This window comes from Python bivittatus, unplaced genomic scaffold (assembly GCF_059951505.1).
Source record: "Python bivittatus isolate LINGU-HERP-01145 unplaced genomic scaffold, Pbiv_v1 ctg000840_np1212, whole genome shotgun sequence".
NCBI lineage: Eukaryota > Metazoa > Chordata > Lepidosauria > Squamata > Pythonidae > Python > Python bivittatus.
This window is the reverse complement of record NW_028277113.1, coordinates 23,251,522-23,363,616: the sequence shown is the minus strand read 5'-3', so window position 1 is coordinate 23,363,616 and position 112,095 is coordinate 23,251,522. Positions and strand designations below refer to the sequence as shown.

The following is a 112,095-nucleotide window of genomic DNA, read 5'->3' as shown; positions in this document are numbered from 1 at the left end:
GTTGGAAAGCTGCATACAAAGTCATGTTATATATACAAGGAACGCTGAACTAATTTGTGTTTGAAGAGGATGAATACAGTCCCTTCTAATATCTTTTGGCCCAGTTTCAAAGGTTGGAAAATAAGCATTTCCACATGTAAAGAAAACTTACTTTGGAATACAAATCTTGTGCTCTTGTAAGAAAAGAACATAGGATGAAGCCATTACAGTTAAGGTAAATGTTTACTGGCGCTCTTACTTGAGTGAAAGATTTTGCACATGACAGCTGGGAGCTTTGGAATACAATCATAGCTCTAATATGAGCTTCATTTATCTGCGTAAGTAGACCTATGTTTATACAGACCACTATAAAATCCACTTAACCAGACTCATCAGACTTAACAAGTTATGGCTATGGTCCAATTTAGCCATTTTAAAAACCTGTTAATTTCAAATCTATGGGACTTGGCCTGCTTTGCCCATTTTTCATATGCATTTAGTAAAATTCAACTAAACTATCTCTCTGTCCATATAGTCGTCTTCTTCAGTCTGTACTGTACAAGGACTGCTGACAACAGCACTTTGTAGAGCTCTGAGCAAAGACCTCTTCCAAAAATGGCCACTTCTCATCAGGCCTCCTAGAGTCTGTCTCCTCTTTAGGAGTGCCCTGTATCTCAGAGAAAAAAATACATAACTGTATTTCTGTCTGAACTTTCAGTGAACCACATATTGTTTGTTTCTTAAACCAAATGTGTTTCCTTGTAAACAGTGCTTTCATGATGAGTTTTGAAAAAAGGCTGAATAAGTATTGCTGGACATTATCCAAGCTCACACACTGCACTAAGACTATAACTGAGTTTCCTTGATTTTGGCTGAGCATGTTGTGTGAATCTGGCACTGCAGTTTATAAACCAGAGTGTATGAAGGAAAGTTGGTGTAATGCTAATGAGTGTTCCCTGTTCTAGCTAGGGGCTTTGCAGTAACTTGTCTGTTGGACTGAATAAAAGACTTGATTGTAATTATGACGGAGAGGTGAAAATGGCCTCAGTAAAATCCACAAGTTCACTCTTTGATTCCTTCCAACAATAGCTAAATTGATCATCATAAAATACAAGATGCTGGCTCCTGTCTGGCCCAAGTAATTAAAAGCTAGTTAAGGGATGGTTTTAAAAGATTGTTGCAGGGGGAAAAACAAGGGGGTGCCATTGGTACAGTATGTTGTGAAAGTGAAAGCACATTTTAATGTGTGTTCTGAAGGATAAAAGGAACTGCAAACTGAGCAATCCAGGAGGAAATACATTTCATTTACTTGTTTGTTTGTTTAAAAGATTTATATGGCTGGGTGGCTAACAGCAATAATAAAAACACAACAATAAAACAGTTCAATAAACAAACAAGAAACACCCAGCGCCCAATCCAGCAACATCCATCCAACTACTGTGCGCAGTCTGGGAGGATCCAACCTCGCCTCGTTTTCTGGGAGGATCCAACCTCGCCTCGTTTTCTGGAGGCCTGCCAGATCTCAAGGGGGAGTGTGTTCCACAGGGCAGAGGCCACTAGGGAAAAGGCACACTTCCTAGGTCCCACTAGATGGCAACATCTGAGGGAAGGGACAGGGACCTACTTCAGGCAGCCCAACATAGATAATAAAAGACTGTGTCATTTGAAGTCTGTATGTTCCATACTTATGTCTTTTAGATGATGTTAAAATGTTATAAGCCCTATGAACGTATTAGCTGTCCAAAGAAAGGCTAAAGAAATTGGTACAGGGTCAGCCTCCCTATAAGTAGGGTGAGCCTTCAAGCAACAGACAGGAAACCTGAGGCAACCCCAATTGCTTGAGCAGTGGTAGTTAAGTTTTAATTATTTCATATCTTACTTGGATTTGGCTGAGGTAACCCTGAACGTTCCATGGTTAGAAAGGTGGGGTATACGTTGAAATAATTAATAAAATATGAATAAAATCAGGCAGGAAGGGAGGAAAATGTCATTCTTTATTGAAAGATGCTAAATTTGAGGGGTGGGTCTGGTAACAATCTACAAGCTGTTAATCTGCTGGAATTTAAGAAGAGGGCAAATGCACTGTAAAGTTTGGCCAAGATATTTTTCTTCAAACTGACTAAAAAATAGTCTTAGCTATAGGGATCCTGGAATTAAAGACAAGCATTGATTATTCTCTGACTAATGATATTTATACTTAATAAAGCTGTCAGTGCTATTCAACATAAATATTTGCCCTGTCACGTAACATTAATAAACTACACTTTTTAATTTTTTTTTTATTTTTTGCTTGAGAGATGAATGCCAAAACCTTTACTGTTGAAATACTGTGAAAGAGGTTTGGTGATCAATAACTTGGCCATTTACCCATCAAGCACAAGATATCAAAAGTATTGTATTTGAATTTCTCATTACTCACATGACAGTTATTATTACTGAATTCTCTGTCCATAATATTTCATTTGGAATGGTGTGGTCCACATTTTTTTTACAGATCAAATATGGGTCTGTTATCATTCTTTATAGGCCTCATAGAATCCATCAAGCTCTATGAGGAAACTCATCAGGTTCCATCTTAAGCCCACCCCTTTATTGCCATAACGTCAATCATTCAGTCAATAACTACTACGTAAATTAAGAGATTTTTTTAGATTTTTCTAGTTTTTGCTATAAATTACCCATTTCAGAATTTTATACCAGGGGTGTGTAACCTTGTTAAGCCAGGGCTTTATTCCACCTTTGCTTGGAGGGTACACTCAAAAAATTCAGCAGACCTGAACAAAAACAACATTTGATTTAAGTTAAATATAAATAAGCTAACATGAAATAAGCTATATTAAGAAGTATAATCTGACAATAATTTTGGGATACAATTGGAGGAGGCACCCTAAAAACAGCCCTGAGGCCAAAGATTGTGCATCGCTATACATACAGACTCAGGAAGTAGAAATTATTGTTTGAAATCCTAATTCAGAGACATCTCCAATATTTTTTTCAGAATACACACTGATGGCGAATATGGAACATCTAGAGCAGTCTTCCCAACTTTGTACCCTCCAGAAATTGTGATTTATACATTTCTAGAAACTGTGATTTTAAAACCAGGATAGACAACAAGTTTGAAACACTGGCTGGTTCACATAAAATGCTAAATTTGAAATCATAGTCCAAATCATAATGGCTGGGTTTCCATATCCTGTTAGATCAAACCCAAACAAACTACATTACTGGCTTAATAAATTGTGTCATTCTGGCCAGTGTTTCAGCATTCCTATTTGTCTTTATACCAAAGAGAAACTCAAGAAGTATGAAGGCATCAGCTACATGTGATTTTGGGTCACTGCATGCTTGTAAAACCAACATCTCTGTTATATCCACTTTAACATTTTTAGGGTGCTACCACATGGAAGGTTCCTAGTATTGCCTTTTTCCTTATTAATATACCCTTCTTTTTGTTTGCCAGGGGAAAAAAAGAAATTATAGGAAAGTAAAGGAAAGTTATGAATGGATCAGAAAGGGCAGTGGCTGAAACAGGGCTGTTCTGAAGGCATCCATTAAGGTTATTTCCATCATTAAGCAGAGGTGGAGGCAGAAAAAAATATAATTCTCCAGATCATACTGGGCTGTTTGCAGCTTGCTCCCTATCAAAATTGCAATTTACTTGAATCCTTCAATCCTGAAGAAAGCTGACAAATTCCAGGTTGATGTAAAGTGATATGTTGTCTCGGAACCAGGAATAATAAAACTAGCAAAAGATGGAAATGCTTCAAGTCTTAACATTAATCCATCTTGACAATCCAGCCCTTTTTGACTGTCAGGACCATGTCTGTGCTGAAGAAGAGTGCAGCAGTCGCTTCTGGCAGGAGATCCTAGAGGGGTGGCAGAGAGAGGTGGTAAGGTTTCAGAAAAAATTGCTCTTGGGCCACATGGACTGCTGCCCTGTTCCATCACCAGTGTTGAAAAAAGACTCAGCTTGTTTGTGAAAGGATGAATTTTGTCCTTTGCTTAAGCAACAAAACATCTTTAGCCAGCCCTGCAGACTACTCTATGTTGCTCCCAATGACCCAGGACTGAGAAGGATCCTCTAAAATAATTCACAAGCACATTCTTTTGCTTCCCTTTGCTCTGAATGGACAGGTTTTGCCTACATTACAGTTGACAACAATTTCCAAGCTGCAAAGGACTGGTGCTGCTAATTATACAGACATTTCACACAATTATAGAGTTGGAAGGAATCTTTGAGTCAACTAGTCTAACCGCTTCTTCAGTGCAGGATCCACTAGATCATCTCTGAGAGACTTCCAGTGAAGGAGAACTCACTATTTCATTGGAAGCAGGTTCCCCTGGCTAACTATTGTACAGTCAGAAGCTCCTCCTGAGGTCTAGCCTGAACCAACTTCCTTATTGTTTTACTCTGTTGGTTCTGATCCTCCTATCCAGGACAATAGAGAATACATTTTCTCTCTCTTCTCTTTGGCAAGCTTTCAGTTATTTGAAGACTGCTAATATATCCCCTCTGCCATCTCTTCTGAAGGCAAAACTTTAGATCCTTTATGTGTTCCTCACAGGATTTGGTAGCCATCCTTTGAACTATACATTTTGACTATAGTGCCCAGAACTGGACATGGTATTTCAAGTGCGGTCTGACCAAAGCAGAATAGAGTGCAACAATTACTCTGTTCTCTGTTCTCTGTTCTCCTTTAATGCACCCCAAGATAGCATCTGCCTAGATGCTTCTAGTAACTGTATCCCAAGAACAGCCTTCAATTTTATAGCCCTTGAACCACTGCACTAGTCTTATTGAAGCACTTATGAGAATGTGAGTTTGAGACCCTTGCCAAAACTACACCAGAACATATTTAAGAAGGCTAAAGGTTCACCCAGGAAAGCATGCCATCAAAAGGCTCTAGGATTTGTTTAGCAGTATCTTCTGAGTGGTTATGTTGCATCTATCAGATCAAGGCCCAAAGGCAGAATTTAAATGAATGGTGACTAAGAGCTGGTAACACTGCCCAATCCCTAGGTTTACAAATCCTATGCTTAGTTTGTGGGCAGACTTTCCCCCAGAACTGCTGCTCAATTGGAGGGCTAATCCTAGACTTGCAGAATGAGATATTAAGGCTTTGTGATAATTACCACTTGAGATTTCATTCTGGGCTTTGGAGGGGGAGGGGGCAGTCTTGCCTCCATGCAGATGGGAACGTACTACTGGTGCATTGCTATATGCATGGAATTTCACATGTGCATATAGTGTTCACTTATGTACACATGTGACATATACTTCATCTATGCTTCACCTCGTTTTCTTCAATCGCCTACCTTCAATTGCACCTGGAAGCCTACTGGAAGCCAGTGCAGCTTACTAAGCAATAGTGTTACATGGTTATGCTACAGTGCACCCAAAACTGCATATGCCACTGCATTCTAGATCACTTGCAGATTCTGAATGCTCTTCAAGGGCAACCCCATGTAGAGCACATTGTAATAGTCCAACTGGAAGGTGACTATGGCATGAGTGATCATGAATAGAGCCTCCCTATCCAGAAATGGGCCAAATTTGCACACAAGATGAATTTTTACAAAGGCTCTCCTGGGCATGGTTCTACCTGTTCCTCAAGCAGGAGCCATGAGTCCAATATTAAACCAAAGTGTGCATCAGCTCTGTTTGGGGCGTGCTACCCCATCAAGAGTCAAAGGCAAAATGCCAATATCCAGGGACCTTAAAACCCACAGCCACTAGGTCTTGGTAGGGTTAAGTTAACCCTTGGTAGGGTTAAGAACCCTGTTCTTCCCCATCCAGGCCCTCAGCCTCCAGGTACTAGGAAAGAAACGGTGTTACCTGGGCAGCATGGGGCAGAGATATACAACTGATTAACATCAGCATACGCATGAGGCACCCTGCAGTGCAGGTTCTACAGTTGGGCTTCTACCACATACCAACTGGAATCAGTTTCAGAGGAAGGAGGAGAACCACCATAAAACCCAGCCCCAGACAACAATTAAGCTGCTCCAAAAAGATATGGTTGATGGCATCAAAAGCCACTGAGATATTCAGAAGGGCCAGGATGGATGTATCGCCACATTCTGCCAAAGGTTATTGATAAGTGTGAACAAAGCCATCTCTGCACGATAACTGGGTTTAAAATTAAGAAAAAAACTAGCCTGCTTTGATTGCTCTATTTTCACTCTATTCCCCTTGATGAAAACTGAAACAGCCATAGAGCTTCTAGAGGACCTATTTTTGAATGATTTTCTAAGGGATATTTTTTTTATTTTGTGATCAGCAATTCTCAGAGCATGACTGCCTGAGGGCATTTGTTTAATCCCATCAAATCTGGATTATTTAGGGATAAATGTAACCTGCCACTCCCCTCCATTTGTTGACTGGGTCAAATAACAATTCTTGGATTTCCCAGGTAATACACACTTCCCACCTGTTTCCCCTGCCCCGATATAGACCTGTTTTGGAAACAGGGTGAGTAATAAACAATCTCCTGATAGCCGGATATCTCCTTCATCCTGCCTATGACACCCATCTGCCAGTAGAGGCAGAAAAAAAGTATAGCAGTTTGAATTTAAATACTGACCTAAGAAGAGGCTTGGGGAAGCAAAAAAAAAAGCCCGAACTGTTAAACACAATAGAAGTGTAGTGGCAACAGGATTATCTCTGTACTTTCTGCTGTTCAAAATACTTCTTTTAAAAAATGTTAAAAGGATCACATATTGCAAAGTTCCAATAAATCTCCTCTGTTCCCTCCCATGTCTTTCAGTCCTGTTCTAGAACGACTTACTCCCTGCAGAACCAAGATATGTACCACATAATTCAATATTTGTCATTTTAAAAAATATTTTATATAAACATTTTGGATTTTTTTTACTATTGACAGAGCATGTTGTCATTTGATCATTGGTTGGATCATCTGTTTAAACAGAATTATTGCCATCTCTGGGGTTTCACTTTCTTTAGACACTAAGAAACTTCATTTTCAAAGTATACTGTATAATATGATTTGTCCTTCAAATGTATCATAGCTATATTTTCCCCTCCCCTCCCCTAGTTATTCATGCACCAACTTTGGTAAGGAGATTGTAGTCTGCACTATTTCAGAGTTCCCTATTACTTTGGGAGAGGGAACTCTGGTTTAATATCAATTAGCAAGGCTAGTTAAGCCAGAGTTCCTTGACTTAAAGATGAAATGCTAGTTTAATGGAAAATGGGATTTTTGCCCTACAGCTGGTCCCCAGGAAGGAAGAGCCTCCACTGAATGTCTAAATCTGGCTACTATGAATGAATTGCATTTTAAAACTCCTGTAATTATTATCTTACTTTATTTTTTTAAATGTACTTACATTGTTTCTGCTTGCTAGTACTGTGAGTTGCTGCTTCACATACTTCAACTGAAGGTACAAGTTTTACAGTAACTTCGTCTCTGTCTCTTTTAGATCAAGTGTAGCTATAGGACCTACAGGGATATCATGTTTCTAGCCTTGGGGTGGCAGAAAAAGATGGATTAATTTTCCACATGATTTTTGAAAAGGCAGTTGCAATGGTTAAAAGTGTTGAAATATACATGATAAATATCTTTTGTACATTTCATACAGGAGCTCATTTCATATTTGCATGTATATTTTCCCAGCTCCTATAAACTTTAGTTGAATTACTTTATTTGTAGATAGAGATTTGGCTTTGATTTATGCTATTTGTTCTCTATCAGCTTCATGTCAAGCCATGACTTTTTCTTAAGAGCAATTCTTATCCAAACACCCAACCTCTTAATTTCCTTTCCTTTCATCACTAAAACTCTCAAATAAATCAACTGTATTCCCATATTCTGTTGAGCATTCCCTATTGCTTTATGTAAGTTCTCCAGTTATTTTATAAAGCCCCATTGTACAGAGAAGTGTTACTCAACCTGGCACTTGCTAGATTATCTCTGACCACCATTGGCAGTTCTGGCTAAGAGTGATGAAGATTATTGCCCAATACATTTGAACTGGGTAATTAGACCGGATGGGACTGGGATTGTTCTACAGGTTTAGGTCTGAATCCTTCCTAAATCTAGTATCCTACATATTTTTTTAGGATATGTATATTTCCCTGTCATTTCTTTTCTCAGGCTCACTCACTCAAGAACAAAATGATCTTTCTTTTCCCAAGGACCTGAGATAGGCAGATGTTGTTGTTTGATGTTGTTAAAGGTATCATTGCAGGATATATGCTGTTCCAAGTAAAGCTGCCTTTTGCAATTGACTGATGGTGATTTTGTCAATGCCGATGGTTTTCAAGTGGCACTCCAGATGTTTTGGGATTGCACGAAAGGTGCCTAATACTATTGGTACTATCTTTGCTTTCTTTTGCCACAGCCATTCTATTTCAGTCTTTGTATATTTGCAACGGGTAAACAATTTTCTTCCAGTAGTCCTGCAGCTGCTGGCCCTAGTTGCTCAGCCAAGAGTCCTGAGTCCTATAGCCTACTTGTCATCAGATGTCCAGGAACTAGAACACCTAGCGCAGTCCTTGTTGATCTGGGTGACGACTGATCCGGTATGGGTTTCTGTAAATTATGTCTTACCATATTGTTTATGGGAGAGGAACTCTTCGTCTGGCTTCTCTGATGAGACCTGTCCAGTATGGTTGAGCCTCTGGCATACCTCTCATCCTCCTCGGAGCATGCAAACCCCACAACCACGTCAAGGTAGTGCCTCACTGGGGGGTATATTATTATTATGGTTGGTCACACAGTCAGCCAGATGTTTAGTCTGGATTTGGCCTTTTTGTCCACCTATTGAGTCCTTCCCAAGGACCTGGGATAGGCAGATGTTTTTTGATGGTGTTTGCAGGATGTAAGCTGTTCCAAGTAAAGCTGCCTTTTGCAATTGACTGATGGTGATTTGTCAGTGCCAATGGTCTTCAAGTGATGCTCCAGATGTTTTGGGATTCACCTAAGGTGCCTATTACTATTGGTACTATCTTTGCTTTCTTTTGCCATAGTCATTCTACTTCTATTTTCAGGTTTTTATGTTTCGTGATTTTCTCCAGTTCTTTCTCTTCTATTCTGCTGTCTCCAGGTATTGCAATGTCCACTATCCAGACGTTTTTCTCTTTCTTATCAACAATTGTTAAGTCTGGGGTGTTATGTGGCAGGTGCTTGTCTGTTTGAATTCTAAAGTCCCAGAGCACTTTAGCATCTTCATTTTCTATTATTTTGTCTGTTTTGTCGTCTCACCAGTTCTTGCTTGCAGGCAAATGGTATTTCTTGCAGATATTCCAATGCACCATTGTTGCTACTTTGTCATGCCATTGTTTGTAGTCAGTCTGTGCAATCTTCTTGCAGCAGCTAACTAGGTGGTCCACTGTTTCTTCAGCTTCTTTGCAGAGGCAGCATTTGCTGTCCTTTGCTGTCTTCTTGATTCTGGCTTTGTATGCATTTGTTCTTAAGGCTTTGTCTTGTGCAGCCAGAATTAGCCTTTTTTGCCTCTTTCCTGCTCTTAGCCATTGCCAGGTCTTGTTGTTATCTGTTTTGCCTGCTAGTTTTTTTGTGTACTAGCCATGTAATACTTTGCCTTGCCATGTCTCTTTCTATTCTTCATTTGGTCTTTCTTATAGGCCAGTTTGGTCTCTTTAGTATTCCGTAAGCCTTCATGGTGTACTAGCTTCAGTGCATCTTCTTCACTGTCCTTCAGATATTCTTCTGATGCCCTTTTTTCTTCAACTGACTGGTGTACTTGCAACATTCCATGCCCACCAGTGCTCCTTGGTAAGTAGAGTCTGTCAACATTGCTGCGTGGATGAAGGGCATGATTCATTGTCATTATTTTTCTGGTCTTCCTATCCAGGGCTTCTAGTTTTGCTTGAGTCCAGCCCAATATTCCAGCTGTGTATCTAATGACTGGAATTGCCCAGGTGTTATGATGGCATTTCCTATTCTTCAGAGAAGCTGAAGAAACAGTTTTCTTGTTTGCTGTCTTGTCAATTCTGGCATTATAATTGTTGTTGTTGTTGTTATTTTCTGGTGAATAACCAGGAAGACATTGATCTCTTTAAAAGACTGTGAAATTTTTAGATAGCAGTTAGGAGCTAATACTAATATTAATAAAAGTTTTTAAACTTTTTTTCAGTTAAGTGTGTTCTTAAGTGTTAAGAGGTATCTAGGAAATATGAATAAAATTAATTTAATCCTACATTCATTAAAAACATACTTCTTTATGTTTTTAATGAATGTAGGATTAAATTAATTTTATTCATATTTCCTAGATACCTCAGAATCTGTCTAAGAAGAGTTGTCTTTCAAATTCATTATACTGGATTTTGAATGATATACCTCAATTTGAATTTCAACCTTATATGAAGAACTATGGATTTATCAAGCAAGGAATATAACAAAAAAGATTTTTCTGATGGAAAAACAGTACTACTTCAGATTTACAATCTTTAATTGATATGTGTTTACTCTCTGCTTATGAACTGGCTATTAACACAGTGGAGAGATTGATCAAGATTATTCTGAGTGGTCATGGTTTAATGCTGTATTTAAAAATGGAAGTATTCTTTATATGCATTCTTTTTTCTGATATTTTTCCTTATCTTTTTCTTTATTTCTGTATAACAATTGACTTTTAAAAAACATTTTCAGTAATCCACATAATTATTAGTTTTATTGTTGGTGGTTCAATTGATTTAGATCAGATTCTGAAAAGACAGGATATAATTTTATAAAACTCCTTTATTTACTCTTCAACTGGGAGGGTGGAAGAAAATTGGAACTTACTACTAGAAACTGTAAAACATATATCATTGTCTGGAAAAACTGCTAACTACAGATATATGAAAGATCAGTTTGTATAAATACCTATCCATTAGTGTACTGGTAAGAAAAAAAAAAGAGATGTAATATTTAAACCTTGGGACTGATAAATGCTGAATATGGCTTGATGCTTGTAGTTAGCAGGTGCTAGTATTTTGCTCCTATTACAATTTTTCTAGTGTTTGTAATAAAACTAGCTGATCAAAGAGCTGTGCTCCTGAATTTCTGCCTGTTACCTTTCCCAATCAAGTTTGAGTAACAGTATGGGTGAAGTATGACAGATTTTTTATTTGGAAAAAGGTAACTGTCAAAAAAACAATGAAGATGTGGAATAGATTTTTTTATAAATAAATAATAGCATGGGGAGATGAATATTTTATTATGATTTAAATAATTAACTAAACCACCTCAGATTTTTTACTTGATATCCAAAGAATTATTAAGAAATAAAAACTCCATGCAAGTTGGATAGGAATAAGGAAGAAGCTTCAATAAGAAGCAATATCTATATCGTTAATGTTTATTCACTCACTATTTATAATTTACAACAGAAAAAAAATAATAAAAGAGGGGAAATTACTGCTGCATCTGAAATACCCTGTATACTTAATAAATAGGAAAGAAGGGTACTATTTTGTGACAAGAGACATGATGGCAAAATTTCTATCAGATCTCTTATTTACAGACTACAAAATGTTGGTTAGCAGATCAAGATTGATTATGTCCCAAATTTCATCAGATAGCGTCCCAGCAGAGGCTCATGCAGAAAGATACTTGAATAATTTATACATGAATGTCCCTTGTTATGTGATTTGTGGAAGACACCAGCAAAGAAATGAGTATGGTCAGATCATTTGAGCAGTTCTGGAAGGTAGAGATTAAAATAAAATCCATTCGGAATCCTGGTGAGAAAGACTTGGATGTTTTACTCCACAAGATTCCAAGTGGGACAAAGCTGGCCAAAACAAAAGTCCAGTTATGATCTATCTTTGACCCCACTCCAAAATCCATTGTGCAGGCTGGTGGCTGGTGGTGGTAGTGGAATTTGGCTGACGTTAAAAGCTTATGAGGTGACTGAGAGGTGCTTTTTGATCATTATGTTTTGTTGAATATGATTTTTAGTCAACATTAAAAGAAAACTTACTGAGTTGAATATTTTAAATTGTCATAAGACAATATCAAATGATTGTCCCAAAAGATGTAGGAACATGTCTCATGACTTGCTGGATTTTTCTTTTTCTTTTTCTTTGAACATATATTTACATTGTGGTGTGACAACAATGTAATGATTAACTTAGGCATTTCAGGAAATATCTGGGAGACTGGTAGGAAAACATTTCTGATATTTTATCAAGTTTTTATTAGACCTTTTGTATAAAGAATATCAAACTTTTGGATTTGTTTCAAAAAGATTACTGCTTCAAAGGAAGCACTGAAATTGAATTTTGCAATATTATGCAAAAAGTAGCACAGTTTGAGAAGAAAATTGCTACACTGTACTTGTGGGATAGATTTCAGCATCCCATAAAGAATGATTAGGATTAAACATCTATGAAGACTGCTGAGAATTTAGGTTTTAGAAAATGTGATCTGTGAGATACTCAGGAGGTAAGAATTTGGCTTGGAATTGATTGTTGATTAATTGACTGATGCCATCAAGTTGATGTTGAGTCATATCACATAGATAGATTTTCTCCAGGATAATCTGTCCCCAACCTAGTCCTTCCAATCTTCCAACAGCGCACCTGTTCCCACTATAACTGAGTCTGTCTACCTTGCTACTGGTCATCTTCTTCTCTTTCTTTCCACCTTTGCCAGCATTATAAACTTCTCAAGGGAGCTAGGTCTTCACATAATATGTCTAAAATATAATTTGAGCCTGGTCATTTGTGTTTCAAGTAAGAACTCTGGTTTGGTTTGCTCTATGATCCATTTATTTGCTTTTTTTTTTTTGGCTATCTGTGGTATTCTCAGGAATCTTTTCCAACACCAAATTTCAAAAGCAACAATACTCTTTGTGTCTTGCTTCTTCAAAGTCCAGCTTTCACTTCTATGTGAAAGTGTAACAAGAAAAACCATTGCCTATATGATTCTGATCTTTGAAGGCATAGCCACATCCAAGCATCTGAATATTTTTTCCCGAGGCCTTCATTGCTATTCTTCTAAGTGCTAATCTGTAGCATATTTCTTGACTGTTTTTTTTTTTTTAATTGTTGATGGTTGATCCTAAAAGGCAGAAGCTATCTACCACTTCAACATCTGATTGTCAGTGCTAAGGCTTATTGTTTTACCTGTAGTCATTAGTTTGACCATCTTTATATTTATTTATTTTTTCACTTTATTATTTTCACTTGACTTTTATTACTAGAGCCTGCAGATCTTGCATTTTCAGCTATCAGCATGTACACATGCATGTGTTTGGTCTAGAGCAGGATACCTGGGCCATAGAGTACAACTTTCTTTTCCTTCTTAATATTTCCAACTTAGGCATTGCAGCCTCCAGCCATAAGCAGCACATTTTGCTGGCATATTCTATTATTTCAAATTGAACTTGACCTTAAAATTATCAACCTCTTTTTCTGCATCACTGGTTGGAGCATAAACTTGGATAATCATCATATTAAAGTGTTATCCACAAAGTCTAATTGATATTATTTGGTCATTGATTGCACTGTAGCCGAGGACTGTCCTTCTATATCCTTCATGGTTATGAAAACAATGCTGTTCCTTCTTTCTTTTTTATGTTCTGAATAGTAAGTAGTAGGATATTCTGGCTGAAAGTGTCTAATTACAATTCACTGATATCTAAGATATTAATGTGTAGTCAATTCATTTCACCTTCTACTGTGCTGAACTTTTTCATTTCCATTTTCATGCTGCTTATGTTCCATGTTTCCATTGTAATTCTGTCTTTGCAGCTTCAGATTTTCCTTTCCTGCAAGGCAACATCAGCAACTAGATGTCCCAAAGGCTTTAATCTAGCCACATCATCAACACCATTAGTACTATGAAAGATCCTCTGCTCTTCCTCAGTAGCACTATGTATTCTCCTGTGCAGTATGAGATGATGCCTTTTCCATTGCCCCCAATGTAATCATCTGCCTCCAGGATCTTCCTATATTACTGCTGCCCAATATAGGTGCCTGCTTGTTTTAACTGGGCAGCTGGGATGTCTTTCACACCTTGGGTGACCTTGCTGGGATTATGGACTCTTAGCATACATTCTCAGCGTTCTTTGCTCATCCCTTCCAGAAACACCCTTCCACTTTGATCAGGCAGCACAGCAGAATTTGAGGGGTGTTCTTGATTAGTTTTTAGCACTCTAGGAAGATTATTTGTTTCTTTCATGGATGATATTTATGAACTATATGAAAAGAGAGAAGAAGTATCTTTGATCTGTAGTTTCTAAGAATAAGGGCATACACTGGAGCCAATAATTGTTTGTTTATACAGATGGCTTCAGAGAAGTGAGTGATGTTAATATTTATACCCCTTATTTTTATATTCTTTGAAGGTAAAATGCTGGATTAAATGGAAGATCAGGGATGAATAGCAGCGATGATTAGAGACAGGAATTGCTAGAAGGAGAATTGATTCACTATATCCAAATTCAGATGGGTTTTGTATCTTGGCAAACAGGGCTTGGCAAAACAAGTCAGTGTGCCCTTCAGAACAGTTTAGTCAAAATTGAAAAAAAGTTTCATCTACACTGTGCAATATCTGTGAAATGGAAGAAATGGTTGACTCTGTTCTTTTGTGAATGTGGTGTAACAGTGATGCCTACAGATAAAACCATTATTACAGCTGTTTGAATTAGATATTAATGCTCCTTTTTGAGAAAGGCTTTCTCATGACAGGTTTGGAGCTTTACACATTATTTTAAGGCTCCTGGAGACCAATTTACAAGGTTCTGGAACTTACAATTTCTAGTACTTAAACCAACAAATAGGTTTAAGCCAGTAAGTGGCAATAATAGAGTCTGTGTTATACTTCAACAGAGGAAGAAAAAAGAGGAAGAGGAAGAAAGAAGAATGCAATGCTTGTTTTAGTGCAACTATCTATTAGTACATGTTTAAATATTATGATTTTATTCTAATAAAATATTGTTCTGAAAGCAGCAGAACATTCAAAGCTATATTTTGTAGGCTAGGCAATCTGTGATATTACTTGCACCTAATTAGGCAGGATCTGTGTCCTAGGAGTGCACTAATTAGGACCATCACTACTTCAGTTAGTGGTAAGCCACTACATTCTGAGGAGAAAGCTTTCTAGAGACTTCTCAAATCCAGAACATTTTCAGGTGAGAAGACATTTCACCATAGTCCTCTCACTAAAGAACTTCGCGTAAGTACTTTAATAATATTCTGAAGAAGTCCAGTTCACATAGTTCTTGGAACTATTAATCACACCTCTTATAATCCTGTCTCTTTGATCTTTCAGTTAATAAGCTTTTGATTAAATCCTTGAAGTTTTTTGAGTTGACACATCACTTATGTTTCATCCTTCACAAGGTTCAAACACAAAACATTCAGTGCCTTGTAATATCATCTGGGTGGTTCTTACAGCTTGGATGAATAATTAACTGCGAAGCTCTAAAACAGTTTCTTTCTTTCTAGGAAATGCTCTAAAACAGTTTCTTTCTTTCTAGGAAATGCAATACAGCATTAATGCTGACAATGTTAAATTGAGCTGCAGTTTGTTTATTTGTCACATGTAGAGGCTGCCCAACTCAACATGACTTTGTAATGTTGCACTTCCTACTCTGAGGTTGTCTTCAAATGATGATCTGCATCTAATGAAAGCAAAGGAACTGTGAGAAGGTATTTTAATGGGAAGGAAACAAGAGCTCCCTTCACATGCTTCTTCTGGGAAGGGGCAGAGCAGTGAGACAAGGTTTATAGGTTGCAACTTCAGTCATCTATTTCTATGCTGTCAAGTGACTACGGTCTTTTCCTCAGGGCCACATTAATGTGCATTTCTTTCAAGCTGGAAGTGGCAGGAAAGTATGCTCACCAGAATGGTATTGACCCCACAATTTGAGTGACAAGGCTAAGCAGTATTGCTGCCCTGACAGGTTTAACCGAGGACAGTTTCAGGGCAGCCACAGCTTCTTATATTTTCTATACCTATCAGCATAAAAAGCGATGACTGTTCTCCAGAAGGTGTGGCAATGCAGGGTTGGGAGCCTCTGGATACTTCTCCTTGGAGTGGTCAACTTTTTGTTGATAGTCCCATTGGAAAAAAGAAGCAAGAACACAACTACACCACTCCAAAAGTGACCTGTCAGTTTGGACTATGCACAGTTCAACTTGTTCCTATTTAACTCAAATCAACAGGACTATTGATCTCCACCATCACTGAGGATTGTGGCTAGTAGATGTATGCTTATCCACTCTGTTCTCCAACTGCTTTGTATTTTCCAAGTTCCCAGATTGGGAGTAAAGAGAGAGGAGGGATAAGAGAGGGGTAGGTGAATTCTGAGTGAGAAAGGTTAAAAGGAAAAGTGAAAGAGTCATAGAAAGTACTCTGAATCAGGCACAAGAGGGAGCTCCATCCAGTGCAGGGTCTCGGGTTTTGTTTTTCAAGCCACACTGCCAATCTCTACCATCTTCCTTCTAACAAGAGTGACTTTTCCCTTTGCTTGCTGAACACTAATGCCTTAGGAAAATTTGTTTTACTGAGCTGCTTTCTGCTGGTCTGGTTGGAAGTAAATGTCCTTTCCCCTTTTTTCCATCCTAAACTGCAATCTTGTAAGTACTTCCCCGTGACTTCCATCAAAATAAGTAAATATCTGAGTTGGAAATATCTGGGCAAGTTTATATGGTTGATTCTATGAGGTTTTTTTCCCACATAGGTCTACTGATCTCCTGTAAGAGAAAAATGAAGACTGATACACACAAGTCAAACCAACCAAAAAGTGAAAACATACATCCCAAATAGCAGCACTGCCACCCTCCCAATCTCACATAACCAAAATAAATAAATAAATAAATAATCTGCAAACTCCTCTGGATTATCCTTTGTTAAACAAAACAAATCAAATCCTGTTGACATGTCTGTCGATCTCCTGGGAGATTGATATTCCAGTGTAAAAAAGAGGGAAGGAAAAGTATGTTCTTACAACCCTTAAAAAACTGGCATTCCCTCAGGTGTTGGGATAGGATGAGTCAACAGCCCAGTGGTGGTGTTTTTTTATGCATTGAAGAGTATTGATTTAGGGTGCCAGGACTGACTGACTGACTGACTGACTGACTGACTGACTGACTGACTGATTGACTGACTTCCTCCCTCCCTCCCTCCCTCCCTCCCTCCCTCCCTCCCTCCCTTCCCTTTTTTCTTTTTTGGATATTGGTTTTTATTGTTTCTTGCTGTTGCTGTAAGCCGCCCAGATTTATGGTTCATAAAATGGGTGGCCTTATATGTCTCTTAAATACATAAATAAACCCAAGCCAAAATGGCCATAGAGGCAGAGGCCAGCAACCAGATGCGAAGGATTATGCAGCTGCCTCAATTGGCCTAATGGAGCCGGGCAGAACTCAGTTCCTGACCACATCTTTGCTTGAACCATTACCACACTATGTCTATATTCTATAGCAAATTTGAGGAATAAGGAACGTACCACTACCCAGGAGAACAATTAAAGTTCTCTAGGCTGCCTCAACAGCAGACTGGGAATGAGATTGAAGTAACAGGATATGTCTCTCAAGGCATCTTTGAGCCGCACTAAGCAGGACATGAAGATGAGCCACCGCATATTGACTTCAATCATGAACCATTCTCAACAGGATTTGGGTTTGTACTACATAAGAATAATGCTTCTACAGAAATTTCATGTGTTACATTAGCAAAATAGGGCAGATCAGGGCATAGATTAGGTAGGAGCAAGCAAATGCACTGTAGGAATGGGTTTGTCTTAAGTAAGGTTTTGGGGCAATAATCAGTTAATGTTTTTATGTATTTTGCTGTTGTTACTTTAAATGGAATTGGTGATGTCTCTGCACATGTGAGCTCATGTAAGTGAAAGCTAATGGACCACACAGTTCTCAGCCTGTGTTACCATGTATTTTTCCAAGGTTCCCAATAGGATTTGGTCATCAATAGCTACACAGACAGTGTCTTCTTAAGGGAGAAAGATTTTTAGTAAATTTTAAAACCTGTTTTTTTTAATACAAGTAGTTCATACTCTTCATAGGAGAAGGATTATATTTTTTAATCCAAAAATGGATAGGTCAAACATATATTAATAGTAATTCACAGTCTGATGGGGGCCAGGAGAGATTCTACTGATTAACTAAATCTACTGCTGAAGAAGACAGAATTGATTCAGAAAGTTACTTTTTAATATTAGTAATTAGAAGCTGTAATAATAGGCTAGCACTTATTAATTACTATGGTTCAACTAAAGATCGCTCAGATGTTTTGCTCATCATTTTAGTCTGGCTGTTGATCAGATAATTATGGCTCAGGAATTTAATGAAGGTTTGGATCTCTTAGTTGATCATAGTACAGTTCTAAATAAACAGAGCTCTCATGGATAAAAAGTGCTACAAGTTTATTTATTGGACTTAATTTGGTAGATATATGGTGTCTTCTGATTTGATCTCAGTGGTGAGTGTACTTTTAATTCTCTTCTCCTTCTTCTATTCTATTCTATTCTATTCTCCTATTCTTCTTCTATTTTTATTGGACTTTTTAAAAAAAGTTTCTCAGGTTTTAGTTGGTCAGCTTTTCTTGCAAATTCTAATCAAGGCCCAGTAATATTATCAATTGTTGTAAAGGAAAGACATTCCACTATTCAATATGGTATTTAAATACATTTTTATTAAATGGCTCATATTTTATAGGACAGGTGACACGAAAGTTTAATAATTTTTAAAAATATATAAATAGGCACTCTGCGAACTTCATGTATAGAATGATTTTAAGGCATATAATGAAGATCAGATTATTGTTTATGATTCTTATAAAAAGAAGAAAAACAAACTGGAATATGAATATTTGGAAGATAAGGTTAAAGAATTTTTGAACAGTGATGTGAGACAAACTTCATTGGAATTATACATTATAATGCTTTTCTTTGCTAAAGTACAGTTGCAGAGTTCTACGTATATTGGATTTGATTGTGGTTTTGTTGGACACAAAGCCCTTTGATATGGTGCAATTTAAATTTTTAGAATCCCCTGGGCTAAATAGAGTTTTCATTCCAAGTTTATTTATTGGTTTAAAAGGTGTGTATATCTAATCTGTTAGCTAACTGGGGAAATGACAAATTGAATTATTTCTTCAACCATCAGTATGTTAGATGGAACTTGTCAAAGATACATCCTTTTTCCTCTTATATTTAATTTGACTTTGGAACCATTGGTCTGTTTTATTGGATAATCTAAAGACATTTTGTGTGCATCTGAATTCACACACTGATAAGAAATATTGCAATTATTGTGTAAATATTGCTCAGGTGCAAGCTGGTTCACATTCCCTGGAGTGAGAGCCTGCTTCTCATATCCACTGAAAGTGTGAGACAGAATTGGATGTTAAGTGCTTTGAATGTCATATGCTTTCGTTTGAAAGCAAAGGTACTGGTTATAATTTTTGTGTTGTTATCATTACCTTTTATTAATATATCTAAATAATCAGAGCGCAGAATTTTGATTTCCTGGTTGTTCATTTTTAGTTTTCCTTGCTGCTCTAGAGTTCTGACAAAATTGGCTATTAACCCAGTTAGAATGGAACACAAATGATTGTTATATGCTGATATTTTATGCCTTATTGATAATTATCAATGTTCTTCAACATTTATGGACATAGTACACTTTGTCAGGTTATTCAATGGATTTTAATGTCTAATATATTTCTTGTTGGGTCTAAAATGCCTATGGAAATTTATAAAAAAATTGGGCCTTACACGTTGTTTGAATCCCTTTAGTATCTTGGAATAATTATTCCCTTGGAATTATTATCTTGGAATAATTTCATTTGTTTTTCAAATTTTGTTGAAATTTGTTTGAAAGTAATTTTTTTCAATTTATTTAGTTCAGATTGATACTGAAATAAATAGGTAAGTAAAAATCCCTGAATTCATGGGGAAGAATAAATGTTGTTAAAATCAATGTTACTCCAAAACTCATAAATATTATATATCATTCATATACACGCACACACACACATATACATACAGACATACACACAGACACTGTGTGTAATTATCTATCTATCTATCTATCTATCTATCTATCTATCTATCTATCTATCTATCTATCTCCTATATTAATTCCTGTTAAGTATTAGATCCTAGGAAAATTTTTATGGGATGAACATATTCCTAGGTTTTCTCTGTCTAAATTACAACTGTCACATGAAAAATAGGACTTTCAGTTTTCCTGATTTTCAACTCTGTCATTGGGCTTATATTTTGACCTTTATTGTTCATGAAGTTTTAACGATTTATCCCCCAAAAGGTACAGATACATGGTAAAATTATGACAATCTACCAATGAAATGGTTGGATCATCAAAACTGACGCTTCTCAACATTCAAACACTTCTTAGTGATTACCTATCAGATAAATTCAGCACTGCTGCAATCTTAAATGCAGTTATCTGTGAGAAGGTCCTATTAAATACATGTAAACATGCATAGGATCACACCACTAAACATTTAGACTTCTTATCATATTTAATCAAAGAACGTGTGTGTGTGTGTGTGTGAGTAAAGATATATTCATATTCAAAACTAATTCCAAGGTAAATCCAATGCAAAACCTTTCAATGTCTTTAAAATATAATTTTTTTGTTTTCTCATAATTTTTTAAACCAAAGATCCAGTTTTCAGAGTATAATTTTAATTAAATTAAATCTGAGGGCTTTTTCAAAAGCTGACTTGAGCCACTCATTTTATTACTTTAGATTAAAATAATCATATATATTACATATTTATAATTAATATTAAAGATATCTTAAATGTCTCTCTTTAAAATAAGTTATTCTCTGATGAATTTGCATATTTTTCAAAAGTCTGCCCTTGTGGAAGTCAGAATATTTTTGGCAAGTAAATTTTCTAGAAGTCAGATGCCATCTCCTGGGAAACAAGAAAATTGCAGATTCTGTACACAAAAGATGGGCGCTCTTGAATTCATTTCCTTTATGAGGGTTTTGCAAATGTATAACAATTACTTTATCTAAAAATAATGTATTTTGATTATTGTTTCTTGTATCCCTTTGTCTTTCCATCTCACAAGATGATCAGAACAGCTCACAAAAACTCGAAAGAAAAATAGGTTAACACAGATAAATTAACCCATGATGATTAAAGAAATATGAAAGCCACTATAAAATAATTAAAAATACCTAATTTCTTTCCTTAAGGTAGGGAAAGTGGGACACACAGTTCCTGTGAGAATGTGTTCCATGACTTGTGAGTGAAGTAGGTGAAATCCATGTCTCATACTGAGGGCTAATTAGCAAACCTCACACAGCAGGGGCATTCCTAACAAGGTTGTCCAAAGGGTGATCTGTCTATGACTATGGAGTTACATTATATTCCTGTACCCTCAGATCACTAATCTGAACAGAATACAAGCATGTGCCCAGGCATTAATGGGGTATATAACATCCTCAGGCATTCATGATTCAGCAATCTCAGTAGGGTTTTGGAAACTCCCAGAATAAGAAGGCTAGAGAAATCCAGCACCATTCCTAAGAAACCTGGCATAGCTTACAGTAGTATCAATAGCAAGCTGCTATGAAGTCAACATGACGTGTCTGCCAATGTCATCAAATCAATGCTGCAGGTATGTGACTTGTGGCATTTGTGTGATTATATCATTGCATTTGTTGTCATTCTTTCCCCTGGCAAATGCCGCATTGGCTCAGGAAAGGAGACTGTTCGGAAGTACACAGTAGTTGGTGCACCAGTAGAATCCCTCACTTTCCTGGTCATTCAGTTACAGTAATGTTCCTCAAAATTATCAGGCCGCTGCATGGAGCATTTGGCCAATCAGAGAGATGGATTCACACACTATGGTAAAATAGAGCTCCTCTGAATCACAGTTCGTGGAATAAACCACAGTTCTGGGTTTATACAACACACTAAATCAAAACCAGTGCATAATATGGTTTAATTTTAAATCCAAACAGAATTCAGAAAACAGACACTGAATGAGAGGTGGTTATGAACTCTCCTCAAAGTTTCAGCCATCCCAGCATCCCCGCAGTCACACGATCTGGGAGATCATTGGTAACTGGCTTGCAATTATGACAGTTGCAGCATCCCACGGTCATGTGATTGTGATTTGCGACCTTCCCTGCCACCTTCCCATAAGCAAAGTCAATGGGGAAGCCATCAGGGAAGGTTGCAAGTTGCTCGGGTAAGTCTTGCCCACCCACTCACACATTGCCTTGCCGGCCACCAGCAAACCCTCGTGCACCCTCCCCGAGCCTCGCTGTGATTGCGCCATGCCTCCCTGGACACTTGCACACCTTTGCGCACCCTCCCCAAGCCTCACTGCATTTGCACCGTGCCTCCCCACCACTTGTGCACCTTCGCACACCCTCTCCCTCCCAGCAGCAGCCACTTAAATACCTGCCGGCCTGCTTGCAAACTGCCTGAGACTTGCAACTTTGGTTATCGGAAGCTGGCAGGAAGTTGCAAAGAGGTACTTGCTTAACGACCCACAGGCTTCAGTTAATGACAGAAATGGGGATTGCAGGTATTGCCATTGCTAAGCAATGCGATCACGAGATGTCGTGCTTTATGACCACATTGCTTAGCGATGGAATTCTGGTCCCAGTTGCCATCATAACTTGAGGACTACCTGTACTGAAAGTGGCCAGTAAAAATGTGGGCCACTGCATTCTGGACCATGAATGTTTCTGGATAGGCAGCCCCATATATAATAAATTACAGTAATTTTATCAGGAGATAACAAGTCATGAGTGTTGGTCCTTGGAGCATTCTGTTCCCAGTAAGGTATTAGCTATTTGAGGTAGGAAGGTCAAGAAAAAGCATGGCAAGGATTCCAGAAATGCTCTTTATTGTAGTAGGGTAGAGTACCAGAATCTTGAAAGCCTGTCAGTTTCTCTCTACTATATCTTATAACAAGCACAATAATGCTTTCCACTTTCTTAGGACTAAATAATCTTTTCTGAAAATCCCTCCTTACAATTTACTCATTCCTTCTGCATTCCCAGAGCTAGGTCTAGATTCCTTCACCAAAGCTAGACAGAGGCCCTCCAGGCCACTCTGGATTAGAACTTCTACCACATCTCCCATTGGCCTGGGGTAAAGATGCACAACTGAGTATCATCAGCATATTGTTGATGCCTCACTCTGAACCACTGGATGACCTCTCCCAGCAGCTTCACATAGAAATTAAACAAGATGCTGGTTGTCCTCCCAGTATCTGTCATCCTGCTAACCTCCATTGTCTACATTAGTGAGGATATCTCTACTGAAGAAACATTTGCATCATTAGTTTTTCGCATATATGTTTCCAAGTAACTGGGATTCCTGACTATGCAAGGTTCCCAATGCTACAGAAAATATGCAATCAGCCATTCATGTTCATGCACAATACAGACATTAGTTCCAATATATGAAATTCTCAATGTATGAAATCAGATAGCCTTCATGCAGTCTTTGATTGCATGAAGATATATGAAGGAACTCTGACTACACATCTGTGGCAGTGTGTGATCACTGATTGTATGAAGTAGGAAGATATGACTGTGAATGTTAAAGCTTGCTCTTTTTTATCTTATTCTCTAACACCACCTTGGGAACACTTGGCTATCTTTCTCTGTGCATAATGGAACTGCACAAATTTAGAAGGAAAAGCTTTTTTTGTTTTAAGAGCCCATCTCATCAAAATTTTAGTCCCTGTGGTGTGATTTTTACATGCTATAATTAATGATGCTTTTAGTTAGGCTCATGGGTGTTCACAGCAACTAAAGGTTTCATCAAAGTGATGAAACGTGTGTCATGACATCACAATTCAAGTACAAAAGTGAAAGCTTTGCATCACAACAGACATTTTGTCATTTATCTCCCCTGCATCCTCCCTCCGGTGCCCATGGCTTACCATATTTTAAGTATTTAAACCAGTGTTTCTCAACCTTGGCAACTTTAAGATGTATGGACTTCAGCTCCCTGGGAGTTGAAGCCCACACATCTTAAAGTTACCAAGGTTGAGAAACACTGGTTTAAACCAAAGCAAAAGCCATGATCAGCAAACCTATGTAGACAGAGCCAGGGAGCATGGGCTTAAGTGCTCTTTCCAAATTTGTTTCTCCTTGCCTGTGAAGGTTGAATAGCTAAAGGGGGAATGAGTTTTGTCAGAAGACTAAACCCATGCTTTTCCTTCACCTGAGGAAGCACAGATGCTTAAATGTTCCCTTTGCCTATGAATTTTGTCAGATGACTAAACCTACATTTCCCCAGCAAAGGGAAACCTGGTGACTAAACTCACACTCCCCTCTTTTGGGTCTGTACAATCTTAACTTCCAAAACTTTTTCATCAACCAATTAGGAATGTCTGGGCTGTGCTGCAAAACAAGGACAACCCCAATCAAGCCAGGTTATGATAAGCCTACTTTTAGATGTTATGTCTGAGTTTTGATTATGCGGTATTGGTCTATCTTCATTTAAGTTCATAGTGAACTTTATAAACATGATTTTGTTACATTTTAAAAATACTACTCTATCTCTTTTATGTTTAGACTGTAAAACTCAGAAATCATTTTTATGAGCCATTTAATACCTGCAGGGTAGCATTTTCATACTAGATTTCTGAAGAGTAATTCTTTTCCCAGCAAGAATGAAAACTGTCCTTAGAGTATTAAATATAGAAAAGAGAGAAGAAAAAGTGGATGTTCAATCAATATTAGTTACAAGTTTTGAATATTAGTGTTGCAAGTATAACTATTTGACTTTTCCTCTAAATTAAATATAATGAATATATAATAAAATGAAAAAAATAAAAAGAATATACACTAAGATATTTGTTTTATAATAATAGTTCCAGTCTTAAGGTAAATTAAATGCTATTAAAATCATTGTGTTGTTGCACGGTCTATATGTATATGTACATAACAGAACATTAAGAATCTAAGCATGTTATATAAATATTATTGTATCAAAACAACATATTGTGCTAAAACTGAGAAGATGGGACAATAGAAGGTTTACATGGCTAGATTTAATAATATATTATTGAGCTAGTTCTATATTAACATTTTAGATATACTTTTATAGATATATGTCACTCACTTATTCATTATTCTATATATTTTTTTCTCTGATTTTATTAGTACCACTACATTTTTGGTTGTACTTCATCATCTGATTGTTATACATACAAACATACATTCCTGATATTAAGGTAAAAATTTTGTGTGCTCCTGAAAAAAAAAAACAAAGTGAAGGGAGGGGGGAAAAGGCAAGAAAAGGTTGAATACTGAGAGCATTCATTCTAGTTTAAAACATCAGACCATTGCATGCAAGGAATAGTAGCTGTCTTCTATGCTGTTAAATCATATACATTTAGCTACAAATGTTGGAACAAAGCATTGCAAAGATGCTGTGATGCGACAGTCTGGTGCTACAGGGCTTATACAAATATAGAACAAACCATATTTGTTCCTTTTTACAGTCTTTAATAAGTTGTAGATTTTATATCTACTTTGAGCTAGAAAGAGGATATATTTCTCCAAGAATATATAACCATGACAGATTAGTAAATTAAACTAAGTCTATCAGCCGTCAGTTTATTATGGATTACTGATGGCTTCCTGTTCAGAGAGAGGCAACGTAGCACACACAAAATGACAAGCTATGCTTTTTGTTTGTAAATGTTTTCAATATGCTATAAACAGTTAATAGAAATCAGAAATCAGTTTACTACCAGTACTAAGATTAAAAATATGAACAGTGTTCTCTAAAATGCAGGTTTCCTTAGAAAGAAGGTATGCCTCTTATATAAAATAACTCAGCTTCCCACCCTTGTATCGTTCATGTATTACACTGCATTTTCTGATAATAACCAGTTAGCAATGGTCATGATTATGGGATTTGTAATCCATTATATGCAGAGAGCACCAAACTGAGCAAAGAAGATACAGATATTTATACAAAGAAGTGAGAAAACATTCAATTTGACTTAAGGGGCTGAAAGCCTGCAGCTGTGCAATTGAACATGCATACATACTATACTCATGTCAATTAGTTTGTAGCAATCAATTACCTTATGGCCAGGGCTGCTACTTTGACAGCTGCTAGGTGGTTCTCAGGTATATATGCAACAGTTTGGATTCTGGATACTAAGCATTTGCCTCAATTCACTATTTTATGTTGTGATCCTAAATATGTCTTCTCACTAATGCATGACTAACAGTTTTCCATTTAATTCTTTTCTTAAGTCAACAAATTCAAAATAATATGTTACTAGTTCTTGGATCGGTCTTAGCTAAATCAACACAATCAATGATGTACATCATGCCCATGAAAATGAAAAGTAACTTTCTGCTTTCCACCACCTAGTCAGTGGCCTAAGACTGGAAAAATAACTAGTAGCAGACTTGATTGACAATTGCCTATGTAGGATGAACAGGTGAGATGAAGCTAAATCAAAGAAAACAAAACTATTGCACAATGGTTTTTGCTGGTGGAAGATAATTTCCTACCTAGTGTCACAAAGCCCTTGATTTAATGGACCTTGGTTTAGTTGATTTGACAAAATCTGCTAGATTAAAGTTTTGTTCTGATTTTAGCCAATAATGGACTTTACCCCAAAGGTTAATTCTGTTGCTGGATGAACCAGTCTGGACAATGCTTGCTGCTTCATCTCAAAACTGGTATTTACTGTTATCAATCAGTACTGACTGTGTCTTGGATTTGAAAAGACCCATTCATCAGTTAATGGACATTTAGCTTTAACGGACACTTGTTTTTTCTTATTAGTCTGGCTTACTGTAGTAATATGCCTGATATGCTAGCAAGGTAGCAAGTAAACCATGTTTATTGGGTGAGTGGCGGAGAGCGGGGGGAGGTTGTAAGGTAGTGGCTGCAGCACCAATACTAGACCGGGGTCAGGATTAGACCTCTTATTTTAGGTGAATGCCACTGCTAGGACCAAGAAAGCTTCAGACAACAGCAAAACGTCAACTGATTTTGATTTCTGGCCAAGGTGAAGCCCTGAGCTGCAGTTTGTTTCTCTCTCCCTCCATGAGCTGTTGAAAACTACAATTGGACTGCTTGGTTTAAAAAAAAATGGTAAGCAGAAACTTTAATTAAATCTACTTCTAAGTTTGGAATTTTGGGGAGGTAGTATGTTTCATAAACATAAGAAACAGATTGTCTGCTTCTTTTTCTATTGCCTGATAGTATGACATTATCCCTAATGGAGAAAATGAAATCCTTACCAGCTGCTGTAAAGGTTCTGATTATTTTCTGAGAATGCTGTGCATCAGAAGAACCTTTTGGCTTGGCTGCTGGGATGATTGATTCTGACATAGATGTTAACTTGTGAAGTGTCATCCAGATTAAAGCCAAGAGAAATGACTAACTTTGAACTATTTGTTATAATGCAATCAATAAGTAGAAAATTCATGAAGTATATGCTTCAAGGTGAGATGCCTGAAATAAAATCTGATTCCATGCAGAAGGAAATTAAAAACAGCTTGTGAAAATTATGTTTGAATCTCATGTGAAAAAAAAAGTCCAAGCTACTCAAGCAAAAGACAAAACAAACAACAAGGAGTTGGCATAAGTCAAGAAAAGTTAATACAGGTTCAAAATGAAAAGAAAAAGATTTAGCATGTTACCGTAATTCTTCCATACAGAGTTGATGAACAGCATCTAGTGGCCATTATAGAAAAAGGTTTTTCTGAGCTTTTTCTTTTCTCTTAAAGAGTATTTATTCAAAATTGATACAATTATATAGAGATCTGCCAAGATTCCAGTTTTATTGTAATCCAAATCCAGTAGATTTGGTAAAGTTCCTGCAGGGATCCACATGAGGTAATTTCTTGCAGCTCTCCAGGCAAGCATCTTCTCTGCAAGATGTTGGAAAGAAATTAATTATTTTCATGATCTGCCTTCCAAAATGATTTTTTAAAAATAATTTGATTAAAAGTTTTGAAAACAAAGATAAAAATGAATACAAACTAATATAAAGTAAGGAAGAAAAAAGTAAAAGAAAGAAATCAAAAAGAAAGCTAGAGAGTCATGACTCTCTTCTTTCTATAATCTAACCTATCTAATCATCAAAACCATAAATTATAAGTTTATTTTTTTCTGTTTTATGCAAAAAGTCTGTAAAGGGTTTCTAGTCAGCAATAAACATAGATAATTGTCTTTTCTCTGATCAAAGCAGTCAATGTGGCCATCTCAGCAAGTCCCATCATCTTCACCAACCATTCCTTCATTGTAGGTACTGCTGAATTTTTCCATCTTTGTGTGTACAGTAATTTTGCTGCAGTTGTCATATACAAAAACAAAGTTCCATGACTTTTTTCCAACTATTTGTCCATCAGTCCCAAAAGATATCTGGTCTCAATTGTATATTAATATTTAAAATCCCTTGAATCAGTGTATGAATCCAAAATTTTCTAGCTTTTTTACACATCCATCAAACATGATAAAATATCCCTTCTTGTTATTCACATTTCCAACATAAATTTGAAGGGCCTTTATACATTCTAGACAATTTCTCTGCCAACAGTACAGCATTTTATAAAAGTCCTCTTTAAGGTTATAACACAAGATAAATTTTAATCCTTTCAACCACATATTTTCCCATTGTTCAATCTGTATATTATAACCAAAGCTTTAGCCCACTTTATCATACATTCTTTCACTTGTTCTTCTTGTGTTTCAAATTTCAATCAAAGTTTATACATTTTAGCAATTACATGTTCATCATTTGTACACAATTCTATTTCAAACTCAGTCTTAGAATGTTCAAAACCATAAACACCTTTGTCTACTTTAAATCTTTTTAATAACTCTAAATAAGAAAACCATTGGCAACTATATCCCTCTGTCCTGATCTGCCTTCCAAAATAATCAAGAAGCATAAAGAATTAAACCATGGTTTTGAGACTGTGAGAAAACAAGTGATAAAGGATCAAGTCTGGTAGCACCCTTTCTGACTAACAAATCTTATTAAAAGACATAAGCTTATGTTAGTCAGAAAAGATGCTACCAGACACCTGATTTTTTGTTACCATAGACTAACACAGCTTTCCTCCTACAAGTGATAAGTAGAGGTGGTCCTCATTTATTGACTGCAATGGGGACTGCATACTCCATCGCTAAGCGAGACAGTAATTAAGTAAGACATCATGTGACTGCACCTGACTTATGTTGCTTTGTGATGCAGTTGTTAAGTGAATTAGCATGGTCATTAAATGAGGCATCATGTGACTGTGACTTGCAACTTACTGCTGGCTTCCCCATTGACTTTGCTTGTTGGAAGCTGGCAGCAAAGATCACAAATGGTGATCTTGTGACCATGGGATGCTGCAACCATCATAACTGCAGGCTGGTTGCGAAGCACCTGAATCATAATCATGTGACCGCAGGGATGCTGCAATGGCCACAAATTCGAGGACCAGTGGTAAAGTTACTTTTTCAGCACCATCGTAACTTTGAACAGTCGTCGAACAAGGCAGTTGGAAAGTGAAGACTACATGTAATTCTGAACTATACCCTGAGTTGCTTATCTCAAGTGCTGAACCAGCTGGAAATGAAGCTGGCTTAAAGATTCCCTTTCTGTATTTGAACTCCTTCCATCACTTTGGCTACGGAGGTGACCTGGCATCAAATCAAATTAAGCTCATTATGGCTCCTGATTGATTGCCCCTTCTGCGCCACTCCTATCCAGGTTATGTATCAATACTCCAAATTAAAACCTGCATTTGTGTGTATACTTGAGATGACTGCTGCTTTGAATGCCTCTGTCCTGCACCAAAACTCAATCTCCTGGGAAAGGATGTGGGCTGTGGGTATAAGCAGGGGAGGCAATCAGTACATCCAGTCCAAATGGAGTGCTTCTCCCATTGAGTCATGTTAGATTACTATAGGACCACCCTGAAAAGGATGTACTATTAAAAAAAGGCAACGAGGCAATGATGAACTGCTGGACATTTGCATTAGGTATGGTTTGTACCAGTTCCACCAATTAAATGATCATTGTGTGGCTATTTCTCATTTGAGGCAGCTTTCACGCCTCACATGCAACGCTTTGGAAAGATCACTCAGCCCAGCAACCCAGGATGAAATGGCCATTGAAGGCAGAGAGCTGAAACTGGGGGTTGGACATTCCTGCCACAGAATAAACCAGCAGTTGGAACAATGGCATTTGCAGAGGCCAGAATGGAGCACAGCAAGCATACTGTCAGCCCTTTGAGGTAGTCCAGACAGGAAGCCATAACCATGAGGACTAATGCTACTTTTACTGTAAAGTTACAGTAACAGAACCTCGCAAGTCTGAAAGCTAAATAAAAATCTCTACTTCATGGTTCAGTATATTCAATTCTATACCGAACCATGAAGTAGAGATTTTTTTTTGCAATTCATTTTCTCTCCTATGAGAAATGTCTGCTTCCAAAAAAAAAAAAAAAAGGACTGATTTATATTTGTGGCAATTGGAAATTGGGCAGAGCAACTGCTATTTTAATTCATTTAAATAGTCTTCATACTGAACAAGAACTGCAGACACTGAAAGCCACTTCATAATAAACAAATACAGTAATAAAAAATAAATAACTTCAACTAATCATAACCCCCCAACTTACTTTAGGGTTACGTTTTCAGGGCTCCCTATGTCAGGATTCATGGCGCTGATAAAATGTTATTCTGCTGGCCTTGCTCCCCTCTCAGAAAAAGTCTGACTCCAAGAACTCTGCCCGCTTCTTCTATTGCAGCTCAGCTGGGAAACACACTGTGGATTTCCTGGTACCACCAATCTGATCAGCTGACCTAAACAGTGGAACCCATTCTTTAGATATGTTTGTCTGGGAACAGCTCCTCTCATTGTCCAGTTTTCATACAGGCAGGTGCAATGTTTTCCAGGCAGAGTCACACTCATCCTTCGAGTGACTTGCTCAAGATCACACTCTGAAAAGCAGTAGGACAAAAACTAAAGTTGATTTCATTTCATTTACATTTGTCTCTAGTATGATTATCCTTCCCTCATATTGTTAATAAATTTACCCTTTCTATTGTATTAAACACTACATTTTAGCAACAACTTTTAGAGATCTTGGGTGCTTTTCAGGGCTTCTGTAGGCCATCCCATCCAGTGAGATTGGGCAGAATGAGCATGTCTCACGTCCCATTGATCAAACAGTTTCATCTATCAGGGCCCAGGAAACATGCCTTCCCTGTCATATTGCCTGCCCCCTGGAATAATATCACCCCAGAGATCTGGATGGCTGCCATGATGATGATGAGGATGTTCAGAAAGCTATTAAAGACCTGGCTAGTCTCCCAGACTTTGGAGTGGGATGATGGTTGAGTCCCTACTGGATGGGTTTTTTGTTATATGTCTTTCTTTGGGCTGCTCATGAATTCTTTTCTTTGTGATATTGCTTCTTACTCTTTAATTGTAAGTCCCTCAGAATTGTTGGGAGTTGGGCAGCCTATAAATCGTATCCATAAATCAAATCAAATCAAACTCAGCTTTAATATAACTAGATTTCTCATTTTATTTAACTTAAATTTTGGTGATGATAAATTATGGTTATTGTTCCATTATTTTATTGTGTGGTCATTTGCTAGCCCATCTTATCATTTTGTTGGGGTCTTATTGTTTTAAAACATTGGGTTTGCAAACTGCTTTGAGCAATTTTGATTATGGATCAACAAATGAAACCAGAGCAATGGTGTCAGAGAATGTACTAAACTGTATGTAGCAACATCCCGCCCCATATATATGGGATTAAAGATTGGAAGATTGAGGGAGGTTTCAGAACAGAACACTAGATGTGCATGGAAGAATAGAAGTTTCCCTAATAATAGCCTTGGGCTTTTTATTGTCTTTCCACAGGAAAACAAACTATAAAAGCCCCGGAAATAGACATTGTGAAAAGAAGCCTTCAGGGAATATATAAAGGACACAATAGCACTTCATTAATATGAAAAAAGAAGGTAAACAGCTAGTATCTAAAATGGTATATATGAAAATGGGTAGCTGTATTGTTTATTCACGGGTACAAAAAGAAATAGGTCAGTTAGCTGGTTTCCATGGTGACTATTATTAAAATAAGACAAACTGACATCACCGCTGATATATTTGCCTATTGGCTACCTTCTCTTAAAACCTTTTCTGTTGGAGATTACTATAGGATACAAACCCAAACTTTGTGGAAGTTTTCACCAAAAACTGTGGTTTATTTGGGTATGTGTATGGGGCAGAGGGGGTGAGGGAACTAGTGGAGAATATTCTGCCCAAACAGCTCACTTTTGTAAGTCATTAAGATTTTTAGCTTATCCCAAAATAATTAATACACAGTCCTCAACAGAAAGATCTTGAAGGCTTTCCTCTATTTACATACAAATTAAGGGCAAAACTGGGAACCACCGATCTTAATGCCTGTTGTATTAGTTTATAGTAGTAACCATAGAGTTATTCATTCTGACTACTAAACACTAGATTTCAGGGAAGAGGAAAGTCTAACTCGTTCAGATGAGTGTCGGGCCCGCTAAGTAGGCCATTCCTGGAAATCAACTCCACAGGAAGATTAAAACTACTTTTACTGAGATTGGTTATAACAGAATTCTGCCAGTACCTTCTCCCCCTTCTTATACTCCAGTGAATTAGGGAGTTTCTGCCTGAGCTGTTTCCAAATGTCATTGCTCTAGACTTAAAGAATGTTTCAGTCCTTTTGCCTAAGTAACATTCCTGCATATCTCTGTCAAGGTCATCTTCCTTACTCTCTACAGTGAGTTAGTTAATGATCCAAATATTAGCTTTTGCTGCACTTATATTAAACAATACCTTCAGTGCAGAAAATCAGAAAAAAAAATCTTTTTTCCAGTAAGCATATGATCTGTATTAAGCATTTAATAAGTAACAAGCCTTTACTTGGGATTAGGAATGTGTAAATCTGCTCTCCATTACTGATGTATTAACACAATTTTTTTCCAATCAATTTCTCAGGAGTACTATTTTAAATGCCCAGAAAATCCTCAGCTGTTGTATGGATTTTGTATACCTCTTTCTGCAATGTACATATTTTTCTGTGCAATTTATATACAGTATTTTTCTAAGCAACTACTTTAATATATTTTCTATGAAATTTTCCACATGTATTTTTAAAATAAATTTTGCAAACGTAAATGTTGATTTTTATACAAGTATGAGTGTTATGCTGACTTTTTATACTACTTTCTCATGCTATAATCTTGCTTTTCTGAGAACAATGGATGGTAACTTTATTGCTCCCATCCATGTTGTGGCCAAATTTGTTTTGCTAGATCATGACACAGTGAAGCAAAAGAAATCTGTACCAGTTCTTTTATGTTCTTATTAAAGCTATATCCAATATAGGCCTATAGGATTTGCCAGCTAGCAGCATTTCTAGGGATGCTGGGAGTGGAATGGGATTTCTTGATTTTTATGTCATTTAGACATTTGGATTTGTGGATTTTATTTTCAAGATTTAGTAACTATAGAATATGGTGGCTTCCAATGCTGTAATCTGCTTTACCATCTTAATTGATTTAGTTATAATACCATTTCATAGAGAGATAAATAACTAGCTGCTTTAATAAAAATGAACGCATCCAGAACAGCTCATTAGCGTGATCTATTTAATTTGAAACACTAGATTTGAGCAGATTTTCAAAATAAATGTAAACATGCTAAACTGGAAATTAGTTCACTAGTTTAACAGACCTTACTTCTTGTATCTAGTAATGGGGCTATTTCAGTCTCTTGCAAAAGTTATGTGGCACCTTAAAGTTATACCAACCTGAACTGAAATAATAGGCGCTATGGCTTTAACCATAAACAGGTTTATTACAACAATCAATCTTTTTGCAGTCGTTAAACAATCTTGTTGCATCTTTAAAAGATGAACAAACACATTATGGCACACAATTTCAGATAGTAATGTGAATTCTAGTCCATAGTAGACTGTAGTAAATGTCTTAGTATTTATGAACCACAAAGTTCAGTTGTTCTTAAAAGTATATTTAGGACTGCAGAAATATTATCAACAGTGATTTTAAAGCAGTTCCAATTGTATTCTATGTTGAACATAGGAACCCAAGTACATTTTGCATGCATGTTCAATGGTTGCTTGTGATGACAATCCAAACAGGCCAACAGTTCAATTTTCAATACTGTATGACACACTGTAACACAGATAAAAATAAGTTCAGAATTTTATTTTCCAATGCATGTCCACAATATAATTCCTTTATACAATATTCTATCTACTCAGAATTGGTTTGTTTGTTTGTTTATTTATTTATTTTGCAACAACAATTCAGAGAGGGAACTAGATCAAGATAAATGTCAGACTCCTGACATAAAATATGGATCCTTTCTCAGAATTGCAGCAAAATCAATTTCTTATAAGTTTCTGATTCAGAGATGAAACATTCTCAATCTTTGTACAACAACCTTTCCCAAATTATCTTTCCTTCAGAGAATTCCACCTATGCCCTGAAACCCAATGCACTCTTCAAGGAAGTAAAAAGTTCTTAGCCAGGTGAATTGAGGACAGGTACTGAGAGAAGTTGACAGGCCCAGAAGGCCAGCCAGAAGCATCTGCAGGTCCGAAGGTTCAGGACAATCACACTGGAAACTGTGTCTGGTGCAGGACATGGGAGGTTTTGCAGGGTATTAGGTATTTTAATATCTACCCCAGATTCAAATAACTAGTTTACAAGCAACAGACCGGTATGCATTGGCAGTTCTACTTCAGTTCCTTTTGATTAATGTGTACATTCCACCCCTGCACATGCGATCACAGATAAGACATGTATGGGATAAAATAGATATCCATGTAGAAGATCTAATGGTTGCATTCCCTGCAGCACATTTAATATTGGCTGATGATTTTAATGCAAGAATTGGAGCAAATGACAAATAGCTTTTTGCTAAATTTCACTACCAGACTTTATCCTCTGTAATAACACCCAGTATTCTACACCGCCAGTCTAAGGATGTATACAGTGATTATAGAGGGCTTTGCTTTGTCTGAATTTGGTAATTTTAAGAGGGTTAGTGTTGATTACCCACCTGAGTATACCCATTGGGCTGTTAGACTATGTTGGGATCACTCAGAATTTAATTCCCTAAGTTTGTAATCATCAGTCGACCTGAAAAGTGACCACTTTTCTGTTAACTCTGCACCTGAAATCTTTAATAGATTGTTTTTACCTTCCTGCCACATTACAACAGTGGCTGATGACCTCTGTCCCACTTGTGCTAAATGGACATCTCAGCAAGCAGCAATAATCACTAACTTTGTTAGAAGTGAACCAGCCAAGTCTCTTTACTCAGCAATAGTGGAGGGTAAGTTAGATGACATTGTATTGGCTAATTTCAGTAACTTAACCAAACTATTTTAATCATTGTTAACAGCCTCCCAATCTGTTACAATTAGGCAAGATCCAAGAACACATCATGCTTACTTTGACTACCAATGCCGTGAAACTTGGAATTCTATAAATTGCCACTTTAAATTATATAAAGAGAATCCTGGTTCTTGTTCAATTTCTGAGTTAGTGACATTGAAAAAACAGTATAAACAGTTAATTTGTCAAAAAAAGAATGCTATGAGGGTATCTTGGCAACGCTTGATAGCAGCTGCAGGTGCAAAAAACTGTGCCATCTTATGGAAGTTGGTAGCCCCATGTTTTTCTAACAATATTTATAGCTCTTCGCTGCATGTACTAGCCAGTATATGGAAATGCCATTTTGTCACCCTATATGGTCAAGCGGAGAATTTCCTAGCAGATTTGGAGTTGGATGTGGCCTCTCTTCCCCATTGGTCCCTGGTCTCATGCTGAGAGATCAGAAATATAATTAAACAGTTCAAACCAGGGAAAGCCCCTGGTTCAGCTTTTCTTATATATGAAGTAATTAAAAATAATTTGGAATGGTGGATCCCAGCACTAGTTTCACTTTTCACAGCAATAGATTGTTCAGCTATGATACCAAAGGACTGGGGCTTGGCTCTTATAATACCAATATTTAAGAAGGGCAAGAGAGATGATCCAGCTGACTACCACCCAATCAGTTTGTTAAGCCAGATCAGCAAAATATATGCTAAATGTCTACAGGAGAAACTAATTGATTGGTTTGAATCTGAAGACATTCTGATGGATGAACAGGCTGGATTTAGAGCAGGTCCTTCAATGTTATGCCATGCTTTGGTGCTGCAACTGGTAGAAGAAAAGTATACCCACAAATCAGGACAATCTCTTTACGCAGCATTTATTGACTTTAGGTCAGCTTTTGACACAGTATCTAGAACTAAACTGTGGCATAAATTAAAAAATACCACAACTGACAAATGTCTACTCCTGCTGCTCATTAAAATAGATGAGAATACAAGATTGAAGGTCAGGTGCAGTAATCAAGGACATGTCACAAAGGAAATACCTGTAAGGAAGGGAGTCAGACAGGGATGTGTATCGGCCCCACTTTTATTCAAGTACTATATAAACTCATTGGTCCTTCTTCTAAGTAGCTCTACTTTTCATCCTCCTAAATTAGTCCAAAGACATGTCAATTTATTACTGTATGCAGATGATGCAGTAATTCTGTCAGTAACTTCTATTGGCCTTAAAAGAGCTCTGAGATCACTTATGCATTACTGTACTGAGAAGGAACAAATAATAATTCACACCAAGACTAAGATACTTACTTTTTCCAAATGCTCAAAACAAAGAAGTTGGAACATAGGTGGGCAGCCCATTGAGCAGGTTAAGATATTTAGATATCTAGGGATAGTTTTTCAAGCTTCAGGAAGCAGAAATGCCCACCTGGAGTATGTATCTCGTAATGCACAGAGATCTGCATCAGCTATCCAAACTTATTATTTTTCCAGAGGAGCACAGTTTATCCCTGCTGCAATTAAGTTGTTTGCAGCTAAAGCCCGAACACAATTGCTATACAGGGCTCAATTGGGACCATATAACAGCATGGTTACCTTAGAAAGAATACAAACAAAATTTCTAAGAAACATCTTCCAGGTTACCTGCTGTGTTCCAAATGCTGTACTTCAACGGGAAGCAGGAGCCAGTAAACTCGAATCTAATCTCTGGATAAGTATCTTTATCTACTGGTTAAAATTACATCACAACCCCAGTGGAATGACCCATCTAATACTGGCAGATAACTTCAAATCCTCTTGGAAAATAGCTATTCAAAAGAAACTGAGTCTCTATGGTTTCTCCAGTGATGCCATTTTAACCTTAGAGTTAGATCAAGCTAGATCAATGCTAAGGCAATGGATCTTAGATATAGGAAGCCAAATAGAACTGCTACATTTTCTCGCAATACAATTGCTAATAACCAAATCTTAGCGCCTAAACCAGCTTCATATCTATATCACATTACAGTCCCCAAATTCAGGTGAGCCTTATCATTAGCCCATTTTAATGTCCTCCCCACAGCTGTTTTGGAAGGGAAATACAGGAGAACCCCATATGAAACCCTGTGACACGGGTACTATAGAAACCCCATATTGCCCCTGTGACACAGGTACCATAGAAACCACAGCCCATGTTCTTTTGTTCTGTCAGTTCTACAGGGACATTCACTACCAGTTGATTACCTGCCTTTTATTTAAATTTCCAGGGCACTCTGATAATTTTTATTTGCATTATCTATTAAACAACCAAGATAAATGTATTTCTCTAAAAGTAGCAAAATTCTGTTACATTATGTGTAAGTTTTGCCCACAAATGGTTGCTAACAGTTATTGATATTAGGGGATAATTTTGCTGTTTGTTTTATAGAATGTATTTTTATTGGTCAATGACCAAAATAAAGTTTCTTCTGTCTATCTGCAGTTACTTAGGAGTAGAAACAGACCCCAGTAGACCCAGAGGCAACCAAGGTCCAGCAGCAGCAGAGCATCAGTGTAAAGATTAAGTTTCCCATCTAGCCAGAAATGTGGTGGTTCCCAAAAGGAGCATAATGCTTCTGAGAGTACCATGCAGCCTGAACCACAAACTTTGCTGTGAGCGACTGAGGTTGCTTAGGACCAGCTGGCATGCAGGTGAAAAGGATATAATTGAAATACAAAAGACAGAATTGGTGGTATGATATAGTTATAAGGTAAAGAAAATAAGATATAGAAATTTAAAAATATATATAGAGATAGATGCTTAAGGAAACAAGTAACAATGGAAACCAAGAATGACTACAGTGTAAGACATAGGAATAAGAGTCTATCTCTAAGTGCACAAAAGAGGATAGAAATAGACATTTTATAATAAGTCACACCCATTTAATAGCAAAGAGTTTATTTTGTGTATTTCACCTGTGTAATAAATATTAGTTACTATTACAGAGAATCAGTTTGATGTAGTGGTTAAGGTACCAGACTAGGAACCAGGAAATTGAGTTCTAGTCCCACCTTAAGGATGAAGCCAGCTGGGTGACCTTGGGCCAGTTGTTCTTTCTCAGCCCTGGGAAGCAGGCAATGGCAAACCACTTCCGAAAATCTTGCCAAGAGAACTGCAGGGACTAGCCCAGGCATTTGCCAAGAGTCAAGGTGACTTGAAGGCTCTATCTATATTCTTCTTCCCAAAGGGAGTTGACTTGTGCCCTGCCTGAGACTCTGCCATCCCAAAACTAAAATTATATTTTTTCTCCAGCCATTTTCCTTCAGAGGAATTCCAACTGTGTATGTGTTTTTCATTAAATGTGATATTATACCCCCAGAGACAGGAATAAAAATATTAACATTGTTTGAAAGGGGAAGAGTGGGAAAAGTAGTGAAAAGCAAAGGGTAAGCATTACCAAATTCCCTGTAAGCTTAATTGTATTTAATTTGATTCATAGCCTGCCCTTTTTATTGTTGTTCAGGAGCTCAAGGGAATATACATGGTGTTTCCTTCTCCAATTTTAGGCCACAGCCAGCATGTGATGTGTGTTGACTTTAGAGAAACCGACTGGGCCAAATGTCTCACATGAAAGCCCTGTTCTACATATGTTAATCAGTTCATGAATATGCAAGCCAGCAGTCATGCAGTCCCGGCTTCATAAAGATCATGTAATGTAGCTCCTCCTGCAGGGTTATACAGAGAAAACATGAACTTCCGTACAATGCAGGTTTCCATGTGTAGTGCTATTATATCAGCAAAGGCCACTTCCTCGCAGCACCTCACCCAGTGTGCACAAGATAGGAACAGCCACCTCATACCTGGAACCTTGAAAGTGGAGCTATTTATCCTTGCTGCAAGTTCTCAACAGCCAGAATTCAAGCACTGCACAGGACTGTCATTCCACCAAGCTGTAGTTCAGTTATATGTTCTTGTAGTATTAACACTAATCATCATAGTATTTCTATCTACAAAACAAGTATTGCCTTAGCATACAAAGAACACAGAACTGGCAACATTTAAAAATGGTGAATTTGCATAATAGTTGCAGTACTTGTCTTACTTTTTTTGAAAAACACTGTGTACAGAAGTCGGCTAAGAAGAGCCGCTTCCCCCTTTACTGTCCTGTTTGTTATGTATTTTGTCTTGCAACTACAGTGAAGAAAGCAGGGAGCTAGATACGAAAGATTTGAGACTTGTTTTAACACATTTGAAAGTTACTGTCCACATGCAGTCGTGGAGCATATTTGTTTTCCTAAACATCCACATACAACATTCTGAAACCCTTTTCACTGAAATCCTTTTGCTCCAGTGAGCTTTGAGTATGTTTTCTATTCATCAGTTACTCAATATATTTGTGGTTGATGACATCAGCCCAGTCCCATTAAGTGAATTACAGCCTTGTATTCTCTCCAGAGCCATCCCTATTCCTGAATTTCTTTCATTAAACGGACTAAAATAGAAAATTACTGGTTGCCATATACACCCTCTCAATTCGTAGGCAAAGTGATTTTATTGCTTCTGGCATAGTTTGGCTTCTGGCTTCTTTTATATTTCTATGCTCCAAATGTAGAAAAACCTGACAAATGTATAATAAACATTATCTCGCTGACATCAAGGTGCCAGAAGTTTATCCTTGTGTTCTCTGAGTTCTATTTAGAGACATCACAGGTATCCTTGAGAGATCCTACTATACTATAATGACAGTTACAGTAATTTATATTCCCTACCATTTTTTCTCATGTACAAATCCTATGAAATTTAGCTTTTTCTTTTTAAATAAAAAATGAGGTTTATTGGACTGAATGACCCTGAGTTGCTCACATACATTCAATTAATAGCAATTTAGATCTGAGTCTTCTATATGTAAACATTACTTTGCATATACTGTATTGTAGTCCTCAGAACATGTTTCACTGGCTGGAGGTTTGCAGATCAGATTGTATCAAAGATCAACACACACAAGAAAGTTGAAGGTGTATGTGTGTGCACACGTGTGTTTGCAAGAAAAAGACAAGCTCTAGCCCTTGTTTGGAAAAGCGTTCAGACTTTTTCAAAGACTCAGGCTCCTTCAGCATATGGGGATTATGCTCACTACATTCCTACAAATGTCACAATACTTGCATGGGGCTCAAGAGGTTTAGCCTAAACTTTTGGTTAGGCTCCTGGAGAATATTGACAAGATACCTTTGCAACATTTCCTTTGAAGCTTTGGAGTAATTAGTTTGTCACTGATGGAAACTCCCACTTCATTCAGCTTTCCAGAGCCAGAGATTCTCCTCCCACTCCACTTGTATTCAGTGCCATGATGCTTGCCATCATTTCTCCATCCTCCCCAGCCACTCTGGGCAGTGGCTTTGCTCTTTTTTCCACTGTGACTAATTGCCATTTTACTACTGTTTTGGATTACTGGGAAGTATCATTCTGAGGGAAGGTCAAGGAAGAGAGTAGGGCACCAGACAATAGCCATTTTTAGCTCCACACTGGCTATCTGGAGGGAGTGCTGGCCAACTCCAAGAGAGGAAAGTGACTTGTAGATTTAAAATCACACTATCCGTAGTCAAGAAAATAAAATGAGCACATAAGAATAACCCTTATAACCTCAATTGTTTATTTTTGCTTTAGTTGTAAGTGGATACAAAATATCCAGGGAGTTCCAAAATACCTTAGAAGCAAATAATTAATGGTCAATAAGAAAAGCTCCTTCTTTAACTAGATGAAAAGAAAGGTTGCTGAGGAGGAGATTTATGGATATACATATAAGAATAATTCAATTCCACACAATAAGGAAATGCATTTTTCCCAGAAATATTTAAATAGGTTGGATTTTGTTCACACTGAGAAACTATTTTTATTCTTACATCCCAAGGGATACAATTTGAGTATTTGCAAACTCCTCCAAAATTCCATTCCAAGACTGACCAGTCAGATGTTATGATTTCAGCTGCGAGTTATCCTTTCCCCCTTTATCCACCCCAGCTTCTTTTAAGAACATAAGCAGTGCCCTGCTGGATCGGACCCCTGGCCCATCTAGTCCAGCGGTCTGTTCTTACAGAAGCCAATCAACTGCACAAGGAAGCCCACTACTCTCCAAGCAGTTGGCTTTCAGAGGCAGTCACACTGCCGATTCTTTCTGCAAGTTTTTGTCTAAAGAAGAAAACTGGAGATCTTGAAAGCCTGAACATGAGTTTGCCTGATAAAGATATACTGCTAATATGGATTTGTATGACAAACATAGCTACATTGCTTATTGCAACTATGTTCACGTTCCGGAAGTTTAAAAAAAAAAGGAATTTACTTGAAAGTAAAAAGTAAATAGTCTCAGGTTGACAGATACTGCTTATCTTCCAAAATATTTAAGAACCATATTTTCTGGAGATGGCAAGAGGAAGGTGTGTTGAACATAGTCACAACTGCTATTCTGTATTTTAAAATAAAACTATGATGGCAAGACAATTACTATATATGATAAGCACACATAGTAGCAGAAATAGCTACTGTCAGTATTGTTTCTTTTATTTTTCTATCTTATGCCAAAGGGAACATTTTCAAATTCTAAGAACAAATCAAATATGAGCAATTTTACTGCAGTGCAGAACATTCTGATTCTAGTATTTCCTGAATGGATTTATTGTTAATCTTAACATTGAAGCACTATGAATGATGTAAAGGCAGTCCTTGATTTATGACCATTTGTTTAACAACCATTGAAAGTTACGACAGTGCTGAAAAAAGTAACTTATAACCAGTCCTCAAACTTACAACCATCCCAGCATCCCTGCAGTCACATGATTAAAATTCAGGCACTTGACAACCTGCACGTATTTACAATGGTTGCAGTATCCCAGAGTCATGTGATCGCCATTTGCGACCTTCCCAGTTGGCTTCCAACAAGCAAAGTCAATGGGGGAAGCCGGATTTGCTTAACAACCATGGCAAAAAAGGTCATAAAATTGGGCATGATGCACTGAACCACCACATTGCTTAGTGAAGGAAGTTTCAGTCTCAACTGTGGTTGTAAGTTGAGGACTACCTGTAGTGTTGCTGGAAAAGAGATGCAACTGTGCAATGGCAAAATAAAATAAATATTTAGTGTTGCAAGTGTGTGAATTGACTGCATTTCTTTGTTCTGGCTAATAGAGATTATTGTTTGTTAATTGAAAATACTTGCATCTGTCTTTGAAACAGCATCCCCCCCCCCTTCTCTCAGATATCTATATGGCCATCTTGGCTGCCTTTCTTGCAATCTTTAAGAAAATGGTTATTTCCCCAGCCCTGTGGATAAGTGGTTTGGGTAGGTCCCCTTCTATTTGCAGGTGAGATCTAGGCAATTTGACAAATAAATAAATGAACATTTATATCTTCTTGTACTGTCTTAAAGGCTTCCAGAATAAAAATACTTGCCACAGAAGACGACAGATAGACAAGGAAAAGTCGGGCACTATTCTAATTAAATGTTAATATCCATTAAGATTTTTAAAAAAGATATATGGGAAGCAAACAGATTTAAGTAACAGGAAAGCAGATTCCAGATGAATGTTAAGAAAAAAAAAATTCTAAGGGTAAGAGCAGTTTGACAGTGGAACCAATTACCAGAGAAGCAGCAGACTCCCCTTCATTGGATATGTTCAAACAGAGATTAGACTGCCATCTGTCTCGGACACTTTAATTTGGATTCCTGCACTGGACAGGGGCTTGTACTCATGGCCTAAATGCCTCCTTTTATCATTTAATGAAATCTTAAGACTAATTACAGATTGCAGTTCAAGGTATATGTCCCAATCCAGACAAATGTCTAAAATGAGTGCAGCAAACATTCTCAGACAGACTTAATTTTCACATTAGCAATGAAAATTACTTTTCTTCTTTCAGAGTTATTCTAGGGGAAAACTTTATATCACTGCAGTCCTGCAGCTAATAGATACAGCATTGGAATCTGTGTATAGCAGAAACTTCATACTGTTATATGCAGTCTATGTATGACAGAAGCTTTCTGAGCTATGAAAATGGACAGTGGTGGGGTCCTTGTTGGGTTCCATTTTCTCTAAGATCCAGGTACATAGTTCATGCATGTATTCCAGCATTTGTTACCATCTACAAAGGCACAAGTGGCAAGAAGAAACTACTACCAGTTACTCCAGCTACAGATCCAGCTGGAGCAGTTTGACTTGTTATTCATTATCATGCATTAGTTAACTCAAAGATGAGGCCTTAAAGATGGTATTCTTAGAAGACAGCTTGAAAACTTCAACTGGTACAAAATAAGTCCAGAAAGTTTTCAACACGTTTTTGCACCAGTTGCACTGCTTACTAGTACATTTCCAAACCCAATTTAAAGTGCTTCTATTAATTTTTAAAATTCTAAATGGTTTGGGACCAGCTTACTTCAGGAGGTACCTTTACTGCTCTCAAATAAAATTGGCTAAATTAGTAAAACTGATGAATGTAAAAGTCAGTGATTCTAGGGGAGGGGAGCAATAATAGAAATCCTTTCTGTGTTTATACTTAGTCCCTTCAGTGCAACCTTTTAACTGGCCTCCTTGCTATTATACTTCCTTCAGCGTAAATAGTTTATGTACAGTTCATAACTTGGCATTTATTTGATGTGCTGAGTGTACACTGCTGTAATGAATTTTCTATATTAAACATTTTTGTGACTACTTGGTCATAAAAACTTTATGTTCTGAATGTATATGTGACAAAATAAGAGATAAAGCTCATGCCACTCCCATTTCAAGGTCATTTTATTTAATACAAGGAGACAGCATATGCTTCTTTCTTCCCTCCTCTCTTACAATTTTATTAGTAGTTTTTACATCTGCCAATATTCTTCCTTTTTGTTATTTTCTGGTAACTTAAAACTTTAGAACCTATTGCATGTATTTTTATTTTTGGAACGCTGATATGTTATTTCCGTACAGGCTTTCCTCTCATTCATACCATCCCAGTGGTATACATACTCATTCTTCTGTTTCTCCACAATTAATGAAATTGTACAAACATCACCATGCAAAGAAGAAAAGGAAAAGAAATGGCTACCTTCACAGATCCAAAGAAAATACCAAACAACTGCCAAAGGAGATACATAATAAGAAACTAGTTCTGTGAGAAAAAAATGGTGAGGAGATTGCTATATACGTCACCTTGAGTTCCTGGATAAATAAAAAGCACCACAAACTTCTAAACTGACTAGGTAGTTAATTTATTATTCTATGTCATATGAACCCAAATGATTGGAGAAATGGTACAAATCATGGTTATCCATGAATGTGTCATGCAAATACAGCTAAAAAAGCATCATGCATATGTTCAGCAAAACCCAAATTCGAATATCTGTTAGGAATTAATTTGCTCATTGCTAATACACAGTGAGAATGAAAGTATACATACATACACATCATATTATTCTATTTTGGGATAAGGAATATTATACAAAGCACATAAATGGAGTAAGAAATTTTAAGCCAAAAAAATTGAAGGCATGAGATGATGGAGGAGGAGGAGGAGGAAATAATAATGAGAGGATTTTCTCATTTACAGCTAAATTTAGTTACACCAACATAATTCATTATACCTCTCCACAACTTTCTATCCTTGCAAACTATTCTTGCTTCCACAACATACATATACCATGTACAGGCAATCCTCACTTAACAAGTACAATAGGGACTGGAAAATTAGTTGTTAAGCAGGGGCCGTATTTAAGTGAGTCACCACATGACCAGACCCGATTTTTCAACCATTTTTACAATGCTGGTAAAGTGAATCACCATGATCATTAAGCAAATCATGTGGTTGTTAAGTGAATCATGTGGTCATTAAGCAAATCCAGCTTCTTCAAGAGATGTTTTTTGCTGGAAACTGGCAAAAAGGTCACAAATCATGATCATGTGACCACAGGATGCTGCAACCAGTCGTAAATGCAAGCCAGTTGCCAAGTGCCTGAATTGCGATCATGTGACACAACGGTTTGCAGTACAAGTTATAAAGCACTTTTTCTGAGGCTGTTGTAACTTCAGACTGTCAAACAAGTGGTCAATAAGTGAGGACTACCTGCATTACCTTTTGTTCTTTAAACTTCTCTTTCTTTTTGAGGTTCTCATCAACTGAGAATTCAACCACTACTTCCTCAGTCTCCCCTTTCCTCTCAATCCAGTCATACTTTCATATTATTTGTTTTGTGATACTATCTTCATTTGTTTGCTCTTTTTATGACCAAATCACTTTTGTATTGTTCAGTCTCTCATTTTTCTTTACAGCTCACACTCATTCTTGACCCAATTTACTATACACACACTACACCTTTTCCCAGGGTATTCTTTTGACATACCCATCTCACACTTCCACATAATAAAGTAGACAGAAGATTCTCTCATTTTCACTTTTTTCAACATTCATTCATACCTTGCAATAGACTACATACCACTTACTACATACTTCTACCCATATTTGCATATCTCAGAATTTCTCCATTTTCCCATTTTTACTAAACATTCTACCAAGGTGCCCAAGTTCATCAACTTGCTCTAATTTTTTGCCATTTATGTACAACTATTCATAATTATTCACTCCACTTCCCTAACTTGGTCTTTCAGATCCATATCCCTTGTTGCATCATGCAATGCAACATTTGCTGCAAATCACTTATCAATGAATAAAAGATGTATGTTCACATTCCCAACCAATCCATCTCTACTGTCATTACAAACAAACCATATATGTTTTCTGTAAGAACATAAAATAACCAAGGGGTCATCATACATCTTTCTTTTACTCCCTGTTCAATGATGAACATTTGCTAAGCATTAATTCTCACATACACTTTACTTCCATTGAATTCTGCTCTTATTGCATTAAGCAGTATGCAATAAATATGAAGTTTTAACTCCATATTTGTGCTAAATTCCATAAGTCAAGCCTATTCACATACAAGAAATATAAAGTTTCACATTCATACACTTCTCAATGATCTGCTCAAGAGCAAAAATTTAGTCTCACTCTCTGCCCAACATGAAGCTACAGTGCACTTCTCAAATTTTACTCACTGTAGTACAGTGGTACCTCGGGTCATGAACTTAATTTGTTCCGTGACTCGGGTCGTGACCCGAATTGGTCGCGACCCGAATCAAATTTTCCCATAAGGTTCAATGTAAATATGGTTAATCCATTCTGACCCCTATTAATTTGGTCGCCAACCGATTTTGGTCACGACCTGAATCAAATTTTCCCATAAGGTTCAATGTAAATATGGTTAATCCGTTCTGAACCATATGTATTTTTTTTTTTAGACCACAAAAATATGACACAAAGTACAGTGCAGTACACTATGAAGAGAGAGAACACTAACCTTGCTTGAGGCGTGGAGGACAGGAAGGTGGGTGGGGAGGCGGTTATTGTTTGGAGGGAGAGTCCCCCTCCCTACAGGAAGCCACGACCACGTGTCACAGCAGGGAAAATGGGCGCGGATCCTGTTCGTCACCTGATGTGGAGTTCGCGAATGGAAGCAAAATTTTGCAAACGGTGCTGTTCGTGACCCAAATTGGTCGTGAACAGAAGCGTTTGTGACCCGAGGTACCACTGTATCTTATATTATTTCAGTCAGAATTCTACTAAATATATTTCCTGATGTAAGAAACCAAACCTCCTCTGGTTTTTTATTCAATCTTGTCACCATTCTGTTTGTAAAGAGAAATACCAACATCATGCTTCCAACAGTCCAGCCCAAGTGCAGAGTTTTCACACAAATGTTATATAAGTTGTACAGCCACTCCTTAAGCAAACCATAACCATGTTTGGACATTTCTTTAGTTGTACTAGCTATACCTGCAGACTTACCATTTTTCAATGTTTTTACAGCACTCATGTCTTCCTTTTCATTAATTCTTCCTTGAACACTATCGTTTATAGCATTAATTCCACTTCCATTCTTTGACATATCACTGATATTCCCATTCAAATTACTAAAACACTCCTTCCGGCATTCCCTCCTAAATAATTTTCTATTTAATTGCATTCACTTTGTTGGAGGTTCCTGGTTTAGGCCTCTTCACCCACTTTTTATTTCTGTCAAAATTGATCTGCATTTTTTCTGCCTTTTTTAATCTTAATCATTCCTATTCTTTGCAGCTATCCTTTTCTCTCAATACACATTGTAGTGTTTTTCTCTCATCCTCATTTATTCACTAATCATTCTCATAAGCATTTTCTCACCCAGAAACTATTTCCCCCAACCATCCTTTTTCATACTTCCTATCAGCATAACTCTAATCACTTCTATGTCACTGTTCAAAATAATTGTTTTCACTATGTTCTCAACAACGTCCACATGATTCTTCATGTCTACTTTTATCATTGCGTTGGGAAATTATCTGGTACTACTTTTTCATACAAAGCTCTTACTTTTCTTCCTGCAATCATTCTGCTTTTACTCCCTTTTCTTCCATGTCCACTTTTTCCCCAAGATCCAGTCTTCCCTCAATCGATCATCATAATGAAAACATTTGTGTTTTTGGATTTATACTATGCCTATTTAGACTATGCACTATACTATACTATTTATACTATACTTATACCTGCTTTGCCAGTGCTGGTGGAGGTTCTGTTTTGCTCTTCTGGTAGTTCATTGATTGAACTCCACAGTTCAACCCTGAGCTACACATATTCGCCTCCATTGCAGTCACAATTCTAATTAATTGTTATGTCTCCAGTTGGCCTAAATCACTTTTTCTACATTATCTCATCTTGTTCCCTCTCATCCATTCTGGAAACAATAGATTTAAATTACAAGGAAGTTGATATTGATTGAACATGAGGAAAAAAAATGCCTAACATTAAAAGCTGTGCAAACACACTGCCTTGGGAGAGGGTGGACTTTCCTTTGCTGAGGTGTTTAAACATTTGGCCATCTGTTGGGGATACTATAATAATGAATTTCTGCACTGAACAAACCTTGATGATTTCCAAGGTTTTTCCAAGCCTTAATCTATGTTTCTATGCCACCTAATAGAATATTTTACACACATTGATTGCAATAATACAGAATGTTGCAGTTTTTCTATTATCACATTTACTGGAGCTTAACATCCAATAATCACAACCTATGGCGTCCTACTTTCATATGCACCCACAACAACCTATATTACATCAATTAACACTTTTTGCCATACATTTTAATCCTTTTATTCACAAGTAAACCTACACCTTCACTTCCTGATGTATTTTCAGCAACTCCACTGCACAAGACCAGACCACTCAGATCTATTACATCCTTCCCCTTTCTCTTAAGTTTCATAGACAGGCAATGTATCTATTTTTGTTTCTTCCATGTAATTTGTTATTTTATATTCTTTACCACTTACACCTGTAATATTCTGTGGCAATCTTCCTTAGGCCATGGTCATCACTAAAGGGCTCATAGATACTGATTTCTGCTCTCCATCAAGCCTTTAGTTAATCATGTTTTTCACACAAGGCTTTTTAGAAAAATAGAAAAAGTGCAGACCAGTTTACTAGCCTTAGTTGCACTCATGCCACATTCTGTGTATGTTAAGCACAGTACATGTCAATTTTGGCACATTTTAGCCAGTATTCCACACTCCTCTTCACCCTATTCTATGCAAACTTGGATGGTCACTCCAGAACTACCTTGAAAGTCAACTTTCTGTTGACTGATCCCACCAACCTGGAAATACTTGCAGCATACTGATGCACATGAAACTGCTGTACTAATCAAGAAACTAACCAGGGTCAACTGCTTGTTAACTGTTACACCTGCAATACAAAGAAACTATGAAAGAGAAAAGGGTATGAAAACTCTTCATGCAATCTCAGTAAGTCACAGCACAACTAATGACAAAACCTTTACATTCCACACTTTCCACGGAACCTGTTGAAGCAGCTTATTCATAGCCCTGCACACAGTTTTAGCAGTATTACCATAAGGCAAAGATTCTTTTAGTATTGGTGTCAAAAGTCAAACAAGAATGATGGAAGATTCGCCAGCTGGGCTACTTTGTGAGAGACCCGGGGATCATTCCTTGTCAGCCAAAAACTTCGATTCTCGGCATGGGAGGAACCAGCCTTCCAGGCAAAGTGGAACTACAACTCCCAAAATTCCCTAGGGGGAGGGGGCTGTAGTCGCCACCCTCTCGGAGAACACCAGGCCGAGGAAGGCTTCTTCCTTCCCCTTCGTATGTCTGCGCTCTGATCGCCCCTCCCGCTTCTCACTCGCTACCCCGCCTCTTCCTCCTCGGCTCGCGAGCCGCGCTCGCCTCGTGCCGTGTCACGTGGGCTCTCCGCCCGGGGAAACTTCCCCGCCTCCTCCTCCTCCTCCTCCTCCTCTTTTCCCTCCCCTTCCTCCTCTGGGTCCGTTCCCTCTTCTACCCTCCCAGCCGCGCTTCCGGCGGTAGGTACCGTCCGTCCCTCTTCCTCCCTCCGCCGCCAGCTGCGCTTCCGGCGGTAGGTAGAAATATATCTGATTTCTGTTTTCGGAGCGGGGGTGGCATTCCAGTCCGCTTCTTTCTTTACAAGATGGGCGAGGGTGGCGGCTTCCGTCTTTCCTTGCTTGTGCGGGGGAAGGAGGGACGGACGGAGGGCTACCCCGTTTCGTCTTCTGGTGACTGCGGCCAGAACAGTTAGGGACAGTGCAGTTAGAGTCCGGTTGCAGAGCTGCGTAGGTGGGCGGTCGAGTAGAGGGAAGAGTTCTTTGAGTGTGAAGAGGCAACGAAATAAATAGCCTACTTCGGCTACGGAGAAAGTGAACGAGCCACAACCCACCCACCCCCTTGCCGAGAAGCTTCCTGGTTGGGCCTGGTTTTAGCCCGCTTGTAGAGAAGAAAGCTAACGGGGGACAAACTCCCATCCCCGATAGTTTATCACAGACGGGACGCTCTGCTAGTCGCTGAACCAGCGGCTTTCTAGCTGGCATCTGATCCATCGTTATTACAGTACGGCCCGGAATTTTATCTGACTACTAGGAATCCACAACATGCTCTTTCCCTCTTCCTTGTAAATTTATAGGGTTACTAGATGGCCCACATCTCAAATTGATTAACCAATTCGTTTTCCTAGATCCTCCCACTTTGTTCCTCCCCCCGCCCCCCCAGAAATAAGTATTGAAAATTCTCCTTTATTTCTTTCCCACCACCATCAGACTGTTTTCCCCACATTTTCTTTAAATAGTTTGGAATCAGTTGCTGGGGGAACTGTGTTTCTGTTTGTACTAAACTCAGTCTTAACATCTGTTCTTTGAACTGTTTCCAGTCAGAACAAGGGTGAGAAATATAAAATTGGACAGTTGCAATCCAATCAGAACCTATATACTGCTTTAGCTGCCTCCACAGTAGCCCTCTTCATCTCTTACTCCATTGTGCTGCACTAAAGGTACTCCATATGGCAGTTGATATCTCAAACAGCAAATCTGTAGATATACATTGGCTCTAGCCTGGAAGCTCATCAAGAAACATACTAATCTCACAATCTCTGTTTCTTACTTGTTCATATATTGTTCTTTCTTCCATCCAGTCTCCATTTCCAGCTGAAGGTGTCTGCAAACAGGATATTTGTAATAAGTTGCTTTTCCATTGACTTAACAATTCTGGTAGTGTGGAGTGGTGTGGATCATCTGAAATATGAACAGAGAATCTCAGAGAAAATTTTGGATAGCCGCTTGCTAGATGCATTGTAACAATGGCTTACAAGTGAGCATACATTTCCTGGTATGTGCTCATTATATACAGGATCACATTCAGACAGCGAATATATGACATTTCTAATAAACCCACACTGGAGCTGATGCTAGTTCTAGTTCAAATTATGTGAAGAGACCTAATTGTCAACATAAGATGCTAGAATAATTCTAACTTACCCTGATTTCTGTATGTAATTTTCCAATTTACCTTGAAATTATTTCCTTAAATCTGGCTTTAAAGAGTTTACTACTTTATCAGAATCCATAATGTATTCTAGTTCCCGTTTTACCCAGTGGGCATAGTAGTCTGGTATAAGTCAATCATGTTGTTATAGGTTGTAACAGGGAAGAGGTTTGTTTTAATTTTGCCTTGTATTTACTCTGCTCTGATTACAATCAAGTGTTATAAAAGCCTATGACAAAAAAACATTTCTTCCTTAAAATATCTCATTGTCAGTACTGTGACAAGTAGGCAAATTGTTGTCCTGTAGTTGTTGCCCAAAACATTTGAAAAAGACCAGGCTGCCTACTTTAAGTTTCAGTTAGTAGAACTTAGCAAATCAGTTTGAAAAGGCTAAAAAGCTTCTTAATACTTCCCATGATGGTAAAGCCCTGTCCTCAAAATTTTGAATCCTGCAGTTGTATTTTGGAAACTTAATGTGTTCAGTTAGTCAGTTGTGAATTATTCAGGAAACTATGGCTAAACAAATCATTGCTTAGTATGCATATGAACCCAGTAACTATCATAGAAGTGGAGGAACCTATATCAATACCTATTCCAGTAATTTTGGATTTGGAATTCAAAGCTGGGAATTGTTAATTTTGTGTGTTTACCACTATTTGAATAATTAACATTGATAATACAACTATGTCATTGTTATTTATTGATTGAATCCTGATACCACATCTAATATCATACATTTAATAAGCCTTTGTGTGCCTTTTAGCACTGGATTTCATTTAAATAACAGACCATAATGATGAACATGCAGATTGTTTTTAAATACTAGCATATTCTCAGTGCAGTAGTTAAATTATATAAATGTGATAAATAAATTATAAAATTTAATATTTAGAGATGTAATAAATGCTGAAAACTTATTAAATTATTATTATTATATACATATGTATATATACACACACACAGACACATATGACGAGAGAAAGATGTGTATTCTTTTTAATACTATATATTGTTATGTGTCTTACCTCAAATCTAGAATTATAGTGCTAGTGATATATTCAGACAATGTCCAATCTCCTACTCAGATGCTGAGTAAGTAAAAATGGTCTTTTAAAGCATTTATTTCATTCAATAAGATATAATATTTCATAGCATTTTTTATTGCCCTCTGAATTACTAATTTTCAGCTAGAAAAATAAGAAAAAAAGGATTTGGGAGATGTTCTTAATTTTGTTCTTGGCCTTTACAACTTTAGACCTGTAGGATATTTCCTTGCAACACTTATTGAAATGACTACAATAGAAGAATTGATCAGTTAATAATGTAACTTTTTTTATCATTAGTTTCCCTGATTTTAATATTTAAAACAGAACAAATTAAAGGTTGTCTTGGTCTTTTTAACAAATGCTGATATGGTGGTTAAAATGTTGAGAGAACAAGTTCAAATCCACACTCAGAGAAGTTCACTGACTGACTTTGAGACAGCCTCTACTTCTTAGCCTACAGGATGGTTGTGGTAAAATATGGAGTGAAGGCAGGATAGAAATCTAACATAGAAATAAAAATAAATCAGTTTAAACAATTTGAGCCATGTATATTTTCTTAAAAAGCGGGGGGGAAACAGAGTAGAATCATGCAAATGGACATGGAGAATTTTTGATAGGCACAATTATTTCAAAAAAAGTATAATTCCATTAAAATACTTTTGTCCTTATTTGTAGATGGTGTTCTAACACTGAATACAGAATAATAGTTATCTCTGGCAAAAATCAGACTTCTGTAAGTGTGAATCTTTTGGTCTTTTTCAAAAGACACACAGTTTTGGCGCCACATGAGGGATCATGAGCAAAATGACAAGGTGTGTATCTCACTTAATTTGGAAAAAATTGATGGGCAAATGGATGTAGAAGAAGGTATGCAAAAATATTTTGTTCAATTTCTTCGTGAATCAAATTTCAAGATTCTTAATTTTGCAAAGGATTTGATATCCAGAATTTTTCTTTCTCCTTTCCCTTATATGTATTCCAGAAAAACAGCAAAGAAACTCATTTTATAGGGATGTTTTATTATTCCAATTTTAGCAATAACAAGGTCTTAGCTATTGTACTATCCTTTGATGAGCTAAGAAACAATACATAAAAACCTAAACTTTGTCTAGATTTTTTTATCTACCTATAAACAATTTATAAGGATTATAAAACATTAATATATTTGTTCTGAAATTTATACTGGAAATTAGAAATCTGAGATTATAGTAAGATAATATTTTAAAAGGAAATATTTAAAGTTCAGTTACACTATGGACAAAAGTTTGATAATGGATTGTTTCATTTGGACTTCAGGATATGTACATGTAGATGGTTTATAAAACATGATTGTATATAAACATATACACACACTGTACTGTCAGGGATGACATCATTTCCAGGAGAGTTTAGAATAATTACTTTTTATTCCCTCCTCAATGGGCCTAAATATTGTTTCACTTTTCTTTTTCACAATAGCCTCATCAGTGTGACCAGTGTCCAATGTCGTTTAATGTTGAGTTCAATCTTACATTGCATAAATGTACCCACAATGGGGAAGATCCTAAGTGTCCTGTTTGCAACAAAAAATTCTCAAGAGTGGCTAGTCTTAAAGCTCATATTATGCTTCATGAAAAGGAAGAGGTAATTACATTTATTTTTTAATATTATTGTAATTACATATACAACATCAACATTTGAAGTTACTGTGTCTGTTTTGACATCATCCTTAAATTAGTTCTCACTATTACATAGAAAAAAAGGGTATATGTCTTCTTCTAATTTTAATAAAGAACTAAGCATTTTCCTTTACTAAGTTTCAATTCATTCTTAAATAAATTTAGCAGGACTTACTTCCAAATAGCATATGTAGCTTTTCTTCTATCTCATCAAAGGCATTTCAGGATCATAATATAAACAGAGCTAAAACAACTATCTCTATATCAGATGGCTTTTGATTTAACCCTAACTATGTAACTATGAGCTGCTTTTTCTCTTCATATGCTCCAGTTCAGTTAGTTCCAATTTAGAACTAAGACTCAAATTGGTGTATTGTGATTTGCATTTATCTGCAACATTGAGTTTCAATAGAAGAGAATATTTGTAGCTCAGGGTTGAACTGTGGAGTCCTTGGGGTTCTCTGAGCTTGGTTGTTTTGAAAGTACAGTTTCAGGATCGTGTCAGAATGGCTATTATGAGGGCAAATGCAGGCAACATTTTGCAAATTCAGAAATAATGGCAAGATTCAGTACATATTGAAAATTATATTCTCTCTCAAACTACATATCTAAAAGCGTATTTTTATATATTTAAACTGCCAAGAGTCACAAAATTCAAGCGTGAAATCAGTATCTGAATTTTCATTTAGATACTGATTTCACACTTACCTGAATTTTGTAAGTTAGTTTGAACAGTACATCCCTGGCCAAAGCATAATTGGGTAAATCATGTGATTGTTTGATCTTATAAGTATATCAATGCTGTATATATTATAGTTTTGAGAAGATTTTACAAATTTGCTTTATAACAGCTGGTAATAAACTTTTGCATCTATTTGGCTCATAGTTTGGTATTGGTAATGGGCTAAGAAAAGATTTGATAAATCCATTAAGTATAAGTCCTTTGGGTTTTTTTAATTGTTTTTTTTAATTGTTCACCTTCTTAAATGTCAGAAAATGCACATTTCCAGAAAATAATCAAGCTAACATTACTTTTCCAGAATCTCATCTGCTCAGAATGCGGAGATGAGTTTACTTTGCAGAGCCAGTTGGCCCTACATATGGAAGAACATCGCCAAGAGCTGTCTGGAAGCAAAACCCATATCTGTAAAACCTGTAAGAAAGAGGTTGAAACTGCTTCCCAATTAAAGGAACATATGAAAACTCACTACAAAATAAGGTGAAAATGGTTGATTATTTACATATGTTCACAAGTAGGTTAAATTATCATAAACTGCTCTGGCTGACTTACCTTACTGTGTCATTCTCAGAAACACTGTTGGATGATTTTTAACAGTCCTGAAAAAAACCCCAGATTTCATAACTGATGATTTTTAACAGTCTGGGGTGGATGGGGGGCACAGATTTCATACCTGAATCCTACATTGGAGAGCTCACACAGTATAATAGAGTCTTTATCAATAGATGGAGTTCCTGAGAATCCACACTTATTAAGCTAGTATGGTTTTCTACATACCTTAAACTCTCAATGGAATACAGGAGAAAGTTGTATTTGAAAGCATTGGTTGAAGGCTTGTGACTAGCAAGACTAATTAAGAAGAAATGAAGGAAGATCTGTGTAAGAGTGTACTTTTAATAACAGAGTGTTATTTTTAATTGGTAGTCTGACTTTTTTAGGACTTAAGCAGTGTAAAGCCCATCTCAATATACACAGTAATTCCATGCTGAAAGTGTATGGGTTGATCTGATACTGTTGGTATTGTAGCAAATGCCTGTGGAAGGCTATGCATGTATGTTTATAATATGTCCTTTATGTAAATGGAGGAATCAAAGGAATTAAGCGTATGCTTGTAAGAAGTATGAATGTATCCTCATGTGGCAGATTGTGAAGACTCACTGCCACGCTCATTCTCACCTACTTTTACAATAAAGCATCAATACAAGTGAAAGGGGCCTGTTTTAAAGCTTCTTGGCTATCTGTTCCATTTGGTCTCCTCCTGCTTAAGTTATCAATTGAAGCAATCTAAGCCAAGCTAACTTGCAATCAGACATTGGCAATGTTTTTTCAAATGGGGGCTCCAATTCAGTCTCCCAGTCAAACAGTGATGTAACATTTCAGAGGGACTAGGATTTAACATTTTCAGCCCCCACCCCCTTTTTGTATAATTTGGGGGGGGGGGGAAGTTGATTATTTTTAAGTGAGGAGATAGCAATGTTCCATCCTCCAAAGGTTTGTGCTCCCGTTTTATCCTTATTTTTCTCTTTTTAAACCAATATTTAAGCTGGTGAAGTTCAGTATTTTGGTGTTGAATTTCAGAGGGACTGTCTCAGGCTTGTTGGCTGTGAATTGCCCATCCCTGATTTAAAAGTTATACCCAGGTATCGTTTACATAGGAAGTAACCCAGTCAGTGCAGCCAGCCAGCTAGCCAGCCAGCCAGCCATAGCCTCCCTCTTTATCTACCAGCATTTGTAGGTCATCTGCTCATATGACTAGGTGACTTACATCCCCTCTGGTGCTCGCCTGCTACTGCAACTGCCCTAGTATTAAGGCATAACATAGCATCAGGTAATCTTCATTTGTCACCAACCATTGCTCATAGTGTCTTAGCATGGTTTGCATTCTAGGAACAATTTTTGCCAGCCTCATGTAACATCTTACATCATATACTGGCAGGAAGCAGAGTTGAGAGCTTGCTACCCCAGATTTCTGAGGATATATATTGTCTCGCTTATAAACAGAACAGAAAATGGAGGATATGCAAAGAATACATCATTTTAAGATTGCAGTCTGTCCTCAATCAGTAAAAACGTTTTCCATAACAAAGTATAAAGAATTTGGAAGCCAAATAGCCTCCTAGCATTGAATGGAGTGAGGAGCTGTCAGTAATACATATTTCAGTTTAAAGTATGAATTTATGAAACTGAGAAAGTTTCCTGCAAAGGTCAATTGCAATTTAGATACCTTACTTACACTCTTAGGCCCGGTTCATGCATTCGCCGGGACAACACGTCAATTCGTGAGGTAGAGGAGCAGCGCAAACCCCTTTCCTACAGCAGGCAAATAATGGTATGTGGACAAACAATGTCCATGTGGAGCCCATATGCTCAGTGGTTTATTATGTGTGATCTTCCCTCCCTACCTTTTTTTTCCTTTTCTGTGTGTGAAAAATTGGCTCAGAACCAATCTCCCATTTTCATGTAGCAAATCCAGAGCCTTTATCTCATATAGACAGCATTTCTTCTTTCTATCGAGGACTGACACTGTCTCTGAACTCAGTTCCACTGCATGCATTTCAACAAGGGCTGCAACTTGATTTAAAGACATTTTAATGAATTAATCATGTGAATTTTAATTTATTAATCAACTAATTATTGGTTAAATATGCATTTGTTTTTTTTTGCTAATGCACATGTGTCAGAGGCATAACCTTAGTAAAGGTGTTCCACTTGTGTCAGAGATGGGAGAATTCCTGTTTTAAGATGGTGTTTGTTATCTGCAGTTTTTTTAAATTAGTACATTGTTTTTTATCGATTAGAAGTATAACTGCAGTCCTAAATAGTTCCTGTTTCCTGTAGAAAAAATAAAGGAGAGGAATTAAGATGATCCCTGTTTTGGCACTAATAGTGTGGCATTTGTTGCTCTTTATTATCAATGTAGCATATAATGCTTATTAGAATAAAACATTCAGTGCCTATTTGTGATTATACTATGTTGTTACCAGCAAAACACCTATTTTACTGTATACCTGAAGAAAATTCTTAACTGTAATTTTGTATATTGTTGGTCACGGAAACAATGAGAAAAGTAGTTTATTTTAAGATCAGTTGATGACTATATGGTTAAAGTAATTTTAACATTTCATTCTTTTTACGTTCATAGGGTATCAAATACCAGGTCATATAATAGAAATATTGACCGAAGTGGGTTCACATATTCATGTCCACACTGTGGAAAGACTTTCCAGAAACCAAGTCAGTTAACACGACATGTTCGAATACACACAGGTAAGATGAATAAATCCATCAAACGTATGTTTGAACTTGTTGGTAGACCTATGAGATCCAAATTTTTCAGTGTGTGTGTGTGTGTGTATGTGTGTAATATATAGTTTTATTACAATCTTTTAGTTAAATAGGTAATTTAGATTTTTAAAATCATGTAATGCCTTGCTAGCTCTTCATAAAAATGAAAGCATAAAAGTGGTCTGGGATAAATTTTATTAAAAGCAGTATCCACATCTTACCACTTCAGGCTTTCTGAGTTATCCTTAGAACAGATGAGAATCATGTGAGCGTGCTATATCAACAATGCATGCCAATATTCATTTTCTCCTTCAGTGAGAGTAAACTTCCAAAGTGGTGAGCCTCATCTCTTTGTGGAAGCCCTCTGGTCAGGATTCTATCTTACATGTAGAGTTTACATAAATATAAAAGAGGCTTCCCACTACAGATGTTCACTTTCAATACAGAGAGAACAGGGCAATGGGGATTTTGTCTACACCAGCCACTGGCTTTTTGCCAGCTTTACAGTTTTGATGTTGTGCAAGAAATTAGCACTTCAGTTTTAAAAATTGTAAGCATGTTGTACACTGTGACAAATATAACATACATTTAAACCAATGCAATCATTTTTAGGGTTTGTGGTGCATTTATTTTTTGAATTTATCAGTAAAGTTATTCTAAAAAGTTTAATTCCTGCAAATTTTTGACGGTCAAAATTGTACCTTTTTTACCAATATATTTTTTAATGAAATTTGGTAACAGGACAGTAAGACTTAGATGAATGTTAAATAAAAGGTAAGGAAAGAAATAAAAAATAAATCTCAGTCATCACAAAAGATCCAGTCATTGAAAAAATTAAAAAATAGCTTGATTAGCTTCTCGGAAAATCCAAAATTGCTGAATTTTCCCACGTATGTCCTCCCTAAACAACTCTGTGCAAACCGTCTCTACCAGTTTGCATAAGGGCTGCATTCATAGGTTGCCAGGAAACAAAGCTCCACCCATCAGAGGGATGAATGGATCCGTGATATGTCTCCAACCCAAATTTTCCCATCAAAGAAAAAATGTCCGTCTGTCTGTTCTTGACATAAATCTGGACAACTTTGCCTCTATCAACAGCCACTATTGTGGCATAGGATGAAAGCAATCTGTTGAGTTTGGAGCTTAAATCACTGTATATTCTTTTAACTATACAGATTTTTTAGAGATTTTTTTTTCATTTGTCTAATGCTGCTGTTTATTGATAAAGTATTTCTTTGTTTTATATGTGCATTGTTTTTAGGTGAAAGGCCATTTAAGTGTAGTGAATGTGGAAAGGCTTTTAATCAGAAAGGTGCATTACAAACCCATATGATCAAACACACTGGTGAAAAACCACATGCCTGTGCCTTTTGCCCTGCAGCCTTTTCTCAGAAAGGCAACCTTCAATCACATGTTCAGAGAGTACATTCAGAGGTAAATCACACAGTTGATTTCGGTGATTTGGAAATGTATTTTGTGTTTTAATTTTTTATTAACATTCTGTGTTTCCAGAATTTGTCAAGCAATCACAATATAGTCTGCTGCTAATTTGAATATTATACTACATTCTTTTATTTTCTATGCATATGTAGATGTTTCTGGGGGAAAGCAAACAATTATACAGTAAATTAAGATGAAAAGAGGAAGGAATGTTCTTCGTTACAATAAAACTTTTCTTGTTTGGGGTGGAAGGCTGTCCACTAAATCCCAAAGCTTGTTAAATCCAAATGTTCTTATTTGTACAACATTTGTGTCATTACATAATTGATGTTTTATGGGATTTGTGTCAATTTTTGTCATTTCCATTATGAAATATGCACTTGTCCATTATTTTGGAAGTGAAATGAACACAAATTTTATTTGTTGCATCCAAATCCCATTTAATGAGGGTCCATCAAGTCAAGTTTTCACTGTACAGGTAGTCCTTGTTTAACGATTGCCTTGTACATGGACTGTTCGCAGTTACGCCAGTGGTGAAGAAGTAACTTTGTAACCAATCCTTGCATTTATGACCTTCTCAGGTCTATAAAGCCAAGGAAAGCTGAAGTAAGATCATAAGCACAGTTGCAGTTTGACTCAGTGACCAATTTGCTTATCAACCAAGTTGCTCGTCCCGATTGTGGTTGCTAAACAAGGGCTACCTGTACTTTCTTTTCGCTCCTGACATTTCCCTATGTCTTGTCTGTTGTTGTTATATGTCTTCTTTGGATGCTCCTACATCAGGTAAGTGAATTCTTTGCTTGATGGACAGCCTGTCAGAATATGCCCCACTCCATTTGCTATGATGTTGCATGTATCCAGAAGGGGTAGAGCTTGCAGTATGATGCCCATGGAAATTTCTGGGCTCTGATTTTTTCCGTTCTCAAGATAAGTCTTTTTCTGCTAGATTCTGATTGTTAGATCTCAGGATAAAAATGAAGTAGATACTGCAATACTGAGGTTTAGCCTTCTGTTCCATGCAATATGCTTATGGCTAGGGTTTTTCAAACCCTACTGCCTTTGAGCACAGCATGGTTGATAATCCTGACAAGAATAAAAGAGGTGTTCCCAAAGGGTTAATTTTATTAAATTATTTGCAGAATAAAAACAATTAAAATAACACACATTAATTACCTACAGTATATAATAATCTATATAATAATTTTTCTATAAGAATATATGCAGTAATATGTATAAAGAGTTCTTTCTTTTGTTCCTAAAGGTGAAGAATGGCCCTATGTATAATTGTACAGAGTGTAGTTGTATTTTCAAAAGTTTGGGCAGCTTAAATACTCATATCAGCAAGATGCATATGAGTAGCACACAAAACACAACGAACTCTACTACAGAAACGGCTCATATTACAACGGTAACATTTACATTCTAATAATATCTTTGTCGACTTGCATTATATTTTGTGTGTGCGCACGTGTGCACATGTGTCTGTATGAGATACTTACATTGTATATGTCTAGTGGAACAAAATTCACTATGAATTTTGTTTAAAGAAATGAATTTTTTGCAAGAACACAGGGCTGTTGAGCAGTTTACTTCAGTGAGGAATAAGTAAGGTCTCTTACTATTATAGTCTGTAATCTTACCTTGTAAAACAGAGTTTCTCTCCAACTAGATCCAGCTGATAAAACAAGCTGTTCTCCAGAATGGTTACATCATAATACATTTCCCAATCTATGAAATAATGCAGGAATATTTATCATTCTTGCTTCAACAAACAATCATTCTTTAAAATAATTTTGACGATAAACTATTTTTTCTAAAAGCACTGACAGTCTTTAAACTATTAAACAAATTAGAGCGTCATGCTGCTGAAATGTTAACAAGTCTTTTTCTTCCAAATCCAGAATGTTTATTTCTTAAGAATAATTGTTGAATCATTTTAATAGTTAACCAAAGGAACTATGTGGAATAGTGTTATGAACTGTTTTTATGCAATAGTGTTTTCATAGTGATATAAAAAGAAAACCCCAAAATATTTGGTTAATATTGCTTACTGTTACACATCTTGAATTTTAAAATTTATTGCCCCCTTTATATTAATTATTTCCAGTTAAATATGCTAACAAGCAAAATAACAGTTTAAAATGTATTGCTGGGAAATAATAGCTAAAATAGTTAAGTAAACTAAAAGTAATGAATAAATATATGATAATTATTCTCTATCTTTGGATTTTATTTAACTTGGCATTTGACTACTTGGTGTTAAAGTCATTTGTTAAATAGTTACCAAAGAAGAATATAAAAGAAATCTGAATTCTAATGACATTTTGCTTATTTCAATATTTATTTGAATGCTGTAATTTTGCTTATATGGTATTATTCCCTATATACTTTTATGTCATTAATAAATGTACAGAAATTTTATTATTTCTTTTACTTTTTAAAAAAAATCTGCACTGGTTTTTGAAGTCACATATACTCCTAAAGTGCTGGGGGGGCGGGGGGGGGGAGGTCAGAAAACGTTTCTGTGAACTTTCTTTGGAATTTTAATGCAGTTTCAAAACTTCCTTGTTCTAAATCTAATGAAAAGTCAAAATGAGCCTGCAAAATACTAGTTATTCTTCATGTCACATTAGAGAAAATTTTCTTGGTATCACTCATAAATGCTTTTGCAAAGCAGAATTTTTAGAACTTTTTTTCTTTAGTTAAAACCTTCTTCATGACCCAGCAAGTATTAGCAGAGTATTCATTCAAATGTGCTAGCTTTGCTTTAAGGGTTGCTTTGACCTCAACTGAAAGCCCCACTCTACTCCTGCAGCAGTCTGACTTTTCTCCAGCAACTTTTTCATTATTGTGTTATTGACCATTGTGATCAGGACACAGAAAAAAACAAATAACAATTCTCTTGGTATTCTTTGACCAGAAATACAGACATATGAAAAATCATTTGGGTTTTCAAAAAAAAAAGGCATTATTACTCATGTCTTAAAGAAGAGCATGTTAATGATTCTTCATCTTTTCATGAATAAATATTCAATAATCTCATACAATAAATTCTCTAGAATTATGTTTTTTCTGTAAGGACTGCAACAGCTTTATCCTAACCCAGTCCTAATGGAACTAATTCTGCAGTTTATTGCACTACCATGCTTGGTTTTGAAAAGTAGGTTAATATGTATATATATATTTTTTCTTAAAATAGGATTCGGTGGCTCAACCATTGACATTAACAACAGTTAATTTATTGCAGCCTGTTGACAATAAATGGAAAAATGTGAGTATTCTGCTTCTTAACTGAATGATGTGCTATTAATGTAAAATCTCTTAAGGGGTTCATTGTAGAACTTTTCATATATTTCATATATTCCACATATTGTGTCAAGAAGATACAGTTATCCTTGGGAGATTTTAAAGGACTATATGATATTCTTGGTGAATTTGCTGTTACTAAATAAGGATAATCTTGTGCAGCTTGCAGGAATGTTGGGTGATCTACCACCTTCCCTCATAAGTGGAGTATGTATTGAGCATTCTTGCAATGCAATTTAGCAGCAAAGAGGAGATTAGCATGGCTACTCCTGACATCACTGGATGCCTACTTAAAAAAACAGTCAAATGCAAGCCAGTAGAAGACAAAGACTGCCAAACATGGCATGTATCATGCTTAAAAAAGGATGTGGACTTCAGATGTAATTGCCAATATGAATACCAAAATTCCAGAAAGACCAGAAATGGATTATCTAGCAGACACATTGGAATCAGCAAGGAATAAAATGATCCTGAAAAATAACCTAAAATTAGGCATACAATCAATAGTATTTGTAGTCTACAAGAAGATTAAATGTATTATATATCTGAGATTTCTTTAAAATTTTGCCTTACTGCTTTTACTTTTTCACAAAGTGCCCTACTGTGAAGATGAATAAATTACAGGGTAGCTGCTAAAGTAACACATTAGGGAACATCTAATCAGCCCACTTAGAATATATTTTTAAAGTTATAGGTAGGTAGGTTCCTGCAATTAATGAGCTGTTGTGGAATATTAACAAATTAGCTGTTGTTATTTAATAACAATGGATTCAAAAGAGCACTCGTGGCAGCATTCTGTAGAACCTGAAGTTTCTGAGCTGTCTGCAAAGCCAGAAAGTATGCAGGGTATAGGAAATTTTTAAAGTTATAGATCTGCTGTTCCAGGGGAAGTTTGTTCACTTATTAATCAATTTGTATGCTGCCAATTTCATTCCAACTCATGGTACTTACAGTTAAAACATCCATGGTACAAATAACAATGTAAAACAGTAAAACATCCACAATAAATATAAACATGAAAATATCCTCAGTAAAGAAAAATTAAAAGATCCACAGTAAACAATATAATAAAAACATATATCCTGCTACTTAAATTAATTTATAACATCTCTAGATACAAAAATCCTATAATAGTTACCCAACCATTTAATCTAGCTCAACAGCAGGGCAGCATTTGGGTCTTTACTGTTCTGTGGAAGGCTACTGCAGTGGGAGTTAATCTAATACAGTGTTTCTCAACTTTGGCAACTTTGAGAATTCTGGGAGTTGAAGTCTACACAGCTTAAAGTTGCCATGGTTGAGAAACACTGATTTAATATCTAAAGAGAGGCTGTTCTATAATGTTGGTGCTGGTGTGGAACAATATTGTCTCCTAGCCTCAGCCCTCTTTATTTTCATGAAAGTGTATGATTACCAGGATCTTTTCCAACTATGAAGACATCAGATGGGTAGGTTCTGGCTAGAGGAGACAGTCCTAGAGATACCTTGGTGACAGTGCATGTAGGGTTTTACGGAGTAAAACCAATACTTCAAATTGCATTTGGAAGCTAATTAGCAACCAGTGCATTACCTTGAGCATAGGTATAATAGGCTTCTGGTGGTTGACACTTATCAGTAACCAGGTTATTGCATTATCCACCAGTTGTAGCTTCCAGGTGGTCTTCAAAGGCAGCCCCAGAAAGAGCTCATTGCAGTAGTAGTATGCATTCATCACTGAATCATCCATTTTATTGGCCTAGAATCTTTCTGAGACTTACACAGAAGCTTAAAAAATTATGAATAATGAATGCTTTAATGAATAACATAGAGGCTCTATGGTTGCACAAGGTCCAAAGCAGTTCTTCTAACTCATTCTCAAAACATCCACAGACCTGTTGCTTACTTATGCATTATTTACTTGTAGCAATGCTTAGCTCTGAACCAATTCTTTCCAATTTTGTCAATTTTTCTTTGAAAATACACCACAGTATTTTGCTTATTCTCATAATAGGCGTTTTCTGAGCTTTCCCACAATTTCCAATGCTGCTACATAAATGTACTGTACATTGTAAAACATTATACTATTTTTCCAATTTTGCTCCAGCAAATCATTTTAGTGACTGTTTTGTGCAAACTAAACTGAAATGGAAGTCACTGTAACTTCCATTGCAAGGTTTAAAAGCAGCCTTCAGCCACACTGCAGTAGGAATCAGACTGAATGAAAACTTATAGACAGGTTAGTTGTTCACAGAGGGATATTTGCAAAATGAATCCCTGCAGATAGCTAGAACAATTCTGTCAGGTACTAGAATAGTGCCATCATATAAGAATTTATTTTATACTCATTTTCCCTTACTTTAAATAGGGAAGAATGTAGATGGGTTGGACTTCACTAAAACATAATTACATCTGATGTTTTCAGCTTATCAGAAAGAAGATGACAGAATTTGCTATATTCTGAATTTAGTCATCTCTGAGTTTGAAAGTTGTGAAAATCCTTATATATGGATTTGAGGCTGATGTCAGTATAATGACATTATAATAAGTCAGTATAATAAACAACAAAAATGTTGTTCCAAAAAGAGTAATAGAAGTACCAGCACTCCAGCAGCTTAGCTCCTATGCTAGAGAATGATCAAGAAATAAAAGCATGTCAGTTGTATGTTGTATACATTAATGGCAGTTCTTTATATTTAAAAACTGTAGAGACAATAAGAGTTTCAAATGATATTTCTGCAGGTCCCATGTAAATTTACATAAGTAAAATGCATGCTAATTGCTGTGCAACTACACTGTGTTAGAAGACAAAAAGAAGTCTCAGTAGAGGCATGATTGAAAAAGAATAATGCTTAATGATTTACAACGGTTTACACTAATGGGTTTAAAAGAATACAAACTGCAAAATCCAAGAAAACAATAAACTCCATCTCTATCAATTTTTTGAATTTGGGTTATGCATGACGGCACTGATGTGATACTGATTTATAAACACTATCTTTTGGACAAGAATTTTTTTTGTTAGTAATCATTAAGCTGTATTGGTATCCCTTCAAATGTTTAAAATGGAATGTGCTTAAAGTTACAGGGCACTGGAATTGCCGCATTTCATAAAATATTTTCTCACAACATAGCACTCACACTATTATCATGCATCCTTCCATCTTTTAAAGTTGTTACTAGATTATGTGGTTTATAAAATATTACATGTGCTTTTCTTGATTTTGGTATGCAGACGTATCCTCCAATTGCTTTATGAGCTGTCTCATTTTTTGTAATGAATTCAGGCTGCAGTCCTATATACTTTTTTTGGTACTAAGTCTCTGTGAAATGTTTCATATTTGTGAAACATGGTTGAATTTAACATTACAGAAGCAGTGCCTCAGTAAGGTAAAATCATTTTTATGGACAGCCTTGAAATATTACTCCTTGGTTGCTGTTGGATTATTAAACCGTATGGCCCAATTTCGTTTAAAAATATCAGTTTAATTTTAGAAATGTATTTACAAATTATATTTGTTTACTCACAGCTATCTATGACTTATCCACAGGCAGAAAATCCAATAACTTCAGGTGCAGGACATCAAGGTCAGCAATCTGTAACTGATGTCATTCAACAACTCTTGGAATTGTCAGAGCCAGTGGAAAATAATCAGTCCCAGCAACCTAGTCAGCAACTCAGTATGGCTGTGGGAATCAACAGAGATATTTTGCAGGTAGGGTAATCTGTTTGGAATCCTCAGCTCGTCTTTTACCATATGGCAGTCTCCTCAATACTCAAAACATCCTGGGCTTTTTTCTCTCTCCTGTGGATTCTGTAAATGCTTTGGCAGAGGTACTGCAAATTCAGGCTGCTCCTGGTGGCTGAAAACAGAGTATGTGCTGACTGTGATTGTTTTACGGAGGGAAGGTGCTGAGTGCCCATGATGGCTTTTCCTCTTACCTAAATATGATCCCCTGTGCCTGTCTTTCCAGTGAGAGAGCTAAACATAGGGTAGCTGCTAGAGTGCTCTGTCTTCTTACAGGAATGCAGGTGGCAACTGTTGGGTACTTCTTCCCACAGGGTTCAGGCTTTTTTAAATACTAACCATGAAACTACAGTTTTCAGTGTTAATAGGAATGCAAACCATAGAAAAAAATAAATGTATCTTTCCAACAGTGATGTTATATGACAAAATGCTGTTTAAAATGAGCAATGGAACATGAATGAGCCAGTCATTTCTCTAAGTTGTTGAAGAGAGAAACATTTCAGCAAATTTCCAGTTGTTTCTGGGTTGAAAGTGTTAGGAATTACACTTTGACTTTTTTTTTCTTTTTTGACAACTGGGTTGTTACTTTTGTTTGAACCTAAATAGAGTGTTAAGCTTGTACTGTGCTTTTCTTACCTGGGGAATGGAGAAAACTGAAAGCTCTGAAGTGTTCAAAATTCAGCTAGAATCTTAAAGGTTGAAACAAACCAGATAGACATCTCTGGAAAAAAATGGTTACTATATTCTTGTCTGCTTGAAAGTTACACATGAATCTTGCTCTCAGTTTAATTCATTATGTTTGTCTTAGCAAGCCTTGGAAAATAGCGGGCTGTCCTCAATCCCAGTTTCAGCAAACACCGACTGTAATGAAACGAAGACTTCTCCAAGTCCAGAAGAAAGCGCAGATGCTCAGAATATCCCCAGTCATCAAAACAGCTCCAATAATACGGAACAAGTTAAAGAGCGAGACAATCCAGAGAAAGTAGATAAAAAAGAGAAAAGAGTTCTGAAGAAAAAATCCCCATTTTTACCTGGTAATAGTGAAAGGTTAATTTTGTGCACTATATATAAGTATTATTTACTAATATATATTGTAGCATTATCATTGCTGGTTGTCTTTCGGTGGTACAGACTCTGACTATATCCTCTCTGTTCACTATTTGACAGGATTTTTAAAGTAAAAAACTCTCTTTGGATATTGTACTATGTAACTATTTTCTGAATAGACCTAGCATATCTCCCCCCCCCTGAAGTAAATTGTAGGATCCAGGCATAATGTAAAGAGCCATTCCTAATCAATTTGATCTCTAATCAGGTGAGAAATGATGATAAAATTAAGGGAAAAAACTAAAAAAAAAAAAAAAAGCTGCTATTCCAGACTTATGCACGCTAAGAGAAAGGGGAGTCTTCTCTAGATACTAAGAGAGACTTTAAAATCTATATAATCATTTGGAGAATTTTGTCGAAGGTCTCTCTCCAGAAAGCATTCTGGAAGTCTAGAGAGATCTGGGAAAATATAGTACAGTGGAGTCCTTGAGGTTCTCTTGAGTTTGGTTGTTTTTCTGTAGATGTTTTTCTGCAGACTAAAGTATAGTACAGGAAGAAATTCAGACATGTATATACAGGAGCTGTTTTTTTCCTATCAGATCTAAACTCAGTTTGCAGAACTCTTTACTTTTACTAATTTATAAGGTAACTATGATAGTTTGTTTCACAGAAACATTTTTCCTCTAATAGTGAACACTTCTGTCTCCCAATTAATCTCACTGTTCCTTGATGACATTTGCCAAAATGTGGCCTTGAGTACACTTCAGATTCCAATCTTTTTCCTTCCAAGATTAGCATGTCAAGCTTTTCCAATTCTTTACTTATACTACATACTCTAAAATTATATTTCAGGTTCCATACGTGAGGAGAATGGAATACGATGGCATATTTGTCCATACTGCTCTAAGGAATTTAAAAAACCGAGTGATCTTGTACGGCATATACGCATTCACACTCATGAAAAGCCATTCAAATGTCCACAGTGTTTCCGGGCCTTTGCTGTGAAGAGTACTCTCACAGCGCATATAAAAACACACACAGGCATTAAGGCTTTTAAATGTCAGTACTGTATGAAGTGCTTTTCTACCTCAGGAAGTTTGAAAGTACATATTCGCTTACATACAGGTAAAATCTTGCAACTGGACTTCTAGAGTTTTGAAGCCCTGCTTATGTTTAATCTTAGCAGAAAAGGAAAACAAAAATTAAATTTTTCTGTGTCATAACCTTATCTGCTTGTCAGCTGTATTCAGTTCAAACAAAGCAAAGTGGAGCTATAACAGTATTTATCATGTCTTCATTGTAAAATAAAACTATTGCTTACATATATTGAATTTAATAATTATAAACCCAGTAAGAAAGGACCAACAGGACTATAAATTGTGTACTATTGAGTTTCTCTTGATTCATGTATAGTATTGTAGGGGAGATGGGCGGGAGACAAATCCAATCAATCAATCAATCAATCAAGTTGGTATAGATGAGTGATGGAGATTTTCCACCCATTGGACCTAATTTGGCTACCGTGGAGCCTTGAATGGGGCCTCATCCAAAGTCTTGTCCCTGTCTGCCACAGGCTGCCATCTTAGTTAAGGTGCTGGGCAAACTCTACTTTTAGTCTTTGGGGAAGGCATGGATCAGCCAGGAATTCCAGAGTGCCTTGTGTTCTCAAAGGGAAGACTTTGAGCTGAGTTGTCCCTGCGGATCTTCCACTTGGAGGACCTCCCTATGCACCTGTGCTTTGTTTGCCCTGCACTTTGCACACCGGGGCAAGGAGTGGGATAGGTGACGCTTCTTTGTCTGTACTGCATTCCATGGAAAGCATTAGTCCTCTCTCGTGAGCCTGCAAGGCAGCCTTTGTCTGCGCTGGGAAAGGCAGGCTTTGTTTTGGTAGTTTAATAAGTTTAATTTTAAATAGAAATGTTTTGAGGCAAAGTTTTTGAATGAGTTAAGCATATTTGATGGTCCACCTTATTGTCTTTTTGTTTTTTGAAGTTGGGAATAAAGAAGTAATACGTTTGTCTTTTGTAGGGATTAGACCCTTTGCTTGTCCGCACTGTGACAAAAAGTTTCGGACTTCAGGTCACAGAAAGACGCACATTGCTTCTCACTTTAAACATACTGAACTAAGAAAGATGCGGCATCAGCGCAAACCTGCAAAAATTCGAATAGGCAAGAGCAGCGTTCCAGTACCTGATATTCCTTTACAAGAACCAATCCTCATCACAGATTTAGGTAAAGTGTGTATAAATTTCAGTATCTACCTAGAAGATAGGAGAAGGGGAAAGCCATGTGTCTACTTGACCAAACTAAATACGTTTGCTTGAGGAAATATTTTTGAATAGTGTGATATTTTAGCTGTTACTGTGCAAGAAACTTATAATTAGAAATGCACTTTCATTGTGGCATGACAGGACCATTTAGCCAATACAGAAATAAAGTGCAAATAAAATACAGTACCTATAGGGTACTGTATATAGGGTAATGATATTTAGTAAGACTGTGCAAACATTTGAAAACCGTCTGCACGGAGGAAACCAGGAACAACTTTCTAAGCAGCTACAAAGAGCATAGCTTCTTTAACTCTTTGAAAATATGTGAACTTATTTTAGCAGTTTGGACAGCCCTGATCAGTAGCACTTCATTGAGGATATAAATTCAGTATGTTGTCCTGTGTATAAGCTAAGCTCATTTATATTTCAGGAGATTCACAAGTATATAATTTTATGCAAGGATGGACTGACTTACTGGTTTTCAAAATTTAATGCAGGAAGATACAAAGAAATAATTATTCACATTTGCAAACTCATAATCACTTGATCTCCTGATATTTAAGCAGCCTAGTAAGTTTTAATAATTAGGTTTCCTTGGTCTTGGAGAAAATTGATCTTTCAGTTGGAAACATAATTTTTTAAAAAAACAGTTTTTAAAATTGACATGTAGGAATATTGCTAATGCTACAATTTATAAATATTATATTCACATAAATTAAAGGCTAGTGCAGTACTGTAGCTTTGAAGACAAAATGGTGCTTCAGAGCAGGTGAGGTTACAAATGTAGAGCCAGTCTGCAATATCTCAGGTGTGTCTTTTCCCAGGGCTGCGTGGAAGATTTAGAGGGCAACTGTGTGTTCCTAGAAAAGGCATGGCTGCTTTAAGAACTTGCTGTATTCATAGCCACAGGTGCTTGGAAGTACCATTATGTCTCTGGATCTGAAACATTGTATAATGTTACTGCTAAAACATTTAATTTTGAAAATGGATGGATGGCCTAGGACAATGTACTGTATTGTCCCCATGAGATTTTTCTGTGCATTAGGGAAAAAAAGTAATTATGAAAAAAGCGTATTTTTCATTTCTATTTAGGAACCAGAATGTGGTAAGCACTGGGTGTTTTGTTTTCCTTTGAAATAACATTAATTTGTCATTCTTTCTGTAGGTCTTATCCAGCCAATCCCAAGGAATAGCCAATTTTTCCAAAATTACTTCAATAATAATTTTGTGAATGAAGCAGACCGGCCATACAAATGCTATTACTGTCACAGAGCTTATAAGAAGTCTTGTCATCTTAAACAACATATCCGGTAAATTCTACTTAAAAAGAGAATGCTTTAATTATAAAAATTAAAGAAGAACAAATGATTCTTTTCTTGTTTCTCAGCTCTCTGCTGCAAACCTTATTTCAGACATTTCCCATTCTTCAGGAGACACTCAGCATTAAAACCTTAAGACGGAAGAGATGTGTGGTTGTTTTTCTTTAATCAAAGGATCAGCTGATTAGAAAAAAACAGTATTTCTTCCTTAGCTAGCCTTCCCCATTTCTGATTAGGATAGCCTATAACTATGCTTACTGAGAATTTGGGGAGTTTAGCCCTTAATCTATTAAGGGTTACCAAACTGAAAAGACAAACGTTGCTGATGTATAGCAGAAAAAAAAGAAGTGAATTTTGTGGATTGTATACACTCAAAGGATAGAATTATATTGAATTAATGAGTAATTAAATGGTGTCTTTGTATGTATGTGTGTATGTTTCTCTCTCCCTCCCCATCTTTTTGATTCAGTCTTGATTCCTGGCAACAATACAAACAAGTCTATGAAGTCTTATTGGTGATATTTTCAGAAGTGTTTTGCCATTTCTTTCTTGGAAATGCCTGCCTCTTCCTAAGGCTAAGAGAGAATGACTGGCCCTAAGTCACCTAGGTGGCTTCCTGCCTAAGGCAGGACTAGAACTCAGGGTCTCCTATTTTTTAGTCTGGGGCTTCCAAACTGGCTGTCATGCAATGCAACATAGGACACTATTAGTTATAAATAATATCAAATGTTTATCCCTCTGCTTTAGCTTCTCTGCTCATCAGTTTCCAAAAAAGCAAATTCAGAAGGTAGTATCTGAGTAAATAATTTCAACTCTTTCTAATTAAAATCTTATTCATATGATGCAGCTAAAAATAGCCAGAAGAAAAGCATATAATTGCCTGTTTTTGTACATGCATATGTGCTGACAACTCTTCTAGGACTGCCAGTGAAGTGAAGCAGCTTTACACTGGTATAGAAATGACCTGGGAAATTCAGCTTTCTAAATATATGGCTGCTTCAGTCCCACCCCTTGAGGAAGGTTGCCCCTGTGTACTTTTCTAAATATATTTGTGAATACTTTATAAAGTTGCATGAAAATGTTTACATACTTCTGACTAAACTATACAGTATATTTCAGTGAATCCCTAAGGGATAGAAGCTGACAAAATATTTCCCTGGTAGAAAGTTAAATGTAAAGAAAGTTAAATATATTTCTGCAAATTCAAATGCATACTCTACTTAGTATTTAGAATTACACTGATAATGGAGACTATGTACAAACTGGCAATTATGTACAGATATTTACAGTTTCAAAATAGAAAACAGTGAATGCAACAAGTGCAGAGGTTTGGATGCTCTTCCAGGTAATTTGCTGGTTTTTTTTTTTTTTACTATGTTGTGATAAAAACAGTGAGTGACTCTTTAGGCTTAAAATTAGTTAGGAGAATACAATACTAGAGGTGAACAAATATCCAGTTCTTGTAATCTCTGATATATAAAAGCCATGATATATAGGTTTTGGAATGGCCTTTATAGTTCTCAGACTTGGATGTTGTTGAAAAACTTGGGGAGATCTAAAACAGGCAGTGCAGAATATTTCTGAACTAGAGGAGTTTAAGAATGGGGAAATACTTCAAAACAAGAACAAAAAAACTCTCAGCTCTCTATAGAAAATGTGTTATTTCTGCCAAGGGTGGTGTTACAAAACACTGACTGAAAAGGGGTCACAATGCTGCAACTGCTATATTCACTGTAATCAAACACACGGTCATTGCAAAGAAGGAGAGTTCTCTATTAACTGAACTTCAAGGATGCACAAAAAAGTAAAGGAGAAAGAGAAATTATGACAGGGACTTGAAAATTCCCTGGTGAGTGCTGAGCATGATTAGCAATATGTCCTGATTTGAGGTGAAAGGAGAGAAAAATGGGGAGAAGGGGAGTGGAATAGGATATCTGGAACTTTGAACAGAGCTCTGCACATACCAGACTTTGTTGCAGATGCCATTTCAGAATTTCTGATAATGTCATTTCTCATTTGTCTCGCGTTCTCTCTTTTCATTAGTGTTTATTTCCTTATCTGTTCCTCTGACTTTTTTGTCTGATTTGTTTCAAAGATCACACACTGGTGAAAAACCATTCAAATGTTCTCAGTGCGGAAGAGGCTTTGTATCAGCTGGAGTGCTAAAGGCACACATTCGAACCCACACTGGATTAAAAGCATTCAAGTGTCTTATATGCAATGGAGCTTTCACCACTGGAGGGAGTCTGCGGAGGCATATGGGCATCCATAATGACCTTCGACCGTATATGTGCCCATATTGTCAAAAAACATTCAAAACCTCATTAAATTGCAAAAAACATATGAAAACACACAGGTTTGTATATCTTGAAATTCAGTCCTGAGTTGCAATTAATTCCAGTTGTTAATTAGTGCTCTTTTGGAATTCTGTGGGGCCTGTCAGTGAATTCAAGATCAGATGTTGGATGAGCTTTTAGGGCATCTTTTCCGAGACTGGGAAGTTAGACTGAATTACAAACAAATATTTTTTAGTGGGTAGATCAGTTTAAAAAGAAAATAAGGACAAGAAAAATAAAAAATTCTCTCCATCACTTGATTTTTAAATATATTTATTGTGGGTATAATACAGTAGCTAAATATATTTCTTTCGGCCTGTTAGGTAATTTCCTATAATTAAATATAGGAAAGGTTTCCTTGTTAGTTTCTCTTGGCTTCATTTTGTAAGTACTACCAAGTTTATAGTAAAGTAGAAATGTAGGTTGATTGGGGGAATTTAGGAAGTAGCTCAGATTAGATATTGATTGATTATGTACCATCAAGTTAGTATCTGCTCTTAGCAACCATATAGATAGATTTCCTCCATGCTGATCTGTCCCTAACCTGGTCTTTCAGCAGTGTACCAATCGCCACTATAACTGAATCCATCCACCTTGCTGCTGGTTGTCCTTTTCTCTTTCCTTCCACCTTTCCCAGCATAAGAGCCTTCTCTAGAGAGTTACGTCTTTGCATAATGTGTCTGAAGTTTTGATGTGTTGGCAATGTAAGAGATGTTTCTTTTTCTTTTAGGTATGAGCTTGCCCAGCAGCTTCAGCAACATCAGCAAGCTTCTTCCATTGATGACACAGCAGTAGATCAGCAGAGTATACATGTTTCCACTCAGATGCAAGTGGAAATTGAAAGTGAAGAGTTGCAGCAAACTGAAGCTGTTGCAACAGATCAAGAAGCTATTTTAGATTTAGAACAGCAGCAGGTTGTTGACACTGAAGAAACTGGACTGAGACCACAGTTGACTGATCAGTCATTAGGTCAAGAGGAAGGTAAACATTCACATTGTACAAACTACTGAATGGCTCATCACAGAGTTAAAATCCACATGGTTGTATCACTGATGGTGATATCTGCTGCCTGGATCCACTTTTTTCCTAAGGGAAAGGGATAAGTGCATATTAAATTTATATCAGATTTGGAATTTTCTTCATTAGCAATATTTTTGGCAATTCCTAGGTAGTTTGAGGATAAATGAAATGTAAATAATAGTTAAGTGGCAGAGTTTTAATAATCTCAAAGTAGAAAATAATTGGACTTTTATCATTTCCTGTTTTAATTATCCTATTTTCCAGTTAAAATAAACTCAGTTTAATGGGCTTCTGTTTAGTGAACTGTAGAAGCAACAAACAAAATTTGTCCTATGTAAATATCTTTGGACTGATATAAAAAGACACATTGCAAGGATGTTTATCCATACAATATATACTTCTGTGCATGTTTAATTTTGTTCACCATTTTATCCATGTGTGAAATCTCATTCACTATCCATGGATAAATCTGTTGAATTTAGCAGATATTTTGCTTTTCTCCATTAGTCTGTTAAATCAAGGATTTCTTTTTTGTTAAACTGCTTCCACAATAATTGCTGAAGTACTTAATGTTATTTCCTCTTTAAATATATATTTTTAATTTCAGATAGATTTGTGACATCCCAGCATGCACTGCAAGAGAATATAAACCAGTTTGAACAACAAACTATAGTACAGCAATCGTTTGATCAACAAGGATTATCACAAGGTTAGTAAAGCTATAGTTATTTTAAAAGTGACAGGCAGTATTTTTGTTGTATTTGAAAGCTTCAAAAACAATTTATTTCCATTCCAAAATGTCATATGCAGAAGGAAGGAAGTGCTTATGCAGTTGCATTGCTAAAGGCTAAAATCCAGTTATTTATTTTTTAATTGTTAATCTGTGAACTTTAAAGTTTATCTTCAGTGGGTTGCATCCAAAGGTAACCCTTTGTGGATGAAAATGTTCCTTCCATTCTCAGAGGGAGCTAGGATCACGTGGAAGCTTCCAAGAGAAGGATGGTAATTTCTTACAATTCCCCCTCCCCCCCCTGCAGTGTTCCAAAGGTTTCCAGTCTTTCGGAACACTGAAGTAGGTTGCGCAGGGGGCTGGAGCAAGACTGATGCTATTTTCTTCAACAGCAATGAATTTGCAGGGAATATAAAGCTGGATCCAACCTTTTGTGTTTCAAATTATAATGCATACTGAATCATTGGTGCAGTTTTTGTCTTTTTTATTGAATAACCAGGTTTTAATTATATTTTCGGGGGGGGGGGGACTTAAAATGTAAGTTACTTAGAAATGCTACAGAAGGAATAATTTAAAGTCTATATTGTACACAATTCCTATTTTACTTGGAATGCCCTCTACAGATTTTCCATACTTTGAAGTTTTCTTGAAGTTCCTGGAGCCCTTCAGAAATTTTGAATTTCAGGTAGGTGTATATGGACACATGTGTTTAAAATGGTGGACCCTATCCCTTTGTCTGGATATGTGTTTCATTCTTCTCCATTTTCCTTTCTGCTAGTCAGAGAGGAAAATTCAGTTCTGGTCATTGTTTCTTTACTTCTTTGTTCTTATCGACAACATTGTTTTTAGGTATGAGTATCACTTGTTGATTCCATTGGAAAAAATTACTCTGATGCTCTGATATTAGATGACAGTTCAAGTTGGTGCTTCTCTCCTGCTGTTTCCACAATTCTCCTTTACATACCCATAGCTGCTCCTGATGGACAGCTTTTAGATTCATGAGGGCAACGCTCAGAAATATCACATATGTGGTGTGAGGTACTGTTCCTGGAAAGAAAAAGACAAGAATAATAAAAATGACTTTCATTATAACTATTATAGTTCCATTATAACCTTTTGATAGATTCTTTTTTTTTTGCGCCATTCAGTTAGAATATAATTTCTTACTATAAGAGCCTTTCAGTACAGTTAATTAAATCTAAACGAAATGCAATACTATTAAAATAAGGCTAGAATCATAGAAATCTTAACAGCTTAAAGGTGTGACCTATATCTCACCTATATGTTGCATACATAAAAAATAGCATTAGTTTCAATTTCTTTAAATATTAGGAAGGCTCTTTCATTAATCTTTTTAATGATGCAGTGATGCAGAATTATTGTATTTTCTGTTTTATACTCAGGAAATTCATTAGCTCTGGGAACTATTTTTATATAAATACAAATGCTGAAATATACATGTTATTTTAAAATAAAATCATTGTCATACACTGGATTTGAATACTTCTCTCTCTTTTATAAATATTAAGAATTAAAAAGATCTTTTTTCTCTGACTTTTCAACAGTTGATCTCTAGGAGTGAACAAAATCAACTTCTCACTGTTTGCAGAGGCCTTCTCTGTGTAGAACAGTAATTAAATGACTCACACTAATCGTTGACACTTATTAACATTTCCTTAAGTTATGTTACATACTGTCTAATTTGGGTCTGTTGAACCATGGCTTAATAAACCAGGATATATATGAATTTCATGTACTCATACTTTTTATTTTTATTTTGTCACTTGATTCACACATGATGCTGTGTGACCATCCATAGTGTGGTTTGTCTCTTTATTTTATTATATTTAGTTTATAGAAACCCAACCATTATAGCTTAGTATTAGCATGACCATTATGACTTCTTCAACAAACCATAGTTTAAAAATCCTGGATTAATGTTATATACAAGCACTACCAATTAATAGCCTGGGAGCCACTGGTTATTGTGATTCTTATCTCACTGCATCTCAATGGGCACTCATTGCTTCTAAATATAGTTACTTCTAAACTAATTTTAAAGATGGATTTCATATCCTGATATTAGAGCTCATTAAACACAATTTCCCAGTTTCGAAGTAATGGGAGGCTTCCTGGCTGGTTTTTCCTCAAAACTGAAGAGAAGAGCAAAGGGATTAAAAGGAGGTACAGATAAAGCTCATGCATATCCTGGTTTATACAGCCAAGACTTCACCATCCAAATTTGCCCATTGTGAAGAATCAAAAGCCCTTCAGATTCAGTACTGAAACTATAACAGGCTAAGCAAATAGTTTTCCAGTCTGCTTTAAAGAGTTCTGAGTCAAGGGTAGCCATGGATCCCGTAGCCAGTAAGTGTGAAAGGTTATCCTTCCTTCAGTGCATTTTCAACAGTTCCACTTTTTACGGGACTCTGTTCTTTCTGAGAAAGGAGGAAGCAGTGAATTCAAAGAGACAGTGGTTTTCTGTGCAGTGTGGCACTTGTAAATTATATAATTCAAAAGGAGGAAATAGTGTTCTATGTTGGAGATGCAATTTGAGGAGAATTGTTATGTGATTATTTTTTCCTTGGATTAGAGCACACACTTATGTTAACATTCATTCCTGCTGTATTTGGTGGGTAATACGGAAGATAAAGGGTGCTGGGTCAACCTCTTAGACACATGCCTGTGTACATAAATTCAAAATTTGAATGGCTCTGAGTTAACTGAGGCTTTTAAAGGAAACTTCAATTTATGTTCTGTGGAGATTACTGTAAAAAAGGTAAGTGATCTTGCTATGGCTATTTAATAAATGTTTACAATGTTTCCACATTTGTTCTTTTTTCCAGATTTGGAGAATTTAATTTGTATTTTTCCATGAGTTATTATTATATTGTTCTTCATTAGATGTTGCTGATTTTATTGCTCCTGTTTTCCTACAGCAATATGTAGGATTGGTTAGATGCCATCAAGTTGGCCTGACCACAAATGTTCCCTATCTTAAACTATCTCTAGTGATAATCATAGCTATTCCAAAGACATTCCAGTGATCTTTGATTGCCATCCACACAGCAACCTTACCAAGCTCAGACATTTTTTCTAGTCCAACATCTGCTCACATCACATGCCCAGAATAAGTGTTTCTGCTTGCTGTTTATTGGAGTTGGTCTTTATTTGGTCCAAGATAGATTTACTAGTTCATCTTGCAAGCCATGGCACTCTTAATAATTGTCTCCAAGTCCATAATCCAAAGGTGTTTGTCCTTTTTTCTGTTGCTGTTTCACAGCCATGCACAATCCCACTATTGCTTTAATTATTCTGATCTTTGTTATCATAGAAATATAGTTATCCTTCATTATCTTGCCTGTATTTGTCATTCACTTCCTGTCTACAATTAATTTCCTCCAGTACACTGTCCACCTACATCTGTTCTTGAAACCAAGGAACCAAAACTACAGAACTTCTTTGCCATCAACTGTAATTATGGTTATGAACACTACAGAACTTCTTTGCCATCAACTGTAATTATGGTTATGAACATGACCTTTGTCATCTTAATATTTAATAGATTTCCATTTTTGCTCCCATAATGAAGTCTTCTAACTTTTCCTTCTTTTAGCAGACAAAGTGGTGTTGTCTGCATATCTCAGGTTGTTAAGTGTTCAGTCTCCTATTTTGATTCCAGCTTTCATTGCTTCCATTCCTGCCATTCTTATGTATTCACTGTATGCACAGAAGGAAGAGTATGTATCTGCGCTTCACTTCCTTTCCTTACTCTGTTTCTTTAGCCTCAGTACTTAGAATGATTTCTTGTTCTATGTAAGGGTTCGTCAGAAGAACAGTCAGATGTCCTGGTACACTAGTAGCCTTAATGTATTTGACTTAATTTGTACATTCTTTCACATCTCCCTGCTTTGGTTCAGATAGCTCACACTGTCTTTTAATTGCTGCTTCTTCTGCAGCTTTAAATAGTTAAATGGATATTTTATCTGCAGCGGATACTTTCCTATTTGACAGTGGGATAGAGTACATCCCTGAACTTTCTAGTGAAATAGGTTCCAGAACACATTTTCTTTTCTGCAGATGTTTCTGTCATTCTCTCACCCTGTTTATAAAGGGTTTCATATAGTCTTTCAATCTTCATTTAATCTCCTTTGCCTTGAATGCTTTGCCTTCCCTTGCCTTGTCTTACCTCCATAAGATCTTTTCAGTGATTATTCTTGAGAATTTCACTGAAACTTTCTTTTTCTTGTTATTTTTCTCTATTTGTTGACATCCCAGTTTGAAATATCTTTCCTTGTTTTTTCTTGATTGATTTTGGAAATTTGCATTCAGTCATTGCATATCCCATGGCTTTCATTCCCCCTTTTTTCTTTGGCTATTATGATAGCTTGTTCTGAAAGCTATTGGGATCTCTTCCTCTTTGAAATTTTGAGGGTTTTTTTTTTAAACTTCAGTTTTGACAATGTTTCTTATCTCTTCTCATCGTTCCTAGGATTTCCTTTTTCATAAAGTATAAGTTGTATATATAATTCTATATAAATATGTATGTATGTATGTATGTATGTATGTATGTATGTATGTATATAAATCTATCCCTTACAACTGACTGACTGTTCTCCAAATCACATCATTCTGGCACATCTACTCTGTTTAATTTTCTAAATTGAATCCACATATTTGACACAAGTGATCTGTTCCATATTCTGCACTTGGAAGTATCTTGGCTTGTCTACTCCATCTTCTCTTTTCTATTATGTATTTGTTTGAATCCAGTGATGCCCATATATAGAGGCTGTGTTTATGTTGCTTGAAGCAGGCATTGATAATGAATGAAGAATTCTGTTTACAAAACTCTGTTAACCTATCACCTGCATTATTGCGTTTACCCAATCCAGATCTTCCTGTAATTCCATGTCTTCAGCTTTCCCATTCCAATTACCCATTAATAGCACTATGTCCTTCCTAGATATTCAGCACCTTTGCAATTTGCCACAGAATTCCTCATTGTCTTCCACCACTAAGTTTGTAATAGGGTTACTTTTTTCACTTGTTACTTATTAATTCCTGATAAGATCCTGATATGTATTGGATTATATCGAATCATATATTTAGCAGTAGCCTTTTTAAAATATTGTTGTCACTCTTTATTTTCATATAGTTCCATGCCTTGGATAATATATGTATATGATTTAAAGTGGCCCATTCCCATCTATCTATGTTAACTTGTTTCTAAAGCATCGAATTTAGCACACTTCATTTCCTATTTGATAATTCCAGGTTTTCCTTATTTCATGCTTCTCACATTCCATATTCCAGTTACATGTGTCCTTGTAAAGTAAGGAATTCCTCTTTCAGGATTGGTGCCATATGTAACCAATCTTCTTGCAGCTTTGGTCTGGCTGTGCCATTGAGTCTATATTTAGAGAGAAAGCCATTTTGGGCTGGGGGAAATGTGTCATCATCTGGCACCCAAGCATATTGGAGCAATGTTTATATATTTTTCTTGCCACCAGTAAATAAATAGTTTGTCATTATCTTCTTCTGGTTTTGATTTTCATATTCCTAGATGGATTGTCTTCCCTCATTTCTGTAGAGTCATACCTACCCTTACCTTGATTATCCTTAACTTCCCCTTTTGACTTTGCTGGTGAAGGGAGCAATGGGAGCTAATGCATGTGTTGCTCTCAAGATCACTAAAGCTATTCAGCTGTCCCATTACATCCAGATGGTAATGTGTTAGGTTTTAAAATATGGTACCGGGATGGTATCACTTGCATAGACTTTGAAACAATATCTCACAGTCTTGTCAAGAAGGATGGCAATTGTAGGATTACTGACCAGCACAATAACTTGTACCACTCGTGGATCTGTCCCAGAGGTCTGGAAAGATTCCTGTTTGCTGAGTTCAAGATGCCACTTTATATGAATCATGCTGATTTAGTTAGCAAAACCTGAGTTGTGAGGATTTTTTTGCTTTGTTTTGTATGTGTGTGTGTTAAAAAAAAAAATTGGGGTTGTTTTGTTTTGTTTGTTTGTATTTGTACCAGGTTTTACAGTTAATGATGGCTATAGTCAGCCAAATCAGTTTCCAGCAGTACAGCAGCTTCAGGATTCAAGCACCCTTGAATCTCAGGCTCTTTCAACAAGCTACCATCAACCAAATCTGCTTCAGGTTCCTGCTGCTGACACTATTAATGTAGTAAGTATTTATTAAAAAGTTGAAGAAACTGTTTTTGTTGTTTCTGATTTTGGGCCCTGAGTGAGATTTAGATGAGATTTAGGTCTGTTTTAATGTGACTTCAAGCCCAATAATAGGAGATACATAGATGGCTTTGATGAATGATCTGCTTCAGGAACAAAAAGGAGTATATGTCTGTCTTGGTTCTCTAGAACCTTGGTATTTAAGAAACATGGAACCATAGTATGTCTAGTTGGGAAGGAACTCAGAGGCATCTTTTTGTCAAGTCTTAGAAATCCAATTAGATCCTTAGAAATGCAATTTTAGAAGATTGTGCTGAATGTAATAGCTGATTTAGATGGATGGGCTTGGTAAGGGAGAACTAATAGAAGCTTAATGTGGATAAGACTAGACAGATGTGGGTTAGGAATTGCTTTGGTGGACTTACATTCCTTTTGAAGACTTAGTTTTTCAGTGTCAAAGAATGCCTGGATTCAGGCCTCCTTTGTGACCACATTTCAGCAATGGCTATTTTATATAACTAAAGTTAATGTACCAGTTGTACTCATTACTGGTTTTATTTCAGATCTGTTCTAAATTCATCTCATTTGGGTGACTTTCTATATTATATGGGACTGCTTTTAAAAATTCAACTTGTTCAGAATACTGCAGTGAAACTCTTGTACAGGGCCAGTTATAATAAGGTTATGACTCCTTTTGTGTAACTTCACTGGTTGCCAATCTGGGTATAGGCATTATTATGAGTGCAGGTGAAAACTTGTAAGCTAGGATATTTGAAAATTACTTCTATCATAAAGAATGCTACAGCAGGCCTTTTCAGTTGCTGCTGCCAAATGCAAAAAAAAAGAAATCAGCATTTGGAACCCAGATGCTAGTATTCTCTTTCAGCTGTATCTTCACATTTTTATTCAGATAAGTGTTGGCTTTTAGACTGACATACTGGTAAACTAGAAGTTAACTGCTGGATACCTCTCTTATTTGCTTTTATGTTTTGATTATGTGTTCCATATTGTATAGTTCATCTTGAAGATGCTTTTTGGTAGAAAAGCAACCTATTTGTAAATATTTTCTTCTCCAGAAGATAACATTTATTTAAATCAGAGAATTACCTGTGCTGAGAATAGAATTATGGCATTTGGGAATTATTTGGGTTCAGATCTTCTGTTCTTATGGGCTAAATCAGAGGTTAGTATCCCTTATACATTTAAAGGATTGATTTTAATGTGTTGATAATCAGGCTACCCGGTTAGTTCAAGATCAGTCACCAGACCTTGAGATGCATGCTCAGCGTTCCCAATTTCTGGAAGACAACGACGATCAAAGCAAGCGTTCTTACAGGTATGTCATACTTTAAAAAGTAGTTATGTATAATATGTAGGTTTTGCTAGCATTAAGTCAGAAACTGTGAATGAAATTTCCACATATTTACAGGCACTCATCAATTGTTTTGTTTCATTTTATTCAAAGTAAACTTTCATTTTAACAGGTGTGAGTATTGCAACAAGGGCTTCAAGAAATCTAGCCACTTGAAGCAGCATGTACGTTCACACACTGGGGAGAAACCTTATAAATGTCAACTGTGTGGCCGGGGATTTGTCTCATCTGGAGTTCTTAAATCTCATGAGAAGACACATACAGGTGATAAAATTTTGGTAATATTTGGTTCCCCTACAAATTCTTTTAGCCTACTTAAAGAGGACAGTACAATAGAATCAAGCCCAGAGGTATTTAGTTCATCTTTCTGTTTTCAACAGTAATTTTTTTTTATGTATGTATGTGTGTATTTATTTATTTTTCAAATTTAGATACCGCCCATCTCACAAGAAGTGACTCTGGGTGGTTCACAATAAAACAGCAATAAATATTAAAATACAATAAAACAATATAAAATACAGTAAAAATAGAATCTACTGAAAGCTGCTGAGCAATCCAAAGAAAAGATACGCATAGGTAATCATGACCATTTCCAGAAACTGGAATGTATACTGCTTTTGTCATAGAAATTCCATTTATTTAACCTGATTAATAGTTATCAATTAGACAAATCTTTTATACATTCACAAAAAGCAGTATCAATGTAGTGACTTGTTGAGGGAACTGAAGTAGAAATGAGAGAATGCATTTGAAATCCTCACTCAGCCATGAAGCTCATTTGATGACTGAACTAGTCGTTATATTTATCACCCTAATTTTATAGGATTGTTTTGAATACTTTTGTAGGGGAGAAGGAACCTTATATTGTAGCTGAGTGTGAATTAAAAATGTGGTAAGTAAATAAAAATAAATACATCTGTGGTAACTATCTGGAAATACTCAGAATACGTTTTCACATTTGACTTGGTTTTGTATCATTTTTGATCTATAGATGAATTATATAACCACCCCATTTTTATTTACTTTCCTCTTTTTTTTCCCAGGAGTTAAAGCATTCAGTTGTAGTATTTGCAATACTTCCTTTACCACCAATGGAAGCCTCACTAGACATATGACAACTCATATGAGTATGAAGCCCTACAAATGCCCATTTTGTGATGAAAGCTTCAGAACCACAGTTCACTGCAAAAAGCATATGAAAAAGCATCAAACAGTGTCTTCAACAGCAGCAACAGGTGGAGAAGTAGCAGGAGGGGGTAAGCAACTTTTTCTGTGTATCAGAAAAGTGTATTAAATATTCTTCAGCATAATCATAATTTTTTTTGTTCCTGGAATTGTATAAGTTCTATAATCTGAAAGAAGGACATGCATCACAGTATTTGTGGTGTTAGTTGATTTTTAGAACATGTAATGGCCGTCAGGATATACCTACAATACCCTTTATCCTTGGAGTGTCTGTACTTTTGTATACTTGCTATGAATAACTGTGGATTTTTCATTAACATTCAAGAAGTTTGTTTGATATTACTAGGTCCTTAAAAGTGTTCTTTCCCTATTTTATTATGCAGAAGAAGAAGAGGCAGCATCTGAAAAGACAAGCTCTCGAAAATCTAGGCCAGGTGTTATCACATTCACAGAGGAGGAAACAGCTGAACTTGCAAAAATTAGACCTCAAGAAAGCGCCACTGTCTCTGAAAAAGTTCTTGTCCAGTCTGCAGCAGAAAAGGACAGAATTAGTGAAATCAAAGACAAACAAGCGGAGATGGAGGCTGAGCCAAAGTATGCCAATTGTTGTACTTACTGCCCAAAAAGCTTTAAAAAACCTAGTGACTTAGTAAGGTAAGTGGATGTAGATTTTTTTAGTTTTGATATATGAGATATACTACTTTTGCAGCTTACTTTCTGTCATCCTTCTTCAGTTAAAAGAAGAGGTAAGCAACCTTCCAGTGGTCATATGGATATCAGCATGAGTGAATGGGTATATAGCGTGACCTCACCCGCCACACCTACTAGTTTGTACAGTCTCTGAATAACTCTTTAGAAGACAGTGTGACTTTCCAACATTGACAGGGTCTCATCTGATCAATGCAGTACTAACTGCCTGCTCAATATTTTGTTGACATTATTCTCCAGTTAGCAACTGGTCATACTGAAACCAAGTTTCAAAAGTGTCTTGCAGTAGCTGTTCATATTAAAGTCCTGAATATCTCAGGCTCTTTGGATTTTAGCAAATATAGCATATGCCATTTCTTTTATTACTTTTAAGGAATTGATATTCAGTGATACAATTAAATTCGTGCATAGGTAGTTGGTATTTTAATGTTTTTCTCATACATATACATAGAACTTGTGATTATCTGCAGCAAAACATTAGTTTTGACTACTAAAATGACAACTGGTACAACAGTTTTATGAGCTTCTTGGCTAAAATATTTTTATCACCCTTTTATAGATTTATTATAATTTTTATATCAAATAATTCTTTACTTTACCTTACACAGTTATATTAATCACTAGAAGGCACCACATGACCAGTTTCATCCTTATTGAGACTCATCAGGTGTATGTCTGTCGAGTCCCAATAAGGGTGAAACTAGACATATACCACATACAACTGAAAATACCATACAGGTTATATATATACTGTATAAAAATAGAGAAATCTCTCCCCCCAAGAGTGAGGGTGGAAGTCATTTAACTTTGTACAGGGGGACATGACATAATGTAACATCTGTATCTCTCTGAGAGCTTAAGGGAAGGTGGACTGTATATACCAAGATTTTAAGCAGTGATAGTAATTGTTATTTTGTATATTGTGTTTCATCGAAGTGTATCACCATGTTAGTAGAATGGTATTGTTGACAAAACAATTTCTTCGCCCAGATGCATTTCTTTATGTATCTCCTAAATCTGTACTCAGAATCAAGTTTGGAAAGTATATTGGAGGGAGAATGAAAGGAGGAGTTTGGCCTCTAGTGTGTGCTTCGGCCGTGTTGGATGTAGACCACAGAGTTTTGATAATCCTACAGGAAGATGATTATCCCATACTGGAGGCCTAACTAAAGCTTGCTAGCTATTTTAGTAAACTTAATACACCATATAATAACTACAGCAAATATTTTTGGCTAGGCATGTGCGTATCCATACAGGAGAAAAACCTTATAAGTGTGATGAATGTGGAAAAAGTTTTACTGTAAAGTCAACTCTGGATTGTCATGTAAAAACACACACAGGTATGTAAGATCATGGGCACTTCCAGCTTGATTAGATAACAGTGAATAAACGTTAGATATACTGTACCTTGCATTTTATGCTGATAATCTGCAAAGATATTTTATTTCTAATAATTAACAGCTTAGCTTTTAATACTTAAATATAACATTTGCTTCCCCCTCTTTAATGCATTTCCTCCTCCATTTATTTGTTTGATAGATGATTGCTTAATAGTGTAGCCAATATATTTGAAGAGTACCAGCTGACTTTGTATAGTTATGCCCTAAATAGTTTATTTTTTTTTTTAAAAAACCCTAAAATGTAGGAATTGGTCATGATTTAGGAGGAAGTCCCTTCCAAACAAGTTATTTGTCAAATACTATAAAGTATTAGTGTAGGTTGTTGAAAGTTCAACCAAAACCGGCAGTAATTTATATGTGATAAGAAATAATGTATGTTTTCACCATTTCATTTTTCTCCAGGTCAGAAACTTTTCAGCTGCCATGTATGCAGCAATTCATTTTCTACAAAAGGTAGTCTGAAAGTTCATATGCGCCTACATACTGGAGCAAAGCCTTTTAAGTGTCCTCACTGTGAATTAAGATTTCGGACTTCTGGACGCAGGAAGACCCATATACAGTGTCACTTTAAATCAGAAGCCAAGAAAGTCAGGAAACCTGGTTCTCGTGCTCCAGCTAAAGGTCTACAGCCAGTCAGTCTTCTTAATTCATCCACAAATGATCCCAACGTTTTCATCATGAATAACTCTGTGCTGACAGGCCAGTTTGACCAAAATTTGCTCCAGCAAAGTATCGTTGGTCAGGCTATACTTCCTGCTTCTATGTCAGGTAAAATGGAGGTGTTTCATTCTATTTTCTAGGGGTTCAGTTTGAGAAAGATAATGTAGAAATCTTCATGCTGTTCAAGATCAAGCTCTTCTGTGGCTCCTGTCAATGTTGAGGGAGAGACTTTCAAGCCAGATGTTGCTAGACATCTCTTTTGGCTCTCTGAACAGAGGCTTCCACAGATGATTTATTGAGTCTTTCCATCTTTGTATATAGTTTATAAGATGATTTACATGGTGAGTTTAAAGGTTCTTATTCAGAGAGATCATGTACTTGTGGTTTTGGTGGGAGAGAGACTTGGGTTATATTAGAAAAAAATTGCAATTTTATTCTTATAATTACAGGATTTCTATCCTTCCTTACATTAAGATGTCATTATGGCTGTCTTAAAAATAAGACATAATAACTAATAAATGGACAGAATGATAAAATATTAAAAAACCCAATCAGTTGCTTCATAAAATTAGCAATAAATCACAATAATCTAAAATATCAGTAACAAAATTATTGAAACCATAAATACTGGTTGATTTATTATATATTATGGAATGCTAATTATTTTGGTATGATCAGTTTTAGCCACGTAGTATGTATACATTTGTGTTGTGTCACTCCCTCTCTATGTATACACGCCTACTCATATTCATTTGCTTGTATAAAATACTCTCTCTGATTTGATTGGTATCACAATCAAACATAGGATTAACCTATTTGGCACTTTTTAAAACATGGTACCAATTTTATAATTTTGTTGGTACTATCATTATGCAATATTGCATATTTATTTAAAAGGAAGTCTAGTTCAGTAAGGCATTCCTCAGTAAGTAATTTTAGGATTTCAGTTTGAATTACTGCAGTATTGTTTGCTTAATTCACTGTTCTAGGATAAAGATTATTTCATGTTTAATCATAGTTTTTGTTTACATTGCTTTCTGAAAAACAAAAATACATATAAAATATGGCTGTTTTCTTTGGTAGCTGGAGGTGATTTAACTCTATCCTTGACAGATGGTAGTTTGGCCACACTTGAAGGAATACAGTTACAACTTGCTGCCAACTTGGTTGGACAGAATGTTCAAATTTCTGGAATAGATCCTAGTAGCATTAACAACATTACTTTACAGGTGGGTTTATTCTTTATTATCCTTCACAAGCTGTTAAATAAGATATGCAGAGATAAATGCACATGATCCCTTGCTTTTAATCTCCAGATCTTTCATTTAAGTAATGAAGTAAGTAATTTAAGTAAGTAACTTAAATAATGTTTAAGTGCTGTTGTTCCTCTCTTTCCCACAAGTAATTTCCTTTGGTTACCTTTAGTTATTCCATTGTCTGCTCATATAGTATATGGATTCCTAATTCTCCCAAATTTGCTTCCGGGTCCAATTCATGGTTTGGTTATCACCTTTAAAGCCCTTCATGGCACAGGACCAGGTTATCTGAGGAGCCGTCTCGCCCCTGTTATATCAGCCAGCCCCACTCAGTCCGGCAGAAGGGGCATGTTGCAGACCCCACCAGTCAAGGAATTTCGACTGGTGGGATCTAGGAAGAGGGTCTTTTCTGCTCTGGCCCCCGCTCTGTGGAACAACCTACCTCCCGAGGTGCGGTATGCCCCCACTCTCATGGCCTTCAGGAAAGGTGTGAAATCCTGGCTATGCCAGAAGGCCTGGGGGCTGGATGGGGGCTTGCACCAGTGGAGGTGGCTTGTGGGGTAATTGATTTTGCACCCCTGTCATCTTGAATGTTCTTAGTATTTATGTATAGGGTCTGTTTTTACAGTGATTTTTAATGGATTAATTAATTTTAATTATTTATGGGGTATTTTAACTGTTTATGGGTTTTTTATTTTAATTGTGAGCTGCCCAGAGTCACCCATTGGGGGAGATGGGCAGCATACAAATTTAATAATAAATAAATAAATTTCTGCAAAATTTTGAATGAAAAGAGAATCTTATAGGCACTCTTTCAAAAGGGGACTTAGCCATTTGCAGAATAGCTACGTTGGTGAATGTGAGGAATCACTCACATTATCATAAGACACATTGGTGAGAATGCTTCTTGCCATCTTTCTGATCTTGTATCTTCTATTTTATATTTGAAAGTTTTTCTCAGGAGGTGAGGCACTGAGAAAGAAAGCCTTGAACTATAGCTGCACAACGTTCTTATATTCTAAGAAAGTCAATGATGTTTGTGTAGATCTCAGAAGCATTGTTATAAATAACAGTTGACACTTTGCTTTGAACAAGCCAACCTTAAATAATAATTTAAAAAGTCTTCAGATGGAGTAAGATGTCTGCTGAGTGCCAAAGGACATGGAAAGTGTAGACTTTTTAATGCTAAAAAAGAAAAAGAAGTGGCTCAGATTCTCAAAATAACCTGTAATTTGACTGTTCCTGGCAGAATTTATATTTCATTTAATACCTGATAATTGTTGGTTGATATTCAAAATAAGAAGCCAATGTAACATTGCAGTGATATTAAAAGTATCCAGCTTTTGTAAGATTGAACAGATTTTTATCAATGAGATGAACCAACCTTTGTGATTTGTATATTATAGTTACATTATATTCAGATTTAGAAAAGAAAAATAAAAATGGCATATATTCCTATTGGGCTTGTTTCTTTTCAGATTGACCCCAGTCTTTTGCAACAGACTCTTCAACAGGGCAATGTACTGACCCAGCAGCTAACAGGAGATCCCAGTTTGGCTTCTCAGAACTCCTCCCTACAGACAGCAGAAAGTACAGTGCCGGCAGCAAATGTGGTAATACAGCCGTTGTCAAGCTTGTCCTTACAGCCCAGTGTTACGTCTTCAGCAAATATGACAATGGGACCTATGGCTGAGCAAGAATCTGTATTGGCTACAACCACTACAGGTAAATACGATAGGAAAGCAAATTCATTTGGAAGGTTTTTGATTAAAATTATCTGAATTCTTGCTATTTTCATATCTTCAAACACTCTGTCTGTGTGTGTGTGTATCACACACACACACATACATACATAAATACCTATGCATGCTACCATAATCCAGTAAAACACATATTCCTATTAATAAAGATTTCTAAAATAGATCAGGGTAGGACCATCCTATGCCCACAGGCCAGAAATTCAAGCTCACTTCTTTCTGGAAGATTACTCTCAAATCGTTTGCGATCCTTCAGAGAAAAAGCTGGCCCATCTCTAAGTTCTGTAGTGAACTGAGGAACATTTTTGTATCTTTTAATTGCTTAAATCATTTAAAATATGGTTGCATAATTCTTTTAGAAAACATAATATTTGATTCTTCATTAAGGGTGGTTCCACATACAGTCATATGCAGGAGTCTGGAAGAAAACTCTTCAGATTAGTCCCAAGAATTCAAATAATCTTCTACTCCATCTGATCTAACCCTGATCGATCATCTTTTTTTCCACTATTGTGATTCCATTCTTGGATAATCTATATGGCAACTATTAATATGCAATATGTGTTCAAGGCCAGCACCCTTATATTTTTCAGTTATGTATCTGACACCACCATAGCATTAAATATGAATAGTGTAAAGCATGACTATTGATTTGGTTTATGTTACTCACATTCAGGTTCACAGGATCTCTCTCAAGTTATGACATCACAGGGAATGGTGTCAACTGCCAATGGTCAGCATGAGATTACACTAACAATAAATAGTTCAAGTCTGAGTCATGTTTTAACTCATGCTTCTAGTTCAACTACTACAAATTCATCAGGAACCCCTCAAGAGATCACCCTTACTATATCTGGCAAGTATAATTGTGAAGTCACTCTGATTCTTCTCTGATAACTCTGTTTTAATGATACATAGTCATTTGCAGGTTTGTTTTATGTGGAAGATCTGGGGTTTTTTCGGGGGGGGATATAAAGTTTAATGATTTCATGGCACTAATTGCTTAGAGGTTTGTTACTAAAAAAGGAAAGTAAAACAGAGATCTGAAGTGGATAAACATTTTCCATTTAGGCCAAGATCTTATTCAGCACATTTCCTCTGGCAATAATGAATTGAATGGGAACCTACGATTGGCAACACCTACTATCACTAATCAATCACCTGCTACTACATTAACTATAAATAATGATCAGTTACTGTCTCAAAACCCAGCACTGAATAGTACTTCAGGTAGGTTTTCATTTATTTTCATCAAACTTGCAGTTCTGCACATAGTAATTTACAATGAACTCAGTGGAATTTATATCTGAAAAGATGTTATAAATTTTTAGTTTGAATCATATGACTATATCTAGTAAGAGTATGTGAGGCATCCAAGGTTTGGGTGAACAAGGTCATGGAGAGGATGTGACTTACCTTGTCAAGGTGCAGAGGTGACACAGTTTGCCTTCTCAAGGAGCTTGAGTTCAGTCCAAAAATATGCACACACAAAAATCACTTCCAGTGCTAGAACTACCAGACAAGAGCTTAGAATCATGAAAAGCATCATAGCCATTTCACCTTGTGGGGAGGGGTATGTTGTTTTGCACTGTGCCTTCAAAATGGTGCTTTGCACAGATTTTCATCACACCAAAGCCCCATTTGAAACTGAGCATTCTTGTTATCTAAATCCTTGTTCATGTTACCTAAAATTGCAGTGAAATTTGTGTTTGTTTGCCTGTTAGCTTTAATTAGTTCAAGGCAGCACACTTAGTGTTCTCTTCTCTTGTTTTTTCCCCTTCTGAGATAGGTTGAGCTAAAAGTGTCAGCCCTTTGAGGTAGGCCAGGTTAGGAAACAGATACCCCAGAAATACTTTTTGGTATAAGCTATAATAGCAGAATCTTGAAAACCTGACAGAGTTTCTCTCTCTTTCCCTCTCATACCCAAGACAGTCAAGGCAGGCTAATTTTGAGTTTCTTCCTTACCCTCTCCTGTCTTTTCAGACTAAATTGATGTTTTTGTAATGGCTGCTGCATATTTTCTTCAGGCCATTTCCATACCCCTCTATTGACAGAGTGAGTTACCCAAAGTCACTCAGTGAACCTAGGTCTCACACCACACCACACCACACCGGTTTCCCATTGCAGATTACACTAGCGCAACCTTCCTTACCCTGACCCTCTGAATTCAACGCATCTTGAGCATACCAGTCAAGAGAAATAAAACCAAAATATTACGTAAGATGCAGGTTATTGTCATTTTAAGCTCTTCTTAAAATCTGTTATTCCAGCCTATTCTACTGAATTCATTTGTAGTGATTAATGTGTATCCAGAACATATGAGGGCAAGTAGATTTTAATGAGTATTTATTTAAATTGCTAGGAATACACATTTTTTTTCAGTTTGTTGGGGCATGATACTTATTTCTTGAATTTAAATTTTTCATGGGTTACAAAATGCTTATATAATAGAATAGGGAATCTGAGAATGTTGTATACTCCCCAATTATGAATTATGATTCTGATTTTGAATTCTTGTGATACACTTTTTGTAGAACTAAATACCTCAAGCGGAAACCTTCCAGCAACACCACCCCTGTCTCAGCCAGCTCAGAACCTAGTAATGTCATCCCCAGGAGTAGGGGGAGATGGTAGTGTCACATTGACTCTGGCTGATACTCAGAGTATGTTATCTGCTGGTCTTGATGCAGTGACACTTAATATCACATCACAGGTTTGTGTCATTTGTCAAATTTGTTCTATCCTGCCAAATGTATAAAACTGAAAAAAAGCAAATCCGAAGATAACTTTAGATAAGAAATCTTGCTTGCATAGCAAAGAATAGGTACTGATGATATTTTTGAAATGTGCTGTAAACCTCACTCTTCTAGCGATTTTGACTTTGTGATGTATCTGCTGCTGCATATTTCAGGATGACTATATCATTGAATTTTGCTTATTTTTGCTAAAGGTAAGATGGTCATTCAGGGATTACATCCAAAATTCTGTTGTTTATTTCCCTCTTCTTGCTATTCCCTATGCTTCCCAAAACTTGCTCCAGACAATATGGAGTTCTAAAGATGGCATAGAACTGCAGGGGGAAGCACGGATTAGCAAAAATAACTGCCCTCTTCTTTCCCCAGGAAGTGTTGAGTTAGTGGAACTGGAAATTCTATTGTGCCCTTTTGTTTGCAGACCAATGTGCTTGAATCCAGCTAGCTCTCATCAATTACAAAGGACTTACTTTTGCTTTCTCCTAATTTTCCTATTAATTTATCTATATGCACCATATCCATAGATTAAATATAAGCAAATTCCTTGCAGTAAGAAGACACAACAGAAGAAAGTCATAGCATCTGTAGGAGATGTTTTAAATGTAGAAGTTTATTAAGGAAGGATCTGGAGTATGATACAAATATGAATATATGAATACGGGTAATAGGAATTGGTGCTTCTTCTAGCTGTGTTGTTTTAGGACAAAGTGTAGCATACTTTTTAAGTGACAGAGAGATCAGAGAAAGAAAGGTAGTAGGTAATAAGCAAACATACACAAAGGACATACATCTCACCCCAAGTCAATTAACTGCTAAAGTCACAGTTAATCCATCATGCCTGGCCTAGGGGGTTTCATAAAATGGCTTTGAGAACCATGAATATAAGTTACTAATACTTTTTTTTTGCTACTATCTATCAGAATCTGTTACATAATGCTGCATCTTCATTGCTTCCCTCTTAACAGCAGCCAAATCTAAGTATGTAAAACTGAAAAAAATGTTTGTTACTCCTATATAGCCCTCTCCACTTTGGTTTTCTCCCTTATATTGAGTTTTTTTAATCATTAAGCAGTGACAAATCCTCTTGTTGGTGCTATATACTAGCAAATTGATGGTGCTGTTAGTGTGATTTGTTGGACAGATTTCAGATTTAACACAAGACTTTCATTAATGTGATCATAGGATAAAGTATATAGGCTATCAGTAATATTAATTATTACATTTTGCCTTTCTGATATATTACTGCATTCATGGTAGACTAACTTTGACATCATTTGTACTCTTGGCAATTTAAATATTTTGGGGTTATTAATAGATGCTTATGTTAAACATTTTACTTCACTTGTGCTATCATGGAGACTTTGCAAACATATGATTTTACCTACTGATAACTTTTAGTCACCTATGTGTGGAAAATTTAAATAATAAATATGTTAAGTTGTATAGACTTTGTTGATGTGGGTTAGTTACATATTTTTCTAAACATTTGGAAATTTCTTTCGTCAGGGTCAACAGTTCCCTGCTTTACTCACAGATTCTACTCTCTCTGGCCAGAGCAATTCAAGCTCACAGCAGGTCATACTAGTGAGTCATACTCCACATTCAGTACCTGCAAACCATGATGAATTAACTTATCAGGTAAATGGTTTTTATTAATCTGTCTTGAATGATAACACAGTCATTTTGGGTCCTGTATCCGAGGTTGTCATTTATCTTACCCTAACTGATTTAGTTTATTAGGGAAAGTATTGAAACTTCAGTTTGACAGAATTTTGCTCTTCTAAGGAGAATTTGAGGCAACATCATATTAAAAGTAGTGTTTCCTCGTAAACATTATTTTGTTATTTTTCTAAATGAGATCTGTAGTGCAGTCCTGTGTATAGTTACAGAGAAGGGAGTCTGTCGTTCAATAGGAATTACTCCTGGGCGGGATGTATAGCAATGTTCTTCAGCCTGGTACCCTCCCAATGTTAGATATTGTCAATTACCATAACCCAGTGCGGACTCTAGTTAATGGATTCTGGAAGTTGACGTAGAATACATCTGGAGTACACTTGTTTGAAAAAAAACTGAGGCTAAGGCTGATGTTTCTGTTCACAGTTACCTGGGAGAAAGTCCCATTGAATAGAATACACCATACTTTTACAAAGTCATGTATAAGATTCACCTTTATTGGTGTCAAATGCACCTTCTTTATGTTAAAGTTGAAACCTGATTTTTTCATGTGGTGGTTTTATTCTTGATACTCATTGTATCTTGCTCTTGTACACTCTGGTTGCACCTCATCAGCACCTCATCATTATTGTTTACTTCTTCTGATTTTTACTTGACTTCTCTCTTACATTACTGATCTGAAACTTCTTCTTCTTATTATTATTATTATTCTGCTCTTCTGAATTATTTTTTTAGAATAGTTTTCCCAAATAAATTATAGTCATTAATGATAATGATTGTTGCTTGTAAATTTGATTGCTGGATTAGATTGCCTTGTACTCTTTTTCCAACAGCATCCTGCAAGGTCCCCGAATGAGCAATGGTGAAGATCACCATTTCCATATTGTTTGTTTCCGGCATCTGAGGAATCCCTGAGCAAGGAGGCTCTATTTAGTTGTTTGATTGATAGATCCTATGTACATGTGCATATTATTTTAAAAAATTAACTGAATTTAAGTGTGATATCTATAAAGCAAGAAAACTGATCAGTGCTTCAAGTTTCAAGTAAAGCAGTCTTCCATTTCTGCACACGCATTGCTAGCCTTGACGGATGCCCTGCTTGTGTGCTAACACTGCATTTGAAATAACTAAAGCACCTCTTTAAATTGGGCTATCTGATGAATACAGAGTTCCTCGGGAAGTCCTTCTTGCCTACCTAATTAGCCTAAAATACTGGCCAGCAAGAGAGCTATGGGCAATACGTACAACGTGCACAGTAATATATGATATGAAAGATGACTACTTTTGTTATTTTGAACAAAATGTGCCAGTGATTTCTTTGGATGATCTTTGCAGTTAAGCTTTAAATGAGAGAAGAAAGTGTTAAAATTCAGTTCATATTTTCACAACTTTATCTATCTTTAATGTTGATTTTGTTGTACTAAAGAGTCCCATATGTCTGTTGATTGCCTTCACATCCTGCTAAGAAGGATATTATATTCTAATTTGTAATTTATTACCACTATTTGACATAGTTTTCCAGATGTATTGTCTGAAAAAATGGCTCAAATATGGCTATCTCTGCAGTAAAGAGTGATACTATCAATTCATTTAACTTCTCAGCAACTTCTACTTTCTTTCGATGCCATTATCTGCCCCTTTGCCACTATAGCTGGTTTCTTATAGCTAATATGCTTTTAAATATATTTAAAGTAGACTTTTGGTATTGCTATACTAGACAGTATTTGTTGATTGTTTCTTCTTACTAGTTGTGAAATCTGTTTCTGAAGATCACACACAAGGAAATATTCTTGCTGTATCATCTATTCTTTTCTCTTTTCTGAAAATACCATTCTTCTTTTTCTTCCCTCCTTTCATTCTCATTCTTAATTAATCCTGTTTGGTTTGTGATTAATTTGACCACACTAATAATTTTATTTCTTTGGTTGCATGACTTTCTGTAAACTTAAGCTGCAGATAGTTGCCTTACCGGTCTGTTTGCCCTCTTCAATTTCATTGCCCTCACCTGACCCCGCCACATTTTTTTGTGCAAAGCTTCCTCTTTGCTGTCTTTCATAGGATTGCTTTTTACTGCTTCAACAGTGACTAATTATGACACAAGAATGGAAAGTCTTACCTGATGATTTTTTGTTCATGGGTAATGTCTCTTTCAATCTTAAGTCAAGCAACTGATGTCTTGTCATGTTTTTTCTTTGCTATTCCAAGAATATTGCAGTAAAACATTTATGTAGTATTAAGACATACAGACAGACACACACAGAGAGACTACATATATGTTATCATTTTTTATGTAAAATATGTCATCGGCTTTGGAAATGCTCTAGTGAACATCTGTTGCTGATAGGGCTTAAGCCTAGAGCTTTCAGCCACAGTGCTTGAATTGCCTCTGGTTTTGCTCACAGAGCGGGAGTACTCAGAAAGATGGATTGGTGGAGACATAAATCTTAGGAAAATTATCAGGTAAGAACATTTCTGTATTCAAAGGTTTGCTTACATCTGGAAAGCATTTGTCTTTTTAACCTTTAGTTTTTCTGCTCAAATGTGGACAGAGGGTGACAGGCTGATTCTTGGATAGTGGCAGGCGAGTATTGTTTGTTTTCCCAAATGGACTAGAAAGGCAGGTTCAGTTGTAAATTATTTGGGGAGATAGAATCTCCCAGCTTTCAGATATGCGATGCCTCCAGAACATGCAGGCAAAATGATGCTAAGCTGTGGCTTTACACCATGCATTTTTATATCATAAGCAATTCCATCAGGTTTGCCTCTGACATGTTTCCCTTTCCTTTCCCTCTGCCCCCACCCCCCAACCATGGACAAGTTAACAGAGTTGGAGTTTGGCACATGGAGTTTTCAACTACAGAAAATCTTATTCTGAGGAATCAGGATGAAATGTAAAGGTTATAGGTTTCAATCTTCTTTACAGTAACCCAAATTGCGGCCATGATCGCTACAATATTGGCTTATGAGAATTATTTTATAGCTTATTCAGAGGTGATTATGCCTAAGTCATCTGCAGCAACTCGAACTATCCAAATTCATGTAACAGGTACAAAACTCTGAGTATAGGAACAATAATAGTACTAAGAATGTAAGCAGAATTCTCCCTATGTGCCTGTTTATAGATGTAAACACAAACTATGATTTGAACTTTGGCTTTATGTATTATTTTTCACCCTTTCTACAACTTGGCTGAGATAGAAAACTTGCATTCCTGGTTTATCACTACATTACCACCCAGCAAATATGGTGTGGAAAAAACCAGGTCTGTGGGATTTAGACAGAAATTCTCAGGATTTGTTGCATACCAGGATCAGAAGTTTCTAAACTCCTTTCCTCAAAAAGGAAGGAGAAAATTAAGTGAAAGACACATGAATGCTGGGCTTTGCTAAACTAAATCTGATGATAGTTTGTATGAATGTTTTAAAATATATAAAAGTCTTCTATGTATTATTCTAAATAATCCTTTGAGAAGTCTGTAAGATAACTTGGCATAAATACAGATCCCAAGCTAAAACTCTGGGAATAATGGTTTGCCAACAGACACTGGATATCTCAAAAAATGGGTGGAAAAAAAAAGAAAGAAAGAAGGAAACTTCATGATAGGAATACTTATGCCACTCTTCATATTCTTGCAAGGTTAAGTTTACTAATATATGTGGATATTGCAGTGGCAAATACAATATTATCTTTTCTCTCTTGGGACATATTTTTTCTTTCTTGAGAATAATATAATGCATAGCTATTCCATTAATTTAAAGTTGTATGTATGACTATGGATTCAATATAAAGCCTTCACTGATACTGTGCTAAATTGGGACAAACAGTGGAAAATGGCAAAGAATACCCAATCAGTTACTACTTTTGGGTGTCTCCTGAATGGAAAATCTCAAAAATGAACTCTGGTTTGAGGACTGGCTGAAGGATTCTCTGCATGTCTTATTTTCTTGCTTACAAAGATAATGCATTGTGGGTAAAGTATTTGGTTCTGTACTGGTCCATGAAATAATGAGCTTATTGCAGATATCAGTCTGGTAGTTTTAAGACAATTTCAGACATTTTGCATTGTTGGTCATATTTACCAAGAGATGTTTCAGCATGGAAATTAAAACATGTGTTAGCTTAATTGTACCATTCTGCAAACTTTATTTGCACCCAAACAAGATTTTAGTATTAAGAACTCTACAATCTCAGGGGAAACAATCTGAATCTGTTTTAGCAACGGCCATAATAAGTTATAGATATTTGTAATGTAATGAATAGTTTATCTACTTAGTTTTGTTCCACTGGTTGTGAATGCTGGGTCTCTGCCATTAGTAACTTTGTAGTATTTCTCTTCTTGGTAAGCATCTCTGTAGCCAGGTACTAATTCATGTTGGTGGCACTCAGTCAGCTGCATGTCTGTAGAGAGATGCAATTTTCAGATACTAATTCAAAAAGTAAATATTCTTTGCTATGGGATCTAAAAGCCATTGTTGCCATTGTTCTTTGCATATTGCTTTTCTTACTGTGGGAGAAGGCTATGACTATTGCTGTGGTTTTGCATATTTTTTATAAGAATGTGATCTAGAAGGAGAGAATAGTTTGTCTCCTTCCAATATGGATCTTGGAGAGACATTTTAGAAATCACCTCTTCCTAATTGATTAGTACTAACAAGTCAGGCAAGTTTTTCCCTATGCCTGTTAATGCATTCTATAAGTGGACAGCTTATTTTAGGAATATTATAAAAAACAGTTCCTTGAAAGAATTTGAGAGAATGATATTCTGCTCTTTAGCACATTTTAGCAGGAATTGGTCTGGTTGATTTTTGGAAGGAGAATAATGCCTATTGTCTTAGTGAAGATAGTAGAATAGGTGGCAGCATCTGGCCAGCCTTGTCTAGGAGACCTCCAGGCAATACCAGGAGTGTAGACTTGATTGGGAAGTTAGGAAAGGAAAAAAAAAAAAAAACCTAAAGCATCCTAGAAGTTTATCTGGAGGATGGAAGAGGCATTTGCCTGTTATGGTTGACAAACTGGTCCCGCCTTCCTAGTCCATGTGAGAGGGGTATTCTGAGAGCGAAATAATCTCCTGCCATCTAATGAAATTCATGGGGAAATTTTTAACCCTAACCTGGGGTAAAATATATTGAACATCTTTATTCTCTTACCAAGTTACTTGTGTGTGGTGTGTGATATATGTCCACATATGTCCACGCATACCTTTCAGAAAGTTGCTAACAAGATTATTGATCCCTTATTATATGGAAGTATTGGAGTAAAACATGTCATACCTGTATAATAAAATTAGCTCTCAAGACTTAATCATATCACATCTGAAAAAGGCAATTAGTTAGATACTCTCATGAATTTTAGGTGGATTGTATTTCCCATAATTATTTGTCTGCATATTTTATGTCACTGTTACAGGTGAGTGAGGTTTCTCCAACTCTGTCAAAAAGTATTCAAGTTGAAAAAGAGGCCCGTGTGCATCATTGCTTTGAATGTAGTCAAACGTTTTCTTCAGTTGCCATGCTAATGCAGCACAGTAAGGAAGTTCATGGAAAAGAAAGAATCCACGTCTGTCATATTTGCAATAAAGCTTTCAAACGAGCCACACATCTTAAGGTATGAAATGAAATTAAACTGTTTTAATAAAAATTAAAGAGGCCCCAGAACTCTAGGTAGAGAAGAGGTTCTCATTTGTCTAAACGTTTGTTTAGATTTCAACAGAGCAGCTTGAAAACAAATCTGAATTTTAAACAAAATGTAAAGGCAAATATAACAGGGATGATTTATTTATTACCTTTTAATTTTTTTTCTTTTATTATTTATTCATTTAATAATGAATGAATAATGGGAGCCTGTGGTCAATTTTGTCTTGCCTCTGAAGTTTAGCAGAGTTGGGCCTGGATATTTGTTGGATAGGAGACTTCCAGATAATACCAGGGTAGATGGATAACTAGGAAACTGAAGAAACATCCCAAAAGAAGGAAAGAATAAATGGCTACTTTATTGCTGCCAAGAAAACAACATGGATGTGTCAATGGAGTTACCAAGATTTGTAGTGGACTCAGAGACTTTACCATTACCAAGTCCTTAGTAGGGCTGTGCAAAACCTTTGAAGGAGAGGTTTTGCAACATTTTTTTTTTCCCAGCAGAGCAAAGTAATTCTGCAGGCACACAGGCAGAGATATCTGGGAGCAGCTTCCAAAGTAGCCATATGACTTTGCAATGATGTATCTGCTTTAATAATTCAAAAATAGGTGCTTTGTATACCCACCACCCTACGCATAGTGCAGAGCACCTTTTTCAAAGGTTTCGTACAACCCTAATACTTAATTGAATTTTGTGCTGCTTTTAGGGTTCCAGATTATTGGATCTTGTTGCTGGAATATCCATGCTTCAGTTTTTCATGTTTATTCAAATGTGGGGCTTTATTCAAATGGAGGGCTGTACTATCATTCCTTCTGTACTTCTCTACTTCCATGGCAGCTAGTAATTGGAACAAAGCATTTTTTCTAGCAAATGAGCAAACTTCCTTCCAGGTGCTCATTTTTGGCAGAAAGGATGCTATTCCCCTTGGCAGGATAGGGAGTGTAAATCCAGTCGCCCTTCATTTACTTAACGTAAGAAACCTGAGCTTTTTACTTCCACCTCTGTGTTTAAATAAAATAATAAAATTCCTTGAAAATTAAATAAAATTCCTTGAAAAAGATTTTACAAAGAGAAAGTATTCAACAGAATTAGCCCAGCTGTTTTTGTTTTGTTGCTTTGCTGTTTTATTTAATATTGGACACATAAATACCACTGTATTTTAAGTCACCTTGAATGTTATTTTGAGTAAGAAACAGAGTAGGAATACCACTTGTTGTACAGAATGCCAAACCTTCGTTTGAAGAGAAAGAGAAATAAAATTTTATTCTGAATCATAGTTTGCTTCAGTAAAAATTAGAAATTGTTATGTTTGAATGTTAATGAGCAAGAGATTCTTTCTCTATAGATCTGGAATCTAGTCCGGTGTGATGCTTACCTTTCTAATATTATATATAGAAATTATAAATGGCAGTACTTTCTGTCTCTCTTTGAAGTGTTGCATTTCACAATACCATTCCACATTCCTTGTTCTTTTGCTCTGGAAAAGTATGCGAACTCCCTGGGCCAGATCTGCAAAATGAATAAGGGGTTGTAGAAACTGGAACCAAATTATCAAGCCCCCAAATACATTTCTATTATTAAAAAAATCAAATGTGCCAAGTAAAACATATCTTCTGTTTGATTAGGAACATATGCAGACACACCAGGCTGGACCGTCACCAAGTTCCCAAAAGCCAAGAGTATTTAAATGCGATACTTGTGAAAAAGCCTTTGCTAAACCAAGTCAGCTGGAAAGACATAGTCGCATCCATACAGGTAACTAAACATTACTGAGTGATACCCATAACACTCAGGTTATTTGAAGTTAGATTCTAGCCATTCTGTTAATTATGTCTGAAGCACCAAGGGCAAAGAAGCCTCACTTCTTCTGGTATCAAGCATTTTTGAGCCCTGTTAAGTAGTGAGAAGGCCCATCCTTATTACAGACCATGGACTGTAGACATAACATACTTAGAGAAAGTGTTTAAGATGTGTTCTTAGGCTGCTGTCCTCTTCATGCAATATGGTTCTTTGGAATCCTTGGGGTTTGCTCTCTGTTTATATACTGTGGCAGGGCAACCCCATCCCATTCTAGCACTGAAGATGTTACCTAGCCGGGTAATGAAACGCTTGCAAGAAAAGAACCAAGCTCAGAGAACCCCAAGGATTCCACAGTTCAACCCTGAGCTACACATATTCGCCTCTGTTGGTAAGACAGTTCTTATCTATAGGTGCCGCATTTCAGGGTAGAAGGATCCAGGGGGGTTGAACCAATTCTGAATAGGTGCAGAATCTCTCTTAGATAAAATGAGTTTATAGTATTTAATTGGATCTCCTCCATATTCTGTGTATACTGCTTTGATAGCCTCCATTCTCTCTGCAGTGGTAGAGGATATAACATAAACATAACATATCTGGATTTTTGTCTATCTGAAATTATTTTCATTGCCACTGCAGCATGCTCAGATCAAATAAATTATTTGAAAACAAATTATGGAAATGCTATTTTACTTGGGGATGGTAGAAGTATTTTGGATATATAATTGGGGATGCGGTTAAAACTTTTGATTCTTCTCTTTTCTCTTTTTTTAGGTTTTATTTTGAAATCTCTTTTCTCACTGCTTGCTTAGCATTTTAGGTTTTGATTGAGAAGGTGTAGGAACAAATAGAATACTCCTAGAGACAATAATTACTAGTGAGGTTGTTTGCTAGATAAATGTGTCAGCAACCACTTTGTAATGCCTGGGGAGGGTCATATGTCTAAACAAGCTTTAGGATTGCTGCACCCCAAAAATATGCAAATATGCGGTGACCTCTTAGAAATGTGCTAAAGTGACTTCTGATTGTATAATATGGGTCATTTGCATGAATATAAGCTCAGAAATTCACCTTTCCATTTTATTGACCTGTAGCAACTTCCTGCCGTTCCACTTAACATACTGCCTAATGGCTGCTGCACACTTGTGAATATAGCCTAAGCCCATGGAATGGCATAGATGATTGCTTAGCTTGGTTGAAATGAGAAAGATACCTTTCCCAGGTGCTCACAATACGTTCAGATCACATTAGAAGAAATGAGATGCTTAAGGAATTTTGTTCCAATTTGCCACTGTTGGCAATTCATCTGTTCCTGTTTCTTTTCTTCTTTACCAAAGGTGAGCGGCCCTTTCAGTGTACCCTGTGTGAAAAAGCTTTTAACCAGAAGAGTGCACTGCAAGTTCATATGAAAAAACATACAGGGGAAAGACCATACAAATGCGATTACTGTGCAATGGGCTTCACCCAGAAAAGCAACATGAAGCTTCATATGAAACGAGCTCATGGCTATTCCGGTAATGTGATATTTGCTGTGAGAAAGTTTAACATAGCCCTGTATTTTATAGCATTATATTGGGGAGGCTCAAAATTTCTCATCTCCTTGGATTGTACTGAGCACTAGAAGAATTGGGGTTTGTGCTCCAACTCTCAATCTTTAAGATAATGTATGGCAGGGATGTCTCTGTAATTCAATTTCTTACTGAACAGAAATATTTTCTCTTCAGTTGTGCATTACAGAGTTATATTCCAGCCCCAATTTTACAGGTGATGTAGTTGTTAAGAAGTTTGACTGGCACCAAGAAGCTCAGGTTCACTGGGTGACTTTGGGCCAGTTACTCTTCCTTAGCTCAACCTACCTCATAGGGTGGTTGTTTTAGGGAAAACTGGGAGGAGGGGCCATTGTGTACTCTGCCTTGAGCCTCTGAATAAGAGGGATATACATCTAACTAATACATAAATAAACAATTTCAGTCCTGCTTCTGAGTTTGAGAAAGCATTTTGGAATATACTAAGTTTTCCCATTTCATGACTGCAAAATGGAATGGAATGCCAAAATATGAGCCACCAGAGTGAAAGGTGGGTGTGATGCACCTACGCTAGCCATGTCTCCCTGCTGGCTTGTCACCTGTCCGGACTTCTGCGCTATAACGCAAATAAACATTTGGGTGCCAGTTTCTGCTAGCTTTGCCAATAACAAGAAGGTGAACGTAGATGTTATTTTAAATTTTCATAGGAGAGTTTCTCTCATGAGAGATAGGAGAAGCTCATTGGGTTGGCATCAAGGAGGAAGTCTTAAAAACATCAGGGAGAACTCTAAGAACTGGAATGGAGTTCTGGAAAAATGACTGGCAATTTAAAATGGAGTAGACAACAGCGGCTGTTTAAGATACTTTGTTTATTTTAATAAAGAACAATATGGTCTGGTAAATCTGAGTTGGACTGGACAATGTTTGCATTGCTAAAGACAGTTGTTGGGCATAGTCTGAAGACCAGAAGAAGATGAAGAGCGTTGAGGGACAATAGCTAAGTAGTGCAGAGGGCACAGTAGGGTCCCAGGAGATAATGGAAAATGAGAAGATCAAAGCCTATCATCCAGATCAAGGCCAGTTGCAGAGCATCTGAGAGAGAAAAGGAGAAATTTGCCATCAGTCTCTATAAATCCTTGTTTAACTCTTGAAATAAGACATAGGTTTTAAAAATAGAGTTACACATATATAGGCTTAAAGTTGCTCTGTATTCGGTATTCTTTATAGTAAAATCTTGAGTTTAGAAAAATGTTCTTGGTACAGTTTAATGACAAACAGCAGTTTGTCATTAACTTATCTAATCAACTAACTTGTCTTATCAACTAAGGCTAGGGGGGAGAAAATATTGACAGTGGTATACAATTGAGTGGTATACCATACAATGGTTGAGGCTGAGAAAACAAAAGTGACTTACTAATCTCTTGAATCTATTCCATCAGTAGTTTAGGAAAAACAGAATGCTGTTTTGCACTGAATTTCAGTCAAATCCCTCAACCTATCCCTCAAGGATACAACCTATCCTTGTACCATGTGAGAGTAGAGATTCTCAACCCTTCTCTCCCAGAAATCCACTATGCTTCATACACTCGGGTCCACCCTCCTGTCTTGGTGTATCTGCTTGGTAGTTTACGGATTCTACCACCAATCTGCATGGGGATGCCTTTACCTGGTGTCCTCTCCATTAACTCCAGCATGTGAGACAGATAGGGATCCCACACCCTGAACACTTATTTACTAATAAACTGGTTGTTGCCATTTAAACTAAGTTGCATTATCTCCTTGCACTTGTAGCTTTGAGGTCAGAGAAGAACAGCCTCCTTACCTTTTTCCAGGAGTTACCAACGAAAGCAGAAAGTATCATTTAAAGATCAGTTTTATTTTTAAAAAAGGAAAACGTAAATTTTCCTTTTAACTTTAGGGAGGCATATGCACAACCTGATATGGGTAGATGAAATAAGGGCTATAGAACTGAGAAGATCACAAATAGCTCTGTAAACATCCATCTCTCATAAAATGCTATGGAGAGACTCAACACATACCCACAGGAGGTGGGACCAGAAGCTGGAAACTTAGGATGGGATCAAATGACAGAAACCAAAGTTGTACAAAATTCAATAAACTTGAGATACAAAAGTTAATAAAGTTGATTACTAGAAACAATCAGTCACATAGCTTCCAGAAAGTAAAGCATAAAATCCTGACAGTGCATCCTAACTTACTCATCCTTAGTATTTTGCAATTCAGTGTTTACCTTGATAAATCTTGGTTCTCACAGATCTCCAGCTTTTAATTAGGAGCAATTCAAGTGTCCCTCTTTATCTGCATGGAGGCATTGGGTCTCAGTCTGGAGTGCCCTCTCTCACTTCATTTTGTTCTAGGGCTGTCTCACTTACCTTCATTCTCTACTCTCTTCCAACTACATCTTCCAAAGATCTTTTTCTGATTTTCCTCAGTCTCTGTTTTTTCTCTCTCAAGCCATCTCATGCCCCTCCCTTCTTGAGAGTAGGATTCCAAAAAGACTAAACTTTTGTTCTCACTAGTTGAAAGGGAAGAGCTGTGGGTTACACCCAGTGGACATGTTATCTGGCATGTTCTACTTGGTAAGCAAAGGTATGGATTCTCTGTCTGATCAATATTTGTATTGGATATTAGGGATGAGTATGGGAGTCAACTTATTTGCTTTGCTTATGTGTGATAGATTCTGGAGCAGGTGGGGGCTTGCCCATTTACACAGGGAACTTTAAGAAAACCAACAGTTGATTATCAGAAGAGCATCACTGAGTCAATAAAATGAAGTCACAAATTCCCAAACCTGCATCTACCATATTTAACTGTGTTTTTCCTGTTTTACAAGTCGTATTACAGGTGTTCCTCAGTTAATGACCACTCATTCAGTGACCTTTCAAAGTTACAACGACACTGAATGAGTGATAGTTATGACAAGGTTCCAGCCATCCCAGCACCCCTGCGGTTACATGCTTGCAGTCTGGGTGCTTGGCAACCGGCTCACACTTATGACAGTTGCAGCATCCTGTGGTCATGTGATCGCCATTTGCACCTTCCCTGGTGGTTTCCCACAAGCAAAGCCAGTGGGGAAGCCAGCAAAGAAGGTTGCAAGTTGCTCCCACCACTTTTTCTCCCAAGGAGCTCTGCTACAGAGTATGAGATCCCAGGGATCTTGTACTACTTAGCACACACTTGGGCCACAGCACCTCCTCCCCCACCCACCTCCACTCGCACCTCCCTAGCTTGCTCGCGCTTTGCCGCAGCATCCCCTCCCCAGCCCTCATGCACTCTCCGCAGCAACCCCCCCAGCTCTGCCTCATTCCATAGTACTTATTCAACTGCCTGCCTACTTGCGAGCCACTGGGGAATTGCGACTTCCTGCCAGCTTCCCCATTAACTTTGTATGTGGGAAGCTGGCAGGAAGTTGCAAATTGCATTCATTTGAGGTCCTTACTTAATGACACCTGATCCTCACTTAACAGCAGCAAGGATTGCTAGGATTGCCATCACTAAGTAATGAGGTCATGTGACATTGTGCTTTACAATTGCATCGCTTAGCGATGGAAATTCCAGTCCCAATTACTGTTGTTAAGCGAGGACTACCTGTAGTGAACAAAAAGGCTGTTTTTTTTCCCTAGAGGATACGTTGGCAATGAAGTAAAACACTGTACATTTTTATTAATGTCATAACAATGCAAAAACCCAGTAGATATACTGTAGGGACTAGGTTATATTTTAAGAAGACCTATGATTTGCAATAAATCTGGCTTGCTAGTATTTATGCATATGAAGCTCCATTACTTTTAAGGACTGACACATACATTTTAATAGACATATATTAAATGTTGATTTTCTGAATCATCTCCTCTGTGGAAATACCACAGACTAGGACTGCATGTAATGCTCTGTGTCAAAATGGCAGTGAAGAAGACTGATGAGTACCCCTTTGGAGATAAGTATTCTATAAATTAGATGTGTGCAGCAGTCCTGTGATAGGTATTTACTAGAAACAAGCCTCACTAAGTTCCCTTACTCCCAGGCAAGTACTCTTATATTTCCTTTTTCAGACATACCCCTCCCCTACCCCGCAAATCATAACTTACTGCTGTGTGGTCAGTAAAATATCTTTTACATTTAATTTCTCTCTATTTGCATGAAGACTTTATCCTGTATCTCTTACTGTTCTTTATCTTTTTATTATGATAGGTGCAGTGCAAGAATCGACCAGTCATCAAGGACAGGAAGGTGAAGACATTAATCGTGCTCTGAATTTGGAAGAAGTTGTTCAAGAGTCTTCAACTGAATGGCAGAGTATAACCAATATTTTTTGATGACTACTAAGATGAAAGCTGCAAATGCTTTCAGGACTAGATTTTTTTTTTCTAAAAATAGTCATCTGTGGATTTTTACTATTAAAGCATATTGCAAATAATAAGATAATATAGCTTTTTAAATATTATGAAACACCTAAAGAATTACTGTCTTTTGTAAGCATATAGAATATTTGAGAAACATCAGATAAACTTTGCTGTATTGTCTACAATCAGTGATCTCAGGTAGATGGAACTTGTTTATCTTTTCATTCCACCGTAAGTGTATTTTCTAGAACAGAAATACACCCAGACCTTGAAATCAATGAGTGAATAGAAAGTAGGCCTTCTGGATGTTCTGCCAATCATGGGGATGTCTTGAGTGTTTAAAACAAATTAAAAAAAAAATCTTATGGGTGCAGTAGATGATGCATGTTCCAGTGCAGATAGTGTCTGATCTGATGCTATTTTAGACTATTAATTGGTATTGCAGATATGTCAGAAAGTGATAGCTCATATTCATTTTGTTTGATGACTGTTATTATTTCTCAGCTTTAAACTCAGCAATAATTCAAATGAACTCAAACAACAGCGATTCATGAAGTAAATGACAAACACATATATTTTCATAAAGATCTATCTTTCAGCTGAGAAACTTGCTGAATAGCTATAAAAATATAAGCCATATATTCAAGATGGTAGGACTTGTAAGACTATATATTCATGTAACAAAACCAACTGAGCTTCAGGTTAAGTTACAGTGCATCTACTGATGGAAGCCAGTCATTCTGAAAGATAGCTCCAGATTAGTAAGTCCTTGTTACTTTTGTTACCAATTTGCCCTAACAGTTATAAAATTTTTAAAGACTGCCTAGGCTTTTTCAGTATTACTCTGAAAGGTCCCATTTATTCAAAAGAGGTATAATCATATCAAAACACCCACACTGGAATAAAGCATATGTTCTGTTTTAGACATTCCAAAGACAGAAGGATCTTGCTTAATTTTACGTTGAAATTTTAAAATTTCTTTATATGTTATATATATGTGTGTGTGTAAATATACAGATATTTAAGCCTCTATGTGGCTGATGAGTATATTTTGTAAATAATAATCCCAGTTTCAAGAAGTGTTTATAAAGTTTTCAACTTTAGATGAACATTTCAAAATCAGTATTGATTCATTTTAATGTAATGTAGACATGTTATATCTTTATGAAAATATTACTGCTTTTAATTTGTTTCTCAGTTCCAGAAAAAAAAAACTATCTGTACATATAATTTATATTTTGTGTATTATAAGACTAGTACTTTCTATTTCCCGAAAAGGAAAAATCACTGCTTTTGATAGGACATCTCATAATTCTTTTGTTAACTCTGGACATATGTATATAAGTAATATAGCTGGTGACTTGAAAATAACACTTTTGTTATGTGGAAATATTTAAGTCAAACATGTTAAATAATATTAATTTTTTTTCAAACTTGGTTTTCTGTCTGATATGTTGTTCCTTTCCAGGGGTACTAAGCAGGTATTCCTATTGGGGAAAAATGCAAGGGAATGGCTGCTCATAGTTCTACAAGTTTTTCATGCTTTTCTGCTATCTTATTTCATTGCCTTTAATTTTTTTTTTCCATTTTGAAGGGTTTTTCTATCAGCCTTATTGAAGGTGTTCTGCTTGTTTCCAAATAATTTTTGTGCTCATTGATATCCTTATATGAATAGAAGAATAGAATATCTTTTAAGAAAAGAAGAAACAATTTTATGTATACTGTGTGAAGTGACATGACAGAGTTCCTGCTTAGATGCGTTCAAAATTAATTCTGCATATGCACACACATTAAATCCACATATTTCCATATTTATTTTTTAAGTCCAAGCTTATGAAGTTAGCTTCATTTGCTATTCTTTTCCATGGCCTATTTGAAGTCCCAAGTAAGAGATATGAAGGAATATTGTGAGGATTAAGGAAACTGGTCTTAAATGTACAAATAATAATAATAGTAGTAGTAATAATAATAATAATATATTAAATTATATGCCAGCCGACTCCCAGGAACTCTGGGCATATAGCATAGATGGCAAACCAGTGGACCAAATCCAGCCTGTCCAGTTCATGGAAACTTGAGTGAAAGACACCCATAACTTTCTACATTTTACTATCCCTGCAAATCACCCTTACTTTGACCACAACCACTGTTATAATTGTGGAAAACTGAAGCTCAAAATTATACTTAGGCTGAGACTCTTGAGATTGAACCAGGAAGTGGTCTGATCCACCATTTTGTACTGATTTTTGTATTCAATTACTGAACTACAAAATCAAAATCTTATTGAGAAGTCTACTTTGCCCTTGACAAGAAGGCAAGAATGGCAAACAATACTGAGATTGATTTATAGTCCAAAAGATCAGCTGTTGCCACAATTATGTATGCAGTGTTGGAACTTGGTTTTGTTTATTTTACATACCAAGAATACCCAACTAAAGACCTTTAGTACATAAGAACATAAACAGTGCCCTGCTGGATTGAACCCTGGCCAATCTAGTTCAGCAATCTATTCTCACAATGGCCAACCAACTGCACAAGGAAATCCATTAGTCTCCCAGGAGATGGCCTTCAGAAGCTGTCACACTGCCATCAGAGCTAATAGCCATTGATCCTCATGTCTTCCATGAATTGCTCCAACTCTTTTTGAAGCCAGCCAAGCTGGTAGCCAGCCCCACTTCTCATTGAAGCAAATTCTAAAGGTTAATTACGTGTTGTGTAAAAAAAAAAAAAAAAAATGCTGAGCATACTTCCAGTAGATTGCCTTTAGGGCATTGTGGGCAATCCTACAGTGTTTGACTAAGATAGCCTTGGGACAATCTGGAAAGTAGTGTGGGAGAAGAGTCCTCTTAGCCTTTTTCCTGTAGTGTGAACTTTGTAAGAGAAGGCTGAGAAGAACTCTGAAGCAGAGTGAGGTGAAGTAAAATTATCACTTCATTCCTAGAAATGAAGGGCCATGTTGCTCTATGAAGCTGTTTCAAGGGGAGGTGCTGTGTGTGCGTGTATGTGTGTGTTTGATTCATTCAGACCTTTACTGGAACACATGCCTTTTTAAAGTATTGCCGTATCAGTTGCATTGTTCAGGTTGGACAGCCATATATGCTTATATATTTGTGTGTTGTTACATACCAGACCTCTGGAAAGTGACAGAAAATTGTAAAAGATACTGCATAGAGACTCCAGATATTTTTGAATATGATTTTAAATGTATTTATGTACCTTGGGTTTATATGAATTTCACATGAGAATATTTTACAATTTGAGAGGTTGGTGTCATGCCAGATTATCTTTTTCTTTCAAACATGGTTAATAACTCATCAAATAAATATTAGATCTGGAGAATGTAAAAGCGAACTTGTCAGAAGCTCTTTCAGGTAGTTGAATGCTCAGTTTCCCTTTATGACATTGTAGTGTAGGTCAATCAGGGAAGCATTTCGAGACTTGCGTACAGATACTGGTTTGTGATTTGATTATGTAAATATTATCCCATGCTAACCTAACTTTTCATATTCTTTTGTTAGCCTGATTAATTTGCAACTAATTTATGTTTTAGTAAAAAGAGAGGAAAATACTATTTGCCTCAGAGAATGATTTAAGATGAATACCATGCATTTATGAACCTAGGAAACACACATCTCAAGGGAAATTTGACAGTATACTACAAAAACTCTAAATGTGTCTGATAACTAATAAGCCAGAGGCTTTGTTATATTAATATATTATTTGAACGTAGAATAATTGCTTTCCTCCACCATGTTCTGTGAAGGTTTCTTGGCAGGTTAGGTTAGATTGAGCTCACTGTCAGTCAATGTAACTTCTCTTTCCATCTTTAAATGTTTTGAGAATTGTTGGGGAAAATGTCAGACATTTTCCCACAGTATTAAAAGCTGCAGGATATTTTTTACATTTTCCAGATAGTTAAAATTGCTAAGAGGAAAAAAAAAACACCTAGAAGTTAACATTTAGGGGAACAGAATATGGAAAAACATATGTTGTTTTTGAAAATTGCTATAACATTACCATTCATTGGATATTTCCACATTATCCCTCTTGTTAGAAAGAATGTGTGTGTTGAAGTCATACTTACTGGCCAAATGCTTTTGATTTTATAATCAGCATTAATTATAGAATCATCAACTATAGAGCTACTTCCTTAACTGCATAAATTTGAAACACACTTGAAATTTGTTACTGTCAAATTTACTTTTCATATATTGCTGATTTTAATATAAGGGGAAGAAAATGTATATTTTTATAAAAATATGTATATTTTTCAATAAGTGCACTTCCTTTATGAGTCCTGCCTAACAGTTTTATCTTAAGACATCATGTTATATATACCTACAATTTCTAGTGGTACCTCCTCTGTTTAAATCATATCTGAAAGTGCAGGTTGTTGTGAATAAGATCAATTTTGATTCTGTCTTGCAAATTGTTTGTTTTATGTTGCTTTTTCATTTCAACAGCCCTGAAAGGCAAGTGAGTTTTTCTTCCTAATGTTCTGTCTCTGAAATGCTTTCTTTCACTATGCAGACCACATTTTCCCTGTGCTTCAAGCATCCCAGGGAAAAACAATGGCTAACCTAATGGCTTTTCAGGCTTTTACAATTATAATCTTGTGCTCAAAAATGAGAGATAACATCAACACACTTTAGGTTCTTCAA

The 112,095-nt window shown here is 36.4% G+C and overlaps 1 protein-coding gene and 1 long non-coding RNA gene across 8 annotated transcripts; one reads left to right on the top strand and one right to left on the bottom strand.

Moving 5' to 3' along the window:
- Positions 1-22,819: 22,819 nt before the first annotated feature.
- On the bottom strand, positions 22,820-49,545 carry LOC112540430 (uncharacterized). The gene is made up of 3 exons (XR_003084511.2): positions 49,290-49,545; positions 30,578-30,899; positions 22,820-27,832 (listed from the first exon to the last, which is right to left on the bottom strand). It is a non-coding gene; the product is annotated as an uncharacterized LOC112540430 (long non-coding RNA).
- A 173-nt stretch (positions 49,546-49,718) lies between these two features.
- Positions 49,719-111,003, top strand: ZNF236 (zinc finger protein 236). 7 transcript variants are annotated; one of them, XM_088130591.1, is made up of 34 exons: positions 49,719-49,811; positions 50,877-51,052; positions 52,948-53,084; positions 53,731-53,895; positions 54,971-55,149; positions 57,812-57,936; positions 59,216-59,388; positions 60,656-60,802; positions 62,594-62,665; positions 66,228-66,392; positions 67,234-67,459; positions 68,325-68,597; positions 69,501-69,704; positions 70,908-71,052; positions 73,157-73,417; positions 74,128-74,378; positions 75,025-75,126; positions 81,195-81,346; positions 82,584-82,684; positions 82,833-82,984; positions 83,764-83,976; positions 84,289-84,559; positions 85,850-85,953; positions 86,416-86,781; positions 87,757-87,902; positions 89,408-89,654; positions 90,363-90,542; positions 90,758-90,916; positions 92,221-92,399; positions 93,946-94,077; positions 99,520-99,717; positions 101,373-101,502; positions 102,882-103,058; positions 107,283-111,003. In XM_088130591.1, the coding sequence occupies exons 3-34, from the start codon at positions 53,058-53,060 to the stop codon at positions 107,405-107,407; spliced, it is 5,547 nt and encodes a 1,848-aa protein (XP_087986717.1). In that variant the 5' UTR covers positions 49,719-49,811; positions 50,877-51,052; positions 52,948-53,057; the 3' UTR covers positions 107,408-111,003. The 7 variants fall into 7 exon arrangements, 6 of the variants coding, with proteins under 6 accessions (XP_087986717.1, XP_087986719.1, XP_025021258.1 ...); XM_088130593.1 differs by having other exon boundaries at positions 50,877-51,070; positions 87,787-87,902; XM_025165490.2 differs by having other exon boundaries at positions 50,877-51,070.
- Positions 111,004-112,095: the final 1,092 nt, after the last annotated feature.

Bases quoted from the DNA above. Each gene is read 5' to 3' on its own strand.
- ZNF236 (XM_088130591.1), top strand. From the start codon at position 53,058: ATGAGGGATCATGAGCAAAATGACAAG. The intron at 83,977-84,288 runs GTAAGCAACTTT...TTTATTATGCAG, and splicing joins TGGAGAAGTAGCAGGAGGGG to AAGAAGAAGAGGCAGCATCT. The intron at 90,917-92,220 runs GTAGGTTTTCAT...CACTTTTTGTAG, and splicing joins AGCACTGAATAGTACTTCAG to AACTAAATACCTCAAGCGGA.